Source organism: Tympanuchus pallidicinctus, unplaced genomic scaffold (assembly GCF_026119805.1).
Source record: "Tympanuchus pallidicinctus isolate F22 unplaced genomic scaffold, pur_lepc_1.0 scaffold4, whole genome shotgun sequence".
NCBI lineage: Eukaryota > Metazoa > Chordata > Aves > Galliformes > Phasianidae > Tympanuchus > Tympanuchus pallidicinctus.
Window position 1 is genome coordinate 20,733,258 of NW_026294758.1, and position 144,179 is coordinate 20,877,436.

Here is a 144,179-nt window from a genome sequence, read left to right on the forward strand (position 1 = left end):
CTGAAAACTAAGCAAAAAAGATCAGCATTTGGCCCTGAACAAGGAAATAAAAAGTGTTATGATGTGTGAATGTTAGAGCTGATCCAAGTTTTCACATTCTGAAATCCTGAAGGGAATTTCAAGGAATTTCAAGGAATTTCAATCCTTTCAAGGAAAAGGATTATTCTTCAAAAATGATATCAGTTTCTTGCCACTTCATAGGCAACCTAATTACTGTGTTGTGCAGATGAGTAGGTCAGCATACTCTACCAAATGTCAGCATGGGTCTGGATTAGATGTAGGTGGTGGTTCTGGTGCTTTACCAAGACCAAAGCAGGAGCAGGGGTCATGTTCACAGCCATCACCACTGAGATATATAAGCTGCTCAGAAGCAGTTGTCAGCAGAAAGCTCCGAGGACAGTTTGATCTCCCAAGATTTCCTCTACCTGGTATGCTGGCAGTTGTGCAACACAGCACTTCACTCAATTACTGGATGGCTTTCAGGAATTTCCATAGGAAAAAAAAAAAGAAAAAGAAAAAGAATCAGGAGGCCAATCCCTGTAGCTGAACTACAACAAAAATTACAGAGGAAAGTGTAGAGGACTCACATCTGGCATTCACCAAGCTGTCCCTGCAAAGGTCTGTAGAGGTGATGTGACTGCATCTGCATGGCTGAAGGCAAGACGTGCTGGAGGCCTTGCCAGTGCTCATGCTGCGCTTGGATGCATGCAGTGGCTAACATGGAACAGTGCAGAACCCTGTCTACCCCAGCTCCTGGTGCTAAACTGCAGGAAAGGAGCAGGATCCTGAGCTTCTAAACACTGGAAGGAGAACTATTGAGAAGTATCCCTATCCAGTTCATCAACAGCTGCCAACGCTGCTGTGCCAACAAAAAGTAGATTGACAAGAGTACAAAATGGAGAAGATTATTAAGATAGTGAAGAGGGTATTAAGATGTTCTCACTTAAAAAGCTTTCTGGAACTCTACAAAGGGCCCTTTGCCTGAAATCACTGTATTCAGCTGTTACTTTTTCACAGGCACTAAAATGGAGAAATCAACTGCAAAAAATAGCAATGGTTAAAGGTCAAAAGGAGACGCTGTGGAGGCGGACTAGAGTTAATTCTCTTGCAGCACAGTACATCCTATGAATGAGTCTCCTACCAAAAATAAGTGCAGACATCCAGCGCAGGAAAACATTGCAATAGACCTGGGCACCTATGCTTATCCAAGGACATTTGCTCCAGTTGCCAGTGCCCTTGAAGCTGAGAGTGAGTTAGAGAAGGCCTCTACTTTCCTGTGCTGAGAGGCAGATGGTTGTGAGCAACTGAGCTGAAGGGGCCTTAAGAATACCTTCAAGGTATTGTTTCTGGGCTGGCAGCTGCCATCTCCCAGAGAACAGCAATGCCTGGCACTCTGGTTCTATGGCAGAGCTAGCAGAAACCAGATTCCTCAAAAATCTATGCCAGGGAATAAGAGACATCCAGGCATCCACACAGTGAGTGGCTCCATCAGAGACAGTAGGGAGTCAATTGTTAATTCATTGAGCATTAAATGGCTAGCATTTTGTAGAAGAAATAAGCAAGTAAGAAAAACAACGGGGACAGCTCGGTGATCCTGTGCTGGATAATGAACCCCCACTCTCACAGATAAATGGTAAATACTCTGAAAATCCAAGGCCTGCCAGTTTTATTTTGACCTCGCAGATTCAGGCTATAGAGCATGGTTGCTTCATGTGTATAAGATAGCAAAAGAGAAGAGCTCTTACTGAAGCAATGAAAATAAATGGCACATGGCACAACAGTTATAGCTTTATCCCATTATAGCACTGATCCTAGAGAAATGGCGTGGCAGGTTCCTCCTTGACTGCCAGAAAGAAAAGCCTGCAGAAATCATGTCCATGACAGTGGACAATTCTTATACTCTATCCAGCTGTCCAAAAAGCTACAGCTGTCCAAAACAGGAGACATCTTATTAATTAATTAATTAATTAATTATTCTTTATGCTGAGCCATTAATATACCAAACTGAATCCAGCCAAGGTTCTAATATCATGAAGATTCTCATGATGTGGTCATTTTTCATTCTCATACTTTTTTCTTTTTTTTTTTTTCCTTCTTCTTTTTTTTTTTTTTTTTAAGGCAGGCTCATGGGATTGTCAATATTGCTCACATAATGAGTGCCATACATCAGCTGCTCAGCACCAGCTGTCAGTGTGCATGCTCTTTCCATACCATTTTGTAGCAAATGAAATAGCTGACTTTTTTTTTTGCTGACAGAAGGTACTTGGCACTACCTTGCTTTTACTTCAGGTAAAGGCATCTGAACAGGTCATTAACACAGAGCGTGGCAACCAGTAGCTTTGGGCTAATATACCACAGAGTAAATGGAAATTTTTCCCAGTTTCCTTTTTTAGGACCTCTGCCAGATGAACCAAGCATTGCTGTGTTAATTAATGTTTCTCTCATGTTTTGGAGAATTTCTCTGTAACAGTAAGGGCTGAAGCTGGATACCCCTGCAGGGGGCAGGAAGGTACTGTCCACATTGCGGGACAAGATCCACATGTATGCCTGTGCCACTCTGCTCATGGTCACGGTTTTAGCTTTGCCTGACATTAATCACACTGGATCGGCAATGGTGGCAGCTGAGACAAGAAACGTATCCCCTTCTCCTGCCCCTTCCATATTAAGAAGAAACATCTAATAGCAAGCAACACCCCAACCTGCTCCCAGCAAAGAATGGGGATAGGGCACCCAGCAGAGTCTGCACATTTTCTGAGTAAGACAACAGTATTATGCAAGCGCAGCAGGGAGAGTTAAGGATGAAATCTGAAGCCCTGGTTATGATTATCCAGGTGTGTCACAGTAACCAAAGTGTGCTCATCCCCTCAGCACTTCTGCACTCCTGGCAAAAACCAGCTGAATCTTCATTGCTGGCTACTGTTCGAGGAGTGATTCAATCTAAAGGCACAGTCTTCGATACCTATGAACAGTTCTGCTGCATGTGTTTGTTTGAATATTGTGAAATATCTTTCTATTACCATTGACTTGTGGTTAGAAAGTAATACCACACAATTTATTCTGGGGTACCTCAGCTTAATCTGTCGCCAAAACTGGCTGGACAGATGTGACTTCCAGATATGCACCTGTAGAAGTGAAACCAGATTCGGTCCAAGCCAGAATAGATGTGCTGCAGAGTTGGAGCTGCACTTGCTGCACAGGGAAACCAGCATTTCAGTGCAATTCTGGATGTTGCATGAACACCAGTACAGTCCAACTGGATAACGACAGGGTTGGATCTCAGAATATAGTATTTGGCCAGTGCTATTTTATTTAAAACCTTGTTTGTTTGTTTGTTTTTACTATAGAAAAGAAAGTACAGTGGGCAGAGAAGCTTTTCTAGTTTTGAAATCTGAACCTCTTTAAAACTCATAGCACACTCAGAGATCCAGAGTAACCATGTCTTGCTGCACTAAAATGCCATGAATTATTTGCTGTCTGCTCACCTGGACTTCTCACAGAATATAAATAGATTTTCTTACTGTCTGTTGCCCAGAACAACCTCTCTGTTAGTTTGTCTACTTCTCCCCAAAGGGGGATTCAAAGACTCCTCAGGTCAATACTGCCTCCCTGTCCTACAGGTCAGGACACAAACAGAATGTAGCTAACCCTCACCAGCCTGAGAAGGGTCCCTGCTCTTTCAGCTGTGACCTATTAGCTCTCTGAGGCTTTGAGCCTTACAACACTGGGAAGCTGGAATCAGCTTTCTACAGGTTTTAATACGCTAGATCAGGAGAATAAAGGAAACCTAGACCAAAACAGTACACTTGTGCTCTGAACTTCATTTCTTTGCTGTCTGATTTGCATCTGAACCGCTTTTAACTGATTAGTCTGGAAAATGAAGTGGCTGAAGAAAACATGCAGAACTCAGTTAAACCTGGAAGAAGTAAAATGTGAATGACAAAGAAACCATGAAGGAAACCTGCACATTGTGCAACTGGAGCACACTGTCAAGAATTTTAGGTGTCAGCACCCCTTGTTTTCTGCTAGGGCAGTCCTTCAGCGTCTACGCCTGTGTGTCCTGAAGTTGCAGCACCGTCTGAAGGCACTTACCCAGATTGTCCTTGAGCAGCAGTGCCCCATTGCTTGCATACCCCACCAGCTCTGCCATTCAGGACAGGAACTAGCTGCAGGGTATGCTATGCCCTGTTCCTATTCCTGCCTGCAAGCTCATTTTTTGGGCAGCCTATGGGCTATTCTTGGCCTTCTCTAATCACTATCTCAAGCACAGTCAGGTGACATTGAGGTTGGACTCACTGTGACACTGTGGTCTGTGTAGGTGCACCCAAGAACAGTCTCCCATGTCCTGCACCTTTCAGCACACAGTTCTTTCTACGATCAACAAATGAAACAGCAAAATTCTGGCATGATGTCCTCAGGACACGCTCAGCAAGATCTCAAAATCATGATACTGCTGGATTGGAAGGGACCTTAAGAGATCAATGCTAAAGGAGATTCTCTACCATAAGGTCACGAAGGTAGGCGTCCATATGGGTCTTGAATATCTCCACAGAAGGAGACTCCATAACGTCTCTGGGCAGCCTGTTCCAGTGCTCCATCATCCTTACCTTAAAGAAGTTCTTCTATATGTTTGTATGGCACTTCCCGTGCTCAAGTTTTAGGCCATTGCTTCTTGTCCTATCATTACACACCATGCAGAAGAGCCTGGCCTCATCCATTTGCTTCCCACTTCTCTTTAGATATTTATAAATTTATCAGATCCCCTCTCAGACTTCTTTTCCCCAGTCTGAACAGACTCAGGTTACTCAGCCTTTCTTCATGTGAGAGATGCTCCAGGACCAGCAAAGATGTGAAACACTTCTGTCAGCCAAGGTGTGTGATGGCAAGAACTGGGCCTCTGCTGGTAGACCTTTTCATTCTATTGCGTTCATCCCCATGCCATAGTTTCAGACAGGAGAGATAAAACACATACCTTAATTATTACACAATAATAGGATCCATGTTAAGGATAATCACCTCAGTAAAACAGTGGTCAATAAAGCAGAGAACGCTATGAAATTACAGGAACATATCTGTTTCCCTTTTCTCAGTGGACAGGAGCTGGGTTCCAAGAGTTGAAGAGGAGCAGGGTACTCAGCACAAACTCAGGTGGCTCTGGTCCCGGTGTCCCTAGAGGTCCTCCATACCCAAGTATTCCCTCAGGTAAAGCTGTGTCATCCCCTCTTTGGGTCTAGGTGGACTAGGTTGATGAAAAGAACAGCATCTTCCAGACCACGAGATCTTTACTGGCTCATTGATTCATATCAGCAAGAAGCTGAAAAGTATCCTCATGTAAGTTCAGTATTCTATTTCCATCAATTATACATTTTTTGTCACATCTGCCCAACTGTCCTTCAGCTAACAAAAATTACATCCTTAAGAATGGTGTAGTAGCACAGTGGAAGTCAAACATGGGCTTCCTCTATCAACCCAGCTCCAACAGGCTAGATGCACCAGCACAGAAAATACTCGGCCTAGTTGAAGATGCTGGCAGAAGTGGCCATGGTTCATCTATCCAGCTTAGGCTTTCCTGTCAAAGTATTAAAATCAATTAGACAAGATCTCATACCTCATACATTGCCAGTTTCCATTTGAAAGGAGCGCTGAATTTTGCTTCATTGATCCTTGTCTGTACATTTGATAGAGCGTACATTTCACTTAGTATTTTTAGTTCTAATTTGCTGTTTACAGAGTTCTCAAATTCCACAGTCACTGCACACGCTGCAGGTGTAAACCTAAGATTTTTTGACTAATACTAAATGATTACATCATCTGAAGACCTGCCCTTTAAAGCTGGCCTTCTCAGTATTGCTCTTTTAGGTGTATCTGCTTGTTTCTGTTCTTAAAATACTGTTGGAATCAATAAAATTCCTTCACATTGGTAAGATTTCACTTTTTCCTAACATCAAAATTAAGATGTGATATCTGATGAAAGGCGAGACCTGATATTTGTTACATGAGAAAGATACCTATTTTAAATGTCAATTCCTAATATCTTTACTATCTATCACTTGGACAACTGCATTCTCTTACTTTTGCTCTCGTGTAAAGGTCAAAGTGTCCTAGTGAATACAAGATCTCTACAAATAGTAGGAGCTAACACTCTGCATGACTAAATGCCTGACAGAAACAACACATCAGTTACAGCAGATCCATACATAGAAGCAGAGTTTATAAACACCCTGGGTCAGATTTTTTTATACGGCTGTCTGCAGGCAGCATGCCTGAAGGGCAGAAGAAGTGGCATAAATGGCTTTTCACCGTCGTCTCACACTGTATCTTCCCCACAGCTTTATCTTGGAACTCATCTGAAAAGAAATAGCACTTATGACATTAAAAGCATGTGTGCATCACAGAGCAGTCTTGAACTCACCAACAGTTGTTGCTTTAAAAAAAATACCTTATAAAATCTGTTCAATGGCAGCAGAAATGACAAAAGAAAATGAAAAGCTCATACTTGTTTTAATCTTCACTAAATTCATGGTTCAGAAGAGACATAAGGGATGCCAGAATCAGTATTATTAGGGTGCTTTTTGTTTTATGGCACTATTTGGAACAGTTTAATCGGGAAAGCTGAACATTAAATTGCATTACAGACAGCTTCCAAGAGCAACTTTTTGTTTAAGGCTGTAAAAGGCAAAAATAATCTGCCTTCTTCTCTTGATCAAAGACCCAGCATAAAAAGCATCAGGAGGACTTTAAATGCCAGTTCCTGTACTCCCAATGTGTGTATCTTGGACTGTTTCCAGTATGGGAGCAAGATGGATTCTTATTTTTATTTTCTTTTTTAAATGGAAGAAAGCTGCCAAAATACATAAGGAGGAGGATTAGAGCCAGTTGCTTTTTGTTGGTTCTTGTGTGGGAATGTTGCCAGGCAAAGCCTTATGCTGAATTCCCAGGGAATTTCACTTTCAAAAGCCAGCTTCTGGATTTCCCTCATTTGGGAAGCTCTCTCTGAAAGGGATATTCATACCTAGCCATTGGCTCAATGCAGAATTGTTGTGCTGGCAAATTGGCTGTTAGCTATTCAGACGTTGGTCTACATAGCAGGCTTTGCTGATTTTTTTCTCTGGGTTGTGACAACTTGTGAGCCGGGCACGTTTCAAAAGCAAAATTGCAGAGCACCCTGGGTAATCCAAAGAGTACTCTCACAAAAGCAGGAAGACAGCATTGCTCTTGGTATCAATAGCTGCAAACACTGAATCTCCAGAGTCGCTTGCCAAAGCTGAGCAGTGACCACAGACACATTATCTCTGTCTTCTTGGAGCCTGTGATAATATTGCAGCTGTTATCCTATAAAGGGACAGAGACCTATTTTTTCCTATTAAACTAGCTCATGCCAATCACTCTGGCTGCCCAGAATGTCTGCGAGGTGGGGGAGAAAGGAGTATTTTTTTTAAGGAATTTGCATCTTTTGAAAATCTTGGTTTTTTGTGCAAACAGAAGTGGAAGACGTGAAAAATCAGACAAAATACTCAATTCTGTGAGTTGATTTCAGGTTGACAGTGGTTTTGTCAACTTAAAAAAACCCCCAGGGAGTAACTGCATTTAGTAATTTTTGCATGTCAAGGAGACATAAAGAGATCTTGAGAGATTTCCTTGAGATTTTGCAGTTAAATCCTGCAGGATTAAGGATTAGACAAGGACTCAGAGATCTGGACTTCCAAGCAGTGCAACATATTTTTTACGATTCATTTTACATGATTATGGATAAATTAATTCATACCTCTATTTCTGCCTGTAAAATGAGTGTAAGTAACATGTGTGTTCCAAGGGCATATTCTTCAGCTGAATGAAGATGCTCAGATGCTGCAGCAGTAAGGAAAACAAAACAAAAAAAAAGCAAAGAAATATTGCACAGAAAAATGAAGCAACCTATCAGACATTTCAGTTGTTTTTAGCAAATAGAAAGCAAAAGCACAAGCCACAAGACATTCACCATCAGCCTGCAAACACTGACTTTGAAATAAATTATTTCTCAGTTCAGTAGCACAAGGCATTATTAGCTTTGTAATACACAAAGTCCAAACGTTCTTACTACTGCTGAACACTGATGCTGAAATGTAGCGCTTTTAAAGTTAGCAGTAATCATTTGCAATACAGTAAGCAGATGGAGACCCCATCAGAAATCAATGTCTCATTGTAAGATGTCCTATGTGTCTAGACAGTCAGAGACAGTCCCAGCCTTTGAAATGATTACGGACTGAATAGACAAGAGAGACAAAAAAAAAAATGTGGAGAAGAAGCCAGCAGACCATAAACGAAGTGTTGTGCTCAGGTTCCCAGCGCTGGTCCCTGGTGAACCAGAGATGAGGACGTGCCTGGGGGTACTGTAGCTGAGTGCCTTGCACACTTCCTCCCACTTAGGGCCTGAAGTAAGGACTGCTAAAGGGCTCCTGCTGCCAGTGAGAATAACAATAAAAGAAAGATAACTAGATCAGCCAAGAATTCTGCAGCTGAGGGGATATTTACCAGCTGTCTGCAGGAGGGAGTCATTTTTCTTTGCACTGACGGATGTGCACATAATCACCTTCCGAAGGTGCAAAATGAGATTTCTGACTCCCATCTAGATCTACTTAGAGATTACATTAAATCCAATGGTTTTGGTACCTGCACCTGAATAACCGTAATAAGCAAAAATCAATTAATCTATGCAATCACACACAAGAACTGAAGGCACAAAGGACCTGTTATAACGAGGTCTTGATCAGATAAAGCTTCTGTGAAAGTGGCCTGCATGACCTCCAAAATTTTTGTCAATTTCAACCATCTTCATAATGGTGTTCTCATTAAATTTATGATATGTGGTTTGACAGGGAAAAGCGCATCATTGCCACTATCCCACTGGATATTGGAGATTCCACGTAGGCAAACACTGTTCTATTTCATTTGATCATGGAATTACTTGTCTGTAAATTCACCCAGTGCACTTTGTTTCAACGCTTCCTTACCTAGCTTCTTGTCAAGGTCAACAGGATTTAACACTGGCTACATCAAATTTGGTTTTAATATTTGTGCTTTGGCTATGACTTTTTTTTCTTTTTCAGTTATTTTTTGGTTAGCATCTTATACTGAAGTTTTGAGAAAAAACAAAGTTCTGGCAGTCCTGTCAACCCTGGTAAAGACAGTTGTGAAACAACAAACATCAGTAATATTCCCAAAAATACAACTTGAACTAACCTTGCTGGTCCAGGACCTTTGTAGTGTAATCAACATGAGTGCACAATGAAAAATCTGTCTTCTGTGCCAGGAATAATTCATGGCAAAGAACGTGCCATTACATGTGTGAATGGCACCTACAGATGCAGGACGCAGGAAGGATGTGAGTGAATTATAGCATCTTTTTCTTCATTAAAGCACAGAATGCCTCCAGTGACTCAGTTTTCTCATAAAGAAGTCTTCAGTGTGATGAATCATTGAATGGCTGTTGGCAGTATCAACGAGTGTAAAGGAGGCTGCTTGGCATGCATATGATTGATTTAACAGTTCTACCCCAAAACTGTAAAAGACAATCACATCAGTGCTGATGCTGAGCATGCACAAACATTTGCTGAAAGCTTTGCTTAGCAGAATGTATTGTAGAGGCATCATGATTTGTTTTCTAAACACAACACTGGGCCATTAACATATGTTCCTGATATGCTCAGCTGCTGTGGTTCAGACTGTAGGATAGTTACGTTTCAGGCCAAAACTTTTTTTAAAAATCAGTAATTTTCTAACAGTTCCAACATCTGAGCTACATTAAATAAAACCTGTTATAGACACATTCAAAACAAAACAAAACAAAACAAAACAAAACAAAACAAAACAGTGTTCTGTCTTGCTGAGGCTTTTTTTCTTTTTTTTTTTTAAACTTGCAAACAGATAACAAATGTCTAAATTCTAGGAGATGAACAAAGGAAAAGAGACACATTTTTCTTATTAGTAGGAGGATCCTAGTTATGAATGAAGAGTCCGTTTTTCTAAGTATATATCATATATTTAACTATGCTTCAATCCAACTATATACTAAATAATAAGGTTTTCTTGATTGGGAAGAAAAACACATGGTTCACACACACATTCATTGTCCTCGTATCAGTGTGTGCATGTGTCTGTGTCATATAAAAACAACCTGTGAGTCACTCTGCTTATAAATTGTTTAATATCAGGGACTCTTGATGTTATTTTATATCACATTGCAAAATCTGTTCTCATTGTTGTGTTTGCTTGTCTCCTCTGCGACCTTTTGCCTCTGGATTCAGCTAGAGTCCCCTGGGAGGTGACAGAAGGAAAAAAAATCTTTAACTTGGCTAGATTTAACAGTGGAGGTCATTAAATCCTGGTGATCAGCTATTCAATTACAGTCCATTTAATCATACAGCAGCAAAATAATAGGCAACAACTCAAGGCAAACTAATTGTTCCAATCTGAAACTCAGCAGGACAACAAGGGAGCTACGAATGAGGTGGTGATGGATTTTGAACATCTCAAAGGTCTGATGTGGGGGACTTGTGACAAGACGCCCAATGGCAACCCGGGAAGGGTTCTCTCTTCAATCACATCAAAAGACGTGAAAATGCTGGGGGCAGAAAAATGTCTTGAGAAAGAAGAGGAAGGGGAGAGGAGAAAGAGAGGACTCTTTAGAAGCCTCTAACATAAACCTAAAGTTCCTTGTGCAACCAGGGTAAAGGCCAATGCATATAGACTGCTTTTGTTTTATTTATTCTGTATTTCTTGCATCAGCCAAAAAGTAATTAGGCTTATTGGAACCAGTGTGTGTCCTGGGAGACCTTGAACAGACAGCTCAGAGAGCTCCTGTGCTTGGAGCTCTGGAAAGATGAGTTGGCTGGGCATATAATCAGCCCTGGATGCTTGATGCTGGCCTCTGAGGCTCTTTTGCCACAAAAGTTTCAATGGCGAGGTATTTCCAAGAGGCAGAAGCAGAGCCTGTAATGACATTCTGTGTGGATCAAAAAATATTACAGTAATTTGTTCTAGAAGGGGCCTCAAAGCCCACCCATTCCCAGCCAGCTGATCCTTCTGACTAAAGAATTTTTCCTTTTGTGTAGTGTAAATCTACCCTGTTTCAGTTCAAAACTGTTACTCCTTTTCCTGTTTCTTTAAGATCTTGTAAAAATGCCTATGCAGCTTCCCTGCAGCTACTTCCTTAGCTACTAGGAAGGAAGCAGATCTCCCTGGAGCCTTCTCTTCTCCAGAGTGAACAAACCAAGCTCTCTCAGCCTTTCTTCATGGAGAGAAATGTTCCCTCCCTCTGATAATCTGATAATCCCACCCTTAGATAATCTGGACCTGCTCCAGCATTTCCACATCTTCATTGTGCTGGGTGTCCCAGGTGTGGATGCAAAACTCTAGGAAGGGCCTGATGAGGGCAGAGCACAGGGGACGATCTCCTCCCTGTTCCTGCTAGCAGCCCAGATACTGTTAGTCTTCCAGGCTGTGAGTGCACACTGCTGGCTCACGTTCTTATTCATCCACCAGAACACCTAACTCCTTTTCTGCAGAGCAGCTCTCAGTCTATTCTCTTCACAGCTTTTGTGCTTGGGATTGCCCCAGCCTAGGTGAACCTTGCATTGTACACTGACACAGCCTACTCTGACTAAAGGCAGTGGTTGGTTAAGCATCTGCAGTTTTTTGGCAGCAGAGTCTTTTCCTATATATAAGATAAATACACTAATGTTGTCAGGTGAACCCCCTCAACTGGCTCCACTGCATCTCAAATAAGCAAATGTTATTCACCTATGCAAAATAATAGTAATAATAGATGTTACCTGGATATTATTATAATTCAAGTTGGAAACATGCTCCTCACTAAGACCTTAAAATCAGGATACCTGCCAAAGGTTTGAGAGAGAGTATTTTGAGGACTGAATTTCCCAGAACTGAGTTACAGATGCTTGCCTTGCTCTTTCCATGTGGTAGCACAAAAGCTTTCAGAAATGCAGAGACAAATGTATCAAAAGTTTAAAACCAGAAATTATTCAACTGAGAGCTATGAAGAGGTTATTACACTGCATCCTATAAGGCATAAGCTGAATAGCTGCAAGTACCAGAAACAAAATCTTTATAATTAGGGTGTTTTTCACCATCTTTGGAACAGAAGACAATAGTTATTGCCAGAAGCCAAAGTTTGAACATTGTGAACAGATCATTCAAAGTAGGAATTTCAGTGTTTTGATGAACAAGGAACTCCTTCTCTTGAGCACCTAATGTGGTCTGTAGCAGAGGGGCACAGGACTGAGAGAGATGCAAGGCATGAAATACAGTTGAAGGCAAAGGGATGAGTATGTATTTGTGTTGGCCCAAGTGTTCCCTAGTGATAACAGAGAGTTTTGCAATCAGATTGCTTGCTTCTCCAAATTCTTCCACTACAATTACATTACAATTGTCATTGTAATCCTGTCTCAGGAAACTAAGAGGATCATAGAAAGTTACAGAAACGTCCAGATTGGAGGACGACTCTAGAGATCACCTTGTTCAACCTTCTGTGGAAAGCCATGCCTTGGATTAAGCTATCCAAGCTGTATCAAACTGACTCTTGAGTATTTTCAAAGTTAAGTCCACGACTTTTCTGGGCTCCGATGTCTAACTGTTCTCACAACAATCTTTTTCTTTTATATTCTATTTCTTCAATCTATTTCTTTTATATTTTTCTATTTTTGGTTATTTATAATTATTATAATTTATAACTTATATATATAAGTTTCCCCTTAAGGAAACAGGATGACACCCTGAGGAGGTGTCTCAATTTTTGGTCCCTAATTCAATCCTTGTCCTCTGTTGTTCTATATACATCATTACTGCTCAGCATAGCTGGGGCTGGTCTTACTCAGGAGGACTGCACTGAGGAAGACACTGACACTAAATACTCTTCTTTTTTTTTTACTGTGAGCATTTTAAATTAAACTTCCAGTCCCATATAGCAGCTTCATAGACCTACAGCTTCCTTGTACTTGCTACATATGCACTGGAGTCTTTCTTCCTATGATACCTTTTGCTAGATCAAGCTTCAGCTGATCTTTCACATTTCTAACAGCATCTATGTGGCATTTCTGTATTTATTTGTGTGAGCCTTGTCTTTGGTATATTTTTCATATTCTTTTTCTGCATGGAAGCTCTCCCTGTAGCTCACTGTTGAGGAGGCTGTTTTCTTGTTACAACTGTTCTTTTCTTCTGATAAAGGGTGTGGACCCCTCTGATGACTTGCAAAGGCTCTCTCTGACAGCCTTCTCATATTCGTGAGCTCCTTGTGAAACACCAAATTGCTTTCCCAGCAAGAATCGGGACAACTGAAGGATGTGCACCTGCCTGCATGTGCCACGTGCTTCAACTGCTGCTGATGACATGAAGCATCTTCTTACAAAGGGATAGTTTTCTCACAAAAGGCATAGGAGCAGAGCCTGCCTTGGATGCCTGTGCAGGATTTGCTGCTAGTCTGCATGCTGTTCCCGGAGAAAGCTGAAGTAAGGAGGCAAAGTTGAGAGCCAATTATTACCACATAAAATAGACCCAATCCAAAATTATGGCAGCAGGTGAGCACTCAGGACCTGGAAATGTGCAGGAGAGAAAGATTATTTTCACTTACAATTTATGTAGGAGAATAGGATGACTCGGAACTAAAGCTACTAGCTGAAGGAATAGAGAATGTCTTTTAATTACCATTTACTTTGTACTGCTGACACTGCAAGAGACAGTAAAAACTGACTGAACCCTGCCTTCTAAGCTGAGTCATAGCCAGGCTGCACTGCCTCCATGACAAAGAAAGAAGTCGGGGACTAAAGTACAATTTGGTTGCAAGCAAGTCTCACCTTTGTTTGACCCTCCCTACCATTTTGCTGACTTTGATGAAGGCAAAAAAAGAGCCCACAGATGAAATGTGCTAGGAAACTCTACTGATTCTGCAGAAGAATTGGCAATCTGGGTATGAAAACCCTCCAGCTCACAGAAATGTGAGCTGTCGGCGGTTCATCCAAACAGGAATTCTGCCTGAGCAAAAGGAAATGTTATGTGCCCTGCAGCAGGGAGGGACAGTACAGAAGGAGACATCTACCTGCTCTTAGGTTGTTAAACTCCTGTCCCAAAGAGCTGGCCAGCTAGCAGGAGACTGCAAGCCCTCCCCAAGGACTCATGCACTTGGAATGGTTTGGATGGACCACTGACTTCCAGTCGTATAAATTGGGAATTCTAGCACACTTTGGCTATCAAAGGAGTATTAAACTTCATTTTTTCCAGTTGTTGGTTTCATTTACCTCAGTGATGGAGTAACCATGAAATGAGCATGTCAGTGACATGAGTAATTAAAAAAACCAAAGATTTTAGAAATGTCTTTCAAGACCGAGTATTGTTTGTGTTTTTGGAAAGTTATGAAAACATGCAACAGTATAAATATGCAATAATGGAATATTATTAATAACTCATATATTAAATGTTTGTTTACTAAGAATGCAATAAATTTCATATTCTACTCTTCTGAAAACCTGTTGTTTACCAACGTGGAAACCTTAGTGAAAGCGAATTATGTATAAAGAATTAGAATAATTACAAAGAGTGGAGTTAAGAAAAAAAGAGAATTAGAATTTCTATTGGATGTAATTTTTAACAATGTTGAAAACAATCAAAGAGAAGTGCTTGAGGTAAAGACGGTGACACATAAGTTCTGTCCAAAACCTAAGCAATACTTCAAGAAATGCTTATTGAGAATATATGCCACTGATGGATGTATGAATTTCCTACCATATTTTGAAGCAAAATTGAGCTGACATAAGCAAAAGGAAATGATACTAAAAATTTACAGTCAGTAGATTGACCAAAGCAAATTTCCATCGAGGGACAAATCTTCATGGTCATTCTTTACAGTCAATTTCCTTAGAGATTTTGTAGCTCTAATTAGAAAAGCCCTGAAAGAAGATGAGTGTGTGAAAAGATAACCTTAAAAAAAAAAAAAAATCTCAAGAACTATAACATAGTACCACTTAGATTCTCATCCTTTGATATGCTGTCTTAGACAATCATTCAACCCAAAGCTGCTTGATCAACATCTTCTGGCACTTTTATCCCTCGGAGAAAATTCAAAGTCTTTGAAACAAAAACATCTGAATTTGTGATGAAAATGGAACTGCTTGATCAGCATCACCTAATCTTTTTTTTTTTTTTTTTTTACTGAAGGTCTTTGCTAGGAAAGATCTGTAGCAGATTCCTTAATAACTAGCAGACATACTGATTTTTACTTTCTAGGTGGGTGAAATCACCACTGGTGGTTGCTACTTCAGCTCACTCTTGCCTTGCAAGTGGGATTGTAGTATGAAAGTCCCACTAATAGCTTTAAGTCTAAAATACTCAGCCAGTCTTTTCCCGTGCTTGAACCAGGGATTTTCCAAGTGGTAAGGAAACTTTAGTATAGCAACCTGACAAATCTCATTGGTAACACTATTTGATCAGAGAACAGATGAAAATTACATACCCAATATCTAGTTCCAGCTCAAGAAATTTGTGATTAAGAATGATTCCCATTGTCAGAAAAGTTAGCTTGTTATGTGTTTTATGGACCCAATGGATTTAACTTTTTAAACTTCTGATATCTAATTAATTGTCTATTGTTACTGTTGAGATGTCACAAAACAGGCATTTGAGTCCTGAAGCTGACTTGTTAGAATAGCATGGTTGACAGAAAGTTGACTCAAATAAAATCTGAAGATATTTCACTTTTGAGTGTTCTAACTTGAAAGTGTAGAATGAGTTATATATATATGCCAAGGATTTAATCGGTGCAAGAGGATGTATACCTCAGTATTCCTTTACTTGAGGACTATTACAACTGCATTAAAAAATGCCCTCTATCAAAAATGAGTTCTACGAAACTGAAAGAATTTTGGGCCCCGTAACTTTGCATTCCTTTGGTTAGAGGTTAAAGTAATAAAAAAAGAGTAGAAGGAGGAGAAGAAGAGGAAAGAATGTAATTTAGTGCTCCTTGTTGTATTTGACACCTGTTATAGATGTTCCTCCTAAGGGAACTGGCACAAGCATCCTTCTGTGAAGATCGGTGTCTGCAGATTAGGCACAGCCAGCCAGCTGTCTTTTGCCATCCTGGAAATGAAAGTGCAAATGGATTTTAGTAAGTGCTGAAGTGAGAATTACAATTCCTTTCCCATAACAAAGGATAGAAATTAGAATCAACTAAAATAAAGATATGATGAAATAAATGAATTTCTTACAGCTTATATAATCAAAATAGGCTTTCATATTAGCAACTTTATTTCCTGTAAATTTATATTTATTTTATTTATATTGATTTATAAGCAGTAGTTTTGATCTAGGCATTCATAAGTTACTGTATTCTATATGTATATGAACTGACCACTGGGAAACCTAACATCAGGAAACAAGAAGTCACAAGTTTCAAAACATGTGATTGACAGCTGCTATGTTACCTACATCAGAATCCATAACAGATGAAACACTGAATATAATTGCAGTAACAACGTTCATTTAATAACAAACTTGAGAAATAAGATTCAAATTGATGAATAAAACTTAGCCTTCCATAAAAGCAGTACAAGATAAATTCTTCTTATATTTACTATATATAGACTGAAGAAAAAATTTAAAATTCACATACTGTTGGGCTCATAAACTTCTAAATTAATAAGAGATGATAGTTTTCTAAAATAATCCTGTTTGCATCTTTTTAAATTGAAAATATCAAACAAAAAAAGAATCTGTGCAGAATCTAGAGTATGAAGGAAGATGACCTTTTCTAAAGCTTAGATGCCATCTGCTGGATGGGTAAAAAGAACGCAATGGGCCTGAGGCATCTAAGTGATAATTCTGTCTTATGGAAATCTGAGGATGTACTATCCCCTAAATTGCTGGTACCTAAATGATAACATCAGATTTAGGGAAAAAAAAAACCAGAACACCCTTTTTGGAACTGGAGAGATCACCAGAAATTGAAAGAATGAGGAATAAAAGAAGATGTAAAACTGCAACGGGACAGCATTTAGAAAGGGAACTTCCATTTCAGGAAAGACAAAAAGGCAAACCAAATCCACATATTTTGAAAAAACACTTGTCCAGCAAAACACATTTCAAGGTAGTCTTTCAGGTTGGGCTCTAAACCTAGCACTTGAGTCTTGCTTTATGCAAGAATACTCAGCTCTTGAGAGACATAAAGAAGAAACTTGATTGTAACTACAAGATTATTTATTTTTTAATTGTAAAGTACTGACAAATGAGTTGTTAGAGATTAAAAAATTACTGAAGTTTATATCCTTTGAAGGCACAAAAGAAGAAGATTTTTAATTTAACTGGATTCCAGATGTCTGCTGCCTGCAAATTTGAGTTTACATGCTGACAAGCTTTAAATACAGCAACCTGTGCAAAAGTAATAAGCATTTTGGGATACTGCCACTTCCAACAGTAAATGGTCACCTGGGGGAGAAAAATGAGTCTGCAGTAAGTGAACAGAGAGATTTAGGAGTTTTCTTACTAAAGCAGCAATCAGATATCTGAGAAATGTGCTCTTAGCATGACCTAAATGCTAAACCAAACACAGTAAATATTTGCTTATTAAAATGGACAAAATAATCAGTTATCATATTAAAATTACATTTTTACTGCATAGGTGACCAACATTGACTTATCTGGATTGCCCTTTGCTTTTTTTTTTTCCCCCAGTTTGAAGTTAAGAGCAGCATTTGTCCTGCTGGAAATCTCTGATGAGACCACAGCATTGCTTGAGCCATGGCAACCAGCTGTAGCTGCTCTGCATGACTACTGTGCTGAACAGCTACAACTGAAAACTCTTGTGCTTCCATGATCAGGGCACACACGGACATGTCTTTTCAGCAGGTGTAAGTGATTTGCTGCAGCTTGAGTGCACCAGGTGGCCTTTGTACATGTTGAAGTGTGTAATTGACATGTACTGTCAGTGATGCCTCAGCTGGAAATACGAAGCACACTACAGAGGGTTATTGCTAGTTTTGCTCTTTTGCCTCTCAGTATGAAATGCCATTGATTGTGCACTAGTATAGTTGCACTACCAGCTTCACCCCATGTACACCAATCTACCAAACCACTGCTCCCTCATGTTAAGTGAATCTTCTCCCTTTGTGCTCTTATAGCAGCCATGCAACAGCAGTGAGGAGAAAAAATAATTCATAATTACTGGTACCTCCTGAACTTTCAGCTTCTCTCTTCAGTGTAGGCTCACCTGGACAGCATGATCTCACCACTGCTTCTTACTTGGTTTAGCTTTGCTTGCTTTTCCTTATTTCAAGTTTGCCACTGATGTCAACATGTTTCTGGTCAACTTTACAGCTCTGAAGCCTTTCTCACCATCCTCTCTCCCAGCAAACCAGTTATCCCTTTCAGTCCTCTCACACTCCTAACAATCTTATTTGTGACTCTTGCTGCAGCAAGTGTTGCTTTAACCACCAGTCTCTTTAATTAGACATGCAAGTGAGAACCACAGAGATCCTGAAATGGGATAGTAGCTTGATCTGTCCTCTCCTTGATTTTAGAAAACACCATTTAAGCAAGAAAGCACAGACAAATCCAGCAGCACCTAATTTGATTTTCCTCTTCACTGAACTTGTCTTCTGACAAATCATTAGTGGATGATTGTTATTTCTTGTTCTCAGTGTTAGTAATTTAATTTGCTTCTTCTATTTAATTAAGAAAAAAAATATTTTGAAGTTGATTTTAAGTAACTGCAACTTTGAAGATCTATTGAGCTCTCACCACAATACCACAGAGAATTCAAATCACAAACAGTCCCTGATGGGCTGTGCTGGGCAGAACCAGCAGCAGGCTGCTGGATGCCTGCTATGACACCCTGCCCATGATCTGAACTATCTCCTTTGCTGCCAATGAAATGCCAGTGAGAAACCAATTGTTTTAGAGTTAACAAGGGAAGACATGCTGTTAGATCCCAAGAAATGGTGGGGGTTTTTTTGTGTTGTTTTGTTTTTTTCCTCTGTATTTGTTTTTACTGATAGTCATGCAAAATCAGAGTCAATTTCACATCTGACATACACTGCAATTCCACACTGCATAGGACAGAGCCAAGAAGGCTGCCATGGGAAGGGATAATGAATTAAATGCTACATATCCCCACTTTCGTTCACACCAGAAAAGGCTTTGCCTGAGGAGATGAGTAGTCACCCACCCGAGTGTCAGCTGAATAGGCATCCATCAGAAGAGCTCAGCAGGCAGCAGTACTCCACTGGGCACCGCTATCTAGTACTTGTGCTGACCACAATGACGCCAGGGATCCTGATGGTAAACTGAATATCAGAATCTGATGCTCAAGTGTGCAGTGTCATTTTTTGGGAGGGAGAGAAGATCTCTTCAAACTAAGAGAATTCACTTCTATCGAGAGTCTGAATTATATTTTCTCTGTGGTTGGCAGGGGAAGGAACAATCCATCCATCTGTTTTACATTTCAGCTTCTCACAACTCTGTAATTACTTCTTCTGCCCCAGCTGAATTGCTTGCTGAACCTTGAAATTGTAAGAAGTGCTCAACTGGAATGTGCACCACAGCCAGCTAAGAAGCCATACAGTTCTCTTCTAAAAAAATTAAGCACCAAGCATGCTTCTCAGCCACCTAACAAAGCAGGGCACACTCCCAAGTGAGCCTGCTGACCCATCAGTCTTCAAACGCTTGCTGTGGCAGTTTATATGTGGATAATGCAACACACAACCACATGTCTGTGTACTCATCTGCATGTAAGAAAGTGCCTGGAGACAACAGCATCATCAAGCCCAAGTTATATGAAGGAATCTAAAATCTGTGTTACTAGCACAGTCTAGGATGTATCACCCTCCATTACACTCACATAAAAACAGTCCTGAGAGCTGGGAGACCACCACAAGCCAATTCATTCAGAATTGAGTTATTACACAGTAAGGTGGCTGCTGACCCGCCTTACTGAAAACTTCCTTAAATAACTGTGTGGTAAGAAAGTGCACCGTGATTAGCTGTAAGTTTACAGATATTGTCCACGCAGAAAATACAGAGCCGTCTTGGGGCAGTGCTTGGAGGGCTGCCGCCCATGGGAAGTCCACTCTGGATCAATTCAGAGAAGATGGCATCCACGGAAGCAAGAGCAGGGAAGGACCATGGAGGAGTGGCAGAGATGGAACATGAGTCACTGCAGCCCCCACTCTGTTCCCCTGCACAGCTTGGGGGAAGAGGCAGAAGAGGAGTGGGTGGGTAGGTAGGTTTACTGTTAGTTCTCATGCTCCAATCTGTTATTAAGAGGCAGTAAATTAAATTAACCTCCCTATGCTGAGCCTTTGCTTATTACTGTTCAACTAATTGTTGAACAATCTCCCTGTCCTTTTCTCAAACTTTAAGCTGTTTTTTATTGTATATCCTTCCCCCTCCTCCTTTGAAGAGGGAAGGCAAGAGGGCAACGTGTGGGGCTGTTCAGATCTCCACCAGGGTGAAGCCACCACAACCCAGATCCCAAAGTCAACTGAAGTCATATTGCTTCAGAAACAACAGCAAAAATTTCAGCTTTGGAGATTGGTGGCTGACAACTGTTGAGAAAGTACCAAGCAGTCAAGTGTGTACAGCTGGTCCTATGGTACCTACCTGTAAGACAGTGCTGTGAGAAGGGGAAGTGCTTAGCAGGGAAGTGCTCAGCAGGGCAAGCGCAAAGCACAAAACACAGGCACAAATTGTGCCAGTGAGATTTGTGTGGGCTTCAGTTCAAGTCCAAGTAAGATTAAATCAATTTGGAGCAGGTGCAGAGAAGATCAACTAAAATGATCAGAGGAATCTCACAACATGAAAGCCATGTAGTTAGAGTACAAGAATTCTGTATGAATCCTGAAAGGCTGCGCTGGCCCAAGAACGAAAAGGCTTAACTGATCGCAAATACATTCACATTCACACAGGAGACAAGCATTTAGTTTCTGACCCAACATAACTTTATTGTGTGTTCAAAATAACGACAACAATGAAACCCAACTGATGAACCTAACACCAGAACACACCACCTTACTTTATTTTCAGAGGGTACATCTGATCCCTGAGGAATGCTCTCTTGGCACTGTCTTCTTATACCCTCAACTGCTAACCCTGAGCTAGAGCACTTCCGTTGCATGACAGTGTTGCTGGGGTTCTTCAGTCACTGCCATTGGTTCCTGTGGTGATCTTCAATCTCCCTGGCATCAGCTGCAAGTGAAAGGCCATCACAGACATTTCTGGAGGGAGCAGGGATAACACAGATGCTGATAGACCAACCTGGGGTGATGCTGTCCTGAATCTGTAACACACAAAAGTGGAAGGACTTGTCAGGGTCATGATAATCAGTGGCAGCTTTGACTCTTATACAGACGAATTCAAGATCCTGTGGTGTGTGTAGGAGGTGAGTAACCAGAGTAACAGAACACTTGAAAGCCCTGATCATCAAGAGTGACAGCTTTGGCTTTTTCAGTTAAGAAATAGCTGGGAAATGGCTCTTATGGGAGCCAGCTTGGAAAGGAGCTCAAAAGGACTAGCAAGCCCTACAATCTTCTCTTCAACAACAACAATTCATTTTCAAGAAAAAAAAACACAACCATCATCAGGAGACTGGCACTGCTAAACAGGGAACTCATAATAGAACATCATTTGCTCCAACAAATAAGCTTGAGCCATTTGATTCCATTTGCACCAACGGGGTGCTTCTGATGGTGCTGACTGAGCTGACTGACAAATTGTGAGGCCACTTTCCCTTGGACCAGCTGTTTTTGCAAGGCATTCAGGTACCCTCTTGCTGGTATTGATGGTGGTGTGGCCTCTTGCTGGGTGGCAGTGAGGCTGGACAGGTGGACATTCTCCTCTGTTGGTGATGGAGACTCACAGAGGAGTGCCCACAGGAGTGCCGTGGCTGGAAGCAAGGGGACTCTCTAATACCTCCTAGTCTCTTCTTGCTCCCTGGGGATGTGAACACAGATGCAAGAGAGATGGGTGGGACCCACATGAACAGCAGCTGAGGTGCTTTGATGGAGATCCTGCATTTGACAGAGAACATCTCCTGAAGCAGTCTACATGGGGGGCAGGCGTCCCTGAGCCTGCTGGGCAGGTAGCAGAGCTGCTCTCTTGATCCCATCAGCAGAAACTCTCCTCAAGCCATTCAGGCAGCAGGCCTCTCACTGCACCACTCAAAAACAACGAGCTGCCTGTGCTGGCAGGGGCAAGTCCAGAAGTTGGTTCAGCACCTCCTCATCTGGGTCAAGGAAGTCCAACATGAACAAGATGCAGTTTTCCTCATCTGCTTCCAAAGGATCATCTACAAAGACCTGCCCCAGTTCCTGGTGCAGCCAGGGCAACTGGGGCTACAATAGACCCAGGAACTCCTGGAAGAGGTGTGGCTCCTGGAAGAGCCGTGCTGTGTAGCAGCTCTGGAGTCTGTATACAGAACATTACAGCACAACAATATCTGAGTTGAGTTAGGGCAGTGGAAATCCCTGCAGTGTCCATGACAGCTACTGTCTGGAGCGGAGATTTTGAGGCACAAAACAACATTATCATACCTACGGATGAACAAGGACAAGGAGATGGGTACAGGCTCTTGCCAGTGATGCCTTGCAGAGGGGCAACACAATAACATCAGATGAAACTAGAGAGGTTCAGCACAGACAGAAAATAAAAAACGAATGTGAGAATAAGCACTCTGGTAGGAGTCACAGAGACTGTGGGATTTCTGTCCTTGGAGGTTTTTAAAACCTGGCTGGACAAAGCTCTGCACACCAGGTCTTAATTTTTTTTTTGACTCCACACTAAGAAATCTGGAGTAAAGACAACCTATATATCCCTGCAAATGGCAGTGATTCTGTGATTTTGTAGTCTCTGTGACCTAGGAGTTAGCAGTGTTTTACAAATGGCTAGAAATGTATAGAGAAGCTACACATAAAAGTGATTTCCTGATGAATCCAGAGGGTTCACATTCTCCATCTGTCAGGTTATGCATATACCAGGAAAGCAATGCTCTGCAGCAGTTACATTACTCCAAAGCAGATGGCCTGTTAAAAGCTATGAATGCCGTAATACAAGTCTCAATATTGTTCTCTTTTATCCTAATGTAAGGAGAAAAAGTGAAGTGTTGGAAACTCATGCTCAGAAGCAAGTAATGCATAAATCTATAGTCACGTATGTGTAACAGGATCTATTTTGGTGTTTAATTCTTCATGCCACCATTGAAAGAATTAATCTGTGTGTAAGGCAGTATATTTGAAATCAAACTTCTTTAAGTGAGTTTTAACTGTATTTTGATTAGATTAAAATACTTTTAGTTAACCACAGTGATGACTGTAATATGATTTATGACTCATACAAAAATACACTGTTTTAATTTATTCATAGTAGGCCCGGTTAGACCTGCAGGATTTGATCCACTATTTTCTAGATAAATATTATTCTTGACTCAATAATCCAGATTAATTGTTGCCAACTTCTGACATAATTTCCCTAGGAGCTCTTTGTAGGGCAGAGAGCAAACCATTCAACAGCTCCTCAGTGCAGCCATGAAGTTGGGAAGACCCTTTAGTGTTACACTGTCCAACTGCAGTAATAGCAATGCGCTCACTATGTTATTTGCCACTCTAATGTCATACACAGTAATTAGTATTGTTTTGGAAATACTCAGATGTCTTGCCTTTCCAGTGCAGCTCTGCTGAGCTACAGAAGACCAGCATGCAGCTTTCAGCTTCCATTTGTGCTTGTTACTACAGCACAGACAGGACACAATCTCAAAATAAGTCTAAATATTAAAATAGCTTGCAGTGAGACTGTACTCTGAAGTACTGTAAAGTCCTCCTACTGTAAAAACAGCCCTTTCAGGTCCAGACATCAGCTAACCATTCTCAGAGAAAAATATCGGTGCTTCTCATACTTAAGTCATTTTTATTTCCTTCCCTTCCAACTGTTTAGTGCTCCAAGGAAATCAATGATTAAGTAACTAAATTATTCTTGGATGAAAAGTTTTATTTACTTCCATACAAAATGGAAAAAAAAAAAAACCAGCAAAACAAAAACCAAGCACTGACTTAAGAAGTACCATGAAACTACACTCAGTATACTCTGGAAAAATACCTCAATTCTATAAATGATAGAAACCAGCCTGAAAAAGGAATTTCAACCCTGCCACAACTTGTTTATGGAGCTGTAAGTTTTGAGCTACAGAAAACATCAAGAACCTGTTCATCTGAAGTGGGCTCCATTCAGTCAGCTGTCCCTAAGTTCCATACCACTCTGAAGTGGAAAAACATTCAGCTTTTTTTCACCAACATTCTCTTTTTTTGCTCCAAGCTCAAAGTCACAAAAAACATCATCCTTACCGGTTCACAGCCTCTCTGGAGCTGATTCTCAGTTATGTTAAGGCTTTTACAAGATTTCAGGGCAGAACCAAGCAACCACATGTAAATGAACACTCGCCCCAACACAAACTGTGCAGAGCTGTTTTGTACTACAACCAGCAACCACAAAAATGAGGGTATGAGTAGTTTCCTTTCAACACAGTCTGAACAAAAAGGAGTAGTGAAACTAATACAATTGCTCAGCACAAAGTACTTTCATTTGCATTCATTCAGCAGAATGTACATTGGACTGCTAAATGCTAAGTAGAGAAAAATATCCTTTCTATCTGCAAAAGAACTAAATCTGGGATCGAGCAACAGTGGAAGTGAGCAAACAGTGTATTTCAGGTTGTAAACAGTCATGCAAAAAATAGCAAGTGATATTTTATCTCAAGCCTCTAGTTCTGAATGGTGCTCTGCAACGCAAGCAAGCTACTGTGTGCTGCCAAGAACGCCGGATTCCTACCAGCAACACTCAGCAGTTTCTCTTCGGGTGCAGTAGCCCCGGGAGGCTCTGGCTGCCCAGCAGCTGTGCACCATGGCCTCAGGGGGGTGAGGACAGAAGCAGCACATGTGTACAGCCCACAGGCACCCACACCCCACTGCAGGGAGGCAGCCGCCCCTTCCCCTTCGCTCTGTGATGCACCTCCACTGCCTGTAGGAAGTTATTATGAAACTCCTAATAATGAATTAAAGCGTGACTTCCTTTAATGAAAATTATGGTGAGTGGCCAAGGCATGATTTAAGACATCCAGGGTCTATGCCCTATATTCACCTAGTATTACAATCCTCTTTTGCCTTGAGGACCAAGAAAACGCAGTGCAAGGTCCCACACCTACAAATGGAAGCAGCTGTAAGGAACAAGGGCAGGTATTTCTCCTGTCAGAGCAGCTGGTTCAACAGTGGGTTGAACGCTATGCACAGCAGGGATCGCTCTTCACTGCCTGAGGAATCTCGAGGGAAAAGGAGGTCAGCAGCTCCTCATGGGGCAGCAGTAACTCCAGCAGCAGCACCAGAAGGATCCAGCCACCACGCTGCCCGGTTAGTGTTGCCCGCCTCCATCCTAAGCAAGTAACCGGTCGCTCCAGTCTCTCCCGCGGCCCACCGCATCGCTGAGAACTCGATCCCACAGCCAAGGCAGTAGCCCCACCCGGCCACCGCACCACCTCACCGCCGCCATTGGCGGCCCCTCAGGCGCGAGGCGCCGGCGGGAAGCCCAGAAACGCATGCGCCTGGCGCTTCCCGGCTCAGCGACGACGCACGCGCCACCCCCACGAGACGGCGCGTGCGCACTCCGCCCGTCCCACGCCTCCCCCCGCCCCTCCCCCGCTCGGCCCGCAGCCGTTACTCCTCGCACCCGCTGCCTTCCGCTTGCTCAGTCCCGGGAGCCGCCGCGTCTGCCCGGGGCCGTGAGGCGACAGCGCGCCACCGCTCCGCCTCCACTCTTCCCGCTGTGCCGTGTCGTACGGCGACCCGGGGTGCCGGACGGCCCGCCACCACCACCACCACCACCACCGCCGCCGCCGCCATGCAGATCACCCTGAAGACGCTGCAACAGCAGACGTTCCGCATCGACATCGACCCCGAGGAGACGGTGCGGGAGCGGGGGGGGATAAGGACGCATCCGCTTCTCCCGAGCTGTGGGCCTCTCCCCGTCCCGGGAGCGCCGTGCCCGAGCCGCGGCTGCGGGAGGGTGCGACGGGAGCAGGGTGGCCCGGGTTGCGGGGGAAGGGGCTGGGAGGACCGCGGGGCTACCGGTGCTCGGAGAGCAGGGAAATACTTTCCTTTTGGCCTGGCGGGGAGGCCTGGGCCGGTAGAGTTGCTCCGCTCCGGGCAGCTCGTACGCTCCGGCGCGGGGTAGGTGGGCTCCGCCGAGGCGGCGGCCGCGGAGAATGGCGGGAGCTCCGGCCCTCGCCCGTCCTGGGGGCACGGCGCTGGAGGGGGAAGGGGAAGCGGGGCGGTGGCACGCGGCTTCCCGCCGAAAAAGCACGAGCAGAGAAAGCGGCGGGGCTGCCCCTGCCGCTCTACTGCTATGGGGGTGCGGGTGGGTGATTGCTGGCACGCTGCAGGTTGCTGGGTGCCTTCGGGAGCTGCTTGAGGGGAGGGAGTCCCGGGGAAGGTACTTGCGCACTTGTGCAAGTGCTTTCCTTGGAGCAGAACTGTGAACTGGGCCTGTGGAGGTGTCTGCAGCAACCTTAAATTTGTGCTGTGCCTGCTGCTGCCAGGCCTGTTGGCTTGCCCTCCTCCGTCTGTAAAAACAATCCAGGAGGACAGCCAAAATCTGGTTGAGCTCGTTTGGCCCAACGGTGTGACGGGCAGATGGCGAATTGCTCGCTGAAGCATGTATTAGAAGCCACCAAGGATCTGAAACGTTGCTCTTTACTTACTGCTAGGAGAAATTCTCCTGTAATCTTATCTGCTCTTCTCTTCTTTGAGGAAAGTCTTGGAAAAAGGAGGGCAAGGGAAGGGCTGGGAGAATGTTGCCAGCCTGTGAGACAGCAAAAGGCATCAGTAAGAAGTTATGTGATATGAAACTTGCTTGCACCATCTGCATGCAGATGTGTTCCCACTGACCTGCAGTAGCAACGGGAAAGCTTCTTATGAGCACAGTCTGTTTGGCCTCGGCTAAGAGCAGGTGCTCAGGCAGATGCAGCATGATTTGGGGAACACTCTCCATAAAGGTGTGCAGGATTAGGCCTTGGCTGTGTCAGTCCTTGAGGCGTCAAGGTGAAAATGTGTTTAAAGTTCCTAGGATAGTGTTTTAGAAAATTAAGGGCAGACTTACTGTAAAAAGTGCTGCGGATATTAGAAATTAATAAGGAGAATGGGGAAACTTTCAAACCCAGAGTACTAACCAAATGTCTGTTTGGGTTTTCTCAGACTTTGAAAAATACTACTTTTAGTAGATAGCACTGAATTCTTTAGGGAATTTTCTGGCATCTTTGAATAAATGTGTCCACTCTGAGAGTTCAGGGAACATTGCTTTTAGTCTTTGAACTACACTTGCATGTTTTGCTGCTGGAGGTAGACTTGTTTACTTGGAGCTGTGCCCTATGCTGTGACAAGGCCAAAAATGATCTAGTTGTGATAGGCTGGGGAAACTTGTTGCGCTAAAATTGGCTTCTGTTTCTAGCACTTTCTCCTTGCATTCTGAGTAAATATCAGTCTGAAGAGATTTGATGTTAGAATGCAAGACAGTATTCTAGCAAGAGTTTATGCTTGTAATAGAGAACTCATCAGTAGAAAGGAAAGCACTAAAATATACTTTCTGGGGAGAATATGAAGAAATATGCTTCAAAATAGCTGATTTGGCTTAAAGCTTTTACACAAAAGGTTGATTAATTTTCTGCTTGATCAGGCAGTTAAAATGTGTAGTTCAAAATGTGTTTTTAATAACCTGACTTTATTTTGTGCTGTTATGTTGTGAAGTGCTAGCCCACTGAGCCGTTTTACTGATGAAAAATCAAACTGAGAGGATGAAGTACTCTTGCTTTTGGAAGCAGTAGATAAGGACTGTCAAGTATTTTAATTGAATAAAAGTTGGGAAAAAATTAGCCTCAGGCCATTTTGTCTGAGAGGGGTTATTATCAAATGAAGAAATTTTTGCAAGCGTGGCTTTTTCTGGGGGGGGAAGGGCAGGAGAGGAGACAAAGCTATAGGAGTACATCAGAATCAATGCTGTACTCATCGTGCTTTTATAGAGGATGGATTTACTAGCTGTAGTAGTTCTAGTTCTGCACAAAGCAGTTTAGTACCTGAGCATTCAGACTTAACCAGGTCAAATCAGAGTGTGCATTTGTGGACACAGGCTGGTTACTGTGCTCATTGACTAACTGTGAAGAGAATACGTTAAGCTATGTGTTAGAAGGGAATAAGCAGTCTGAAACTGATGCAGACCTGTCTAGATAAATCTCATCTGAACCGATAGGATTGGCATTACAAACTTCTTATTTTTATGCCAGTTATTGCTGTGTAAGTCTGAAATAAGCTTTTCTAAAAAAATTCAACAAATATTTTTAACATCTGTTTTAAAGTGAAATAGTAATTTTAAGCAAGGCTGTCCTGTTTCTTTATCAGTTTCCCTGTGCTGTTAGCCTTAACATCCTCACTGTCACAAAGGGGAGAAGTGAAAGATACATTCACTATGCGAAGAAAACTTTGCTAGTCTCATCCTTCTACGGTGGGCTTTTACATAAAGGTTTTTTGACACAGTGAGATGCCTGCTTGTTTAACACCGCACAGGATTCACAGGATGCTTGGTTAGGGAATTTTGAACCTCTTAATATTCTCATGTGTACTTAATATGCTTTATTGTTAGATGTGGAGAGATTTTAGGATGTGCAAATCATACCCTCTTGTACTGTGTTTTTGACGTTCAGAAATTTAGGCTAGGTGTTAACCTAAGCTGTACTGAATATCCTAGGAGTGTGCTCCAACAAAAATCAATCTCGTCTATGTGTACAGAGAGGGGTATGAGGGAGGGGAAAAGCAGCCCCATGGAAAGGAATTGGGGTTCTGGCAAGCAGGACATGAGGCAGCAGTGTGCCCTGGAATCCAAAGGGCCAACTGTACCCTGGAGTGCAGCAAGCCTAGTGCTGCCACTGGGCAAGAGGAGGGGCTGGCCCTCTGATCTGTGCTGTGTGCCCTCACATTCAGCACTGCATGCACGTTGACTGCCGCAGTGTTGGAAGGGTATCAAGGTATTATAGGTGTGCAGAGGGGCAGCGATGGAGCCTGTTTTCTGGTCGCAGTGACACGGCCTGAGGGAATGGCATGTTGCTGTGTCAGGGGAGGGGCCGCTGGGGTAGTAGGAAAAGGTCGCAGAAGGTGTGAGTTTAGAGGGCTTGTATTTGCTGCTTGAGATTTGATAGATGACTCTGCAAAAAACATTATTTTTGGTGATAAGCAGACTAAGTGTCAGGAAGCACATGCAGTTTTTTCATCATTTTAACACCTTGTAAGCACTACAGCATTTTAAAGTTATGCTCTATCCTACTAGGTTGTTTTGTTCTATTAAGCATATGCTATTTCTGCATTTGCTTTTCTTCTGTAGTTAGTCTCTTCTATTTTGTGTTGGAGTTTGACTTTTCAAGCAAGGAAAGTTCTTCAGCCAACAAATTAAAGATCTAGACTTTAACATCTTCAATATGTACACTGGCCACTTGTTCCCAAGAGGAGCGAATTTCTATTAGAACAGTGTGGCAAAGACAGTATGGAAGACTGAGACTGTTATGTCGAAAGTAAATAAAAAGGCCTTGGCAAGCTTAGTGCACAAGCGAGAGGAGTATTTGGTGGTGCTAAGTATTCTACATAGGTAGGTACCCTGGCAAATGGAAAGGTTGTCCGTGAGTAAATTATAACACTGGCGTGAAAACAGGGGAGTATTAATAGTTAATGAATTAGTTTGGGCTGGAAATGAGAAAAAGCTGTTTTTTTGTTTTTTTAACTTGCCCATTTTAGCACAGAGTATAATCTGAGAGAAGTTGAAACTGCTGTGGGAGAGTGAAGGGTGTGAATTTGTTCTGTACACTTGGGTCATGGGAACTACTTGCCTAGAAGGAACTGTTCATGTCCTGCTTACTTAGCTGGCTGAAATAACTAAGGACAACAGCTGGGCAACTTAGCACTATCTGTTTCACGTAACCCATTTTCAGGATGTTCATCTGGGATGCACTCAGGGACTGGTATTTCTTTGGAAGACCTACTTGGCAGTTAGGAGTTTATCAGCTGTAGCTCTTAATTGAACAGATTGCATGGCATCATTCTCGAGAGGATTGTTCAGTATTTTGGTTGGTGGGGGATAGTTGTACATCTTAAATTCATAGGGAGCACTAAAAAATCAGCTTGTCGTGTAAAGTGGCTCCTGCTCTGTATCTTCAGGCTAAGTGTTTATAGAGAGTGGGTCTCCCAGAAGCAGCCAACAGATACAGCAGTCTTTGGCTCTCTTTGGGAGACTTCAGGTCCTCCTAGGCTCAAGGTCCAGGAAGTGCCTGGCAGCCCTGTGAGAAACTTGAGGGTGTCTGCTGCTGTTAGGCAAGGATAAAATCAGGGACACCACTAGGGTCTGAGCCTGAGGAAGCTCCAGAGTCCTCTAGCAATCCGTAAGGGCTTCTAATGGGCATAATTAACCATATGGGGTACCGGGAGCCTCTGCTGCAGCTGTCCTCTGATAAGGGAGAGTGAGGGCCTGAAAGAGGCCTGTCTAAGACCGTGGTCAACAAATAGCTTGCACAGCAGGTTGCATTCATAGGTGTCAGAAAGGGAGGCCAGCGGTTAAAGTTAGGTCCTTAATATGGTCTTGGATATGGTTATAGTATGCTGCAGTCAAGCAGGCATTGGAATACCTATCTCTGCTTGGGTGGAGGCTTCTGTTCATCCAGAGTTTCTGATGGCATATGCAGCCCTCCAGGTCCCTGACTCCAGAGGGTGCCTAGGCCTCTCTCTCTAAGGGTAGAATCTGCTGTGCTGGAGGTATGCTATCCTAGAAGAGCTGTGCTATCATATTAAAGATTTATGAGAACAGGTAAATATGTTGTGCTGTTTCAAAGACAATTAGTGGGGAATAGACTTATCAGCAACCACGCTATGGAGCGATGCCTCAGGCTGCTGAACAAGGGACATTGGGGTGTTAAAATCAGGAGAGATCACTAAATCAGCTAAATAAAGTTTAAGCAAGGTCACTTCCAATGCTTGTGATTTTAGCAAGAAAGTGCTTGTAAGGTACCGCTATGGAAAAAGTGTCCCAAGCAATTGGTATTGGTCCCAAGCAATTCAGGTATTGTCCTGAATAAATGTGTACTTAGCATGCTACGGCGGCTCTAAGCTCCTATATACCAGCAAACACTGGGGAACAAGCAAGATGAGTTACGTATGTGTACAGTTGCAGGGCTCTGATCTTACTAGCATGAAGGAGATGTGGTGGGATGGCTGACTGGAGTGTTGTAATGGAAGGATACAGACCTGAGTAGATGAAGAGGGAGTATTTTATTCTGTATTACTGGCTACCTGGAGTGTGTGGAGCTCTGCCTGGGTACAGATGAGGAGCTGACCAGTGGTTTATAGATTAGGATTTAAGAGAGGATGGGACTAGGTGACTTTGTAGTGAGGGTCTACAACAGGCCATCTTATTGGGAAGAATGAAAGAGGGTAGGTGAGTCACTTTGCAAAAGGATAGGAACAGCTTCATGTTCACATGCCCTCATGAGGGGCTTAAGACAGCCTGAAATCTGTTGGAGGGGCAGCACAGCATGGTATAACCAATCCAAGATATTGCTGGAATGTGTTATTGATAACTTCTTCCTTCATGTGCTAAAGGGAACCCTGAGAGAGGTGTTGTGCTGGGCTTTGTTCTAGCCAACAAGAGGGAGCTGTTGGGGAATGTGAAGGTCAAAGGCAGCCTTGGCTGCAGTAGCTATGAAATGTTGGGTTTTCAAGGTGTTTAGGACGGCAGGGAGGATGTATAGCAAGCTCATAACTGAAGACTTCAGAAAAGCAAACTAGCCTTTCCAAGGATCTTTTGAGAGTACTGTGGTATAAAGCCCTGAAGGGAGGAGGATCCCGAGAAATATGGCTGATATTCAAGGATCACCTCCTTCAAGCTCAAATGCAAAACATCTGGGCAGCTGTTACCAAGTTAGGGAAAACTAACAGAAATCAGAGAAAATAACATCTGGCCAAGGACAGTCAGGGCAATAAGAAGAACTTCTACAATTACAAAAGGAGAAAGTGGGCCCTGTTCTCAAGAAAATAGATCTGGTTACCTGGGACAATGAAAAGGCTGAGGTAATGAATGCCACTTTTGCATCAGTCTTTGCCAGCAAAGTTACACTTCAGGTCCCAGAGGCTGGGGGAGAGGCTGGAGCGAGAAAGGTGTATCTTTGTTGAAGGGAAATGCTTCAGCATTCCTAAGTCTATGAGCCCTCATGGGATGCACTCGAGTGCTGAGATTGCTTAGAAGTGTGATTGCAGAGACACTTCCTACAGTTTTTGTTTGATCGTGGCAATGAGGAGAAATGACTGAAGACTGAAGTAAAGCAGATACCTTGTCTTCAAAATAAGCAAGAAGGAGGACCTGGTCAGCCTCAGCTCAGTCTTTGGAGAGGTGAGAGTCTTTCGAGAGTTCTAGAAGCTGTTTCTGTGCACATAAAGGGGAGGAAAAATACCAGGAGCAGTAAGCATGTATTCACCAAGAGGCAGTCATGTTCATATATACAGGCTGGGAAAAAGGAAGAAGGGGAGGTCATAGTGTACTGTTTGTCTTCCCAAAAAACTGTTAAGCATGATAAGCCCTGCTTTCCAGGAAGCCTCTAACATTTGCCCACTGATGGGAAAGCAGTGAATTAACTCCTTGTTTTGCTTTGGTTGCGCACACTGCTTTTGCTTTACAGTGATAAACTGTCTTTATCTCTACACAGGAGTTCTTTCTCACTTTCTCCTCCATCCTGCTTGGGGTGCATGAGCAAGAGGCTGTGTGATACTTAGTGGCCTGCAGGATGGCTGATAAGCTTCTATAATGAAATCACTGGTATGATGGATAAGGGTGGGGCATCGGATGCTGTCTGCTTGGACTTCCATAAGATCTAGATGGTCTCCCATAAGACCCTCTTAGAGAGCCTGTTGAAGCGAGGGCTGCTTGTGCAGTGTTTTATGTGAAAGATGTCATGATTCTATGGATGTAGAAGTTTACTGTGCATCTTAAAACCTATTTTCCCAAATTAGCAGATCAATTTGCTGCTGCTGTTTCTTTCCAGAAAGTAATTTTTACTTAATAACTCTGCATTGATGATTATGTTAGTGTCTAGAAAATCTAAAGAGTTGGAGATAATGTGGTAGAGGCAAAGTTCAGGTTATTACTGTTTTCAGTGTCTCATTATGCCTTTGGTTGGAAGATACTGCTGCCCTTCTGAACAGTAGTGACAGGCTTCTTTTTTGCTTGAAAAATGAGCATTTATATTTCAAGTCTAAGCGAAGCTGGTTCAGGCTACTGTGTCTGACATAACTCAGGTGGTTTGGGGAGTGCTTCTGTTGATGTACTAGAAGCACAGGTATCGTAGCTTCAGTGAGTACCCAGACTTAAGTCACTCCAGCTAGAGCTACAAGAGGAAATTTTATCTTTAGCATCTTACTGTTGAATTGGATGTATCAGTTATGTCTTTTTATTTCCTTGAATTGGTATTGTATTCTTTGCAGGTGAAGGGGGTCAGGCCTTCAGGCTAAATAGTGGCTGAAATGAGAAGAACAAGCAGTTACTCTTCAGAAAAATACACTTTAGGGTGTTTCATGAACATCTGTCTCTAGCAATTGGATGCTAACATCTGCAGCTAACTGTATTTCTGTGCAGACTTGCATGTAGAAAAGCGGCACAACAACAAGTAGTTCAGGAGGCTTGGGCTGCACTGAGGAAAATATCTTGATCCAAGTGACAGTACAACCAAAGGAGAAGTGTTAGTGGACTTTTTGCTTACTGACACAGATGAGTTAATTAGAGGGGTCAGGACTAGTAGCTGCCTGAGCCACAGTGGTCATGTCCTAGTAGAATTCCATAACTTGAGGGATATGGGTCAGATGAAGACTAAAGTTGCAGTCTTGAATTGTAGCAGATTTCCAGTTGTTTGAGGAATTATTAAATGGGACCTCCAGAGATTGCTGTTAAGGATTAAGGAGCGGAACAGAGCTGGCAGCTGTGTAAGGATATTGTTAGAGTATGAGAGCTCTCAATTCCCATGTATAAGAAGTCATGTAAGGAAAACAGGAGAGCAGCATGGATGAATAACGATATCCTGGTAAAACTAACGTCGAAGAAGAAAATGCGTAGGCAGTGGAGCCAGAGACATATATACTGGGAAGACTGTAGAGACGTTGCCCAGATATGTAGGAGTAGGGTCAGGAAAGCTAAAGAACAGTTGGAACTGAATTTGGCAAGGAGTATGAATAATACTAAGAAGGGCTTTTGCAGGTACTTTGGTCAGAAAATGAATATTAAAGAAAGTGTAATCCCCACCTTGATGAGCAGGACAGGGGCTGGCAGCAACTGACATAGGAGATGGCTGATGTACTCAACAGTTTTTTGCAGGTTTTCAAAAGTAATCCCACTGTTCAAGTCTTTGATCCTCAAGACAGCGACTAGGGAAATTAAGTCCATTCTATTGTAAAAGGTCATTAAAAAAAGAAAAAAAACAGTAATAAAACACCGGCTGTGAGAAGTAGGCTGTATAGGGAGCGTTTGGACTGTGAAAAGGGGTTCCACTGCTGGTGTCTTGTGTATGTGAACATCATCCTGTGCTCTGAGCTGTGCTCAGGGTAGAAGTCTAGCAGGAAGTGCTCCTGCTGGAGGTTATGGGTTGACAGTTTCAATGGGGTAGAATGAGCTTGTAGGAAAGTCAGCAGTGACCCCTGCTCCACTGAAGCCAGCAGAAGTTGTATGTAGAAACTGAGTTTAGTGTTAACTCAAGGAAACTGGAAATTGTAAAGGGACTTGTCCTTGCATCTTGGGCATTGACATTTTGGGGAAGCAGTTGTTACAATGATCCATGAAAACATTGATGAGTATTTGGCATTGCACCCTTTGGGGCGATGGCCTGGTCTCTCAGAAGGGATGTGGATAGAACAGCAGAATCACTGTTGATTGTGCTGGCTGCTACTCGTATGGGGCAGTGATGACAACATCAGAGATAATATATAAAAGAACTGAAGAGTCAGAGTGGTTGTCTAAACTCATTCACCCTTCAGCACCTTCATCCCGCTATTGTGAACCCCAGCGGGTTTTTAAGATTAATAGTTGGTTACTAAGGTTTACTTACTGAATGTGGTGTAAAACCACCCATGAGTGCAGCATTTCCAAATGTGCTACTACTATAGCATGAATATGAAGCAAAGAGTACTGCTTATTATTTGGTCATCATCACAGCTAACACATTTAACTTAATTTTGTTGGCAGTACTGTTTCTCTGTATCTGGAGAGGTGTGCTGTACACCTCCAGCCACGTGCCAGAAGGAAGACAGCATAACCTTGTCTGTTGAAATGGGCTTGCACAAAAGGCTTTGAGTGAGGGCAGGTCACTTGCAGTGTGTCAGTGATATCGTTGCACATGAGCTGGACAGCAAAAGCATCCTTGTAATTTGCTGTTAATATTTTACCAAAGTAAGGAACTCCTTTACATGGGGTTCAATTATTGTGTATAGTTATATTTATTGTGTAGCAGTTAATATGTGTGTTTTGTCTGTCCCAACCTAAATTATATTTAGCTGTTAAGATGTTTCTATTTGAGACAGCAGACTTTTAGTTTTGTTCCTTGTAGGAAAAAAATAGAAGTATTCTGGAATAGAACTAAAACTTGAGGAAACTTGAGTCAGGAGATGTCTGAAAACAATAGCTTGACTGAGTGCAGAGGATGTGAAGCGAGCCTTAAATTTCACTGTCAAAAAGGATCACATTATATTATTTTTCTAATCTATGGCAAACCCAGTGGCTAAGTGGAAGGAGCATTTTTGAGACATCACTCTTTGAGTCACTAGTATAAGTACAGAAGTACATGAAATAGGTAATCAGTATGTTAAGATGTAGGCTTCTAGAACATGTCCCTTTCAACATGATTTGACAGTTTTCCCTAGTGGAGCAGGGAACTTCAGTCAGTGCTGGTACATAATGTTGAATTCAGAAAAATTGCTTTGCTTATCCATGGCCTAGGCAGAACTGTTGTGTTGTGACTGTCAGCTTGAAGTAATAACTGGGTAGGAATTCATAACTTCAGTTTTTACTTCTTGGGAGAAACAACATTAAGCCATTAAACAAGCATAAATCCAGGGGTAGAGTGGACCTTTGTCAAACTAAATGCAAGAGAATGGTGATGCTATCATTGAATTGTTAGTATTAAATGTCTTGGAGAGATACCTAGTTGTGAGCTGCTATTAATTTTGCTGTGGAAAAGCAAGTGACTAGCTGGAGGTGGATCATAAAGCTTTTGTCAGGTCCTGAAGTGGCACATTCAGTAAGGGTACCAATAGTGTCTCTTTCCAACTGCTGAGGGGGAAAAAAGAGTTGGGTTCTTATTTCAGCATTGTCCCACAGACAGCATCATATCTTGTCCTCTGTATCTTTCTATCACTAGTGATTTAATCACCTATATCAGGTGCAGGCTTGGGTATTAGGTTTGATTCTGAAGGCCTGTTCTGTGAGGTAATAAAGCATGATAAAACGAGCGCTTCTTTTTATATTACTGTTGAAAAGATGCAGCTTCTTTGTCAGTGTTCAAATTTCATCAGTCCTTGGTGGACAGGGATTACTGTGATAAGGTGCCTCACAAAATCCAAGAGGAAGAGGAAGGGGGGCTGCTGAAAAGAAAAGGAGAAAGATAACACAAAGGTCTAAGAAAGATGTGAAGTTAGGAAGTATGGCTGCGTGTTGAGTGGATGAGAGATCTTAATTTTGTTGAAAAGTTGGCCTTTGTGAGTCTCAGTAAATTTAGCTTTGACATGTGAAAATGTTTTAGTGTATTTACTACTTAAGCAACCCTAGCAGTGAACTACTGCTTTAAAAATTAACAAAAATGATAATTTTGCAATTAACCCATGGTGCAAAAACAAATGGTTAGTCTAGTCCAGCTGTCAGGTTAAATGCATTCTCCCATGTGTAGCTGGTTAAATTGCTTGATAGGAACTTAATAACAGGATCAAGCTTTTAATTAAAAAAAAAATTATGAATATACAGGAACACAGAAGGTGGTATTAGTTTGGATTAATCAGTTCATAATCTATTGGCTGTCTTTTGTATCTGTATTGGGAGAATCTGCCAAGAAGCAGGAATGAATGTTTTGATGCAGGCATTAAAATACGATTACGAATGTGTTAGTACAGACATTTCTACAGGAACAACCTTCATCTGTCTGTGTTTTTATGTTTCTGTATGTTTATGTTTTATCTCCTCGGTTATTGTATTGTAATGCAATCTTTCTGGAGAAGATGATCACAAAATTAATTTTGTAGGCTTAAATTTGATACGCAAAGGTCTGCATATTACCAGGAAGGGAAAAGAGTTGGAAGCTACTTTTGTAAAATGAACAATGAGAGAGTTTGCACAAATTGCTGCTTATCAGTGGTTCTGGTAATCCCAGTGAGTTAAATCAAATGTCATGGTGACCTTAACAAAAATAAAGCAATAACAAATAAAGCAAGCCATCAAACATTCCATAAAGAGTCATTATGATAAATGTTTCAGCTGTGCGTGTTCTGCCCCCACCATTCAAAGAACAGAAAATGGAAGTAGGTAAAAGTATTTTCTGCCCAAATTTCTCAACTTTTCATTGTATTGTAAGCTTGTGCTTAATCTAATGCAGTTAAGATGAGAGAGAAGAATTTTATGGATAAATGGGTTGTTTGTGGGGGGTACACTTCATACTGATAAAGTGTCTGTGCTGATGTCTTTGGAAGACTGCTGTACTTTATCAATGAAGTACATCAGATTTAACTGCAAATTACTTTTTAGTAATAAAATTGTATGGAACAAAGTACACTTAATGTTTATATTGTAAACCTATGGTTTTTTTTTTTTTTAAACAAGACTTCTATGCTTTAGGTGAAGGCGCTGAAAGAGAAGATTGAATCAGAAAGGGGGAAAGATGCTTTTCCAGTTGCTGGTCAAAAACTAATTTATGCAGGTAATGAAGATTTTGAAAATACTTTATCTGAATTTACCATATTTGTTATGCTTTGATTTGGATTTTAAGTCTTATAAAGATAAGTTCTGAAACATAAACTAAGTTTAAGCAAAAAAACCCCAACCCAACAGATCTTATTGCTAAAGAGAATTCCTAACTTTAAATAAAATTCTTTCAGGTTTTAATGTATGTACGTGTTTCTGTTGTTACCTCTCTTCTTGTAACGTGATATGCTAATGGCTTCACTTACGGATGATGTGAACTAGGTGGAATTGAAATGGCTTTTGTTACAAGAAATTGGGACTTACAGTTAACTTTTCTCTTTCGTTCAGCTTATATTGTGTTTACCTGAAGCATTTCTCCATTTATCTCAGGCAATTAAACAGTGTTTTTCTTTGAGACTGACAAAAGAAAACCATCACCAAAACTGTTTTTTCCAGTTTCAAGTGTTCTTGTTTTTGTAATTTGTGGTACTTCCAGACAGTCATTTAAAAGTGTGTGTTCTGTGGTAGCAAAAAGCAGATAAAGATACGAAATTAATCCTTTAGTACTAACATAGTTCACTGAGATTTATGCTAATATTTTCCTGTTACTTTTTTACCTCAATGATTATTAAATCACAGAGCCAGTTCTTGCTTTCCCTTTAAGTCAGAATGCAAAACATTTCATCACAAAACCCACAGCTCTGCTTTTTTCTCTTACATCGTGCCTGAGTGAAATTTTTTTTTTTTTTTTTCTCCCTGGTCTTACTACTTTGTAAGCAGTACTAGTTTTTCACTGGTAATAAGCTGAATCACAGAATCACTCAGGTTGGAAAAGACCTACAAGATCATCCGGTCCAACCATCCACCTGTCACCAATAGTTCTCACCAAACTGTATCCCTCAACACAAAATCCAAATGTTCCTTGAACATCTCCAGCATCGGTGGCTCCACCACCTCCTTGTGCAGCCCATTCCAGTGCCTCACCATTTTTCCTAACATCCAGTCTGAATCTCCCCTGATGCAGCTTGAAACCATTCCCTCTAGTCCTATCTACATAGGACTACTTATTATAGAAAGGTGGTAATCACAAGAGAAGTCAGAAATCTGTATTTGTTTGTCGGAACTTCTCACAACTTTTTCTTAGCAAAGTTCATCCATGTCCTTAAGTAAAGAAAATGCACATGAAGGTGAAGGCGAGAGTCCCATATATAATTAAGGCATATAATAGGCCTTGTACAATACATATAATCATATTACATTTTTAATAATTTATGATTCAAAAAAATAAATTGGATTGCATAAGATCATAGAATATGGTTTGCGTATTCTCTAAAGCCAGGATCTATCTGCTTGCGCTGTATCACAGAATCACAGAATGGCCAGGGTTGGAAGGGACCCAAGGATCATGAAGCTCCAACCCCCCTGCCACAGGCAGGGCTGCCAACCTCCCCATTTAATACTAGACCAGGCTGCCCAGGGCCCCATCCAACCTGGCCTTGAACAGCTCTAGGGACGGGGCATCCACAACCTCTCTGGGCAGCCTGTTCCAGCACCTCACCACTCTCATAATAAAGAACTTCCCTCTGACATCCAACCTAAATCTCCCCTCCCTCAACTTAAAGCCATTTCCCCTTGTCCTGTTGTTATCTACCCTTTCAAAGAGTTCATTCCCCTCCTGTTTATAGGCTCCCTTTAGTACTGAAAGGCTGCAGTGTGGTCACCCCGCAGCCTTCTCTTCTCCGTACTGAACAAGCCCAGCTCCCTCAGCCTGTCCTTGTAGGGGAGGTGCTCCAGTCCCCTGATCATCTTGGTGGCCCTCCTCTGGACCCTCTCCAACAGCTCTCTGACTTTCTTGTCCTGGGGGCTACAGACCTGGACACAGTCAGGAGGACTTAGGGGGACAGTCACCTCCCTGTTTCTGCTTGGCCACCCCTCTTCTGATGGAGAAGTTGTTGTATGATACACAAGATTCTGTATGATGCAGAAGCATTAGAAGATGTAGAAATTAACATATAGAGTGAAACTTTACTCTTTGTAATGATTCTCTCATATTTGCATAACGACATCATGCTTTTGATTAATTTTTTTTTCTTGGAGAAGAGATACAAGGTTGTATTGATATTTTTACATTTAAATGGATTTAAGTCTTTCCATATTTTGGTGAAAGTGTAAGTGATAGCACCTTGATATTTCACCTGTACCTGATGAAAAAACACTCATTTGTAACTAAAACAGTTTTTTATTTAAAAAAAAAAAAAGGCTAATTAGCAGTGAGGTAAATCTTCTGTTGTCATCCGTACTAGCATAGAATCTAAAACCCTTGGGAACAGCATGTCCTGAGAAGCAAGCTCCTTCCCTGAAGTGCTGGAAGAATGTAAATAAGCCTGTATAGGTTCTGAGTCAGATGCTGCACCATCTGCTACATGCATTACCATTACTGCTACTACCTTACGCATAACGTATTCTTGGTCATTTGACCTGAAAGGCCATGGTGGAAACTGCGGGGAATGGGGCAGTTGCACCTCATGTATGTTTTAAGAGCTGTAATGTGTATGTATGTCTTAATTTCCTTGCAATCAGTAAAAGGATGTCTTGCTATATACAATTAAATGGTGTATTATGCTACAGTTGAGAATGGTTGTGAAAATTTGTATTTTAATGCTGAAATGTAGCCATTGGCATGTATTCAAAAAATGAATCAATTAAAGCCATGAAATACATACTAAAAATTTTGTAGTAGAATAAGTAAGTATTATGAAACTTACTGTTGAATATTCAGTTCTGATTTTTAAGTTCTTGTAGAAGTGAGGTAAATAGCCACAGTACCATCTCTGCTTATGAAACGTAGGAAGTGGTAGTGTAACAAAAAAAAAACTTCTGTCCATGGGTAGCAGATGTGCAGCAGTTCCAGAATTTTCTAACGCTTTAGCCTTCTTTTATGAATAATTTCTTGAAGTTGTGAAGTCATGAATCTGCATCATGCAGATAAACTATGGCAGGCAACTGTAGATAGTGTAGTAAATTTGAAGGACTAGCGGAAAAGAGCAGACGGGGGTTTTCTTGTTGTGTATTGTGTATGTAAATAGATATAAGTTATTCTGTTTGGCTTACTGTATGCTAATACCTTTTCTCTGCATTACTTCTATCTGCGTTTACAGAAAGATTTATTCTACTGTTGACTTTACACTTCTGTTTTAAATGACTTAAAAGCATATTCAAAACTTAGAAGTGTCAGACTGTACCAAAGCAGAGTTGCAGCTAACAATGGACATCATAGGAGGAAAAATAGTTGGAACTGTACTGCCAAAGCTTAATGGCTGAAACACTTCAAAATTACTAAGTTCATAAGTATGCAAAAGACTTACTTTTATATGCTTTTGGATCTGTGTTTATGTGAGGAAATACCAAATCTAATAACCCGTTACGTGACTTCTTACAAATTTTCATGTTTCATTTGCCAGGTAAAATTCTTAATGATGATACTGCTCTTAAAGAGTACAAAATAGATGAGAAGAACTTCGTGGTGGTGATGGTGACAAAAGTGAGTAATTCTTATTTTTGGAAGGAAAATTCCTTTCACTTTTTTTTTTCATTGTTTTTACGTACCAAAAGCAATGGAAACTTGTTCTCTGAAGGTTTTATTCTAAGTTAATGTAACTGTTTGAATAGATTTGGTCCCTCCAGAGCTTTGCTTAAGAGGAATAAAGGAAACTAGGTAAGTTTGTTACTCAATTGTGTATACAGAATTTATTCCAGTCTTGCCATGTTGCTTTTCAAAACTCATGGCTGTTTCTTTTGTCAAGCATAGAAGCTTAAAGCTTGTGGCTTAACAAAAAAGTTCCATCAATAAATCTGAGTCTTGAAGAGCTGGCAAATTAAAGGAAATGGCTGTGACGTATGCTTGATGTGTCTCTGCTTTTGGCCAGTTATTAGATTGCTGTTGGGGAAGCAAGACACTGATTATCTATTTCTTCCAGACATTTGGGGTTTGAATTAAACTGTCTTCATCTATGTCTTGAGATATGAGGGTAACTGGAGTTAGATGTCCTCTTGAGGAAGAAAACCTATATTCATTTACACTTCACACGTGTCCAGTATTAATTCCTAAGATTCCTCATTTGAATGTAGCTGTTGCTGCACTTGTGAGTAAATAAATTTTCTAGTCTGTGGTATGCAATTTGTGGCATTTATCAGTAGAAGCAGATACGTTTTCAGAGTATGCTTTTCATTTTGCTCATAGTATGAGAGACAAAGAGCCAACAAAAACTGCTAAATACAATACTTTCTTATGTCAACTAGTGTTTCAGTGTTTAGCAGTTCTGAAGTATTACAGCCTTTCTGTTCAAGTTCAGTTTACCTACTTGTGAATCGATCTTGGGTAAGAGATGCCTGTTGCATCAGCACAACTGCAAACTTTTTCCAATGATCAGAATTACTGACTTTTTTTTTTCTGTGAATGCGTGTTAAAGGCATCTTTACTGTATCTGCTGGAAACTGTTCAATTTCAGACTTTCAGACAAAGGGAGGAAATATTTTCCCTCCCTTTTTTTATTAAAAAAAAAAAAAAAAGTTAAACAAAAAAAAACCCACACACGCAAAAACATTGTCTGAAAGTAGTTCACTTAGAGTAAGTAACTGTGTTATGCTGTTTCTCATGGTGAGGTGAGGATGTGGCCGACCATGAAGATATGTGTAGATAAGGGACTATAGGGATACGACTTTCAAAAATTCAATTCCAAAAGTGATTTCTTTCTGATGGATTTAGTACTCTATCAGAAATTCATGTTTCCAATAGTTAGGCATGAAGATTAAAGCACAGTTGTGCAAATATGAATTTCTTGTGATTGGTCTGATAGTGCTTGACTCTGCTGGACTTCCAGTACTTACTATCAAACTCAAGCATGTGAAGTGTGATGCTGTTAATCAGTCAACAGTGTGTAAGTTAAGCTTGTTACGGGTAAAGCTTAAATTTATTACCCTTAACTCGTAGCATCTTGTTTTCCAGAAAACAATATTAATAATGAAAAGGGATTTCTGTCTTTATCACTTCTTTGCAAACATGAGTGGTGAAAAAACCGTATGTTTATTGTGCTCGTCAGATGTCTTCTGACAACTGTTTCATCTAAAAAATGCACTTCTGCAAGACACAAGATTGTTCTCATGTTTAGAAATGCAGTTGGTAAATATTTGGACCTTACCTTTGCATTTCACATCATATGTGAACAGTGAGTGCTTAGGTGTGTAAATAACTACTTGAGTGACACTACCAGTTGCCAATTTAAGCACAATAAAATGTGTAGATTATCTTGGAACATATTAATATTATGGTTGTGTTTGACATTGCTGCCTCAACAGTAGATGGTTATAATAGAACTTAATTGTTGTATTCACTATAGGAAGCATTAGTTTAATAGCTTTGTTGTGTCGTGTCTGAATTCTCTTGTCCTCCAATAGCCCAAAGCAGCAACTGCAACTACAGCAACTCAGCAGACTAATTCCACTACTGGCATTAGTGTGACAACTGCAGATCCCACACCAGTCTCTGCACCAACTCCTGCAGCTGCTCCTGTGCCAGTTCCTGTCCCTACCACTCCAGCACCAGCTGCAGTTGCTTGTGAATCTGCACCTGTGAGTACTCCTAACGAAGAAAAGCCAGCAGAAAAACCACCAGAGGCACCAACTGCTGTCAGCCTATCATCAAATGAAAGGTATGAATGGACCGCCAAAAATGGCTTCTCCATTTCAGTTGCTTCTAGTTCTGGCTTTGAGTTTTCCATTACAGTATTAGTCCAGTCCTGTTTTCTGTTATATGCAACTTCTCTTCGTGTCTGTAACTTCAGTCTCTGACTCAGCTACAATATTACTTTGTACTTTTTCACATGTGGGAATGTGGTCTTTTGACTGAACCTGTGGAATGGGGAATTTAATGTCGCAGGAATAGTTCTGCCTTCAGGTGTTTCAGAGTGACTGTGGCCCAAAATTTGTTATAGTGATATTCAACTGTGTGGAGAACATCTGTTACCAAAGCTTTTCAGAGGGGTGTGTCCTCTCTTGTTCATAGAACTCTGGTTGTGTTTTGAATCATTCGTCATACTGGTTAGCTTTGAACCGTGCTCTGTATTGCTCTTAACTTTTAGAAAGAGCTTTTTTTTATTTTTTTCCAAAGCATAAATTAAAACATTGTTCTTAATCATGTAATAACTTAAATCCACAAACTTCAGTCATTCTGACTAATACTTGGCCAATATGCAGGTAGCTGTGAGAACTGGGATACCTTTTAACCTCGGTTCTCAACATTCAGGAAAATCAAGTGCAAAGTTAGAGGTTACCTCCCTGTTCTACACTCTGGACTTTGCTCACCTGAATTTACATAAGTGTTGCATGGGATTAGAATCGTGTTGACTGTAGTTTAATGGCCTTTGAGTGCTGCTTAGCATCAGGTCTTCATTTTTCATATTGGTTTGCAATTATTTTTGTATTGTTTACGTGAATACCAGTGCATAGGACATTAATTTTTGAAATGGTTGTACTTAAATGCTATCCAATATTGATTTGTTGTTGAGGAAGCAAAACTTTTAATTGGCTAATGTCCTGAAAATCTTAGAACAGAGAACATGTTAGAACATGTTAGAACAGATTCCATGCACTAAATACCTTAATTGTTGATTTAATTTTGCAAAAAAATTAATTTGAGAAATTACATCTGTTTATAACAAGTTAGAAATGAGTCTTCAATTGTCAGTAGAATAACTTAAAATTCTTAATGAGTGCTTTTTTTTGCTCTCAGTTTGTACAGTGGGTACAAAGATAAAATTTTATCTTTAGTATTAAAACAACTTTCCATGTTTTTCATATAGAGACTGCAGTGTTGTAAAACCTGCAATAAGGGAGTCTCAGTGTAAATACATAAGGAGAAAGCAAAAGAATACCTGAGAAATACTCTGTTATTACCTGCCTTGATTTTTTTGCTGACAGCTTCTTGGTTTTGATTTGCTTTAGAAGCTAAATTACTGAGGCTGATAAAGCATGTTTGTTGTTTTTTGGGTTTTTTTTTTTTTACCCTTGGTCTGGCCAACTATTTTTCTCTTTTGCCTTTAATCAATTGCAGTTGTAAATCTGAGTAGTGATAGATAGTGAGGCATACTTTATTACCTGTCGTATTTCTAATGTCGTCTTCTGAAAACTGATTCAGTATAGTATGATCTTACACTTGCTGTTGTTAGGAGTTGCCAGCTCTGTAGCCTGATTTAGATGTGAAGTAGCTGCAGCTTCATGTCCCCAGGTCTGTTAAGTACTGAGATGGAGCACATGGTCCCTGCACACAGTATATCTGTACCTATATGTAGGCTGGCTGTGCAGATCAGCAAAGACCAAAAAAAAAAAGTACTCAAGCAAACATACATCAGCAGCAGGCTCATGCTCAAAGGCAAAGCTTAGTACTGAAGAATACACTCATATATACCCATAAAATGAATCCATCCAGTAGCTGATCATAATCTGTTCCGATAGCTGAATCCTAGATTTCCCGGTCTCTCCAGACATTGGTGCTTGTACAAACAGCCAACCTCCTGAGCCCAGCAAACCCATTCTAGCTATTCATAGTCTGTACCTACTCGTATGCACATACACACAGTGGATCTGTTGTGGCTGTAGGCATGTGTTGAACCAATACCTAGTCCCTAGATGTTATGCTCTCTTATGCATGGATACACAAACAAATGGGTCTCTCTGCTACCTGACTGAGGCTAATGCCCTTACCCTGTAGCTGATGCTTAGGTGCTACAGTCCTTCCAGCAGCTGACTCTGATTCCTGGCCATTACATACCTGGCTCCCACGCCTCTTATCCTGCTCAACAGCTGGTCAGCCTTGACATTCACTGGTGAGTGCATGCCAATGTACACATCCCCATGCAGCGTGCATGCACTCCAATTTCTTCAGTTTGACGTAGGCCCATGTGGTCCATCCCTTCTTCAGTTGCTGGCATCTAGACCTCCATACTCTCTTGCATATTAAATGGATGCACTCTTGGTAATGGAAAAATTATTTAGGGTTATGCCTAGGACAGGCTGGTGATCAGGTGCAGGGCATGACCAGTCAAATGCTGTTTATGTGTAACTGGTCCTTTTCAGTTGTCTTTTCTCCCTGTTCACCCCATACTTTTCATTTACAGAGTGCCTTAATATTTCCCTTTCCCTGCCTTTCATTCTTCCTCTAGATAGTCATGATAAGTCTTTCACAACCTCCAAATGCTTTTTCTGGCCACACATGGTGAGTCCCATCACCCTGTAGGCAGTAGTGCCCGTGGTGACCTGGAGATCATCTCCTGTTGACCCACTGAGGGTGTCACCCCCAGCTCATCAGCCTGATGAGCATCAGCTTGCAGCCCAGGAAAGAGCTGAGACAGGGGCTCCTTTGGCTCTAAGTGGGCTATCGGGGTTCATCTGCCTGCTGTTGTACCTCTGTGCTCTTTGGTGAGTCTTTTCTCCTGTAACATAATAATTTTGATACTTTGAGAGAAAATAATTGCAAATACCAGCAATCTGTTTTACTGGAAAAGTAAGATACTGATATTTTAAGAAGTGCTTCCCAATGACCTCCTTGGGTCCTTGCTGAGGTCAAACCAAATTATACCATTGAATAAGGGGAGGTAATTAAGGAGACTGCTGTCTGCTTTGAAAAACCTTGTTCTCCCTTTCTTTAAAACATTCTAGCAAACAGATGGCTAATCCCTGAGCAGATGGGCAAGAACCAAAATATTGGGGGGCAGAGGGAGTGGTTGATCTATCAGTGTTAAAAATGGTAGTATTGTAAGTTTCTAAAATCTAGTCTTACTATATATCCAAGTTAGAGCTCTTTGGAAAACTTTTTTATTCCTTTAAAAAAAAAAAAAAAGCAAAAGGGGCCACTTAAGAGTTACAGCTGCTGCTGCTTTTTTGAAAAAAAAAATAAAAAAAATAAAAATAGGAAGCTTTCCAAAGTTTTGTAATTACCATTGCACTTGTCTTCGTCTTACAGTACAACAGGTGATACATCTCGATCAAATCTTTTTGAGGATGCTATAAGTGCACTTGGTAAGTGGAGTGTTTCTTTAATGTAGACATTATTTTGGTGCAGCAGAAACAAATGACGGATTAGCAGATGTTGATATTTTCTTCTATATCTGTCATTGGTAAAGTTATGATCAAAGTACACTTTATTGAATGGAAGTTAATATCTTAGAACCAGCATCAAGAATTCTTTACTGAAGGATATTTCACTTCATATATTTTTATTGTGTAAAAGATCCTTATCATTCCTAGTTTTTTTTAATGCTTTCCTTAATTTCTCCTCTAACTGTTCAATTTGAATTGGTGGGGAATAAAACAGTAGATATGTATATGCTTTTCTTTTTACTTTTGCTTCCTGGTGAGCAGGTCATATAAAATGTCTGCATTTATTATTCACCTGTTCTGCTTTGATAGTGCTGTCAGAGAATCTGCTTTGATTCTGTCAGTGAATCTGCTACTGTCTGTTGGGGATTGAATGTCTTCATATACTAATGTTCAGTTTACTTTGATGGTTTAAATGTCTTTTTTTCTCAGTGGAATATACAATAAAAACGATAGAAATTACTGTACTTCTCTTGTGCTTATTCTCGTACTTAGGAAATTATTAGATAAACAGTATCCCTACTTAAATTTTTGGAGGGAATTTTTTGAGCGTAGCAAGTTAGCACATAGAAATAAATAAATGACTTCTACTGTCTTTTCCAGTAAGCATTAACCTGTATCTTAGAACAAAATGTTAAGCCAAAATATCTTTCACATACGTTTTTGTATGGAAGTATTTGGATGCATTGGAAGCAGGCGTTATGACTAAGATGTTCTAAAAGCAAGAAAAGCTTAACCTTTGTTAGTAACCACAAGGTTTAGTCTGTTTAGGGTTTTGGATTATGGTGCTGGTGTAGACTGAAGAACTGTGTGAACTGAAATAGCTAACAGGGTACTGTAGGAAACTGTCAGTCTACTTCTGTTGTGTTTAAAGTACCAGAGGTGCTACAAGCTTCCTTAAATACTAATTGTTGCTTAATGATAGAGATGTGATCATCATAAATACTCCTGTTAATAGTAATGACCAACTATCTTAATTAAACTGATTGTCTTGATACAGATACCTACGAAGCTGATGGAATGACTTCTTTCTTTTTAGTGTAGGAGAAGGGGACCACCGTGCGTATCTGTTTTATATGAAGTTCTTTGATTGGTTTCTAGTATAATAAACTCATGTCCCTAACATTTGGAAGCACAAGACACTGAATGTAGTTTTCCAGAGAAGCATGCTGCCGAGTTATATGCCAAAAGATTTCTAAAGGCAATAGGCATGAGCTTGTTTCCTTATTTTAAAGGGAATTCGCTTGCCCAAATTCATGCATCCTAAATGGGATGCTAGACGTGTTTGTACGTGGCTTCTCAGTTATACTATCTGAACATAATAGATTTCACTTAAAAGCAGAGATTGTTTTCTGCTGAATTGCTTTTGTTTTGAGATCCTGGAATAGGCAGCCCAGAGAAGCTGTGGGTGCCCCGTCCGTGGAGGCACTAAAGGCCAGGTTGGATGTGGCCCTGGGCAGCCTCATCCTCTGAGGGACATTAAGGTCTCTTTCAACCCAAACCATTCTGTGATCCTATGAAATCTGGCCTGGGCTGTGTGGTGTTAAACAGCAGAGCAAGTGAATGTGTACGCTGAATGGCACTGGTGTCTTGGTGTATACCCCAGCATGAGCAGCTGTGGCCAGCAGACAAGCACACTCAGCTGCAGTCTCACAAACATTCCATTTAGAATGGAGTCCTGGCTGTATAACGATACTGCTTGTGTGCAGTTCCTGAATTACTGCTGTTGGTCTCATGTTAGTAGGATGTGTATGGAGTACATGTGCTTAGATTCACAGTACTTCTGTTTCCTTCTTGCTTCTTTTTTCTGTACAAAATCTATCATACTACTCTGGTCTCCAGCAAGCTTTTATTGGAAAAAGCACTACAGAAATGTTTAAGTAGTAATTAATTAAATGAAAAGGTATTCTGTGTGCTCTTCGTTAGTCCATGATCAATAGTAACAATAAACTGTTGGTGGATAGGAAAATATGAGCAAAAATTTAATAAAAATTACTGTATTGGGTCAACTGTTTGACTTTTTTACTTTTTAAAGATATGTACAATAATATATATTTTTAAGGCAAAGTTTTCATGATTGCTTATTTTCAGAAAATGAATATATAAAATAATGGTTATATGTAAAGACATGTATGTACCTTTGTTTAAGCTGATTAAATTTTCTGATTTGAAGTCTAAACAGTGGGTACCCAGACTAGCCAATAAATGTTAAATCATTATTTATGCATAATGCACAAGTATCTTTGTGCTAGTTCTGTTCTATTCTTTTGAATATTTTTAAAATGTTTTTTCCTTTTTGTTTCTGAGGTTTTTTTAAACCTTGTCTCTGTTTTCAAGAAGAGTAAATGAAGCAGTTCATGAAGAAATGATTTTATTTCTGTACTTGTAGTATCATGAGCTGTCCTTAAGCTGTTCCATATACAATATTTGTACCTTTTTGTCTTGATATCCGCAGGCACAAACCAGGTTTAGTCCATTTGTACTCAAAAAAAAAATGGAAACTTAGTGTGATGGATGTCTAGTCAAAAATACATTGTGATGATTTAATCCTCACTCAGGTCTTGAGATTCTCCTTTAGCCTTCTGCATGACCTTAATTGCTCCAGGTTCAGTTAAATTACTTTGATTGTTGTCACCAGCTCATAGTTAATAGACAATTATAATTTGATGATAACTTTGTTATCTTTCTAACCGTAGCTTAGTGTAAGGTCTTTCTTAGGGAAAAGCCTCAATGACTAATAGAGTCTGACAAGCAGGTTTCTGTCTAAAAAGCTTAATTTCCAAACTTAAGCTGCAGGAGACTTTTCTTAATTATATTAGGAATTAAATATTAGCTGTAATGATGTCCTTGAGCTTTAGAGAAAAGCATAGAAAGGGAATAGCATCTCGATTATGAAGTCAGAATTGTTACATTTTCTGCTTTTTTCAGTTGAAGTTTGTAGTATGTTCATTATCCTAGAACTCTCTACTATTCCAACCAAATGCATAATGAAACCACAAGAACATGTTTTGATAGAGCCATGTCAAAGTTAATGTGACTCTGTTTACACTTTGGTGAATGATTTGAATTTGGATAGAAGTGACATTTCTCCATGGAAGCTTTTTATGTTTAATTTTTTTGGTACCTTATTCACTTACAATGGTCATCGTGTTACTTCTAGTGACAGGTCAGTCCTATGAAAATATGGTGACTGAAATCATGTCCATGGGTTATGAACGTGAGCAAGTAATTGCAGCGCTGAGAGCCAGCTTCAACAATCCAGACAGAGCAGTGGAATACCTTTTAATGGTGAGCTGTTTCTTGTGTATACTCCATTCTTTTGCTGCTTCTTTTGTCCTCATTCAAGAACTTCTTGTTTTATTTACCTGTTATTTTGAATATTATTTTAATCATGTGCTATAGGAAATACTAAAGTTGCTGTTAGCTACATCTGTCTCTTCTTTGTTCATATTCCGTGTGGATTTTTGTGGTTATATGTATTAGGTATGCCCAGTTCCCTTGGTAGCTCAAATGGCCAATGACCAACCCAGACATGATTGTTGTGTTATGATGTTTCACTGTTAACATTGGTTTTATTAGCATATATAGCATCACCAAGGCAGCACTTCAAAAATTCCTGTTTATCATTACTAGTAGGTGTACACAACAATCATATTAATGTGTTTTGCAAACAGAAGAACTTGTCTTTATTAACAAGTGCTTTACTTATGCAATGTTCTGGACAATAAACAATTTCCTTCTTCAAAAACACAATTTCAAAAGTGAAATGAACTCGATTGACTTCAGAGGTAATAAAACAGTAACTTCACTTTAATGGAAATCTTGTAAGTTGTTTTTGGGTTTTTTGTTGCTGTCTTTGTTGTTATTGCAGTTTTAATTACATCTGATTTTAAAGCTAGCTGGCTTGAACTAATCCCTGCAGAACATGAAAATGAAATTTCTGAGGGACTGATATGAAATCTGATCTACAACTGCAGTTTCCCTTTTGTCAATAAAATGTTTCATTAGTAAATACAACTGCCAGTCACTGGCGTGGTTGCTACTCACAGGAATGATCCCAAGACTTTGTAACCTGCAGTTTTTAAGTGGGCAACAAATTTTGAGTACATGAATGTAAAAGTTACTCTCATTTTGTAGGGGAGCAAACAAAGGCTTTGAATTCTTGATACCTTGAGGGGTGGTGTTTTATTCCAGCTGCCGTTAATCTGGAAATCTCAGATATTTCTTTTTCATGCCTTGAAAAGTGTTGATTTTACTGTCTGCTCACTGTGCATTTTGTTTGTGCATGAATCCAATGCCCCTTAGAAGCGTTGCATTTGCTGTGCATTTCCCAGCCACATACAGTGTGTAGGGCTTTTCCAGTCAGAATAGTATTTCTCTGCTTTAGCTTATTTGTGTGCAGGAAGTCCTGAAGAAAAACAGTGTCCTTAAAGTAGAGTTTTAACAGGTGGCATGTTTGTTTATCATACAGATCGATTCTGTCCTGAGTAGTTAATGTAGTAGTTCAGAAGGCCTGTGGGTCTTTCTCATGCATATGTGGTTTCCCTTCTACTTTTTGTTATCCTTTTCTGCAGAAAAGTATGCTCTCCTTGTTCTGACAGCTGGAAGAAGGAGTGAGGAGAAGGACTCTTGTTCTTGGATAACATTAGTAGACAGAAAAATGCTATTGGTACAGTTGATCTTTTAGACTGTTCTTGGTCTAACTAAATAAGCTCATGACCATTCTGCTGCATCAGGAAAATGTTTTCTCAGTTAGTATTATTCCACTGATAACTAATTGATCTCCTAATTTAACAGCCTCCAAATGATGTGCAGGGTAGTTTTAGGAGCTCTTAAGCACACACAGTAATAGTGGTTTTAAGAATCAGTACCAAAAAAATAGCCTATAAACTGTTGGAAAGGAAAGGTGAAGGCAGTATCAGTACTTAATGTAGCTGTTCTGTAGATTAGCACTGAAGAATCATTGACAGCAAGTGGGATCGAATAACAAGCTATTCAATTTTTATGGCTTAGTTTCTTAATCTTATATTGTCCTATATCCTTGAGCTGTGTAGAAGGAGATTTCAGATTCTAAAACACGTTTTTTCTGTACTTCAGGCTTGTCTTTGAGAGGCATTTAGATTCAAATCTGGTTTTGACCAAAGGTTTTCTTAACACCTTAATTAGAGAAATGTTCTATCAGTCATTCAACCATCTAATTCTTTACAACCTCCTTGTCCAAAAACGTGTATGTTCCTTGGGCTGTGCCTGATATGATTATTACATGCACCTGTGGTGTACAGTGTCAGCTAAAAAACCACTCTGGTGTTGGGTGAAACTGTAAACGTTTTACCCACTGTGAGGCAAAAAATGCTCTTCTCACAGTTCAAGTAATGTTTACACTTCAAATTTAAGTTTACATTACTTGATATCATGCTTGTATAGCTGCGTAAAGGAGGTGCATATACCTTACTGATTACCATCACATATAGTCTTGGTTTGTTTGGTAGTTTGTTTGGTTTTTTGATAGTGATACTTCAACATTGTATTTAAGAATTGAGACAATATTCAAAATAGTAAATTATCTCTAACTGAATTTGGTTAGGCCAGGTTCCATAATGTTTCCATTCAAGGACAGACTTAAGGTTTAAACAAACATGCACTGTTTGGTCTGGATACAGATTGCAGTGACAGTACATGCTTGAGAACATGTGAAGTCAACCGGTAATTCCAGAAGGTTAACCCATGTTTGTAAGATAATGCTCCAGTACCTGAAGGGAGCATAAACAGGAGGGGGTATGACTGTTTACGAGGATGGATACTGATAGGACAAGGGGGAATGGCTTTAAAATGAGACAGGGGAAGTTTAGGTTAGATATTAGGAGGAAGTTTTTCACCCAAAGGGTGGTGACACACTGGAACAGGGTGCCCAAGTAGGCTGTGGATGCCCCATCCCTGGAGGCATTCAAGGCCAGGCTGGATGTGGCTCTGGGCAGCCTGCTCTGGTGGTTGGCAACCCTTCACATAGCAGGGTTGAGACTAGATGATCTTTGAGGTCCTTTTCAACCCAGGCCATTCTGTGATTCTGTGGAGTCATAGAACAGATTGGCTTGGAAGATACCTTAAAAACCACCCAGCCCCAACCCCGTGCCCTGGGCAGGGCTGCCCCCCACCAGCTCAGCTGCCCAGGGCCCCATTCAGCCTGGCCTTGAGCTCCTCTAGGGATGAGGCCACAGCTTCTCTGGGCAGCCGTGCCAAAGAATTCCCTCCTGACATGTAGCCTAAATTGCCCCTCTTTCAGTTAAAAAACATTCCCTTTTGCCATATTGGTACACTCCACATCATACCTTAGTTCATGTATTACAATTGAATTCCCAAAAATCTTAGAATGGTAGGATATTCCAAGTTGGAAGGGACCATAAGTGTCATGGAGTCTAGCTGCAAGCTCCACACAAGGCGTCCCAAAAATCCATATTTCCAAGTGCGCTATCTAAATGCTTCTTGATCTCAAGCAGGTCTTGATGCTGGGCAATGTTTCTGTAAGCAGAGTACAACTCTGCCCTGAAGTCTTACTCTTCTCTTCCTACTGTTTATATTTAGCTTAACTGATTTTTATGGGAAAAGGTATTTAAGCAGTGCTCTGTAGAACAGTAGTAGAAGAGTTACCACAGAATTATGTAACAAATGTATTTTTCTCACCACTTTGTGGAAGCAAGAATGTGTAGCTGGTTGATGGAGTCAAAGTTGTAACGAAGTGTGTGAGTGGGAACATTTGTGTTTATTCCACTGAGTGGCCTAAATACAGACTTGATGTTTTAGGCAGCTTATACCTTGATGTTTTTGTTAGTTCTCAGATAGGGCAAAGTTTTTCCTGGGTCACTGCGCGGTTCTGTGTTTTTAGACATATATATCATCACATTGTCTGTATATTTATTTCTTTAGTACAGCTACAGTGGTGAATGCATTATGTGAAGAGCACACGCTACAGCAGAGTTTTCAATTTACATTACCTACCACTGACTTCTGTGGTAGGTGTTCCAAGCATCTTACTCATCTGGTTGCACTGATGTAGTGGTTTGTCTGTGGTAGACAGCCAAGCCAGATGGCTGCTTGCTGAGTTCCTTGCACTGAGACGGGGCTGAGAATTGGAAAAAATATTCTGAAATAAGAGTCAGTTTAATAGATAATGCAAAAATTATACTTGCAAAGCAAAACATGAATTAGTTCACTGCTTCCCACTGACAGGCAGGTATTTAACCATCTCCAGGTAAACAGGTTTTCATCACACTTCAAAAAATAAAAAACAAAAAAAAAAGCAAACAAACAAAAAAAATGCTTGGGAAAGCAAGTGCTTTAATTTGAAACATTGCTCCCTCCTTTCTACCCAACTTTTATTGCTGAGCACATCATACAGCATATCCCTTTGGTTGTTGGAGTTGGTTGACCAGGCTGCATCCCCTCACAGTTTATTGTGCATCCCCAGTTGCTTGCTGGCAAGGCAGCGCAATAATCTGAAAATACTGTGGTTCTATAACAGCTAAAGCATTGATGAATTGTCAATACTATTTTCATCACAAATCCGAGGCACAGAATCATACAGCTGTAATCAAGAAAATTATCCCTGTGAATAACAGTACAACTGTAATTTTTCAGGCATTTTCACAGAAGATTTAGTGAATGCTGACTGTCAAACTTTTCTGTTGAGGAAAGTGGTTGAAAGAGCTATGCTACCTCTTAATTTCTTATCAGCAAAAATTAATTTAACTGATCTAAGTTCAGTTAGCATTGTGTAATATACGATCCTGTTGCTGTGATGTAACTTTGTCTGCAAAACACCGTAACATAACACTGTAAGTAGTTAAGTAAGTAAGTTATTCTATTCATATCAAATATCTTGGAACATAAGTATTTGTTCATGGACTGAAATGCACTTTTAAACTGATGTGTTAGATGCTTTACCATGACGAATTATTTCTGTCACAGAATGCTCTTCCACTTGTAAAAGCATACCTGCCACAGCATCTTGCTTTGTATTTGCAGTGGAAATAGTAATATTTTTCTTTGTTCTGAAATCTAAATATGTGCAGTATTCTGTAGGTAACAATGTCAACTGTGGCTTTAGGGTATACCTGGAGATAATCAGGCTATGGCTGAACCAACTCAAGCAGCGAGCACTGGTACCTCTCAGTCTTCAGCAGTGGCAGCAGCTGTAGCAACCATACCTACAACTGCTACTTCACTTGGAGGTAAGAAAGACTATTCTTGAGGAGATAGAATAAACATGTGCATTGAAGCATTCTGTGCTTCAGTGAATTCGAGTTCCTGGTAATTCTGAACTGATCAAAGTGAATTGATAAGAGCTGTAACACAAAAATTAGCTGAGTGTGGTATTGGCTTGCAATGAAAAGCTTTCTGTGTGTATATATCTGGAATAATACTTGAAATTTCTAATAATGCTGTGATCTTGACCATATACATAACCCCACTAGGGTTACAAGATCACAAATGTGGAGACAGTCGTACTTTTTCTCACATAGGATCTGGCTTCCTCCTTTTTATCTCATTATGTACTGTTGCCTTTGCCTATACTAACATATTTACCACAATTTAAGGCAGTTAAATGTAGCACCTAGTAGACCCACTAGGTCACTTCTCTATGCAGTGCAAGACATGGACAGAATGGTTTGGACCCACTGCAGAAAATTTAGACTGAAGAATGTTTATGGCAAAGACATTGTCTAAGCTGTAAGCCTGTTTAGCATCCAGAGTATTAAATACAGGTAGGACTGACAGGCTTCATCTGTAAGGAGGGAGGATTGGAGAACTGAATGTTTCAGAGCAATTTTGATTGTGCTGAATTCACTGCAGTATCTAATGGTATAGAATATATGGTATTCTAAGATTTACTTGAGAAGGAAAGAACTGACCTATTACAGTAATTGGAACTCAGTTGTAGGTCTAGAGGAAAGACAGTAGCTGGCTGTGTGCCTCTGAATGAGGTTACTCAGAGATGAGACATAAAGAGAAAACTGCTGGAGGTCAGATACAGAAACCTGTTGGATTTTCAGAAAAAGCTGAGTAAGATGAAAATGCATGTTTTAACCTTAGTAACTTAGTGTGAGGAAGTAAGCTCTTCTTCAGTAAAGGGTTTATTGTCCAATTTGGAATCCTTTTTCTGTCTACAGTTCAAATGTTAGATATGTACTTTACAACAGTCTTGCTAACCTTTTGAAAGCATTATCTTACTGTTTTTCAGGTCATCCTCTTGAGTTCTTGCGAAATCAGCCTCAATTCCAGCAGATGAGACAAATCATTCAGCAAAATCCTTCTCTGTTACCAGCATTGCTGCAACAGATCGGACGGGAAAATCCTCAACTACTGCAGGTGAATCTTAAACCAACAAAATAGTGCTGCTAATTCTGATGTAGGTTTTACAAAAAAGGGAAATGTTGCCATTACCTAAGATAAAATATTAATAGAATTCCGTAATACTACCTTTGACTTTTCAGCTTGTCTTACTGTATAGAATATAGTGCTGTGATATTAGAAATGAGACTTACTCTTTCTGAGAGATGCAGAGCATCGAGAAGAGGAGAGGGTAGCCACCACTGAGCTTAAATGTGAAATTGCATCTCTTACAGCTAGATTTAATAATTTTTTTCACATTTTTTACACATTTTTTTGACTGCTTAATTCAATGAAGAAGAACTAAACATGTTTTATTTTAATATATTTCTTTTTTTTATTGTCCTGCACATTGCAGCAAATAAGTCAACATCAGGAGCATTTTATTCATATGTTGAATGAGCCAGTTATAGAGTCTCGACAAGGTTTAAGTGGCAGTGATGATAGTGCCAGCACTGGAGGAGTAGCAGAAGCTGGAAATGGTCATATGAGCTACATTCAAGTAACACCTCAGGAAAAAGAAGCTATTGAACGGGTGAGACTTTTCTCCTTTGAAATGTTTGTCTGTTGCTCTACGATGCTGGCTGTTGCATGCTTAAGATGTGCCTTAACTTCAGCTTTTTTTTGTTGTTGTTGTTAGTTAATGCATGTAATAGTTTATGAATCGTTTCTGCTATTTCATAGCTGCAGTAGTTTTCTTTCAAATCACATACCTTTTAGCCATTAAGTCTAAAATCTGAGTTTGTACTACTTGAAGGTGCAAAGTCCTCTAAGTGATCAGAGGCCATCTGAAATAGTAGATGATTGAGCTTCCCTAAGGAAAGGGATGTTAGACAGTCCCTCTGGCAAAAACCTCAGAGAGTGCTATTTAAGATAATGCCAACTGTGATTGATTTCCATGTACAAAGGAGTCTATGTAATCCTTCTTTGCAAAGTGTTGGGATCGTTAAAGCTCTCGTAGTTAAGTAGATCAGTTGAAGTTGTTCTTAACTCTGTCATTTGTTCATCATGAGAGTTAATTAATTTTATCTTTTAATATTTAGATGAAGATGTTAATCAAATGTACTTTTGAGGTTACACTGCACTCATAGTACTGTATGTAACACTAAAATGTGTATTTACCTAGACGGTGGTGCCTCTTGAGAAGTTTTGATTTTTTTTTTTTCTTTTTGGAAGCAAGTAGTGAAGAATTGTCGTATTGTAGTAATGTTTTTGTTGTTTATCAGAGATGGATTTTTTTAATGGCAAATCATAAGGTTCCTAAGTATTATCAGAAGAGCCCTTCAGTATGTGTCAACTTTCTAGATATCAAGGAAATAGTCAATTACTGACTGACAAAACTGTTTGCCTGTATACTTCCTATATACTTCTCGTCCTCTCCAGTCTGCTGCATTTACTTACAACACCATTTATGCAGTGGTATATTACCTCTATAACCTGTTGCAAAACCCGACAGAGAGGGCTGGGGCTATGAGCTTCTCCTGTTATTCACAGAAAACTTAGGTATCATGCTGCTACACATGATGCTATTTGTAAGCATGAAATTAAAACTAAGAATGGCTGACAAGCATAGTAGGAAGTAGTTTCTTGCAGAGATTTGACCTGCCCTATGCAAAGAAATACCTTGCAGGTGCTGTGAGGATTTTAATAAAATCCATAAATGACAGCATATTGTAGAAACTTTTGAGTTGGAAGGGACCCTTAAAGGCCGTCTGTGCCAACTCCCCTGCAGTGAACAGGGACACCTACAGCTACATCAGATTGCTCCGAGCTCTGTCCTGCCTGATCTAGAACATCACCAAGGATGGAGCATCCATCACCTCTCTGGGCAACCTGTGACACTGCCTCACACCCTTATTGTAAAAGCTTCTTCCTTATATGTAGTCTAAATCTCCTCCTCTTTTTGTTTGTACCCCTTTCCCCTTGTCCTATCACAACGGATCCTGCTAAAGATTCTGTCCTTCTCCTTTGTATTGCCCCCCTTTTTAGATACTCACAGACAGCTGCGAGTCTCCCCAGAGCCTTCTTTTCTTCAGAGTGAATAGCCTCAGCTGTCCTTGTTCCATCCCTTGAGTCATTTTTGTTGCCCTCTTCGGCTAAAACAAAATTTGATTTGCTGAAAGCATATTAAATGCAAGCTAAACCCATTTTCCCTGTCATAGTAATGGATCTTTCAAATATTCTAAGGCCCAGTTATTAATGTATCCTAGATATAAGTCCACTGACTTTTGAAAAAAAGATTACTCTCAACTAGATACTCATAGCTGAAATTTTAATGAAAGTCCAGTATGGCTTAATGTGGTCTGTTGTGCAGCCAACCAGTGATAAGCTAAATCAGAGTCTGGGGATCTTACTGCAGGCAAGTTCTGGTAGAAGCCATGAGCTTTGTACCTTTAATTATTTAAGACATCAAAACAATGTTTTTTCAACAGTAGAGCAATGTGCACTTACTTTCTGACACTACTCTGGCACAAGTTTATTTTAGTGACTTGCTATGGCAGTGAACAAAGTTGTGATTTACGGCGTCTAGATTCATGGAAATCTCTCTTCAATTACAAACTTAGAAACTTTACTTTTGGTTTCTAAAGATAGAGGCAACATTTTCTTACCCTCTTCCCTTTAGTGGCAGCAGTGTCTGTTTAAAAAAAGAAAAGAAAAGACATTTGCTTAAGTGTTATCTGAAGATACTAGACGTACAAGTAAGCTTAATATAAAAAACATTCTAAATATGTTTCTTTTCTTCAGCTAAAGGCATTAGGATTTCCTGAAGGACTTGTGATACAAGCATATTTTGCTTGTGAGAAGAATGAAAACTTGGCCGCCAATTTTCTTCTACAACAAAACTTCGATGAAGATTGAGAGACTTTTTTTTTTTTTTTAATGCTACACCTCACACCAGTGCATTACACTAACTTTGTTCACTGGATTGTCTGGGATATTTGGGCTTATATTCTTAATGCTTGGGGTATGGTGTATGAGGAGGGAGAAGAAAATGTGGTAAACCAAGTAAAGAAAACAGTAAGCATTTCTGCTTTAAATTAGCAGATGCAGCAAACCACACAGTGTAAAATACAACCAAAAATGAGCTTCTGCAGACATTTAGCTCCTTCTGTAATGTAGTTTAACATTTTTTCTAGGATTTCATTCCTGCTGTACTTTTTATAGAAAGGTAGTGTAATGCCTTGCTTCATGTTCCTTTCTGTCTGTATCAGAAATAGCCTACACTACTAGACTCTATAGTCTGTATTTCATGGCAACACTGGAAAGCAACCTTATGACATCTAAAAGATCTGATTAGATATAAACATGAATGCCAACATGTGGGTACTTATTTTACTGTCTGAAATGTGTTAAATGAGTGCAAGAAGCACATTATTTTAATGCTGAATTTAAATGGATTTATTCAAATGAAAACCTATTTCAGCTAATCTTGATTATTAATTGAGAAAATCTCCCACCCTTGCCACCTATGATTTGGGAAGGTATATACACAAGGAAGATTCTCCTTGTTCACTTGTTTTCTTTTGGGAAAAATTCATAGATACCTTATTACTGTTCACTTTGGTGTTATGTTTCAGTAAAAGTGTTAAAAGCAATAGACTGCATTTTTGACTTTATTGTATGCTTTATAGTGAACTGAATATCCTTTTTTTGCCAGTAGACAAAACACAAGTTTCAGTTTTGTCCATTGCAATGAGGCTGAATCATCAAATCAGATTTCACTTTCATACTTATCTTGGACCAACCTTTGCAAAAGAAAATAAAAATACAGTTGTAAGCATCTGAAGATTCTGGCATTCTGTTGATGTTGAGATTGTAAAAATCAAATTATTTTTGTTAAGGATTTTTTTCCTCTCACTTTGAGGAACAGAGTTCAGAATTTGAAGTATCCAGCAAACAGACAAGTTTCTGCTGTCCAAAAAAATCTGCATGCATACCTTCCTTTCTATTGAAAATAAACTCCAATTATAGAATTCTTGATTTTTTTTTTAGATCCTGGTACCTTCTTACCACTTTATGTTTAGTCGTAATAAAATGTAGTTTTTCTTCTATCATACATTCTCTGTCAGAGACAATCTTGCAATGCTACTGGTGAAGGCAAATTCAAGTTTTGGCTAAAATTACTTCATGCATCCTTTCCTGAACACAACTTGGGGATATTTTGACTTTTTACTGTTGTACTCCAATTAACTGAATTACAATTTTATCTCTGTATTTAATAACAAAGATGTTATTAGTATCACTAGTGGTACAGCAGTGAGTTGTGCCATTAATGATAGTAATGATTTAGTGGTACAACCAAAGAATGATTTCCTGCTTTGTTGGTGCAGAAGTGGATTCAAAAACTACTTATGCTCAGAGTAGAAGTCAAGTCCTGAGAAAAGAGAGCGAGAAAGACTGAAGCATTTGTATTTTGTTTCTTCTTTGCTTTGTTGTAGTCTGTAAATAACTATCTGCATCAAATAATTAAATGTAATAAAGCCTTTTGCTTTTTCTTTATTCTTAAACATCTGTGATGTTTTTCCAGATAGCGTGTATTTTAGTTGCTCAAATTTCATTATACTCAAATTTCATAGGTGCAGATTGTTTGAGTTATCAGTGATGCAACCAAAATTGTATAAGTAGAAGTGATACTGCTAAATGGAAAATAAATCTTTCATAATGTTTCATTTTGCACAAATTAACATTAATACCTGAGTCAGCCAGTAGGTTTTAACTAAGCAGGAATATCAGTGTATTTATGGACTTGGAGAGATTGATTGTAATGATGTAACACTCTGCACGAAAAAAAGGGGATAATTGTTATATGTAAAAGGAGCAGCTGTCAGGTGCTTGAGAAATGCCAAACCTGATGCAAGTACTTCTTGAATGTACTCTACTACATAGCTGATATCTAAATAAAAAAAAAACCTTTAGCTTGTGGGTGTCTTCTGTACTGATTAATTTGTTTGCTGTCAGAAATAACCATACCTTCTCAGGAAGGTGGTGGAGGAAATGAATGCCTGTGACTGTTTTGCTCTTCTCCCTGTAGTTAAGATTCTGAAATGTTTACGTGTTGTAAGTGCATTTGAATTAAAGACTGTTCAGCATTGTCTCTGTTTAAAAAAAAAAAAAAAACAACAAACTGACTGAGAGGTTTGTAGCTGCTGTGGCTGAAGACCTAGTAGTAGTTAATGTTTCCAATTTTCAGCAGTGAAGTAGTGTTCATTTGACTTCTGATGAATGGCAGTATGATTTTATATGCTAGTAAAAACTGTTTCTGTTCAGTATTGGAATACATGCCAAGGAGAACGAGTATCTTTCTAATTGCAGCCAAAGGGAAGGAATATATAGAATTCGTGTTGAGAAGGTAAGTGTGACCCGAGCAAGTTGCACAGGTATGCTGTGCCCCTATGTCTTATCAAATGCTACCAGGAATGATCTGCACACAGTGCTTTTTGGCTTGTTTTCTGCAGATCTCTTACGGATCTGGGATAGTTTTTGTATCATATATACACTTCTGCAGCTGTGTGTAGAAACTTAGCATGAAAACTTCATTTTACTTGCAAAATAGGTACTTTTATTTTGATAAGTCTTGAAGTATTAATGTGAATACTGTATGACAAAGGGCAAAGAGCAAAATCTTTTGAGATTCTTGTTGCCAAAGATACCTTTTGAATTAAACTAACTCCCTACACACCCCACACCCTTTAAATGTGCTGCCCAACCCTACTTTCCTCCCTCCTTATTGGAGAAAGCATGCAAGCTGCAAAAAGGAGTGCTATCAACTCACATTAGAGAAAAGAAGAGTTCAGAAGCTGAGATGTTGGGTAATGAAATGGTTGGATATGAAACAAAACAGTGAGTGCTGAATACGTTGGGTATTCAGGGGAAGCAGTGGAAGAGAAACAGTAGTGCTTGTGACTCTGCGTGCCTGGGAGAGTTCAGCATGTTGAAGGTGCCACAGGACTGAGTGGAGAGTCAGCTAATGAGTGAACTGTAGGTGTGACTGCACACATAAATAAGCAAGATTTTTATTAACAGAGAAAGCATGGGCAGAATTGGCATTCCAGGGGATTGCAGAGGGAAAGAAATGACAAAGTTAACCAGTTGTTTGCAAGACCTCTGCCAACATAGAGTCTTGGATTGTCCAGACCCACTGAAGTGCTCCTGTTTAAAGCTGGATTTTTTTAAAAAAAAGGTGATTTTTTTTTTACTTCTAACTACATACCGCATTGTTATGACCTGAAGTGCTCTTCAAGTCTTCAGAAACTGTTGTTCAAGGCTGGAAAAACGGGTGGTCCACCTAAACTGCATTTCTTAGTAATAGCGCTGTTTTGTTTATTTGTACAGTTCCGCAAAATACCAGATTTCCATAAGCAAAGTGCAGAATTATTTAGTGTACCAATAGACCAGTGCTGCAAACTTCATTTTTAGAACTGATTCTGGTGGAATCATGCGGGATAAATAACTCATGGCCCATCAGCGCATGTCTTAAACTGTAAACTGTGACCTGTAGGAAGCTGCGTCAAAAACTGGAATTAGCTGATCTCGACAGTGCAGAAAGGTCAGGATGAGAAGCTACTGGTGTATGAAACTGGACTGTAAGTCAACAGAGCAGTATTTTTATCTATTTGTTTATTACAATAAATAAGGACATAACTATATTGATTGATTTCTTTCTCATTTCTGTACCTGGTTCACAGGTACCGAAATACAAAGGAGGTAAAGTAGATGAAAGACCAGTTTTAACACTCATTTAAGGTATTCATAAAATCATAGAATTGATGCAGTGTTCAAGTTACTTTTCAATAGTGGTGACAAATGGTGTTTATGAACCTTGGTGTTTATGTAACCTTGGTTTGCCATGGACGAGAGATGACTTTGTTCACATGCAGGATAGCTTAATGGAGACTTGGTTGCTGGAATGACAGTGTGTGAGAAAGAAACGTAACAGTGGTGGCATTGTATGCTTCTGCTAGTGATGCAACTTTACTTGTGTTCCTGAATTCAGGCTAAAACGTTGCCTCAGAATTGTTAGAAAGGATTTATTGCTCTGCAAGATTAAGAAAGTGAACTTTGTCACTTGAGCTGTATATCCTACACTTCTTAAAAGAGATTCTAATTAAAGCTAAGAGTGCAAGAGAGGAGAATTGAAGATGTTACTTGTGGCTTCCTGAAGTGTTAAGAACTCAACCTTTTTTTTTAAGAGCTATGTTGCATGAGCATAGTAATGTAAGTTGATCTGAAGTTGAAATCTTGCATGTGATGCAGTATATCTAGTGTTCACATCATCAATTGGCAGAGAGATAAAGTTTTCAGTGAGTCTGCAGAGCGTAATTTAAGGGAAGTGAAAAAAAATTGCTTCTAAATCGCTGCATGGATCCTCTTTAAGTCACAGAAGATCACCTGGGAGAAAAATCCTTGTGCTGAAATCTGTGTTTGTGGAGTTCGCCTTATGTAAGCGTAAGTATTATGAATACCAGTTGGTGGAGGTTATATGATCCAGTAATTTCCAGCTCTTGATGGACTGGATGCCAATTTTTTTGTTTCTTTTGCCTTTGAAGGAAAGAAAAAATTGAGAGAGGAGGACCTCTTGGAAGCTAGTGTGGCAAAGGTGCATATATATATGTGTGTGTGTGTGTATGTGTGTGTATATAGGGTATATATATGTATGTATATATACAATATATATAGTGTTTAACTAGGGCATGGGCAGAATTTCGCCTTATTGTGTTCAGGCTGAATTGAGGACACTGGCTGTAGTTTCTTGTTGCTGGCATTGCTGGAATTTGTGAGATCTTTAGAATGCTTTATTATGCCTTAGTGAGCCTTACTGTGCTTTAATAATGCCTTATTAGTATCCGATTGATTTAAGTCTGTTTACATTAAAAATACATTAAACATTAAATATTTTTTTGGTCGTAAGATCTCATTTGCATGATTGTGGTTTGTGGGTGGAGAAGCTGCAAGCTTCCCATCTTACTTCTTCCAACTGAGAAAGATTTCTGTTTGGCTGTCCCATCGCCTTCATAGCCTGCATGGAACAATTAGTGCATTTTAGAGGGTGTGGAAGAATGTTGTCTCTTTTCATCTAGCTTCTCCTGGGCAGTTTTGCTTTGTGGAACGAATACAATTTGGAGTGAGACAAATGAAACCCATTTTTATATGGGTCTTTGCTGTTTACCGTGTTCTGCTAATACCCAATTCTGTGTATATGTAGACAATCCAGTACTGGGAAAAGGACTATAACTTCTTTTATAGGAATGACATATAGTGGCTTTAATAAAATTCAAATCTTGGCTGCTTTGCTATATCATTTTCTTCATCTCTGACCCCACCAGCTTTGTTTCTTGTTCTCATGCTAACAATTAATTTTGCAATTGCAGAGTAAGCTACACTAGGAAGATGAGAATTGTGCAGCTCATCCGTGAAATTACATAGAAGTTACAGATGTGTAGACAGAAGTTACACAAAGCTGGCATATGAGGTAACTAGGAGAGGAGAAAAAGACAGGATGATTCTCGGAGCAAGAGAAGACAAAATACAAGTTTGTAGCAGTCTGAGAGGCTCTACTGATACTGGAGCTTAAGGTTAAAGAATTTAACAGTATGCAAGCTTATATCTGAGAGTTTTTGTAGACATATGCAGGTATATGCAGCTTGATGAAGGAGGTGGGATGGGAGTTTTGAAGATACTTACCAGTAAAGAAAACTGATTTACGTTCTCTGTTCTGAAATCCTTCTGTTGTTCTATTTTTTTATTTTTATTTTTATTTTTTCCATCTGAAAAGAATCTGGAAGGAAACTTTCCATGGTTGATGTCTCCTTGTCACAGTCTATACTGTCTGTTTTTTTGGATATATTTCACATAAAAATCTTCTGCTGTTCCGAAAAACAATGCTGGGACAAAAGGAACACTTTTTTTTTTTTCCAATTTCAAGCTTGTTTCATTGAGCAGAGGTACAAAATATGTAGATGTTTTTGGATATGTTCTCTTTTTCACCTGTGTTCTTGGGGCCAGGAAGAGGAAAAAACAAATTTGAGTTTCTCCGTTGGCTTCCAATGCTCAGTGTCCACGTAGATGGGCTGTGGTACAAGAAGTCTGAAAGTTTTTGACTGTTCATCATACCCATCTCAACAAACTTGAGATCTTGCACGTAGCAGCTTAGTATTTCTGCTGTGTGCAGGCCAGTTCTGATTTTTACCATTTGTGCACAGGTTGTGTATGGTAGGCATGGAAGGATGATTGCCCTAAAAAAGTGGAGCGCCTGAAATCTGTAGGCTTGGTGTCTGGGCAGTGTCACAATACAATAGCTTACATTTACAAGTATGTGAAACTTGAACTCTCAATTGATGTTACTTTTATTAATTTCTATGTTGTCCTTCTATTGTCTCCTTGTATTTGCGTTAGAAACGTTCCATTTCTGGTTGGCAGCAGTTTGTGGGACTGTCTGCAGATACCGTACAGATCACAGGCTATGAATCACCAAGCTATGGCACATTCAGCTTTGGAAATGGCATCTGAGAATCACAACACTGTCTGCACTGTGCAGATATCTGTAAAGGCTTCCTAGCAAAGTTTCTCATCTTACTGGCTTTACTGTTTTCCATAAAGGAAAGTGTTCTATTACACTTACAAGCTTAATCCTTAGATGAAGTGGAAAGGCTGTGTGGTTTTGATCACCATTCATGAACCAAGCGTTATTGGAGATTAATTGATTGAGGATAGACTTGCAAAGCATGGCTTAAGGTTACTGATAGATGAAAAATTGGATTTGAGTTGGAAATGTGTGCTTGCAGTCCAGTGAATCAGTGGTATTCAGGACTCTGTAAAAAGCAGCATAGTCAGCAGAGTGAGGGAAGTGATTGCGTGTGCTGTACTCTTGTGAAGACCCCACCTGGACTATTATATCCAGGTCTCGGGCCCCCTGCACAAGAAGGGTGTGGAGCTGTTAGATGGGGTCCCAGAGGAGGGCCACAAAGATGACCAGAAGGCTGGAGCACCTCTGCTACAGAGATTGGCTGAGGGAGCTGGGTTTGTTCAGCCTGGAGAAGAAAGTGCTGTAAAGAGACCTCGCTGTGGCCTTCCGGAATATAAAAGGGGCTTGGTTTATAAGAAAGACAGGGTTTTTTTTTCTTTCACCAAGGCATGTAGTGACAGTACAAGGACAATAGTTTTAAGGTGAAAGAAAGTGGAACTGGATTGGTTATAAGAAGGAAATGTTTCACTATGAGGGTGGTGAGGCACTCAACAGGCTGTGCGAAGGATGCACCTTACCTGCACGTGCTCAAGGCCAGATTGGATGGGGCCCTGGGCATCATGATCTGATAGTAGATATTTCTAACCACAGTAGAGGGTTTGGAACTAGATGCTCTTTAAATGTGTCTTTCAATTCAAGCCACTTCATGATTCTTAAGTGATGAAATAAAATTCATTTAAGTCAAACATTGGAACATACAGCCCATAGAGGTTGTGCTGCATTCACCTTTTGAGCTTTTCAGGTGCTGATTGGTTGAAGCCCTAAGCATGCTGGTATGACCTCAATGCTAATCTTGCTCTGAGTTGGGCCAAGAACCTCCAGAAGCCCCTTCCAATCTGATAGTTCCAGCATCTCAACTGCCATACGCCTTGCTTTTTTGTGATGGAGACAGAACTTAGGAGAAGGTTCATCTTTAGTTTCTATATCCCAAATTCCAGAATTGTGTAGAGTTGGATGACAGGTCTCATTCAAGAATATGCTGTAAAGTGAAAGAATCTGAATAGCGTGTAAGGTAAAAGTCCTCTGCATCTCATTATTAATCAGTATAAAATTGTACAGGCTCCTTCAGATGATATGCATGCAATTGTTCTGTTAGAAAATCAGGGTTATCTGTCATGGAATGTTCTTCCATGTGCCTGTGTGAAGTTGTTAGACCATTCTGATGACTGTAGAACAAAGCAGATGTGCAAGCTGGTGCTTGCTGTCTCCTTTTTCTGCCCTGGGTTGACTCCTACCTAAGTGTCATTTTGTTTGATGTTCTCTGATTGGATTGCCAAGATGGGCTTGTTGAATTTGTGGTGTATTTTAAGTTCAGCCAGTAACAGTGATGACTGGGATGAAGACTAGGGGGGTTGGGGGGGGGGGGGGGGAAGGAAGGAGGGAGGGAGGAGGGAAATGTATTATTCTTAACAAAATTACTTTTCTTTGTCAAAAAGCTATTTGAGTTGAAGTTGAGAGGAGGCTATTTGCAAAAGCTGAAAATTTGGGAACAGAACAAGTCTTTAACTGTTTGTGCAGTGACTTCCTCTGTCATGTCCTATTTCAGGTTTTTGTGTTCTGAAATGTGCAAATTCCAGCTGTCTAAAATGAAGAATGAGAATCTCATTATCCTGAATCAGTCTGGCAATCTATAAGGAGTGAAACAGCATGAGAGTTTATCAGGACTCTTAGGAGCCAGGTCAAAGCTTCCTTTCAGCCACAAGAATAATACATTTCCACCCTACTAAAATGTCTCCTGATTCCTTTTTTAGGTTGAACTGCTTTAGTCTTTGTGCTACTAAGACATTGGTAATTTATTTGTTCCACTGGAAAACGGCAATGTGAAAATGAATGTCCATATGGAAGTTTCTCAGAGGATTTCTCAATTTATAGTGTTTGCTTGGGTGACAGGAAGAGGAATTAATATGCTGGAACGACAGAGCAGGAAAGTGCAGATAATTGGGTGCTTTTAGCTGTCTGCTGTCTCACTTCAAGGGACCCCCTCATTATCAGCCCTGTAGTTACCATGCACCCTTCTCACTGACAAAAAGGAAAGATGGTGAAAAGCATTTGCTTCTTGCAAATGTGCACAGTGTGAGCTAACTCAAGCCAATAAATCAGAGCTCATTCCTGAGTTCTAGAAGAGTCTGGACAAACCAGTGAACAGAACTTTGCACAGTGGATATGAAAAAAATTCGAGCTGAAGGACTGCTTGGCTGTATTTCCGAGTGAAGTGTTACCACTGCTCTGTGTTTTGGGCCCCTGCCTGGCTGGCTTTCTCTGATTTTGAGCGGGAGCAGATGGAGGAGGAGGCAGTAACTCAAAGAAACATGCCACGTACTAGATGAGTGTTCAGGAGAAAAAAGAGCCATCTGCTGACCAGACAGTATCATACTGCAGAGCATTTGCTGAAAGGAAAAACTGTGATGCTGCTGAATGTGTGTGAACAATGGGCTTGATGCTGTGAAGGTCTCTAGATGCAACTCTGACACAGTAAGAATAATTCACACCATTAAGCTGCTCCCTTATGGCAATCTGGGAGTCCAGAAATAGTCTTTTTTAGAGGTTTGCACATTATAAAGCAGAGCTTTGTTTGCATGGTGCAATTTGCTTTACATCATACATTTCGTTGTATTAGTAAATTTAAAAAGTTCTCCCCCTCACCTTCCTGTTCAAAATACTCCCAATTGTCCCCAAGTCATCTCTAGTGCATCGTGTTCTTTCCTAAGCTGGTGGTTCCTAACTAGAAATAGCAATGTGGTTTACATTCTGTTGGCCCAGAGCTTTACTCTATTGTTGTGTAGTAATGGACCCCACCGTGTTAGATCTTGTCCTTTCCCTGCAACCTCCTGTAGTCATTGTGGAGGTCTCCATTTCTCAAGGAGCTAGCTGACCCAAAGCTGTTCTTGCTGTGGCAGTTGCCAACCTGAGAGGGTGTTTACCTACATGATAACAAGCAAAATCAGGCTGTTTGAGGCGCTATACATAGAACATGCAGTACTTGTGCTATGTTCTTGGTATATGGGTCGTTTGTGTCATTCATAAAAAGAGATTTAGAAAGGGTGTAACTGCATACTAGCTTTATGGGTGTTTAGTAATTGAGCAAAGAACAAAATGTATTGTAAAGAGCAGATCAACTGACAACTCCTTTGTGCTCCTCTTCTGTTTTAACCTGCATCATCCTAGCGTTCTGAACCATCTGAAATGCTGGGAGGAAGACTGGGGAAGTATATTTTACTCAGATCGTAACAATGGAAATAAATAAGATTATTAACTTTGAGTGTCAGAAACAATGAAACCAGCTTGTCTGTAGTTTCGTATGTATCAGTGTACGTTAAGGCTTCACAGAAGCTTTCTCTTTCTATGGAGATGTTTATAGAACTTTCTTTTAGTTATCTGCTATTTCGGTTTCTCAGCACCAACGCTTCCAGTTTGCACTAAGCTTTGCTTTTCTGAAATACTGTGAATGTTTCTTTCTTAGTCTGGAAACATCTGCCCACATCAAAACTGTTGATTGGGTTTATAGGATTGGAATTGTTTGAATGGATAGATATGAGAACAGCAAATAATTATGTCAATCTCACTGATGTGACTGCTGTTAGGAAAAAAAGTTCTGTTCAGAATCTTAGTGAAAACACCAAACCCAACGGCTGAGTCCTAAATCCTCAGTGCCATCTGTACTTGTTGCCATCAGTTCCTGTGTGCCATTTTGCAAACTGTCACAAGCTTCCTCCGCATTAAATGCGTAAGCATTTAATAAGCAAACTTTTTGGATGAATACCTGTTATTGAGCTATTCTATTTGCTAAGTACCTTCTGCCGTTCTATCAACTGCCCTTCCAAGGAGTTTTTTGGGCTTTTTTAAAGAGTCCTTTATTATTTTTAAAGTGACTGATTAAAAAATGAAGCGACCTTCACTCTAAAACATGGAACAATCTGTTTGCATAATTACAGCACAGACATCTTTCAAAAACCTTTTCCATATCTCCCATTAACCCCTCCGAAGCTGTTGTCAGCACTCCTATAGAAGTTCATTTTAAACACATCCAGTACTCTTCACAATGACATGGCAGCTTCTGTGTGAGTTCCAGATGATTTTTTTTTTTTTCTTTTTTTTCCAGGAGCAACAGTAACAAAGACCATGAGGTTCCCTTCTGGAAATCCCACTTTCTCAGAGGCCTCTTCCAAAGCTGGAGTGATGTAAGGACGGCTGAGTGCAAATAAGAATCAGGCACTGTTTAAAGTGCAGAGGGATAACAAACACAGCCATTAATTTTCTTTTTGCAATAGAACAACAAAGGCTACTGCGGCAGCCAGAGCATCTGCTGATGTAAATTACCATAGTTCTACTTGTCAGGGGACTCGTATCCCTTCATCCCAGCTGAGAATGTGCCACTGAGAGATGGTTTAGTGATATACCAGCTTTCACAGATACAAAAAGCAACACTGAAGAAATCCACTGATACGAGGTGTTAAAGGCCTGCTTTAAAACAAGAAAAGAACTTACATGTTGATTTTTAGAATGGGGTTGCAGTGACTTCCTACAGTTGTGTGATTATAGGGGCAGGCGGTATTGTTAAATTTGAGGCTTTTTGTTTGTACTTGTAATTACTGGCTTCAGAAATTAAATACAGTTCGGAACATGCAGATTAGTGCCCTTTGCTGGCAGATTGAGTATGCATGTAACTCGGTCCCTAGACTTCAAAGTGATTACTCACATGATCGAAAATGACGTGCAGCACAGTTGTGTTCTCACCTGCTAAGCTGGTGTCTCCCAGTGTAACCTCTGAAGCCTTACCATGAGGATCAGACTAGTGTCCTTCTGAAATACTGTGGAAATTCCCAGTGTTAATCCCATTATCTGCTAATAAAGTTATTTTGTTTCCTTTTCACGTGATAGAATAGGTTGTATTGTATTGCTTCCTGGGCACTGAAGAGCTGAAATCAGCCTCTGGCTGGTGACGCACCTTTCAGAACACGCAGTCTGACCAGTCTGACCTCACAGCCATGACAGATGCATCCCTCATCTCGTGCTCCTGTGGCATGACAGTGTGAAAATGGCCAGCTCCTCTGTGCAGAGGGACACTCCTGGTTCCAAGCAGGTGTCTGGAGCAGGCCAGACTTATGGCTGTGTTAGCAAGGGGCCCATCTCATTACTGGTGGACTTGGTGCAGATGTGCCTACCCCTGCCTCTGCTGCCTTTCTGTGATGCTCCAGTCAGCCATGCGGGGCTGGGAGTGGCAATAAAGGGACTTGCAGACATCTTGTGGGCTGAAAACCAACTAAACCTGTTCAGCACCTGTGCAGAGTTGTTCTTACAGCATATTTACTGGTGTGTTCTGTATTCAGAAGACTCAAGTGACTTGGTTTGCAGATGTGGCTCTGAGAGCAAGTCCATGTGACCTAACCAAGGAGCATTACAGCTCAGTTAATTCAGGTAAGTAATCCTGCTTGGGTCAGAAGCATTAGGTGCTACCAAAGTAGTGAGGGGATGTTGTTTCCCTTAATTCCAACAGAAGTGAAGTTTTGTAGTAATTTCATATGCTCTGTTGTACATTCAGCTTTTTGCTTCTTATCCAGATAAGTAATGCTGCTCTGCTTGCCTCCTCGATCTGCAGCAGACCCCTTCTTATGACTGATTCTTAACACTTCTGCAGCCTTGCATCCGTGCCTTCATTGTTTCACCAAGGCATACACAATCAAGCCTTTCACACAACTTCCATTGAAGTCAGTGGGAGTCTTTAAGCTTTTCTTCCTCAGAACTGGTTATCCCAGGCCCGTTTTTGTTGTTCCTTTCCCAGCCTTTGTTCCCATGTGCCCAGGTATTTCAGTCTGTAGTAGGTTGCTCTTTCTTGTTCAGGTACATTTGTTATGTTTCACAATGAGTCTGGCAGGTACGGTGCCTCCATTATCCTACATGTCCCCATCTTTAACGGGGTATGAGCGGCAAAGATGAAAGGTCAGCTTTTCAAGATGTGCGTGGCCATCCACTGTGATTTCTTCAGATGTTTTTGATTGCCCCAGTAAGTACAATTTTTTCCCTGTTCCTTTAAACCTGTAAGTATCCCTACTCAGCAAAAAATAAACCTCAGCAGAGGTCACGTGTAACATTTGATGCAGGAGATCTGAAGAGGCACCAGTTGCATATCTGCTTCTGAATGGTTGGATTCTGCCTGTTCTGAAACAAAGTTACCTCTCAGCCATGGGCTTCTCTTTAGAGAAAAGCCACTCTCCTGAAGTAAATGGTGATGCCTGTGGCTGTGTTCAAGGTTTCAAGTTCTCTTCTCCCTTGTGTGTCGTTTTCAGTTCAGGAGGATAATTCCTGCAAGGCTCAAGCCTCACAGAGTGAGCATTAAGTGTACTTTCAGAGGTGAGAAGCAGTGCCTTGCCTTGTTCCTTTCATACAGAAATAAATAAAGGGATGTGACAAATGAGAGAACTCTATTGTTGTATTGCTGACAAAAAAAAAAAAAAAAACAAAAAAAAACCCTCATCCCTCTATCTTGCTTACAGCTTACCTAGTGGATCTTGTCTGGTTTATGGCTTCCATGATGTGTTCAGCTGTTTAAGCTATACCACTGGTACTAGCAATTAGTTGTACCTCCAAAAATTGAATCCCTCATTAAAGCTTGGCCCAAGATGTGAAGACATAGCATTTCACCTGAAACCTTTGAAGTCTTTGAGTGTTGAAAGTCTAATAATGATAATAATGGTTATATATAAACCCATAAACACTTCTTGAATGTGTCATAACCACATAAAGTAGAGACTAAGTTTGGAGATACCCACTGCACATTTTCATAATAAACATTGTTCTTTTAATAGTAAATGTGTTCCTTTCTCCTTGGCCAAAAATTTATTCCCAGTTATATGAGCATTGCAGCATCAGTTCAGGGCACTCTGTATCATAACTGAGTTACTAAGATTACAGAGAGGAGGAGTGGTGGTTTTTGAGGTAAGTGTACAGCTGTTCAGCCATTCCACAAAACTGTTGCTGAAGGGTTGCATGAAAAGTTCATTCAAATATATCCTTGCAACGTTGGCTGAGAGAAGATCAAGATAATCTCTGAAGTATGGCAAGAGCCAAGCTTTCCTGCAGAACTTAGTGCTATGTTACGGAGAAGAGTCTGAAGGTTCAAAAAAGAACTACAGGCTCTTTGCTAGGTAAGGAACTGGCTGGATGGCTGGGCTCAGAGAGTGAGGGTGGATAGGATTAAATCCACATGGTAACCAGTCATGAGTGGTGCTCCCCTGGAGTCAGTAGAGGGGCCTATCCAATATCTTTATTGATGATGAGGGCACTGAGTGCACTATCTGTAAGTTTGAAGATGACACCAAGCTAGCAGGGAGCGTTGTTCTGCCTAAGGGTAGGAAGGCCCTACAGAAGGGTCTGGGCAAGCTGGATAGCTGGTCTGAGGCCAGTGGGATGAAGTTAAACGTGACCGTGTGCTGTGTTCTGTACTTTGGCCACAACAACCCCAGGGAATGCTACAAGTTTGGGGCAGAGTGGCTGGAAGAATGTGTAGAGAAAATGGATCTTGGGATGTAGGTCAGTGCTCAGCTGACAGAAGCCAGCAGTGTGGCCAAGAAGGCCAATGGCATCCTGGCTTGTATCAGAAATAGTGTTATCAGCAGGAGCGGGGAAGTTATCATCCCTCTGTACTCAGCACTGGTGAGGCTGCACCTTGAGTATTGTGTTCAGTTTTGAGTCCCTCTCTACAAAAAAGACATTGAGGCCCTGGAGTGTGTTCAGAGAAGGGCAACAAAGTTGTGAGTGGTCTGAAGCACTTATGGGGAGCAGCTGAGGGAGCTGGGATTGTTCAGTCTGGAGAATCGTGTACTCATTAAGGTTGTAAAAGACCTCTAAGATCACCAAGTCCAACCGTCAGCTCATCCCACCATGTCCACTAGAGAAAAGGAGGCTCAAGGGAGCCCTCATCACTCACTACAACTGCCTGAAGGGAGGCTGTGGTGAGGTAGGTGTTGGTCTCTTCTCTTGTGTAACTAGTGACAGGAGTAGAGGGAATGGCCTCAAGTTGTGCCAGGGGAAATTCAGAGTGGATGTTAGGAAATACTTCTTCAAGAGAGTGGTCAGGCACTGGCTGACCAAAGGGCTGCCCAGGAAGGCGGTGGAGCTCCTGGAGGTGTTCAAGAAACGTTTAGATGTTGTACTGAGGGACGTGGTTTAGTGGGAAATACTGGTGATAGGTGGACAGTTGGACTGGATAATCTTAGAGGTCTTTGCGAACCTTGGTGATTCTATGATTCTATGTCCTCTGTTAAGCAATACGGATATGGCACTGTTCAGAAAGCAAAAAACAAAGTTTTGAACATTTCTAGAGGAGAGCAAGCTACAAATTAGACACCTGTAGAAACATAGTTGTCTGCTATTGCACCCACCAAGACAGTGACAATATTGTTGCTGTATGAAAAGAAGTCAAAAATGGCTGTGATAGCCTCAGGTACTCAGGGAGGCAGCAGTGGTGTGATTTCGTTCTTATATGCTTTTTCTGGGTTGGATTTGATGTGCTGGTGGAGGGAGAATAAAACCTTAGTGCTCAATAACTGTCTCCTCAAAAGGAAAATCATTTTTACATCAGAAGAGTTTTGATTTCTCTCCATCCCCCCATTCCCCCCCAAGGAGAGCTCAGAAGTTGAGGGAACAAAGTGTTTTGAGTATAACATTAATTGCACTCTCTGTGGTCTGCGCACAGAGGGCAGGATCCTGACATGCTGACATTGCTGTTGAGCACAGGAGCAGCACTCAGTGCCACTCTTGTACGTGGGAGCTGGGATTAACCCTATGGGTGGACCCTCAGCAATGCAGGTCTGAGGTACCTAGGCGTCCCAGCAGTTGTCATGTGAAATGAAGCATCTCCGTGCACTGCTGGGCTCACAGCCCTCACCCACAGCCACTACTAGGCAATAAGCAATACTTCTTAGAGCATCGATTGGGTTTGAAGCTAGTCTGAGTGTACTGTTCAAGGAGCTTCTGGGCCTGTAGACGGGATATTGGTTCAGTGCTTGAGAAACATCAATGCTTTCCTATGCATCTGACTTTCTCTACAATCTGGGGTGAGGTCTTCACCTTTTTTAGCAGTCAAACTATGTTATTGTGTTTCTGAGTCTGGGGCAAGTGCTTTTTAACCGGCAGGCTTTGTTATTTTAATTTTGTTTTGTGAGGGAGGTATAATCCTTAAAAGAATGAACAATCCTGAGCTTATTTCCCAGCGGCCACTAAGGTCTCAAAATAATTACAAAACCATGTAGTACTGAATAGAAATTGAAGCTTCTTCTTCGGGTGGCTTGTGTTTCCGAGCTGAGCCAGGGAAACATTTCCAGGCAGCCTGAGATTTCTTTCCAATAGGCTGCAAAGCAGGGGCTCAGACTGAACGGCACAATGAGTTATTCTGACCGCAGAAATCTAAGCATCTGAGACCTCTTTTCTGGACGGAGGTTTCTGGGAGCTGTGCACTTCCTTTGCAAGTCTGAAAGCTTTTTTTTTTTTTTTCCCTCTCCTCCAACAGGCAGATCCTAGCTTCATCAGTTTGTAGCATATAGTCAAGTCTAGCAGTTTAAAACATATGAAGGGAAAGGGAACATCATATTTCATGATACAGAGTGAGTCTGAAGGAAAGGCAGTATTGAGTCCTACCTTCAGGATGGAGCAGTGAATTCAGAATATTGTTTCAATGGACTTCTGTAGGCACTAGGCTCACCTTTAGAAAATCAGAGGCCTCATGTATTTAACTTCTTTGAAATCACACATTTCATTTGCCAGTGTGAGTCCTTAGAGCTCCTGGGTCTCTCTGAGTCCCCAGCCCAGCGCACTGTCCTGTCTCTCTGCCACAAGATCTGCAGAACTGGAAACCAGGGAAACTGATCAGCATTGTAATAAAATTCCTCCTGCTCTCCTGCCAAGAGTTTCAGCCTGAACAAATTTATTACCCTTTTTAGGAGATTAAATTATGCCAAACGCAAGAGATGAAGTCCTAGGGACTTGGTTTCTGAGACTTAGCTTCATTATGCTTGCTGGCAATCTGTGCAGTATATCGCAGAGGGCAAACAGCCCACTCACTCTGTCTCTGCCAGCCTGACCTGCTGTGGGGGAGTAATTTCTTTAGATCTGTAAACAGTCTGTTTTGTTTTGTCTGACTTTGAAAGTGTAATGAGAACATGTTTCCTCTCAGCACTGATCCTGGCCGGTTTTAATGTCCTCTCTGCTTCACCTGCCTGAACTCAACAACCAACTGTTGATAAAAAATTAGGAAGAGTATGGCAGAAAAGGAAGTAAGAAATCTGGTGATTTTTGGTGGAAAACAGGCCAATGTTTATAGTTGATACCATGCAGACATATAGCTGAAATCTTAAAAAATGGCCAGTTTCAACTACTAGCCACTTCAACAGCTATCCTTGTTGGCAAGCATGAGATGTCCCCTAGCATCTGATGTCTCTTCCTTGTGCCAGTATCTGGTCTGAGCTGTGTCTCAGTTGCAGTGGCTCCCATTCTCCCTCTGCAGCTTTTTTGGGTAGCTCTCTCCAAACAGATGGCCATCTTGGCCTATCTTTGTCTTTTGAGCTCCTCAGCTTGGATTTGGACGAGCATTAAGATGTATAGCCTCTCACCCTACCAGTGTGACATATGCTGTGTGCCCAGAGATAGCACCTAGTTGTTAGCTCCACAAAAATATGGTTTTGTTGTCTTGTGACCATTTATCAAGTGCTTCCTTCTGTAAGGATGACCCATCCTCCTAGGTTTTACTTTCCTCCAGCTCTTCAGTCACCCACTGACTTCTTCAGTAAAGATTTGGCATTGTTGCCTGAACAGAGAGTGGGAATACAAAACAGTATTGCAGCAAGGATTGCATGCGGGGGTGTTGCTAAAACAGGCCCACACAGTTCTCATGGTCTCATTATCAGCCAAAGAACTTGAATACCTGTCAGTGGAGAGGGTGTTTACTCCTATCATGTCTATTCTATAAAACCTTAATAATGCAAAATCTTGCAACAGACTGTAAGGTAAGACACCTTGGAAAATTCAAGTATATCAAGTCAACACAGTAATCTCATTGAAATGAAATGTTTATTGCGTAAGGCATGCTAACTGGAAATAATTATGTCAATGAGACTCTGTCAGTATGTCCCAGGAGCAACAGTTTCATTCTGCTCCCTGCAAGTGACACTAGTCTGAAGCTCATGTACCAGAAATGAGGCAGCACTTTGTGTGCCAGCTGTCTGCAGATTTTCCACGATTAGAAAATATTTGCTCATCCCTTGCAAAAAAAATAATAATAATAATAAAAAAAAATAATCAAGCATTCCTTCCCTCTTTGCTGCTGCAAATGTCCACCAACCAACTACAATAAAGTGGAGAGGAAGGGGGAAATGCACCCCCTTGTCAGTCCCCAAGGGCTGAATGGCCACATGTTGCTTGCATATCCTGAGACTGAGCAGGGGCTGCCTGTGTGTTTGCAGTAGGAAGGATGGCACATGCAGGTGGATATTTACAGGTTATGTGCTCTCATAAGAAGCTACATCAGCATCAGCGTGTTTGCAACATAACAAGAAGTACCGTGCTTAATGCTGTCAGTGTTGCTATATCGAAAACTTACAAGGCAAACAGGCTTCTGACAGCTATGCTCCGTGCACTGGGTTGCTTGTGCATAGTTTTGCTTTGCAGTTTCCTGCAACTGCAATTTTCTTTCCAGCTCCATGTGGGGGAAAAATGTTGAAATGCCTGGTGCTTGCTGAACATCTTTCAGGTGTACTCTGAGATATCTAAATGTGACATGCATCAATTAGTGAAACTACAGAGGGAGAAGGCTCCATAATGTAAATTAGCACTTTCTGCAGACTTGCTGTCCTCATAATTACCCTACAACAAGAAACAGATGATGTAAAGCGTGTAATTAAGGGCAAAGGTAAGTGGTGATACCCCTGGACCTCCAATATCATCACTTAGGCTGACTGCAGAGATCAGCATCATGCAGCACCTGGGGCCAGACTGTCACAGGAAGTCAGCTCTTTGGAAAACCAAAGTGCTTATTTACCTACAGAGTTATTTTTAAACTGGTTTCCTAAGGAAATAAGGGATTAGATATTTCCTTTGCCTGTCCCTCTCTGACCATTTCTCTTTGAAGGCTCACCCCTGACCAACTTCTGAATGTACTGGCTGACCATAGTCGACACAGTAGTGAAGAGCCCTTGAGCAAGAACTTGAGCTCATTATCGTAACTGATTTTTTTTCTGAGGAGTGAAACTGGTGATTTGTTACCTTACTTTTTGTTCCTGAAAAAATCCCAGATTGTTTCAAATGGGTATGGACCTCAGGCAGTCTTCAGTCCAGCTTCCCACGCAGCTTGGTCAGTACTAAGTTCACAGCAGATTGTTCCAGGCTTTATCCAGCCTTGAGCCCCTCCAAGAATGAAAGTAGGACATCTCTGGCCCTTGTTCCCTGGCTGAGGTAACTGGCTTCCAGTAACTTAATATATGCTTTTGTCACTTCTCCTTTAGTGAAAGATGAAAGACCAAAGAAGGGAGCCAGCAGAACTTGTTACTAGTACAACACCAGCCTCAGCAGAGTGAAAGAATCACAGAATGGCCAGGGTTGGAAGAGATCTCCAAGTCTACCCAGCCCCAACCTGTGCTGTGGGCTCAGCTGCCCAGGGCCCCATCCAACCTGGCCTTGAGCACCTCCAGGGATGGGGCACAACAGCTTCTCTGGACAGCTGTGCCAGGGCCTCACCACCCTCCAAGTAAAGAATTTCTGCCTAAAGTCTAACCTAAATCTCCCTTTTTCCTTTCTAAGGCCATTCCACCTTGTCTTATCACTATCAAACGGGGTAAAAAGTCAGATCCCTTCTGCTAATAAGCTGCATTCAAAGACTGGAAGGCCATTTGGATTGGTGTCTTCAGCAAACTCTCCATCAGAAGAGGGGTGGCCAAGCAGAAACAGGAAGGTGATTGTCCCCCTCTACTCTGCCCCATCTGGAATACTGCATCCAGGTCTGGAGCCCCCAGGACAGGGAAGACAGAGAGCTGTTGGAGAGGGTCCAGAGGAGGGCCACCAAGATGATCAGGGGACTGGAGCACCTCCCCTACAAAGACAGGCTGAGGGAGCTGGGCTTGTTCAGCACGGAGAAGAGAAGGCTGTGGGGTGACCACATTGCAGCCTTTCAGTACTAAAGGAGCCTATAAACAGGAGGAGAATGAACTCCTTGAAAGGGTAGATAACAACAGGACAAGGGGAAATGGCTTTAAATTGAGGGAGGGAAGATTTAGGTTGGATGTCAGAGGGAAGTTCTTTACAGAGAGAGTGGTGAGGTGCTGGAACAGGCTGCCCAGAGAGGTTGTGGATGCCCCGTCCCTAGAGCTGTTTAAGGCCAGATTGGATGGGGCCTTGGGCAGCCTGGTCTAGTATTAAATGGGGAGGTTGGTGGCCCTGCATATGGCAGGAGGGTTGGAGATTCAATGATCCTTGAGGTCCCTTCCAACCCTGGCCATTCTGTGATTCTGTGAAACTTGCCAAGGGAGTGCTTAATCCCACAGTCTATGACATTGATGAATATGCTGAAGAGGTCCAGTCCCAGGATGGACTCTGGGGGACGCCACTCCTGACCAGCCTTCACCAGCATGCGGAGTCGCTGAGCGCAACACTCTTTGGCTGCAATCATCAAACCAATTCTTTATCTACCAAGCAGTCTAGCCATCAAATCTATATTTCTGCAGTTTAGCAAAACACTGCTGGTGAGCACATTCATACTGGGCTCCACGTGATGAGAAGTTACTTCAAACTATCAGTCAGTCTTTGTATTTGTGCTGGGGCAGCCCTCCCAGGATGAAGACAGCAATGTTCCTGCACTAATAGCAGGGATGATGTGGAATAAAACCAGTTTTTGTGGCCTGTAATTATGATGAGGTTTTTATATAAGAGGAAGATTAAAAAATAGTAGTGGAAGAAGCTTACGTGGAGAAGGGAGAATGGTTGTGTCTTTCAAGTTGTTCACTCATTCACTTGAGCAGCTGGCCTGAGACAGTTCTTCCAAGCTAGGGGACTTTATGTGAGCAGCCTACAGCAAAGGCAGTCCCCCCTGCACAGAGCTGTGAGTCTGAAATCACAGGATTATAAGGGAACTGGGCAATGTGATTTGCACAGGGCACCTCTCATCCTTGACTGCAGTTTCTGTGTGTTATCTAACAACTGCAACGCCTTCAGTAGGTCAGCAGGGACCCACTGTTCCACTCACCTCAAATTCAGCTGATATCTTGTAGTTAATGCCATCTCATTTGGTGGGGCACATCTCACAGTTGATCAGCGACTGGGTCTGTAATGTCCACCGTCTCACTACTTTGTTGTTTGCAGCATTCAACCTCCCTCATCATTCACTTTTCAAAATTAAAACAATGCAAAGGAAAAGAAGGGTCATCGAAGTTGCTGTGACAAAAAGTTACAGAACAGGTTGCAAGATGCAGTCACACGTTGTGTGACTGTGGATGTCCTATCAGGTGGATCTTAGTCTCTTGCATGATCTTACCAGTCACTGGTGGAAAATGCTGGCAAACAACTATTTCCAAATGTTATAGAGAATCTACAATAGCAAAAATGTTTTTCTCTGTTATACTTTTGCATGCTAGCTTGAATATTTGGGCTTTAAATCCCAGAGAAAAAAGTCTGTTCATCAAACGTTGCCTGACTGGGAAATGTATTTTTCTGGGGGAGTTCACACTGAGGAGCTGACAGAGCTGAAGAACAAAACCAAAGGACTAGATTCCTATGTAGGTCAAAAATAGTTGAAAAAAATGGCACAGAATAGTTGATAGCAACTGGGAGCATGATGTAGGAACTTGGTCCTGATAGTAACCGTCCCATTACTGATTTCTATGAAGGATTTAGATTCATTTTCTTCATAAATGTATGAGAGGTAATTCTCCCCATGAGAAGCAATGGTGATACAGTTGCATGGTTTCATTGCCAACAAAAAATCCAACTTCAATTGAGCTCCACATAGAGATGTGACATGCCCGTCTTTTTAAAATGTCTGAGTTCAGAGGTACCCCAAGTCTCCAAATGAGCAAGGCTGGGTTTCAGGGAAGTCTCCACATAGCAAATATGTGCCTCGGTTTTTTTGAAGCAGATGGTGTTGGTCACAAATGAAGAAAGCACACAGTGACTGACACATGCACTTGGCCCCATCTATTACGTCTGTCTTGCTGTGCAATTAATTAGTGCTTTTCTCTGCCTCAGTTTCCTGTCTGGATTACTGGATTCAGCCATCTGGGAAGTGTTCAGCTTCACAGCCAAATACAGACCTTGTCTAAATCAAATTCCAGGAGGCAGACAGTGGGAATCAAATTTAAATCCAAAAGGATGAATTCTGAACTCCTGCAAGGTAAGTAGAAAGCAAAGAGCTAAGACCATTCAACATGATCACTGATAAGTATTCCATTGCCCCTTTCCCTCTCCCTTTCCCTTTCCTTCTCCCTTTTATCTTTTCCTTTTCTGTTTCTCTTTCTTCCTCCTCCTCCTCCTGCTCCTCCTCCTCCTCCTCCTCCTCCTCCTCCTTCTCCTTCTCCTTCTCCTTCTCCTTCTCCTTCTCCTTCTCCTTCTCCTTCTCCTTCTCCTTCTCCTTCTCCTTCTCCTTCTCCTTCTCCTTCTCCTTCCCCTTCCCCTTCCCCTTCCCCTTCTCTTTCCCCTTCCCTTTCCCCTTCCCTTTCCCCTTCTCTTTCCCCTTCGCCTTTCCCCTTCGCCTTCCCCTTTTCTCTCCTTCTATTTCTTTTTTTTTCAGAGAGCAAAGCCAGCAAAAGCAGTGGGTCCTGTCTCTTCTGTCATCCTCAGTCCCCTTGTGTGACACGTAGCTGCATTGCAGTTGGGTTGGAAAATGCAGTGACACAGCACAGCATCCCACTGAAATGGGCTGAGGACAGTGCCCAAGGTTTGTGCCCAGCTCACAGTTCTGCTGCTCCCTGACTGGTAAAGAAACTGACAGCAAGGCTGGGGTCTGCTTGCAGCACCTCCACAGAGCTGCCAGGCACCTTCTGTGATCTACCTCATGCTGTCCTCAATTCTGTTTGCACAATAAGTTCTTAAGGTTTGTGGCAGTCAACCTACAGTGCTAAACCGAGGGGGGTGTACATGTAAGGCTCATTGGCAATGCATTAATTACAGTGACAATAAATGTGACATATAGTGAAGTGCACTTTCATGTTCAGACTTTATGGGAAATATACTAGTTTTGAAACATCAGACTGCATCCAAGTGTACTTGCCTGCTGGTCTTGGCTGTTTTACTTGGAGTATGCAAAGTCATTCAGTGCACATATTTGGTCTCTCTGCTGTTCAAGAACACACACTCCAGGCCAAATTTCATAGGATCACAGAATGATTTGGGTTGGAAGAGAGCTCAAACCCCACCCAGCCCCAACCCGTGCTGTGGGCAGGGCTGCCCCCAACCAGCTGAGGCTGCCCAGAGCCCCATCCAACCTCCAGGAATGGAGCACCACAGCTGCTCTGGGCAGCTGTGCCAGGGCCTCACCGCCCTCTGTGTAAAGAATTTCCTGGACTGTGTTGTCATGGTTGATACTAGCTCAAGGATAAAAGAGCTTCTTTTCATCCATTCTGCAGTGTGCAGTGAGTCCTTCACGGCCCCACAGTAATGGTGTGGCTGGACTAAAACAGGAAATGAGCTATAGGGTAGAGGAAGGGCAGTGTTTGAGCCACATCCGTGCGCTCACAATTCACACCTCAGCAGTACTTCAGGTGGCTCATTATCTGATGATGGCTTGTTTATCTGGGAGTTCTTTGGGTTTCTCCAAGTACTGTATTTGTTGCTGCATCAGAATGAGCAGTAGCTGATGCTGATGAAGTATATGTCTGCTTGCTTTCATCATCATGTGCTTCAGCCTCAGCATTCATTATTAGTGGAGGGAGGGAGAGAGAGTCTGCGTAAACATAGGTTTATAACATTCCTTAAATAAGAGTTGCAGCACAAACTTCATAAATGAGCCAATACAGAAGCAAGTATTCCACTCTGAACTTCCATACTGACACTCTGTTTTTTAGTTCAGCTGTGACACTCAGAGAAAAACTTATTTTTCAATTCTGGTGTGTCTTGCACATCTCCAAGAAAGGAGAGCAAAGTATTCAGTTTGTTTTATGAGGGAGCAAGCGCCAGTTTATGTGTTTGGGATCTGCTCTGGCTGGTATAAAAGCAGAAAGCAGAAATTCATAACGGCATTTTCTCTCTTGTAAGGTGTAAATCTTATCACTTGAGGCAAAGCAATGAGAACATCCAGCTTATCCTTAAGGGAGAAGTGCCCAGGATAAATCACTGCTGCATAGTTATTTCTTGCCTTTTGAGAGCAAGCAGGGATGGGAAATGGAAAGCTATGGACTCTTACATGTCTCTCTTGGACAGCCAGCCCATGCTGCAGCTCATTCTACTAGCGATGAACAGTATCCAGTTGTCTTGTTCAGGAGCTGTGAAAACAAAGTCTTCTTCCTGCACCTTAAAATGCTCTGTGGGTTGGTGTATTTACTCCTTGCAACAAAATACAAAAACTAGCATTTCTAGTGGCATGGGATTTAGGAAGTATTTTGCTTGACCTTTTTGAAGCGTTTCTTAAGAAGCAAATGTGAGGTTTGCTGATCTCTGCTGCCTCTCTATTTGTGGCCAGCCAGGAAGACACATCAGATGTCAGAAAAGGGTTTTGCAGAAGGAGTGAAGTATCCAGGATGTTTACTCTCAGTGGATCCTCCTGGCATGGCCCGTGCTAAGTGCATTTGTGATCCCTGCCAGGGCTTTGGGAGCCTGCCCACCTCATGCACGTCCAGTGCTGCACACATAGGCATCCAAAACCAGCTGCCCCTGCTGGCATGCTGCTCTGCATCACGGCTTCATGCTGGAGCTGCTCCACAGGGATAGGGCCAGCTTGCTCCAAGAAGCACAGGCTTTCCAGCAGCCTCCGCACCAGGCATGAGGAAGTAATCTGGGGCAAGACCTCAGCCCTAGGGCATACTGTGCATTAGCTGTACAGGTCTATTCTGGAGATGCTTTTGGACCACTGGTCAATGCTTACAGCATATCCCTCCCTGCCTGACAGGGCACCTGGAGTGGCCAGGTGTGCTCAGAAACAACTGTGCACTTACTGGACACGGTGCTTTGTGGCCAGCTGTGGCCTACCCGAGCCCTTCTTTTGCTCTTGCAGACATATTCCATCACGTGACTATTGCATACTTTGAAACTTTGGTCTAAGGTGCTTTTTTCCTCCTGGACAGGTGGTGTGTTAACCTCAGGTGGCTGCAGGCCTCCAGAATGGTCACGTTAACTTACCAGCTCTCTTTGCACTGAAACTGAGCCAGCAGGAGAAAACACAGTTCTGAAGAGAACTGGGTTGCACATCCAGTCTGACTTTCAGGATATGTAGCTCCGCACAAATTTCTCAGCTGCAGGATGGTAATTCAGTGTCCACGGGCAGCTTCCAGCAGTGGGAGCAATCACAACACCTGCATGGTTGTCTCTTCATCTAAAAGTGCAGCACAGAATTCTTGTCTGGATGTCTTGTCCTTGGCAGCTAGAATGATAAATAGAGTTGTTCTTTGTAATATTGGCTCTAATAAACAACATCTAAAATGATTCCTGACAGAGTCTGAGTGCTTTTCTTACTAGCATCATAATGAACCAACACCTCCTTGTGCAAAGCACCACCATGCAGGCAGGATTTGGCTGCTGTAAACAAGCAGTAAATATCAGGACAGCACATGGAAGCTTATGTTTAAGCTTGAGTTCTGCAAGGAGGAAACTGATTTTGCTAGCTGGAGTTACAGCTTGGACTTGTTTCATGACTGGCTCTAGATACCCTGTGGAAACCTCAGTCAAGAAAAGTCAGACCTTTCAAAGCAAATTCATGCATTTAACATAAAGAAAAAAAGAATGCCTAAAACAACAAAAACCAACCAGCCAAACCAAACAACAACAATGCCCTGGTTATTTAAAAAATTATACCAGCAGTGCTTTTGACTAGAAAGAGACTAAAGAGTGATCTACCAACACTGGCACAGATTTAGCTGAAGACACCCTGACCCACAAGGAGAAGAATTAGCAAGAGCCTTGGGTGTTTGATTTCAGCTCTAGCTGTCAGACTTGAAGACAGCTCATGTGCATTTCCACATGCTCTACCACCAACTCTCTGAAGGTGGCAGTGTTCCCTTCTCAAAATGCTCACTGCAAAGGAAATGTCGAATACCCATCTGCTGCGGGAAGGAGGAGAAGAAGGTGGGAGGGAAGGAGGAAAATGCATGTAGGGAAGCCCTGACAGCAGTTAACTGGCAGTGTCTTCATGAGCTGCAGACTGCCGTGGTCGCCTCGGTGAAGAAGTGACTGATGTGCAGTTCTGAGGCTTTCACCTCACAGGGTTTTTGAGTGGTATAGCCCTTTCTAAGCTAAGTGAAGGAGGGACCCAAAGATGCCCATGCCACCATCGTCAGTGCCTGGATTTGCTGCTCCAGGGAATGGAAGCTCCCTTCTACTTGGGCCTGCTGATGTTCCAGGAAGGGGAACTGCTGGACAATAAATCCACAGCACAAAAGTGTTCAGACAATCTGCAGCACTTTCTGTTCTCATTATGCTGACTTATGTGTGGACAGAAACACCTTACGTTGTGGAGGAAATTAGAAGAGAATTATGCTTCATTCTACATTTGCAGATGCTGGGTTTTGTTCAGAACAATCTCCAATAGAAGGTCTTGCTTAGTCTGAGCAAGGGGCTCTGTCCCTGAGTCTAGTAGCATGGGGGGACAATCTGCACTTACTAGCCTTTCATGCACCTTTAGTGTACTGGATGTCACGTTAAGATAAAAAATAGGAGTCTTTTCTGGCAAACTTACAGACAGGTAGGGAATAAAATGTTCACAGCAGGGCAGTACTACAGCTGGCTTATGAGAGCCTCAGTTTTGTACGTACTCTGCCTGACACAGGAGCAAAGTGAACTGGTAACACCCCTGCGCAGTGTTTTGTTGAAACACATCCACAGTGACACTTGGGGTAATTTACCATGTTATGAAAAAGAGCTTTTGATGTGAAGGCATGAGAGGCAGGATCCATGGAGCAGCTGACCCAGGATAACTTACTGTCAAATGATGAGGGAGAGGACAGCTAAAGCTCCTAAGGACCTGTTGGTGGTTTGTGTCTATGACTAGTTATGAAGCCACAGACAGGGCCAGATCTGTCATGTGGACAGGAGCTTGGGTTCCATGATAGATGATCACCTGGACACTCATGCCCTATGCTAATATTGGCAGAAAATTAACTTAATAGAGGAAGACTACTCCAGAGCTAAGCTGCACTTTTCACATGCACAGAATTTTCCTTACACTTCCCTTGTGCTGAGCAGTGAGCTAAGCTTGTCCTTATGCTTTAACATGTCTCCCACTGTGCACAGTTGTCTGTAGTAGCAGCAGCTGGTCAGAGCCAGGGTGACAGAAACATCGCTTCAGAGCATGTGCTCCTGTGAACACTGAGACTGTGACAAGTTTGTGCTACTCGTGGTTTGCTTTGGAGAAAGAATTGGGGAACGAAGAAAGCAAGCATCTTAAGCCCGCAGTCCTTCAAAATGAACTATTTTGCATTTGGGGTTCAAAAGCAATCAGAAGCTCCATTGTGTCTGCGCACAGAGCAGAAGTAACGCAAATTGCTGACGCAAAGCTAAACATTCCTCCAGGCCCACATCATTTTAAAAAACAAGACAACACAAACAAACAAATAGAAATAAAAATGAAACCCAAACACACACACACACACAAAACCACCAAAAAAACCATCAATCAGTTAAAATAAATGCCAGATGGCTCTCTTGCAGCAGATGTCAGTAGAAGTCTGACCTGTCTCTGCAGCCACTCGCCCTGTAGCTGCGGGAACAAGGCGGTGGTGGCAGAGGTCCCCATTCCTCTACAGCACTCACAGCACTGGCAGGACACAGGGCACCTCACAGGAGCCCCATTCCATGAAAAAGGAGCTGCTGCTGATGGGTGTGGGCCAGTTCTCAGTGCAAAAGTTTAACCCAAGGGCTCTGTCTCCTTGACTCAGTCCCTACACCATGCTGCTCCCCAGCCCAGGTTTTGGTGCTCACCTTCTAGGTTCCCAAGCCCAATAGGGCAATGTGCCAAATGGGAGAAAGACCAAGACCTTCGAGCTGCCTCAGATGGGGCAGTGATAGCAGAAGGCACTTTGAAGGCTCAGCTCGGGCTGATACCTGCAGGCTGATAGCTTGCACTGATGATTTCCTACTGCTAGAAGTATGCTAGTTTGTTAAGGAATGTAAGGGAAGCAGGTATTGTTAGGACAAGAGATACTTTATTAATGATTATTCATTTGTAAAATAAAAGAAGAGAAATACAAAATGTATCTGGAAAACAGGTTGCTAGGGCACATGTAAGGTATGCCAGATATAAAGTAGGTTGTCAGTTCTTCTCTTGCCAGCTCAGCTGTTGATCTGAAATCAAACTAAACAGAACAAAGTCTTGTGGTGCTGGCCTCCAAGTGCCTTTCCAGGAAGCTGCCTGAGATGGAGACAGGAATTTAGCTTAATCATATTCAGAAAACAAAGAAGCAGAAATTACAGCATCGTTGAAGTCACTGAAAGTATTTTGAGCTGCCTTCTCAGAGTCTTAATAAAAGATGGATAAACAGGTTCCAAAAATATGTGAAACCACCACACCTAAACCTTAACCTACTCCTGGCGTTAAAATGTAAAATTAAAACAAATTGTTCTCATAGGCTTTGAAATGTTCGGTGATTATTTTTATGGTGGCGGTGCCCTCAACCAAGCAATATTACAGCCACACTAGAGCTCTTGCCATTTACACAGTTGGGGCTGCAATTTCAAAAACATTACCGCATCTTTTAAAGCTGGGCTGCTGGTTGCAGTGCCTTAGGACTTTGGAAGTCACTGACAAACTTCATACCTTTTTCCCACTTCTTATTTTTTTCCCTTTCTTTCTAAATGCTTTTTCCTTGCCGGTCAGTGTTCTTCCCAAGCTATATGGCATGGTAGGAGAGGCAACAGCAGTATGGGGCTTCTCTACTTCTAAGAAACTCCCATGATTTTGGATAGAGATGAGTTATGCTCTTCTCTGTCTCAGCCTCCACAAGCTGTGAGACTTCGGGTCTGCTTTTAAAAAGCAAGCTATTGCCACCTTCCCTACAAGTCACAGAACCATAGGATTGTTAAGGTTGGAAAGACTAATAGGATCACCCAGTCTAATCTTAAACCCCTGCCTGTGACTGCTCTAGATGATGTCACTCAGTGCGACATCTACCCTTTACTTCAACACCTCCAGGATTTGTGACCCCACTGCCTCCCTAGGAAGACTGTACCATGCCATTTTTCTTCATATCCAACCTGAAGTCCTGTAAACTGGTGCTGTAACATTTGCATGATGATTGGAGTATTCTGGGCCTTCAGTTGCGTTTAGCTGACCCCTACAACTAGCAGACAAAAACCAGTTTTCTGCTTATACGCTGCTGACATGCATTTGTTGCATCTGTGAATTACCGCATTACTGTGTGCTGTGAGATGACTGTGTGAGATGCAGCTACCTATGCATCTGGGTACTGGCTGGAGAAACGTCTCAGCAGTAGCGCTCAAAAAGCCACTTGCCAGAGAAGTGCTGTCAGAATGGTTAAGGCTGACAGGGACCTGTGGGTTCATCTGCTCCTGCCTCTCCTCCCAGAGCAGGCTGCACAGGACGGAGTCCAGGCAGCTTTTGAAGACCTGAGTATGATGCCAGCAATGAAGGATCAGAAGCGTGACCATGGCTTTTCTACCACCTCAGTCCATGTTACTGTGCTTTTTAGATCTCTTCAGATCGTCTCCTCGTGCTACTTTCTCCGTGAAGATAACCTTCAAACCACATTAGAAAATTAATACAGGGAGAAATTCAGCATGAGTTCCTGGAATTTCATAAACGTACCCAAGTGTAAAGTAAATTAGCTGATTGGGTTCATTTTACACACTTAGCTCAAATGTATGGGCAAAGGTTATTTTACCACAAGTATTTATTTTGCTGGTTATGATTCAGTGCTGACTGTTGACATATGACTAGAACAAAGATATTCTCACAACTATGAAACCATTAATAACCATTTTATCAGTCCAATGACTGAAAAAATTTCATTTGCTTTTCTAATGCATGTCCGCAGCATGGAGCGCTGCTACACTGAATGGCCAATTTTCTTTCTGCCCTTTTTCACTTCCTCTTCACGAGAACCAGACAAACATGCACCTAACAGTGAAATCAAAAATTCAGTGTAGAGGGTGAGTAGTTCGCTGCATGTCCTGGAGGGCCTCCGCCACACTCACAGGCTTGGTGTTGGCTGTGACCGTCAGGTCGGAGCCATGCATGTGTACCTCAGGCTTCAAGAACCTGTCTTGCCGAGGCTCATTTGGTTGCTGTTTTGCCTATTCAGGGTGTAAGAAGAGGCCACTCTGATACGGCTGCCATACACCACGAGGAGGGCCTGGGTCTGCAGGAGCAGCTGCAGCCAAGTGCTGCTCACCATGCAGTCCTGTAAGCCTCAGTGCCTGCACAGGCTGTCCTGAGCCTCAGCCAGGACTGGAATCTGTTTTCCACTCAAGCAGTTTCCAAAATAAATAAATAAACATAGCTTGAAAGATGGTGCCGTCAGAAATTGTCTCGAAACAGATAGTGAAAAATTCTCTTCCTGTTGCATGAAAAGTCAATTAGTGTGTTACTGAATACGTGCCGGGAGACATCATCATCATCATAGGAACAATCAGGTCATTTGAATAGCCAAATTTGCTTTTATGCAGTATTTGTTTACCTTTTAGGACGTATCCGTGATGTACATGTAAATGCCAAAGTCTACTTCTTGTTAGGTGTAGTAATCCCTCCTCCCCTCAGCTATCGGTGTGGTTCCTTGTTTGTGCCTGTCAAGGGCTGCAGAAGCCTACAACTGTTGGTTTAAGCAAACAGGCAGCTCTTCGCCAACAGGAATATCCTGTTTGGTGGTGCTCTCGAAGGAGCCAGTTATATAAACTTAGCTGTCTGCTGTCACAGCAAGCACTCGGGGAAAAGACTAGGAGCCATTACATGTAGTAGAGCCCCTCACTAGAAACATCACAATGTCTCCAGGCAGAGACACCTGATTTATTCTCTTGTAGAGTGATGTGCAAATGATTAGTTCTCAGTCATACACGATGGCTGAGGAGAAAGCCACTCTGAGCACAAAGAGGCTAGCAAAGTGCGGCAGCATCAACTAAGCAGGGCCAAAAACAAAGCCCCAAACAGCACTAGTTCTTGCTTGAGATGCAGCCTGCCAGGGAAACAGGCAGACGTGTAAGCATGGTCTCAGTCATTATGGTCAGTCCTATGCCAAACAGGCTGCAGCCTAAGCATGCAAAGTGAGTGGGAATAGGGAAGTGATCTTTGTTCCTCTTCTAGGTGTAGGAAACTGAAACCCAAGGAAACTCTGGCAGCAATGCAGCAAGGTGCTTAAGCCTGTACTTTATTTTTAAGTTGACATGCGTGGGTGGGATCTGGCTCCATGCAGTCAAAGGCAAAACTCACATGAAGCAGGATTTTGCCTTCTCTGACTATGAAAGTGTTTTGGGAGGGAAATATAGCTTGCCTGAGGTCACACTGGGAGCCTGTGGCAGAGCTGGGAACTTACGCCAGGGCTCTGGAGTCCCGTAGTAGTGCCTTAACCTGTTTTTAACTTCCTCTCAAAACATAATCAGGCTTACACACAGGGTATCTTGAACTGACTGCAAGCCTGCTTCTTGTTTTGGCCAGTTTTAGAGAGGTAAGGTGAAAACACAACTTTTGTTTTACCCATCAAGAGATGGCTAAAGGAGATGTAAACAAACAAAACCTGAATGCAAGCTTATGGGGAATCCTGCAGCATGATGTGCAGTGTCTCTGATCTTGTGCATGGGTGAAGCATACAGCTAAGAATTATGGTGTGGCATCGGTTTATGCAGGCATAGTACTGCTGTATTAAGCTTCTTATTTCCTACGTCTGGAAGGGGCAGCTGTGCTATGCTATTGTGGTCTGCACAGCATTACTCAGGGACTTCTCTGGCGCTGCCTACTCCTTGTAACCAGCTCAGTGCATCGATTCATTTACTCAGATTGATCCTGACCTAAAACAACGGAGGCTCCTGACGAAGCCCCCATCCTCAGACGAGCAGGCCGTGGTCAGCGGGTGCTGAATGTGTGAGCAGCGGCGAAGGGAAAAGAGCGTAGATCTCCATAAAAAGCTTCAGCACGCCTAGAGCGTATTGCCAGGCTGCGAACGGTGCTCGAGCACCGTGATCAGTCCTCACGGGGGCACCACGTCGCCGTTAATCAGCGTGCGGCCGCAGCCTGCCCCGCCGGGCCCCGCCGAGGTTCTCGCCGCACTGCCGTGCTCTGTCCGGAGAAAAGAGACCCAGGGTGAAGTCAGCACCTCATCCAAAACCGACTTCTGGAATACCGCAGTACTGCCAAGCCAGACAGATGTGAATGCGAGGTGCAGTCTGATCTGTTAATGCTTGCTAGAATGCTTTCATCCAGCTTCCAAGTACCGGCAAATGATACCTCATATTAATGCCTTCTTTCATGTTCTAGCAGCAATATTTCATGTCCTTTTCCTTACATAAAACATTAACATTAAAAGGAAAGAAAGAAAAAAAAAAAGTACAGCAAAACAAGCATCACATACAACCCAACAACCCAAGCATCTGGAAAAATGATTATTCTCAGCATTCAATTAGCACTGTGGTTATTCTCTCCCAAAAATCCATGGGCTTTCCCACCCAAGAGAAGGGCAATAACTCTTCTTCATTTGTTGCTGGCTCTTCAGATGGGCCAAGCTCAGCTCACATGGCCTTCAGAAAGTAGGGACAGCTGCGTCTCTGCAGGGCCAGATTCAGCCAGGTAATAAAACATGTGAGCAGTCCCTGAGGAGCGATGAACAAACCCTGGGTTGCTTACATGCCTGCCAAAATCAGAATGGGGGGAGGAACACAAACAGAACTGAAGGTTTTCACAAGTGACTAATAGTTTTGGATGTCTTAGAGGCTGAAGATGCTATGAAGTATGTGCAGTATATGCAGTTATGAGGGTGGCCAATTGCTTTGCCTCTAGAAAGGCTCTTTATCAGACTACCTTCATGGATCGAAGCACAGCACTTCTTTCTGAAATGCAGGCAACGAATTGCTCTCAGAAAAGAAAGGGGCAGATTCATTTCCTTCGACATGGATGTACCATGTGTTCATGTTGGCCACAGTTGGCACTTGTGTGGGTCTCACACTGACACACTTCCTTCACTTGCCTACCGAAGTGGTGTTCTGGTGGCCCAGAGGGTGAGCAGGCTCTAAGGGCCACACTATTGCCCCAGGCACTGATGTGGTGCCATACAAGGCCCTACCACTCCTGTAGGATGACCATCTCTGCTGGTGTACAGCCAGCTTGTCCCTGGGGCTTGAACTTGTACAGCAGCAGCTTCACTCCCCCAGTGCAGGAGGAGGCTGGCTGCAGCACTGCCTGATTGATGCTTCCATTGAGTTGAGTGGGTTGGTGCGATGTGCAGGCCTTTGCTCAAACTTCCAGTGCAAAAAGGAAGGAGACAGCAGCATGCCTCAGGGTCCCATGCAGGTGCCAACTCCAACAGTCCCCACAGTGCCTGCCACAGTCCCGTGCCAGGATAGTGGGTGTGTGGGGTACAGACTCAGCAAAATCATATTTTTCCTCACTCATGTGTATGTGGAAAGACAGCATTGCAAAAGCAGTGTTTAATTGCAGGGCACAAATCCCTTCCAAAAGGGGAGCTTAACTTTTTTTCTTTTTCCTCTGCCAAGAACATATGTATTTTGTATAGATTTAATTACATGATACAAGAAAGGAAAGATGATTTGCCCAGATACTATGGTGATGAGTGCCATAGAAATGCCTATAAATAAATAAAAACACAGAGTAAACCCAGACATTTGCAACAGAGAATGAAAAAAAACCAACACCAACAAAACCAAACAGTACAAAAATCATGCCTGTAGTTTTTCACAGTCTTTCACTTTAGAGAAACAAAAGTCTGACACAGCCTCTTTTTGACACTGTGATTTTAGAATCCAGTTTTCATATGTGGACTTGCTCCTTCTATCACCCTCAAGTATTGTGAACTGAGTGCATCTTTATTTGCATTCCCCAGTCTCTCCTTCCTGCTGCTGCTGTGAATCCTTATCACCTGATAACTTGTTTGTGCATACAAAGTAATGAGGATCCAGAGTGCTGGGAACCTCTTGAACTTTTGAATTCAGAGAAAAAATTGAGTCTTTGCACGCACCCCAAGTTGAAAATCCTGTCAGAGGTATATGATTTCTTCACTGCAAAAAAGGAAACAAGACGAAGCCCTACAGAGCTAGAATGGTGATGTATGTCTTGCTTTTCCATTGCATCCAAGAGATGGGAAGAGCACCTGCCAAGTTGCTGAGTGAGGCTCCTTTGCTACAGATTTCCAATTCCTATGGCCATGTTTTTGAGCCCCTGATTTCAATTCCTCTGTCCAGCAATGTGGTTTGTCACTTCACTTAATCTGAGGGACTCCACAGGCTAGATCTTCATGAGCAATATTCAGCTGCAAAGTGAAAACTGTCTCTCCAGCAAAGTATTATCTTGGCTTGACAGCACAACTGCAAGTTCTCTTGCATTAAACTGGCAAGGCTGTAAGAGAAAGAAAGAGATGAGAGCTGGAATAACAGCAGCAGACTCAGTGTACTTCAAAGAATTATCATCTGCTCCAACTCAAAACAGCTCTGGTTTTGATTCATTTATATACGAATTGGGAGGAAATCAGAACAGCTGTCGCTCTATTATTCCCTCTAGCATTGCTGAGCCATTTCGGCTGTCTGCAAATTCTCTTCCTCCCAACCTCTCTCCTGTTTTCACATCCTTCTCTCAGGAGCCTTATCCTCGGAACCCTGTGTGCCTCCAGCCACAAGCATCTCTCCAAGTACTTGCTGTCAGTCTTGCTTTGGAAAAGAGAGCCGGCAGCACCGGCATAGCATTGCTGCATTCATCCTGGGAGGTTTGTTATTCTACTGCTGCCTCCCCTCCAGCTGCCAGCCAGTGCGAAGCAGCAGCTGTGACAGAAGACGGAGCTATTTGCCGGGTGACTTTCCCAGGCTGGAGGAAATCCATATGTCAAGTTTTCTATGCGATGCACACCTGCAGATGAAGATCTGTCTCCTTTTGACTGCTGCACTCCTTAGTCAGAAACATCCAATGGACATTCAGTATTTATTTAAATGACTAACTTGTGCAAAGTTATGAAATGTAAACCCTGTCATCTTGTTTTTTTGCATGGATTAAGGTGCTAGGTGAAGCCCAGCCAGAGAAAGCCTCCGACATGCCCAGTGGTTTGGGCAATACTTGAATCATTCCTGAGCTCTCCTTACTCCCAGACCTCTCCTCCTGTACTCACACAGAGCTTCCAATTTTGGACCATGAAAATTCAGATCTTAAGCTTTTTCAAAGTGCTACCTATTTTTATAATGCTTTGGATTTGCCTATGTGGTTCATTTGCTTAGCCCCAAATCAGCATAAAACCTAACCTCATCCCACCAAGGGGATTTACCTGTAACCATGAGGATTTGGTTTGCTAATGAGGCAGTCAGATTCCCAGACAGCTACAGTTCACCTTGATCACTTCTTAGAAAGCTAATTCTGTCACCTGGAGTGGATTTCAGTTCCCAGTACACAGGGACTCCAGTTTTTTTGACATTTGCTCTTCAAAACCAGGGACACAAGAGAGAAAAGCATTCAGGAAAAGCATTCTGCAAGTGTAATCAAAGAGAAAAAGTGAGAGTTGAGTTCCAAGTTGAACTTGGAAATGTTAGATTTGCACCAGTGAACACTTCTGTGGTCAGTTTCCCTGTCCACGTAATAATAAATGAAAGCAAATACACAAACTCAACAATTACTAACAACGCCTTATTAATAAATGTGTACAAATAAATAATGAGTAATTCAAGCCCATCTGGATGTTTGGGTACATAACAGGGAAAGTACTGTAACTAACGGTGTCACACCTTGCAAAGATGCATGGATATAATGAAAATTATGAAAAGTTATTTTTTTGTTTTGAATAAAACGTGAAGAATCAACCGTCCTTAAAAAAAAAAAAACAACTGATGGCTGAGGGCTTCTTAAATGTTCTGACAATTAAAAAAACCAAAACAACTACAAGCTAAGACATATTTTAAATATTGACTGAAATATCATATTAGGCTAATTTCTCCTGGCATTCTTCCAGTGTACAGTAGACAAGAATTCATTCATATGTAAAAGTGCACATATGTAAAAAGTTTGCATTTACTTTCTCTTCCCATTTACTTTCTCTTCCCATTAAAAAGTACAACTGAAGTTGAATCTTTCCAGCCTTTGGCAGCAAATGACAAAACTGAGGATGATTGAGAGCAGGAACTTACACCCTTTTCCTTTGTCTCACATGTAGTATGTAGAAAAGAGGAAACAGTAGGAATCTGGAAGGTGGTGGCCTGAAACTAAAGGAAGGAAATACTTTCTTCTCCTCTTCCCCCACCTTTATTTTTAGGCTAGCTCATAAATAGCTGCAAAACTCCTTGCCACAGTGTCTCTGAAGCCAGAAGTTCAGTAAGGCTCCAAAAAGGATCAACTATTTAGTAAGTAGAATCTGTGCAGCTGCAACAGCAAGCAGCATAAAACCAGCATGAGTTGGACAGGGACCTACAGTGGTCAAGGTTCTGAGCTGAAACGAAGCTGTAACCATCTGAGCCTGGAGGGGAGCTTTGAGGAGAGCAAGGAGGGGTTGCCCCAGCTCTGCCCATTGTAGGGCTGCCTGCGCACACTAACAGGCTTCTGGCCAGCACTGAGGCAGGGCAGCAGTAGCCAGGCTGTGCTGGGCTCTGCTTTCCCCCTGCTCCTCAGAGAGCAGAGAGCTAGAGGAAACCCAATTGCCCCAACCAGGACAATTAGCTCACTGGTGTCTGCATACGGAGCCTTGCCAGTAAGTTTTACATTGTGAGCATGGGAACTTTGTCAAAGGGAATGTTGGTTAGAAGGTGTTTACAGAAGGAAGGTAGTCAAACATCTCTGACAGGTGACAGGGTCATTATCATATTCTCTAGTGCTGAAGAGAGCGTGAGCAATTACTAGGGAGGCAGGAAGCTCGAAAGCAGTGAAATATTTTGCTTTTCACTGGAATACTGCTTGATATTTGGTAACACAAAGAACAACCTGCTTCAGAGCCAACAAATTTAGCCATTCCTTGTCAAGAAAGGGAGACTGTTGATGAAATAGTGTGATCCAGAAATTGAGAAAGGACAGCCAAACCTAGTACATCGTAGTGCAAAGACAAACACATCCCTTTGGGTAGCCTCCTCAAGTAGCCAACAGCGTTATTGACTCAGTATGTTTGGAGCCTTAACACAGAATAAAACCTCCTCCAGAGCTTAGAAAGTGAATTCCAACATGCTTCAGTAATCATCGTCAATGTTGCTCCGGTAGTTTATCAACATATTAATGTACAATATTCATTTTATCAGAAAAGGGGAACATGATGATGGACTCTAGGCCCCAGTGAGATTGTTCGTGCTGGAAGATTCCAGTTGTGATCTGGACATCAAACAGCACTGACGCCCATGACACCCTCGGGGGCCCAATGTACAAATCGAACTCACGCACTAACCTCAAAAAACAGCTTTTTGTACATGTGAGCAAAGCCCTCTCTGCAGTATTTCTGCTTGGAAGGAAGCATATAGCCAGTGCTACCCTTTGGCTTTCCCTTGGCTATCCAGGAGCTGGAAGCACAGTGCTCCTGCCAGCCACGAAGGCACTGAGGATCTACACATGCTGACATAAAAAAAAAACACTGAGGAAACACCCAGCAAATAAATTCCTGTGTTGGCAGTACGGTGTAGCCCATCGGATGATCTCTAATTTCTGCAGCAGTGGAGGAAATCCTTTTGAATATTTGTTTCTAAAATGAAGGGTCTTCAGCAACGAATACAGGGAAGCTCTATCATTTTGTTGAATATAGCCTGAAACTTTAATAGCAGAGAACTTGAATGGCAAGATTTAAGCAAGCCTTAGCTTGTGCTTGATAAACAAGCACGTTGTACCCAAAGTAAAACCATGCAAAACTTTTTAGAGTTGCAGCAAGATGACTGAGGTGATAGCAGCACATGATTACACTTCTGCTCATACAAGCTCCCTAGTGAAAGGAGCCCAGTGTTTTCCCTAAAACTTCTCATTAACAAAAGTCACAATGCTGACCCATGCTGACCAAGCTCATAGGAAAATGGCTGTCTCTGTTAGAAAGGAATCACAGTTTCACAAGTCCAGAAAGCAGTACTGCAGGGAAAAGGTCCCGCTGCTAGGTGCCTCCCGGGAGTAACTACTACAGGCATTTGTCTTCTGTAAAACTTAGGGCATGCATGGTCTAAATATAGAAGCATTCATAACGCACAACCCGCTTTTCCCCTCCTGCCTTTCACACAATTAAGGTTCCAACCCTGAGGGCTCACAAGTAAGCATCCAAAGGTGAAAAGGAGTCTAACAGATACCTATCTGCAGCCAGGGTGGAGAACACGGCTGCGGAAACACCACCACCACCGCCCACCTCTGTGCCACAGAGACAACTTCTGCACTCAGTGGCAAGGCCCTTAGTGGTAATGGAAACGTCCCCTGGTAAGGAGAGCAGGCAGAGAACGAAACGTGAGTCATCCCAGTGTACTGCAGACAAGGGAATGTGGGTGTGTTACCCTGTGGCTTGAAGCCAATGTGACCTCAATTAAATTTTGGTGAATGATGGGCCTTCCCCTCTTTTATGTACGTACTCCTCTTCTTGGTCTCCAGAGCTCAGTGCACTGAGCCTACACACAGGCACTTCATCCGGTGAGCTTTCCTGGCAAGCACGAGGCAGCACATGTTGTCATTCATGCTGGTGGTAGTGCTCCTCTTCCTCTCCCAGAGTTTCGTTTGCTGTGCCTTAGGCTCACCTCCTCAAAGTGCTCCTACCACTTCAGACCCCTGCAGTGTAAACGCTGATCTGCGCAAGCTGTGTGCATTTGCAACATACTCCAATCCTATTGTGTCACTAAGCCCACACGATCCCAAGGAATGAATACAGTTTGCAATGGGCTTGATTTGGTAGTGTTGGTGCTCAAATGCCGTTAAAGCGCTTGCCAGGGACATCAGTGGAAGCAGGCTAGCTCTAACGTTGAGCACACTCCCATAGGAAACCTGTGTAAACTAATTCAGAGAACCGTTAGCACTCGAGGTGATTAACCACAAGAGCCTCAGATCTCCCCTTATTAAAGAGAAGGGGAATGAAATTCCCTGATTCATATCAGCTTAATATAAATCCTGGTGAGATTCACAATCGACTTCAGCAGCAGCGGGATTTGGTAAACTCTGCAAGGGAGAGACAGCGCTTTTCAAAGAACACCTTCATGTGACAGGGGAGAGCTGAAGGCATTTCTACCAGATTACAAGTTTGAAGTGCACAAACTCCCAGCCTGTAGCATACAGCAGACAAGTGCACAGCAGCGCAGCGGCTCTGAGAAGATTTTTATTCTGATGCCACTTTTGAATACTTGGCACCTGGTAGGCAGACATGTGTCATCTTGTTTAGAAAAAGCTCCATCTCCACTTGTTAAACATGCTGGAGAGAGATTTGGGCTAGGGGGGGCGGAATTAAGGATGGCTGCATTTTGGCTGCAGAGATCTTTCTCTGCTAAAGGAGCTTCTCCCTCCCGTAGCTAAAGTAATGCTTGGGGACAGCTCTGGCAGTGCTCACCCTATGTGAGAGAGGCCACCCCAAATAAACGTAGAACAGCTTTCAAGTGCCCAAGCCTGAATGAAAGAGCACATGAATGGAGCTTTAGTAGTGCTAAGCAAATCTTGAAAAACAAGACAACCTTACAAGGCTGCTTGGTATTTTACATGTGTTTTGCTAGATGCGTTTTTTGATACGTGTTACTCTATTGCATCCATTTATGATCTTGCATCTAAGTTCAGTTTCAGGACACTAGACACAGTGAAGCAGGAGGCAAACACCATGCTATTGACATGCCAAGGCTGATCATGTCAGTACTTCCCCAGAAACCTCCTTAAGAACAAGGACTGCCTCTCCTAAGCTGCACACTGTGCTGCAAAAATTGTCTTTTGGCTCCTGATCCAAAAGTATAGGAATAGCATTTTGGAAATGGTTAAAGTAACAGTAGCATTTCTTTTTAAATACCAAGCCTCAACTGTGTTTGTTCAGCTCTGGAAAGAAAGTCATACATGAAGACAGCTTAGCTAGGAACAAGAAAAAAAAACACATGTGGGAGAAGAGAACAAAGACCTATTTCAAGAATGCTATTGTTTGTGGAACTATAAACCTAGGGTCTATAAAACCATCAAAGAGAAACTGAAGTTGGCTTTAACAGATACTCATTACAGCATGCTGGATCATCGTATAAAATTCTTAAGGTTTTATAATAGCAGCACACTTGAAAATCAAAGAAAAAAGGTTTCTGAAATGAAATCTGCAGATTTCAATGCATGTGGATGTGTCAGGACATAAATGTACAGATTTGAGGCATCCTGAATGGCATTCATACAAAGGCAATCCTACAGCTACCCAGGCATTGGCCAACACTAGAGGCAACACACCCCAGGCACACAGCATGTCAGTTGCAACACTGACCTTGGATATCTCCTCCAGAATCCACATGCAAGGCAACAAAAAAGGTCAGAAATGACGGTTTTAATTTTAAAAAGTCTTCACATGAAAGAAGCTTCAGATAAAGGATGACTCATAACTTTAAATTAGTTTTAAATACTTGCTATTTGCAAACCAAACAAGACATTCCTTACTCCCCATGCTACCTATAAACCAAACCAACAAAGATAGATTTCAGTTGAACAAAGCCTGCCTGGGAGATAAGGGGTGAGAAGTACTTTCAGCATCATTATGTGACCTGGAGGACTTTAGAACAAAAAGGTACCAGTCACCACACAAAACACACATCGAAGTATGGAATTTCATGGTGCATTTGGGAACAAGAAGTTGATATCGCAACTCTTGCTTCCACTGCTGGAAAAAATAAAAATTAAAAAAAAAAATAGGGATAGCTCTTGCCTGTAATTTATTTCCATGCTCAGCTTCATTCAACATTAAATATATATAAATAGGCATCGTATAAAACCAAACTGCTAGCTGACTGACACTTAAAACTTAGTGGAAGAATCATTTCTGCCTTCTCTTTTTAGGAGAGTAGTGAGAAAAACAGGTCCTATTCAGCGAGCATTCATGTTGAAATCATCTTATTGCTACATATTTGTGGAAAAAATAGAGCAGTGAGGTCCCTGAGGACAACAACAACAAAAGCAGTTAACTACCCAAGGCATGCAATGGGCTTACTGCATTAACAGCAACAAAGCAACTGCACTTGAAGGTACACTGGAGACTTTGCAACAACACATCTCCTGTGTACAGCTACGATTTGCAGACTGCACGGTCAACATTCTCAACTCACGTTATGTGTACCACCACTCCTACAAGAGTTTTGGCTCTTCAGATACTGTTTTGCTGGCTTATGAAATTACCAGGGCAAACTTCAAGTGAAACTTCTATGTAATTCACTGTTAAAAGCTGTTTCATGATGCACTTTATTTCTTAATTTAATATCTTTATGGCATTCACTCAGCTGATTTCCCTTCATTCACGTGAAAGCAGAAGTTACCACAAGCCTATTTGAGAAGCTCAGGAAAGTAAAGTTAGAAAACATTACAGGTGAACACACAAAGTCTGATGTGACAAACAAACAGGCAATTCATTCACCTTAAAATTTTTGAATTATCTAATATGCAGCCAGTTCAGTATTTAGAACAAAAAGCATCTGTACACATTTTTCCCCTCAAAAAGACAAGCATTGCACTTATCCATCCTACCTCTCAGAGTCTTGAGAACACAAGTCTTCACCACTCCCTCTGCCTTAGGAAACTCAACCACTGACCAACACAACCTTTCTGTGGACATATCCATTCACAGAAGAAAGTTACAACAGTCATTCAGATAAAATATTATAGGTTTATTTAAAACTTACTTTCCGCTTGAATATGCAAAATACAAACTCCAAAAAGTTCCTTTTACTTCGTAGTTTACAAATATACAAAATAAAAGTTTGCTTAAATTTATATTACATATCTATTATGTAAAGAACTATATAGAAAACATTTGTTCTGCTTAAGGCATATTTGGGAATAAACCATTGTACAAAGTATTGCACATCGAAACCACAGTGCATTACAGACTGTCTGCATAAAGTTATTTTCTTAAGAAAAATAAAAAAAAGATAAACCAGGATTATTTACCTGATTTAGGTCATAATTGGCGATCGGAAGACAAAAATATTTCCTTGTCAGATATGCAGCAGTTTGAGAACTTTGGCTTCCTGTTTTTGGTACCTCTAAAACCAACAGTCACTAAGCACCATGAAATAGGCTTTTAAAACATAACTCTGTACCTGAATTGTCCCTCCTCTTTTAACATTGTAATGGCTTTTGGAAGGAAGAAAAAAGGAAAGTACAAGATGACATTTACATCTAATATTGCATTGAAAGAAAATTTAAGGGAATGTCATTTCCCTGTGTAATATCCCCACCCTCCGAACTACACACAGTCTGTTTAACCCTGATATCCGTGACTTCCAGTCACTCCTTGGCATTTTGTAGTCCGGAAATAATTCAAGTTGGATTTACAAATGGAATGATAGAAGAAGATCCAGTCATTGACCCCAATGTTTTTGGTTTTCTTTAAAAAGTATGTTAAAAAAAAAGTTGCAATGTCCATATGCAATTATCCCTCTTTCCACTCTTTTTGGAAGACTTCACCATGATTCTCTGTAGTGCTTAAACTGGGTTCTCCCCTTCTGGCGGAAAGCAGTCCTCGTGCTGTAAATACTGAATCTCTAAGGCAGTTAGGGAAAGATCCACTGCTTCCAATTAAAAGTGCCTCTTCATGTGTAAGGCGAGGTGATCCGACCTGGAAAACGCTCTGTCACACCGCTGGCACTGGAAAGGGCGGTGGCCCGTGTGTTTTCGGTAATGACGAGTGAGTTCATCAGATCGGGCAAACTTCCATCCGCAGCCTTCCCAGTCACAGTGATAAGGCTTCTCACCTTAGAAAAAAAAAATTAAAAACATGTCAGTCATGTTTTCTTTTTTTTTTTTTGTGGCAGTGTGCATGGGGGGGGGAGGAAGAGGCTACCTCTGTTTCACACCACTTTTAACACTTTTAAGAAGAAAGAATTAAAGCGGCAAAGAAAACACAACAAAGAGCTTGAAGCAGTTGTGGACTACTACCTTACTAACAGAATAAGACAGTCCTGTCAAGACTTTACACGTATTACAAGCCATTAACACTGCTGAAGTCTTCTCTAGCAGGCTCACTTTGTCTCAAACAAAGTTTCGGAACATAGGAGTTCTCATAATAAGAGTTTATTTTTGCTGGCTAATGTTACATGATCAAATATCAACCAGAAATAGCTCAGCAGAAAAATAATGTATTTAGATAATTGTAGGTCTTGAGAATTAAAAACCAGCTGCTAACTGCTTTCATTACCTTAGGTTGATTAACAACTCAATTTTTCTGTCTTCACTACAGCAAAACTGCTGTTGACTGCACAACAAATTTCACTGACAATTACAGACTCCGTCCTACACATCCTGAAGACCACGCTGACAGTCTCGGGCAGAAGGGAGGAACCGCTCTTTGACCAATTTTTCCTCCTGCTGCCGTTAGCCGACACACAGCCTAACCACTCAGCTACCATTTCTCCCTTTCCAGTATCCTAGTCAGGAGAAAGTTGTGAATCAAATTCACAAACCAGGGATTTAAATTATGCAAATTCCCAGGTTATTTAATCACTGTTACGGAATGCCTGCACTGGCGAAACCGTGCATGATGTACCTGCTTTCACAAGCTCAGTTATTGCAATATGGCATTCAGCTGCAAGGTTAAAGTTTGAACTTGGGCGCAGATACGCACTTTGGCAGATTTTATCTGAATTCTAGCAGTTGCCAATGAGCTGTTAAGCCCCATCTCATCCGTGCTAACTCAGGGGAAGATGTGTTCTTCCCACATAGGAGCGGCACCAACCAAGGCATCAGTGACATCAACCAACGCAGCTAGAGATCTCAATTAAATCAGCACAGAGCCTGTCACCATTCACTTGGACGTGGGACAGCAGCTTGCAGAGGTGTCAAGGCTTCAGTGTCAGCCATAGGATCTCTCAAGCTGGAGTAAGTCAAGACAAGACGGGTGTGCACAAAGCACCCAACCACAAACAAAGAAAGTAGAACCTTAGACAGAAGTCCACTTCTTTTTCAGAAGTGGGCTAACACTAATCTACAGCAACAAATCCCATCAGATTCTCAGCTATCTGCTTATTAACCAGCCACACAACTGAAGAGGATCAACAAACTTTAGCCTCTGCAGGAAACACACCTGCTTCCACACCTGAGTAACTGTGAACCACTAAGTGAAAAACACAGCCAGTAAGCAAAGATTTAACATGGCCAATGCAAAAGAAACAGCACCCAGGAAAACCCAGCAGGGCACAGCCAAGACTCATAATTTCAGCACTCCCCCTGCCCGTTTGCTTCCAGAAGGGGGCTCACCCCGATGACCCCATGCAGTCTTCACCTGTGTGGGTTCTTAAGTGTGCCTTGAGATGAGAGCTCTTGGTGTAGGTCTTGCCGCAGCCTGCGTAGTCACAGGTGTGAGTGGCTGTTCTTTTTCGAGGCCATGATCGCCGTCCTCTCTTGGGCTTGGTCTCTTCTGGCAGACAGCTCCCCGGCGGCATCAGCTCTGCGGGCAGAGAGGGAGGAGTGAGCATGGCTACGGCCATTGCCTCGGGGCCACGCTGGCGGGGGGGACTCACCTTGGTACTGCAGCGTGCCGGGGGGCAGCTGCTCGGGCAGGAAGGCGGGGTAGCCAGGGGCCGGGGGATACCCGGGGGGCAGAGGCAGTGGCGGGTGGCTGAGCCCCGGAGTGGGGGGAAGGCAGTCCCTGCTGCTCAGCATCTCCTCGGGCCCCAGCGAGGGCGTAGTCCGGGCCGGCAGCAGGCGGCCCATAGAGAAGTCATGCTGCGGGGGGGGTCCTCGGGGGCCGCTCCCGTGCGACGGCGGGGCCAGCGTGCAGGGCGAACTGGTTTCCTGCTTGATTTTGGGGCACATCCGCGGCTGGAGGGGGCTGTAAGGAGCCCCGGGTCCCTCGGAGCCGGGCGGCTGGGCGGCGGCGGCGGGGGGGCCGCTCTTGGGGCTGAGCCCCGGGTGGTTGTAGTCGCCCACGGCCTTCACCACGAACTTGCCCTGCAGGCTGCCCAGCGGCGGTAGGGCGGCGGGCGCCGGCAGGTACACCGGGTCCAGGTCGGGCCGCATCAGCTCGGCCACGAAGCCTCCCGAGGGCGACACGTCGCTGATGTCCGCCAGGTTGAAGGGAGCGGCGGCGGGAGCCCCGTCGCGGCCGCCGCCGCCGCCGTAGAGGAGTCCGCCGGGCTCGGCGCAGGGCAGCGGGTAGGCGAAGGGCCCGGCGGGGCAGGGGCTGGCGGCGGGGGCCGGTGCGGCGGCGGGGGACACCACCACCGCGGCGGCGGCGGCGGGCTCCTGGTGCATGAGGGAGTTGGAGAGGATGAAGTCGAAATCCAGCAGCTCGTTGAACTCCTCAGTTTCGCGGCGCGGCCCCAGGGCGGGCGCGGTCTCCAGGTCCGACGGCGGCGGCTCCGCGGGACGCGCCGTCAGCGCCGGCGGCGGCCGCTTCAGCTGCGACAGCTCCTCCCGCCACCTCTGCGGGGACACGGGCACGGCTCAGCCCCCGCCCCGACCCGCGCCGCTCCCGCCCCGGCCGCCCCGCTCCGCCGCCGCCACCTCCGCCGCCGCCCCCCCCCGGCTCCGGCCCCGGCGCGACGCCGATACTCACGTTGCCGGGGCCCGCGGGCCGCGGCGCCTTCTCGCGGCCCGCGGCGCCCGCCGCGAAGGTGGCGATGGAGGGGAGGAGCGTGCCGCTGAGCGCCATCTCGCACTCGCCGGGGGGCTGCCTGCGGGGAGAGCGCGGCGCGTCAGGCGGCGGCGGCGGCACGGAGATCGCTCCGGGACCTCGTCGGGCACCCACCGCATCCGCGCCGGTGCGTCCCGCCGAGCCGCCGCCGCCGTCGTCCCGCCGAGGAGAGTGAGGAGGAGAGGAGTGGGAGCGGCGATCCGCGCCGCGCGCCCGCGGGCAAAGCCGCCGGGCTGGAGGCGGAGAGCGGGAGCGGGGCGCTAGCGGAGCCACAGGGAGGCGGCCGCCGCCCGGCAACGCGGCTCTGGCACCGGCAGGGCGGCGGCGTGAGGCACTTCCCAGGGAGCCGCGGCCATGAGGCAGCCGGGCGGGACGGACGGACGGGGCACGGTGCTGCCGGTGGGGAGGGAGGGGCCGGGCCGGCCCGCGCTCTGCCGCCGCCGCCGCCCGTCCTCGCCGCGCCCCGCTCGGCACTGCCGTGCGTCCGCCACGGCCGCCCTTTTTATAACCTCACTTCACGCGCGCTCCGCCTGCCGTCGCCACAGCGACGGAGAAAACAAACTGACACGTGGGAGGGGGCGGCACGCGCGGCTCACAGGGGGGCGGAGGCAGGGGAGACGGGAGCCCGCTCTCGCCCCGCCCCGCGCCCCGCCCCGCCCCCGTGACGCAGGCGGAGGGCTGACGGCAACGCCGCTGGAGGGTGGGGGGAGAGGGGGGGACGTTCGGGAATGCCCGCGTGCGCGCTGGGCCGGGCGGGGCGGGGTGGGGCCGGGCGTGGGCCGGCGCGATATGACATCACGCGGCGCGATATGACGCGACTACGAATGAAGTACAAAAACTGCCGCAGATCGGAGTCACGGAGAGGATGAAAAGCAGTCTCAGCGATGGTGCCTTCGTTATTCCTTTCGCATTCTCGGTCTACTTTTCCCCCGTTCTTTCCACCCTCGCCTCCTGCAGGGGGCAGTGGCGAGCCGGTCCCGTCTACGTCGCCAGTCCCGTCCCTCCGGCACCGCTGTTTCTTAGCCGCCCCGGGGCTGTTCTGGCCCGCGGGGGAAGTCCCGGCCCTGCGGCTTTGGCACACGCGAGCCGAGTGCTTCTGGATGACTCAGTGTAGCCTTAAAATAAGAACGAAGTGCCCGGCTTTGTTTTAGCCAACTGGTTTTTCCAGTTTCCAGCGTTATAAATGTTAATTATTAATTACACTGGCACTTGGAAGATAGGGGTATTTTTCTGCACAAAGTCCAGCGTTGGGCAGAAGATGGGCCCGGAACTATCAGACTAAAAGGATGAGTGAGGGGAGGTGAAGGGCTGTGCTGGGAGGATGCTTAGGGCCTTCTCTGAAAATTATGGGCATTAAATCATCAGCTGCTCACAGGCAGTGTTTCCCCAGTCCACAAAATGACCTGAACGTTGTTTCCCTAAGGCAAATTTCCTCTAACACTGCTGTCTCTGCCTAGCCAACTTCTCCAGCCCTCTTTTTTTTTCTCCAAACTCTCCCCGTTCTCTGAAACTTCCAAGTTAGAACACAGCATGTTTCTGTGCTGTTCAAAGTTGACATCGGGGATTGCTTAACTCAGGATTTGTGTCCCCCTTGCCTTGGGACACACAATGACAATTTTCCAGACCCTGCTGCTGTGCCTCGGCAGAAGGAAGCATCCTGCTGCAGTGCTTGTTGCTCTGTGTGTGTTGGCATCTGCACATCCCAGGGCTGCCTTTGGCTTGCCAGCGGTGCTGCACGCCTGCCTGAGAGCACTCAGTGCCTGTGACTGACTGCTTGCATCAGCGACAAGCGTTAATTCACTGCCAATGTTGAGCTGAGTGAAATGGGTTTTTAATGGGGCTGAGCATGGCAAGACCTTGGTGGCTGGGCTCAGTGGTGCTGTTTGGGTCACTTGGGTATGTGAACCTGACAAGAGAAGGAAAAGTCAAGGTGGTGAAAGAGCAGGGACTTCTGGAGAGACAGGTGCAAGGGGATGGCATCCGTCATTAAACAACATCTACAAGAAGAAGGAGTTGTGCTGATTGTACCTGGGACACAGACCAACCTGTTCATCTAAAGACTAAGTCTGGAATGCCATGGATGCATGCCATGATGCACAGTATATCCCCTCTGTTTGGCTGCAAAAGCAGCCAGGGGCTGCAGACTTCTGCACATACCACAGTAAGGCAGGCAAGAAGATGGAAAGAGTGGAACACTTTACCTACAAGGACAGGCTGAGAGAGCTGGGACTGTTCAGCCTGAGGAGAGGGCTCTGGGATGATGTGATTCAGCATCTAAAAGGCAGCTATAAAAGAAAAAGGAACAGACTCTAGCAGGATCTGCAGTGATAGGACAAGGGGAAATTATTTCAAACTAAAGGGGCATTTAGATTGAATATAAGGAAAATTTTTTTTGCAATATAAGTGGTGAAACTCTGGCACAGGTTGAGCAGAGAGCTGGTAGATGCCTCATCCCTGAAGACACTCAAGATCAGGCCAGACAGGAATCTGAGCACCTGATCTAGCTGTAGGTGTCCCTGTTCACTGATGGGGAGTTGGACTAGATGGCTTCCAACTCACATGGTTGTATCACTCTGTGAAGATGGTCTCCTGGCATCTCAGGTTGCACTTGGTTATCTCCTTAGTGCACTGCAGCAGATAGACCGCAGGGCCAGGAACTGCTAGGCCTGGCTCTGGGGTACCATAGATGAACAGAGAGCTGGGTGAGTCCATCATGAACTTTCCACTCTTCATTGTGGAATTGAAAAGCAGCAATCCCATCACACTTGGCAGTGCACCTGGTTGCTGGCAGAATCCAACAGGATCATGAAAGGAAGCACCCACCTGCTTTTTGAAAGCCCCACCTTTTCCTGTTGGTAACTGCCCTACATGAGCAAGGCCAGGGGGACACAGCAGCATGAAGCAGTCCTTCATTTTTCAACCAATCCAGGGGTTGCTGTCTTTCTTTAGGAGGCAAAATACTTTGAACTGTTTTTTGAAAAGCAAGGGCTCTATGTTTTTTCCTTTAATATTTTTGTCCCAGCTGTCCCCTGCTTTAATGGGTTTGCCCTGTTTTTGAATTTAGCTGTTCCCCAAGCTTGAAGACTTACAGAGGTGTATCCTACAGCATGACCAGAGCAAACAAGGACTTCACAAAGAGCATCCTTTCTAAAGACCCTGCAGGTAAAGTCATTTGCATATAGCAAAGAGGAGTAATTCTTGTTTGTTTACTTGTTTGCCACTTTCTGTGTGCATGAAGCTGATTTTTCCCAGAGCCAGTGAAAAAGTCATGGGAAAATAGTGAAACCTTGAAAAATGAATGTTTCCTAGTTAGAAGATGATGCTCATTGGTTGGTGATAGATTTGACATATATCGGAAGATACAGGGAGATGTATGTGTGAAAGCTCAAGTTTCTCTGTGGCAATGTCTCTGAAGAAGCAGTGAGGTACTGGGATGGCTATTAATCTCCCTTCCTGAGCCCACACTTGGTTCCCATAGCTCTTCCATTACTAGCTATCTGAAACACTTAAGGCACTGCTGTCCAGTACCCTCTGGAAAGGATCAGAAGCTTCTAACTCATCTGCCTCCCTTGAAGAATCTCTGTCCTGCTACAAGAAAGGGTACTTCTCTTCTAGTCATCTCCCAGTCCCTCAATCCCTGTGAAAAAAACTGCAGAAGAGGTTTCTCCCACACTCCTAACCTCAGGCTCTTCTTTTTCAGGCTTCTTCACCTTTTAACTGGCGCTTAACTGTGAGAGCTTTGCGCTCATTTCAGCTTCCTGGAGCTTGTGACAATCAGAGCAGCAGCAAGATGTTGGCAGATTTGCCTATAGATTTGGGAAGGTAATGCACTTGTGCTGTTCGGTTTTAATTTACAAATACAAGAACTGGTGACATTTTGCTCCCAAGAAAGCTCTGAAACTGCTGAAATTAGAAATGCTATCTCAACAACCACCCATGAGAAGTCAGCTTTCACTACCAGTGGATTTTCCAAGCCCTCTTCCCATGATTAAGTTCCAAGTTTCTTTTGTTTGAGTAAAAGTGGTGCTTCTAAGGAGTGCAACCTGAGCTGATGACATGCTTCTACACAAAATCTACATTAAGGTGCAAGATATGAGAAAATGAGAAAATATGAGATATATGCTTCTAGTGCATAACGCACTTGCATTTGCATGAGGAGAAAGTAAGAGAGAGCTTAGCAGTAAAGGGCTTCTGAGTTTAACCTGACATATTTAAATTGTATTTATGCTAATGAGCTTGAAAGTCACAAGGCAGTAAACAACACCTCTGACATCTTTCTGTGGCTCCTCCCCTGCAGTGCAGAGATGCACTGACCTGGATGGCTAATTCACCTCAAGTGTCATTCTGGATGATCTGTTGTGTTGAAGTCAAGAAAGTCTTCTGTTCCACTGCACCAGCGCCCAGTGGAGGAAATGATTAGGTCAATATATTCTGCATTTGAACAGGAATAAAGACACTGTAAGAGTACACTAAGAGAAGGGATCAATGCCGCCCACTCTGAGAATAAGTGTCAGGCTTCCACATTGTTTCCATAAGTGCCTCCAGCACTGCTTCTACATTAGTGGACCAGCAGGAGCCCATTACTCTATGATAACAGTCTCTTGCTCTCATAATGAGAGCGGTATGGTAACTACTCTCAGATTTTTAACATGGGCTTTGCATAATGTTGCTCTGATGGTATTGCAGAAGGCAATTGTTGGTGGCTCTGTTGCGTTCAGGGAAGTTTTGCCAGGGAGAGGGGTGTAGCCAGGGGTGGACCCTCCCTGGCACATGGTGTGTTGGTGCTAACCACCTCAGGGACACCTGGCTGGATGTCCCTGAGCAACAGTCCCAGAGCTGCAGTCATTGCTGGGCAGGAGAGGTCCACTGCTTGCCTTGTAGGCTGCCTCACAGTACACACTGTGTTTTCAGGGCACTAAGATGTGAGGATGAGGAGTGCCATAGGAAATTAGTGATGAGGAAATTAATAATGCTGCATTCTGAGCAGGGATTGAATAGCGTGCAGTAACTGAGGCCTGGGGCCACATTCTGCACAATGAGGAAGAAACAGAATAAGGAATAGCTGCTCATTAGGCTCCAGATTCAGCTGGTCTGAATTCCACCTAAGTCTCTGTGCCAAGTGTTTCCCACCAGTAGGCTTTGGGCCTGCGGAGACACCAAGCCCATGAGAAGCCTTAGGTGGAATTTAGGTGAGGGAAAAACTTGTCTGCCACTGAGCAGTATCTGCCTTGAGCAACCAGGAAAGCTGAGCCACAGAGGGCAGCAGCTGGCAATCTTGTAGTACAAGAAAGGGGCCAAGAGACGGCGGCATGGGCAACTTCAATTCTGTCACATCAAATTTGTTAGCACACACAATGTTGTGTGCCTGATTATGCAACATTAATGTCCTCACATTTTTTTTTTTTTTGTTTTTTAATGAGAGGCCTACCGTCTATTTGGGAATAAACGATACAGCTAAACCTAAAACCTAAACCTAAAAGAAAAGAGGAAGTTCTTGAAAGTTTCCATGTCTGTGTTAGTGAAACTGTAGTGCAGAATTCGTGCAAGCCAAGACTACAAATAAATGCACAAACAATTAAGATACAGTAGAGTATTTATACCAGTTAAAAACTTCAGATGTTAGCATCCCATGAGCCATGACTCACTCACTGTCAGCTGAATGTGTGATTTTACCCTCAGAAATCCGATTGCCAAAGAGTGTTCCTATTGATAAATCCTCCTATGCAGCCCTGCAGGCCATCATGTTGCACACAGGGAAGTGAGGGCTCCAAGTAAGGCAGCCCGCACCTGCCAGGAGCTTGTATACCTCCAGGAGAGAGGGAGCCTGTAGTTCTCCTTAGGGTACTAAATGTCTTTGCCCTCAGAGTCCGTAGAGTGTGCTTACAGCTGACAAAGGCTGGAGACTGAATGACTGTGTGGTTGCTCCCCAAAATAGTGCCTGTGCCTCAGGACGTGTCATGGTGTCATTGTGCTGGCAGCTCTAGTCTTCAGTGCTAGCACTCATTTTGAAAAGTGAGTTGGACTTTGCTGTGATTAAAAGCAGCCAGTGACACTTTCTTTTTGTCCAGATCTGCATGCGCGTAGCTGTGGAACATTGCTTCATCACTGAAAAGAAGCTGCTCTGCTCTGTGTTATTCTATTGACTTTCACCAACAAAGGATATCTGTGTAAGTCCCGTGCCTCTTCATCTGAATGCTCACATCTGTGTCACAGAGATATAGTCTGATCTTAAAATTCTCTCTCTGCCCTGGTTGTTTCACATTTCGAGTTTGCCCCAGGTCCACATTTTCATTTCTTCTTTCTCTTTTCCAATTTTTCTCCAGTTTCTACTCTTCTGATAGCTATAAGTGTCTCTTCAAGAAAGTGCTTACCCTATATAATATCTTTTTTCCTCAAATTTTGTGTGAGAGGACCCTCTCTGACTACCTGATGAAGCTGTGGCTTAGGCTGTCATCACCTCTGGTACTCTATAACAAGTTCCACAACAAGTAATGTTGTCTTTATTCACCTACAGTTCCTTACCTTTGGAAAAGATTGGTTTAAATCTCAACAATTAGATTACTTCACATAGGATATGAGTAGTAACATCTCCATCTGTGCCGAAGGTTTTGGAAACCAGAAGTTTGTTTTATAGTATGACTACCAAGATAGATCTGATGTGTGTCAGTCATCAGAAGGCTGTACAAGATGTTTCTTAAGAACAATCTGGAGCTCCATTACATGGTCAACTGCTTTCTTTGTTATAGTGGAAGTATTATGTGCAAAAAGAGTGTAGAAGAAAGGAGATGAGTCATGACAAGGGACCTCCCTCCCTGTCCTCGTTCTTGAGACAGTCTGCTTTACAGTGACCCAAAAGCTGTTGTTCGCCAGAATTTCCTTTAGCCTCATAAACTTCATGATAAAGAAATGTCTCCAGACGGTCATTCTGCAATTTCCTTGACTCAGTTTCCCTCTGCTGCTGTGTTACATCTTTGGATTGTCCCAGTCCCCTCCTCTCAGTTTTGGTATTTGCAGACCTTTGGAGACTGTGTTTATTATAGTCATTTTGTTCCTGGTAGCTAGCAAGACTGCTCTATTCAGGGTCTTCAGTGCAGCAGCAAAGGGACTTAGACGTACGTTGCTTCCAGGACTACGCAGCACCAGGCTGCTCTCATGGTCATTAATTCACTTCTCTCCCAAGCAGCAACTGTTTCAGCAGAGGATTTTCTGCTGTGACTCTTCTGCACAGCCAGTGCAAATGTGAAAGATACATATCTAACTTCTGTGTCCTGCAGAGTCATGCAGAGCACCTTAAGACATAGGTGGCTGAAAGCATGATCCAAAGGACATCTGTTTAGTTTTATGGCCAGTATTTTATTTAGTTTTATTTGCCAGTGCTCAAGGCCATAGCGTGTCAGAGGTACCTGAGGCAGGCAGCTTCAGTAGTTAAAAACATAGCACTGCAAATGTAAATACTAGTGATGAAATATTTAATTTTTCATTGTAAATTTAAGGCAAGGACTGAGTGAGTAGTATCATTTGGGAATCAAAGATAATTTTAGCGCTACCACATTGGTTAAAATGTGGCTTCTATCAGTGCTAACTATTTTTCCTTAGTTTGTTAGCTCATGCCAAACTTGTGTTAGCTATGCTATTTAAAAAGGCATTTATTTTGCCATTGGGAGCAACATCCATGCTGCTGCTGCAGCATTTGTTTGCCAGCAAAGAGCAGCACATGAGGGAAAGCCATCTGGTTTCAGCAGCTCTCTGTGGCACTTTTGATCAGCTGTGCAGGGCTGCCCTACTCGCATATACCACTGTTTTGGGATAAAATGTATGCTGATTTACCACAACCTGCATTATTGGTCTTACTGAATCCTGAACTAGGTCCAAGTGAGATTGTTTTCTTTTTTTCTTTCTTGATTAAGGTAACCTAAAGACCACATACACCAGCTTACCATGGCTTGACAGACAGATGAATATTTACCAATCTCTAATTTATTTCTTTGTTAATTTAGATCCCATTTCTAGACCTTAATTTTCCTAGGATTTGTTGTGCCATGTGTAGTATTGTGAGGAAAAAAAGAAAGCTTTTACTGTTGCAGGAAGTGATTGCATGACAATTAGAGCAAATTTAAATATAATAGACAAAACTGAAATAGGCAGTCAATGTATTACCTATTATGGGAATAAGTGCTTTTTATTGAAATTCTAAAGAAAAGGCAAACTTTCTAGCATATCTTGTGGCAGTCAAGTCATGGCATTGCGAATCTGTGAGTCACAGTCATCTCTGTGTCAACAGATGTTAGATGTTGCTTACTCAAGCATAGATTCATGACTTCACCACAGGAGTGAACCATTGGTGGTGGGGAGTAAACTTACTCAGACACTCAAATTCCAGCAGTGGCAGGGAAAGGCTAGGAAGTCCACCTTTCTTCACCCACTGTTGTCCTCTCTTGATAGGCCTTTTGTCCCATGTCACAGCCTTACTCTGTTTTTTTTTTTTCCTTGAATTTTTGCGGGGAATCCGTAGGAACTTGTTTATGTAAAAGGCATCATAAATGAATGGGATGGTGCTTTGCCTAATAGATCTTGGGCTGAAATAATTTGAAATAAGTACAGCCATAATGGTGAGTATGAGATGGCAATCAAGCTGGTTGTTGTTGACTTCAGTGGTAGTGCTATTAGTTGTCAAAACTGAACAGCAAAGAACTGGAGATTAGCCTAGCTCTGTCATCCATACCATGGTAGACCTATGAACACCTCCATGCTCTGTCCATGCGTTGGCAGAGATGATGCTAAAGTGAAGCTCGTACTGTTTTGTTTCCATACCTTACTTTTCTAATGGAATGACCGGAGCAACTGTGATTAGAGGTGATTATGTATGTGAGACTACAGAGAAATAAAGACACTGTTTTGATGGATGTTCCACTACAGTAATTCTTCACGTTTATTAGGAACTGAATAATGAATATAGCATAAACGGCATTTTGAATATTGAATTTTGAAGTCTGAGTGGAACTTATAGTACAGTTTCTAGACCTTGACTTGTTGATGGAGTTAGAGTCCAATTCACATATTAGAGGGTTTTTTGATGATCAAGTCTTCCAAAACCGGAAAACACAAGCATTGCAGTTAAAAGGTTTTAAGGCTTAGAGTGACAGAAATCCAGGCTACTCTCTGTTCCTGCTTCCCATTGTGATTACCTACAAAGTGCTTATGCTTAGCAGTTCCTCCCACTGAAATGGAGATTGCAGTTCATAGGTATCTCCTGTTCTTAGTAGGGATTGCTGCTCAGTGATGCAATGTGCAGGTATTGGCTGCAGACGTTTGCTGCCAGGTCTAGGCCAGAAGCAGTCTGGAGCTGCAAGTGCGGAGTAGAATAAAAAGCCATGGGAAGACTGAGCCTACCCCTGCTCCCTCTCCCCCTTCCCTTCCCTTCCCTTCCCTTCCCTTCCCTTCCCTTCCCTTCCCTTCCCTTCCCTTCCCTTCCCTTCCCTTCCCTTCCCTTCCCTTCCCTTCCCTTCCCTTCCCTTCCCTTCCCTTCCCTTCCCTTCCCTTCCCTTCCCTTCCCTTCCCTTCCCTTCCCTTCCCTTCCCTTCCCTTCCCTTCCCTTCCCTTCCCTTCCCTTCCCTTCCCTTCCCTTCCCTTCCCTTCCCTTCCCTTCCCTTCCCTTCCCTTCCCTTCCCTTCCCTTCCCTTCCCTTCCCTTCCCTTCCCTTCCCTTCCCTTCCCTTCCCTTCCCTTCCCTTTTGCAGTGCCCCCCTTCCCCCTTTATTTATTTATTTATTTATTTATTTATTTATTTATTTATTTTGTTAGTTGAATACTTCAACTAATTAGAAGCCTTGAAATAAAGTATTTTACTAAATTAAATGCCTTGGCAGTGCTCTTCTGAAACGGCTGTAGCTGAATTTGGAATTTCCAGACCATTACAGTGCAGTTAGCTGAACAGATGATCTTGCTTTCCTTCTTCAAGCTTTGTGCTTTATAATAATGTTTCTTGATTCTCTTAATATACAGCATTTGAAATCTGCTTTATGGATATTTGCTTTATTAAAGAAAGCGATCACCCCCTTTGCTGTTTGTATGTCCCTTAGTACTTGGGGACATTCCATCTGTGCTGCAGCTACATCTAAAGTATTTCTCACCCCTTCTCCACTGAAATATTTTTTTAATCCAGATTAACTAATTCAGGGTAACTAGCATAGAGGAGGATCACACTTCTTCCCTTTTTTTTAAATTCCATGCTGAATTCACTTTCCCAAGTCATTCATATGACAAACGATACCAAGGCTTTTGGTTTGATGAAAAAGGCACACCATACAAATCTGATATTTTTTCCAGAACAGATAGTTCATCACTAGTTAAATATACTTCCTTGGCAAAGCACATGTAGTCTTTATTGAAAACTGATCAGTGTGCCAAGTTTCAGTTGTTTAGTATGATTATGGATGGTTTTAAGGATGAAAGAAAATAATACTTTTTCTTGGCATGGTAGTGTATCAGAAACATCCATGCTAAATGCAGTCGTACTTGAAACAAAGACAAAGAGGAGCCTACAGGAAAAAAAATAGTAATAAGATGACTTCTCTCATTTGAAGAAGAAATGCAGCAAGTCAGCATCAAATAATTATTAGTTCTAAGCTTGTTAACGGTTAAAAATATTAGAAATGGTAACTCCAGGTGAAAAGTCTTATGTTATTTTAACTCTGCTTACAAATAGTCTGGTGTAGGAGATGGTTATTTAGGACACAACCATGTTGAAATCAAAGTGTTTACTGAATTGCTGGTGTGCTGTTTCTCACTGTGCCAAAGAGCCTTTCATCTATTCTCATATGTTGGTGGTTCCCTGTTGAGGTGTTAGCAAAATAAATAAGGGCAACATGAGCTTTTCTTCTTTCACACAGCCAGAGAGCTGCCTGAGCCTGGGGAGCTGTGAAGGCAGCCTGTGGACACCTGCCACTGCTTTGTGTCTCAATTTGTTTGCAGGGGCTTTGGACTCTGCTGGCAGACAGCAACCCATGAGCATATATCAGCCTCTGCTAGAAGATGGGCAGCCCAGCAGGACCATGATCATCCCCAGATCCATCAGAGCAGTAAGAAAAAAGCAACTTGTGCAGTTTGGTACTCTGACATTTAAGCTGTACTTCTCACTTCCTTGTGTTTGCTTGCTGTGCCTTTGTTTTGCACTCTGGAAGTGCTGTGTTAAATTCTTCTGGTGCTTTTTATGCATTTAGCTGTGTTGGGATCAAATACAAAATGCATCTCTGAGTGCAGTTTCGCGCTCTGTAAGTCTGTAGTAGGTCAAAGTGTATTTCACAGCAGAAACAAGGCACAAAAATCTCCTTTGATCGGGTTTCTCCAGCTTTTTTTTTTAACTTCTTTACTATGCATAACAGTGGACCATTACAAATCCTGTTAGCTTGCATTAGAGTAGAGCTTATTTACTTTTCCTGTTTAAGGTGCATATGGCAATATGTTTGTATCTATCCAAGCTCCTCAGCTAGACTGGCACACCAGCCATAAGCCCATGGTTTCAGGGATGCAGCCTACCCAGGTTTCACCCAAATGTTGGCTCTGTCATATGATAGATACCTGGACTAGCTTTGCCTTACGGACATCTTCACTCTCATTGCTGCCTGTGTGTTGGGCAGCACTTCCAGGGCTGGCTTCACTGCCATGGTAACACTGTCCTTTGATCACAAGACAGACCTTCATGTGGACATGAGGCTCTTGGATATCTGGCTATTGTTTTGACTTCTGCATCTTGTTGTCCTTCTCATGACAAACACAGAGAGTGATGTATGAACTGGTCTTGCCCTGGCACACAGGAGACAGCTGCAGTTGATCCTGGGACCCTTGAAGCTGTTTGAATGTAGAGATCTTGTCACTACTGAATGCAAGCTCTGTCCTTACAACTGCCACTGTGACTGCCTATATCCTAGAGATAAGCAGAAGGTGGTTGAGATTTGCCTCGCAAGACAAATACACGATCTGGTATCTTTAAAGGGAGAAGAGTGAGATACTGAAAGGCACTGGGAGGAGGTGGGAAACAAGATATTTTCCTCAGTTGGCCCTAAACCTTAACAAATATCAGCCAGGATTAGTTTTTTAATGTCACCAGATTTCTCCTGCCAGACATGAGTCTTTTGCAGTTTGGTGGATAAATGTTCCTATCTGGTATATAGTGAACCATCACTAGAAAAAACAAAGGCTAATAGTTTGGTGAAAGTGCAAAGTCAATAGTGCTGAGTAATGTATTTGCATACTGGCATAGACATTATGAAAGCAAATAAGATTATGTCAAACTCATCTGGAAGAGAGTTAATTTAACATCCTGGCTAACATTATGCAACAAGAAGGACGTGGGGGAGGGGCAGGGAGTGGATGCAATAGACTGGCTGATGAAGCCTGGGGGACAAAATGTCCTAGTGGAAATTCTATGCAGCACAAAAGAATGTAACATAAGAACCCAGCAGAACAGCGCTGATTCAGGGTTGCTTGCATACACACACAAATGTTATTCTATTAGTTTTAGGAGCGCACAGGGCAATGGGGGAAAAAAATCTGCAAGACAGATTAGCTGTCTCATTCATCTTGAGTTCTAAGACACTACTTGGTCCTAGTTCAGAAAAGCCCCTTTAGGACATGTAGGGCGTGAGCATGCTGCAGTGCATTTGATGGATAAAGGCCACTGTATTGTAAATTGCAGGACTGAGCAAAGGCTAAAACTGTGTTTTCCAAAATCATCTGTGCTGGGAGAGATGATAGCCCCCAAACTTTTCAAGGGTTGAAACAATTTGGTCTAAGCACAGGTTTTGAGCAACTCCTTGTTTTGGGGGCACAGTTTTGCTCCAGACTCTTGGTAGGAAACTTGTAGAGTTTATGTGTTTCTCTCACTGTTACAGACTTGGATCTAATAGAGACTGAAATGAAACTTAAACCCTTACTTTCAAAGATCATTGCAATCAGTCTTGCTGATAATAGCAAACTTCTGTTCCTCTCAAGCTGATAGTCAAACGTCTCTAAATCCAGGCAGGCCCTCAATGCTACCACTAATGAATGAGCATCAACGCTAGAGTTTGCGAACAATCTCTCTCCCAAGGAAATTTGGAAGAAAAAATTGACATAAAAATTTAAGTATTTGTGGACAGTTAGAGGTGTGACACTGTATCACAGTATGGTGATGGGAATGTTTTTGTGCCGTTTGATTCATGTGCTGCATCATGCTACATATAATTCAGGAAACAATGTCACCTAGCATAACCACAGTGCCTGGATGTGAGGTTTTTTAACAGTTAATGTTTATAGTAAGCCAGTCTTGGACCTCATGGTGGATATTTATGGCAAATCTATCTTCAAGAGCAACAGATACAAGAAACATCATGCTAGTGTTAAGTATACTGGATGTCATCAAGTGCTCCCATGCTGTTAGTTTAAGCGAGTTTTGCATGTAACTGGCATAGGGCTCAGAAGCTTCCTGGGATAAATCTTTACCCAGGAGTACTTCAAAGACTCTGAGCCTACTTCTAAAGCTGCAGTATAAGGGATTGTTCCTGTAGCTAAGTAACCGTGGCTATGCCGAATGCTGCTGGATTTTGCCTCTAAAACAAAAAGGACTTTGCCTACAGTCTCGGGCTGGAAATTTGCACTCTTTTGTCTAGGGTAGGAGTATTTGGGGGCTTATTTTTGAAGAGCAGTCAACAGGGAGACTTCCAGATGGTTATGTGAGTAAGGGTTTAATTCTTTTCATTGACTCCTAAGGAGCACAAGACTACAAGGCTAGGTGGAAAGAAAATTAAGTTTAAAACTGTTGGATCCTTGAAACATTGGAGTAGCCTTGGAGGATTGAAAGAATACAAGTATTAGAAAGTTTAGCTCTAGCAAAGCTTGATGGAAAAGTAGTTGAAAGCGCTGGACTTCAAAGGGACATTTGGAACAAAGTAGCAGTAAAGCCCATGAGGAATGACACCAAAATGGTGCATCTGTTACATTGTGAAGTCTGACTGTGAGCAGATACCACTTTCAGGAGCAAGACCTACCTTGCTGGCATGAGTGGTGTGCCATCAAGTACTAGAGCCCCAGCAACAGTGAAAGTGGAAGTTTAAATTGAAAACAAACAAACAAACAAACAAAAAAGCAGATGAAAGGCTGGAGAAAAAAAAAAAAAAAAAGTAGAGAAGGCATGATTTGTCCAAGCTCCAGACACTGATCTGAAACACAAGTCTCCCGAGTCTCTGACTGGAACAAAACAACTGATGAGAGAGCTGGAATATATGAAAGAAGGGAGGGAATATGCATGATGGAAGATGATCACAGTAAATTAGAAAATAACACAAAGCAGTGTCTCCTTGAGGAAAGTTTCTTACTTTGAAAACAGCTCAGTTGTGACTGGCATGTTACAGCACCTGGGATTTGCAGTTTTCGGAATGGCTGGGGATGTCTGTTATTCACTGTCAAGAAAATCAGTTTAGCTGTTGGTGTCTGCATTCTGCTGCATACCCATCCCTTGTGAAGTGGTCAAGGTCCACTCCCGATGTCCCGATCTTCACCACCACTAGCCCTTTACTGTGCTTCTGTCCTTCTCTTAGGGCAATACAGAATTAGTGATAAACAGACCAGCTTTAATAAAGAACATACCTAGAAAATGACAAGAAAAGAATAAGAAATATGTTCTGCTTGGTGTCATAACATTCTCCCCTGTTTTTCTTTGCAAATTCTTGCTAGTTTCTGAGAATGTCTTGGGCAGAGATTGAAGCTGTTCTTTGATAAACTTTGTGAAAGTTTTGATTACATCGGAACTAAAAGCCTCCAGCTGGATATTAACTGTGAAAGAAAATAGTCTCCAAGAGAACAGGAGTTCTTTAGCAAACATTAAGACATCCCTGATTTTTTTTTTTTTTTTTTAAATGTTTACAAGTGTGTTTCAATTTCCTTCAACAAATTAAAGAAGTGTTGAATGGGGATGCCAGGGCGCCCTATTACTGTACCCTGCTCTGTGATTCTGCAGGTGTTGACGCTTTGGTCAGAGGTCGTACGTGCCAGGTCAGGCTAGGTGTTGAACAGATTTCCCCCCTGGAATATGTCCCCAGTGCCTGCCCCCATCACTCAGTATTCCTACAGGCTACCTGTGCTGTAGACAGGTAGGCATTTATTTATTTTCCCAAAATCCCTCCAATGACTAAAACATATCACTTCCTTCCCCTCTTTTGTCAGTGGGGTAATAGACTAATAGATCCTTACAGATGCTTAATTCTCTTAATCACAATTGCTTTGCAGGTAAATGAAACATTTGAGTCGTTCGTTAATCACAGTCAGTGAATTTATCTAGCTTCTGGGAGAAGAAGGAAATAAATTGAGATCTCCTCAATCTTTTATCATTTCCTGAAACAAGGAACAGCCTATCTGCCTTTTTTTCTCCTTGCCCTGACACAGCACCATATACACTTCCCTCAGCTGTTTTCTTTTCCTCAGCCAACACCCTTCTTTGGCTGCCTCTGACTTTTTCCTAATTGTTTCTCTTTCTCTTTCACCTCTTTCTTAATCTTGTGTTTTATTTTGTTTTACTTTGCTTTCTCCTCCTATTTTTTTTTTTTTTTTTTTTTTTTTGATACCACTTTTACATTGGCCCAACCAACCTCATCTCCAAAGGGAATGCCGTGAGGCAAGCCCTGGAGCTGCACTGACAGGTCTGTGCTGGCCTCTTTGGCTTTTACTGACAAGGTTTTCAAATACAGCTCTGTTTTCAGTGTGTAGGGCAATGCTGTTTCATTTATGTGAGCAAACTTAAGTTACTTTGTTAAAGGTTTGATAGTTTCTTAGAAAGACCCTTGAGGGCATACTTACAGTCAGGCATGTGCTTGAGCCATACTGATGTTGTGTGACTATGCGTTTTGTTAAGTGGGAGTGCTTTCCTTGAGCAGGAAAAGGGATCCTTAAGCTGTACTCTTGTGATTGCTGTGCATGGCAGTTCTTGTGGTCACACAAAGGTTTAAATGCTGGAAGAGACTGTTCTGGTAATCTAGAAAGACATCCGGAGTGCCAGGGGTCAAAGAACCCAGTTTCTTCCTTAGTAGCCTTTTAACAGTTAGTGGAGACACAGTTAACTTTATGGTTTATACTATCTTATCAACACTACATAAAATGCTCCCAGACTGGAGCACGTCTGTAATTATGTACCTGGCACGCAAACTATATTTTCGCAATGGCATGCTTATGTTCGTCATGATATTCAGTTACAGGCGTCATTTCGGTTTTTAATTGTGCTGCTGGATTTACTGCAGCTCTGTGCATCTGCTGATATCAGAGGACTGCAGATGACGAACTCTTTCTCTTTGTAGGATCCTCTTCCTCCTGTTGGAGAAGAAGAAGCAGAGGCAAAGGGCAGTGAGATGGAGATCGGGGTGGAAGAAGGGAAGAAGCACTGCACATGCATTTGGATCAGAGCCGTCATAACAGGAGCAACCGTGCCATGTTTTTATTACACCATTGAAGCAAGATCACTTGATCCCTCTGCCACAGCTTAGATAGATTTAATTTCTTTGTTGCTCTGCTCTATCCGATATTTCCTGTAATGCTCAGAAGGAGAGTACTAGAGTTGCTTCTATAGCAGTGTTGTTTGATGACTTGGCCTTAGTTCTAGCAATAGCAAGTTGAAGTCTGCATTTCTAATTCTGAAAAAAAGTTGGCTGGATTTTCAAAGGATTCTCCAAAGTGACAGACCGAAGTTCCCAATGTGCTTTTTTCTTTGTCTGTGTTTTACCTAAATTCACCTTCATTTTTTACACTCTGTTTTCCACAAATGGAGATTTTAGGTCAGAAAGCTGCTTCCAAATTTTCTTCATAAAGTACAAAAAGCACCTGTAAAATGGAAAACCCTTCAGTGAGCTTTGGACTGAACCCTGGCGACTGGCATCTTGGAAGAACGAGGCTCTGCCTCGACCTGGTCGACCTAGTCTGTGTTGCCAGCACTACACTGTCTTACTCCCGACTCTTTCTAAATACTGCTGAGGACCTCAGCCAAGGTGGGAGAGGCAGTCCCCTGGCTCTTCCCTGACACAAAATACCTTTGTCACACAGTTTGAGCTACATGTACCCAGAGCAAGGACACTCTGTGTCTAAATACGTGGGTCTGTAGGAGCATGGAACAGGACAAGGTTGCCATGTGGGAGAACCTTCCCACTTGTGTAGGAGACTGCATGCCTCTTGAATTGGGAAGTGCAGACTTCCTTAAGACATAACTCCTGAAGGCCCCTTCCAGGTTCTCACAGGTGAGATGTCTGTGCTAAAATCTGTGGATGCATGCTCACTTATTCCAAATCTGCTTACTTGGTGAATGCCACTCCAAATAATAGCTTAAACTGGCAAAAAGAAAATGCTGTCAGTCTCTGAGGGAGAGCTTTTCACCTTGTGCATGGCCTGCCCTGAGATGCCTTCTTGCTTCTGGTCCTGCACTGTATCTATTACCAGAGCCATATGGTACAGAGCAGCACTGCAGGAGAATGAGACTACTCTGCAGCTCAGTTTCCTGAGCCATCACCTCTACTTATGGAGACATGGCTTGGCTTGCAAAGGAAAGTGTCTCCGTAAGAGTTCTGAAGGCATGATGAAGATGTGCATTGGCAATCAGAATTTTCATTTGGTAGGGTGCCAGTACCTAGTATTTTGGTTTGCAAAGCACTGGACTGGGTAGCATGACCTTGCTGATGTGTAAACTTACCCTCCTTATGCCAACACTGAGGGTTTGCTAGTCTGCCTGCTCTTGGCTTTCGTAGACATGCAGCTACTCTTGCATGCCTGGCAAAAGGCTGTGAGCTATTTCCATGATGCAGTGACAAATGGTCTTCTCTTTATGAGTTATTAAGCAGAGTTATACTAATTTATTACAACTTCCAGTGGGCAAGCTTCAGAATGCCAGGCAGCACAGAGGATTGCTTGAGCCCTTTTGATGTGGAATAATTTCTGAATGAGGAATGGTGTTCCAAGGTGCCCTTGTGAGATCCCTGGGTGATCTCCACTTATGAGAGGAGAAATAGATGTAAAATATGCTGTGGCTGGCATTTGTATAGGTGGTAGTTAAACACATGGAAAAAAATTCTTCTTGTCCCCAAACACCTGCCAGCTGGACAAAACAGGCAAAGAATGATGAGGGTTCTTGTGGTGCTCTGATTTGGAGCCTTGCGAAGGCTGGCCAGAAAGTTTCCCCCCTTGCAATCCAAGCTGTATACCTTATCCAAGCTGTTCAACCTGCACAGATGTAGCAACAGCTTAAAATGAACTCAGTGAAACAGGCAACACTAATTACAGCAAGTAAAAACTCTATTCCTTGTTAATTTCAAAATGCAAACCCAGAACTCTTTTGAGGAAGAGAGTAGGGCGAGGTCCACACAGTTATTTCACTAAAGCCTCTGGGCCCTAGCCATTTTGGCCCTGCTGAGAGTCTGGCCCTAGTAAAACTCTCAGGTTGCAATGGAGCAAGCCTCAGAGATCTGGTGGAATTGCAAAGCATGCATGTGTGTCATTCCCCGGAAACTGTTAGGCACACACATATGCTTAATTAGACTTACACACCTTTGAATTATTTGCTATAATGATTAGCTCCCTACTAATGACTCTGATAATTAATGGGTAACCTAAAAATGGGTATTTTCCACGTATTAAAATAAAACAGTGATGTTTTTAAATAAAGTATGTGAGCACAAGGCAAATGGCAAAATGTGTGTTTTGTTAAATGTGGTAAGGTTGGCAAAAGGATTTTTCAAAGGTAGGAGTCTAAAGTTAGCTTTTAAAGCCGCTGTTAGTAAGCTAAATAAACAACTGGGATTTTTAATAGGCTGAGCACTGCCTGCTGAGTGCACGATGTAGGTTTTAACATTTGTCATGTCACTGGAAGACAGCTCTGATTTCACTAAGTTTCCCACCAAGCATCTCAGCCTGAACATCCACGTTTGTGGATGCACCTAGCTGTGAAAAGTGCTGAGCAGGTCAATGGAGAAAAGAGACATAGAGAGGGACTCAAGCTGTCTGGAGGCTGTGTGCATTTAGGCTGGGGAAAGAAGCGGTCTGGTTCCTAACTCCAAAATACTGTTAAGTTTATTCTGTAAGTGTGGCAGTTTATGGCATCATTAGAAATTCACATGTTTGCACTCAGAGAGCTGGCTGTTGCTGGTGATGTTATCAGTAAGGAGCATGTTATCTCACATCCACGTCAGCCTTTAAGATCAGTACCAGCTGGTGCTTGGGAAGCAGTTGCCTGATTCTGGAGCAGTGGGTGAAGCTGGGGCTCGTATGGGGATGTTTATGTTTGTGCACCTTCCCTTTTCCCTCTGAGGCGCATACATGCTGACACGTACACATATTCCATCACTCACACTGAAGTCCCTCTACTGCTTGCCAAGTCCATCATGTCAGTTCCCCTAGAGAAGGGTGGGATACTGATGCAAAATGCTGTACTAGATGGCTGTTCCCCTCCCTTGAACTGGAGTCTGATGACATGTCTGCAAAAATGCGTCAGATTGTTGGGGAAAGAGAGAGAGAGAGAATGTCAGAGAGGGAAGTCTGGGTGGAGGGATTTGGTTTTAATTAAAACAAGTAAAGCTGTGTTTTCCAGGGCCCAGATTGCATTAAAGTCTGGCAGAAGCTGCTGGGTGAAAGTGAATTTTTAGGTGGCTTGGTTATTTTCCAAGGGATCCTCTGCTGTGAGACAGCAGTGATGCCAGGATATGTTTGGCCTGGGATTGATGGGGTACTTAAGCTGGAGAAGACCATCGAAGAGGTCCAAGATAAGACCAGACAGTGATTCTAGACTGATAGTACCAAAACATCTCAGTTTAGAGCAGGAATGGCACTTTTTTGGCAAAAATAATACAGTTTTTCACTCCCTGTGGTCAAAGGTCTTTTCTCTATACCACACCAGCCTGCCAGACCCTTGGAAGGTCTTGATTTTGCCACTGGCAGTGTGGCAATGTCTTTCTTCGCTACTTGTCTTTCATTCCTTCCTTCCCTCCTAGAACAGTTGTTATAGAGCAGCCTACAATCACCAACGTTGTCATTCTGGATTGGCTGGAGACGAACAGTACCACAAATTTGCCTTACGAATCATAATCTTCCTAGTGCTGTTGTGCTCTGGAAGCCAGCTTTAACTATGTGGAGATATTCTCCCATTGCTCTGATTCACTGACATCAGAAAAAACTACCTGTGAAGAAATGAGACAAAAAAACAACAAACTACAAAAAAATCTGGCTGGCATTAGTTTCCAAAGATACTTCAGGAGGAGTGAAGACAAACCTGCTTCAAAACTCTGCTTGGCAGGGCAAGGCCTCAGAATCCCTTCCATGGTTGGTTTCATCCAGAGATAATGAGCACCAGAGATGAAATATCACAGCCTTGTTGCTGCTGCCAAATGTGATAAGAGCGGTGAACTTCTTTTTATAGTGTTCAGATTTGAGAAGTTAATTTCTTCAGATTTAGCATTTTTTTTAAACTTCCTTTCTTCTGCTGGCTCTGCTGTGGTCAGATGTGCTGGGAGAGTGGCATCATTTGAGGATAAGAGGGTATCCTTCCCCTGTCTGTTTGAAATCAGTCAGCTCCACTCTGTTTTTCTCTCACAGCTCCCTTGCAAGGCTTAACAGGATCTCTTGTGTTATGTAGCCTGATTCATCTGCAAGAAGATTTACTTGGAGGCCTTTACTGAGAACACTTTCTAGGAGAGAGTTTATTGCTTTGCATGATTCACCACAGGTGGGACCAGGTTGAGTTTCAGAGTCTGAGGTGAGCTGACAAAGAGAGAGGGAGAGAGAGAAGGAGAATTACTTGTCCCATAAGCACAGCCTCGGTGTTCTACCTGCACAGTGAGGGTGGCTATATGCCCACTCCCTCATGGGGGATGCTGGAGTTGCAATGTCACACCTGCCATTGCCTGGCTGCCATGAGGAATGGCCTTGCTGCTGGGCCCTGGCCACCACTCATGTGGATGCCTTAAGCACAGTGCTATGTTAAGCAAGGCAGAAACCCAGCCCTCACGTGAAGAACAAACACGTTTGTTTCTCCTTGCTCAGTTGTGTGCCCAGCATTTGGATTTTTAATGCACTGTTTAAATAAGATAGAGAACCTTTGCCTGAGCCACGCCAAATACTCTCTTTCAAACAAAATGAGGGATTTTGGTGCAGGGAGCTGATGGTGCAGGTCCCAGGAGGGGTCTTGACTGAAGGGTGCCATTTCCTGGTGGGGAAGGACCTGGAAAAAACATGACCATGCCCAGCAGATTTCCTCTAGTGCCCAGATGCTTGTGGTCTCACACAGCACAGCCTCCTGCATTCTGCCATACGAGGTGCTGGCAAAAGGGACTTCCTGGGCAGGGTGGTTCAGGACAGTGCAGTGAGGAAAAAGAAAAGGGTTCATTGGGTTTTACAGTGTGTGTTCTCTCCATAAGGCTGAGTCTCCGCAGCCTGCCTTGTCCCTGCCAGCCTTCCTGCTCTCCCTTTTCACCTTGGCAGTGTGACAGTGGGGGAACTCCTTCATTCACTCACCAAAGGCCCAGAGGAAAAATCCCTGCCCCGCAGTAACCAGCACTAGCTCCGTGATGCCAGCAGAGCTTCTTCACATGTGCTAAAGTGGTTCTCCTGCAGTGCAGGAGTGTGTATGGGCTAGTGACTACTGGCAGATCCTGGCTTATTTCCTGATCAACGGCTGGTTTGCCTATTGACATTTTCCTTGGGAATAGTGTTTCTGATCCAGTTTTCTTTTTCTGTTAGGACATCACACCATTGGTTGTCTCAGTATGACACAGTATACATTATATTTAGTTTAGATCTGATCTTTCAGTTTCTTTTTATTTTTTTTTAATGATGATTTTTGCATCTGCCAAGAAATTCTTTCAAGGTATGTTTTGAAAGTATGGCCTTTCAAAGCTAATAGGAAGGGAATTTCGGGGATCTGCATGCTGTTTTCTCTCCCTGTGTGCTGCATACTGCTTGTTCTCAGAAATGGGGTACAGATCTAGGTGTCTGACCCAGTTCATGTTTTCTTCTCTTCTGCATACTGCAACTGAACAGATCATAGTACTTCTGAAGTATTTTGAATTTGGAATAATTTACTGAAAAACACTCATTAGATTGGATAGCTGTCCATTTGCCAGAGGGATAGAATTAGGTCTCTTAGCTGCCAAAGCATGCTGCCAAAATACGCCATTGCCAGACCTGGCCCAGGGAATCTTTAGTCTATAAAATGAAACATCTCATGGGCAAAGGAGTCAAAATCCTGTGAAGCAAACTGCACTGTACTGGCAGTTCCACGTTTGCAACACAATGTTCAAACACAGCAGAAACAGGGCTGAACATGATTTCCCCTTTGTACTCATCGTTAGGTTGGGACCGGTTTAGCTAAATGGATTGCTGACTCTCTGTGAAATGACTTAGCTTTCTATTTTTGGTGTCTGAATGGAAAAGTGTAATGTAGGACTTCAATGCTCCCCCTCTAAGTGCCATAAAAAACCCGATTCACCTTTATTAAGAAGTAGTTTCTTGTGCAAAATGTAACACTCTCTCCCACCACTGAGACTCTTTCTCAGTGCTATGCTTTCATGGGAAATTCTACATTCTTTGAGTCTTTAGCATTCGCAGTATTGCCTACAGCACTGAAAGTATTTTTTAGAAAAATGATTATTCTTTACTTATGTGGGACAGAAGAGCTTAAGCAGAACAGAATATATATGGAACCTCAAATACCCTGTGAATTTTGTTTTCCCCTTTTGGCACAGTGTTACCGTTGCCAGCCATAAACCAGGCATATTCTTGCTGCTGTTGAATGTAACAGCCATTAACCTTCCAGCTGAGCTGGCAGCTTCAAGATGCCACTGCGGCACAAAGTAGCTGGAGATCATTGTTTTTTTCTGGCCTCTCATTTATAAAACATTATGACTGACTTCCAGCACATGATTGATGAGAAGTGAACTAAGAGCATCCCCATCATTAGATAGGCACACCAACAGCAGCAGCAATTTTTTGTTGTAGATCTTTAAACTGTGTGACAGTAGGAAGGTGCCACAAAGATAGATCCCACAGCTTCCTCACTGGTATAAACCAGCTCTATTCCAATGGAATGCTGTGATTCTAACGTCCTCTTTTAGGAGGAAAAGCACATGAGGATGCTTCTATAACATCAGATATATTTGGTTTTGCTTTGCCTTATAACAACACAAAGAGGTGTGGCTTATTTGCCTTGAACACAAAATTTTAGGGGTCAGATCTCCTGAACATCCATCTGAACATATGATACCAAGACTGATGAATTCAGCCACAGTTGTATGGCCTTCTGGGATGTAGTAAAAGCTCTTTTTTTCACTTGTGCCTGAGGCATAGACATATGATACTCAACATTATTCCCTCCCAGTGAATAGGGTGAGAACAGTTAGGTTTTGGGTCATACCTTGGAGTCAAAGTACAAGCTGTTGTTCTGTCCTTAAGTCACCTCACAGTTGCTAGTTAATTACTGAAAGCTCACAGCTGAAGTCAAATCCTGAGTGGTTGCCAGGTACAGCATGTCATTTTTAATACATGAAAATATAGGAAAACACTGTTGCAAGCCTGTTCCTGCAGCTTCCCCTTGCAAAAAACTTGGGAAGTCTCACAGCAGTAAAAAACTTCACGTCTGAGCTTGGTGGCTGGAAATCACAGCCTGGCAAGTTGGAATAAAGGCTAGAAATACTGGCAGTTTTCTCTGAAGATGAGTTAAAACATAGGCTCCAACGTGAATGTTTTATAAAACTATTTTCTTTTTCTACTGTGAATAAACTCATTTATTACTTCAGGGCTGTTCTTGAGAATAGCATAGCTGTAATGTTTCATAGAGAATGACCCATATTGGAGGCAAGAAAGTCTATTGTTTCTGAAATTTCCCTTCCCTGAGAAATAAAAGGGATTTCATAAACTAGTGTGTTATGACACCTGATATTCCTATAGTGCATTTCAAGTCTTGTCTCTGTGACTTTAATTTGTAAATGACTTTTTGGATTACAGCATTTTAGGTAGTTTGTAATTTAGTACATTAGCCTTTGCCATAAATAGAATATTGACTACCACGTATACTTATCTTTTATTATCAAGAGTACATAGTGTAGATTATTTTAAGACACTGTAATAGATAACACATTCATTTCTGCAACTCTGAAGCAATGCAAAATGATTGACTAGTCTTGTAATGAAGACTTAGAAGTGATCTATTGTCTCTCATAAAATAGAAAAACATTTTCCTGGAGTTAACTGTTTGATGCCATTTTATCGAGCTACTATAGGAAAATCAGGAAACAGAAATGTTCAGAGATTCATATTGTCATGTACTTCATCTCAGGATGAGGTGAGACTTCAGGACTCTACCTTGCTGGGTCAGGTCAGACTTTGAAATGCTCTGAAGGCCTAAATTGCTAACATTTGAAAAAGAGGAAGAAAGAGGAGGGCTATTTTCAAAATGCAAAAAGTCTAGTTTTTTCTTTTCTTTTTTTTCCTCTCTTCTTTTCCCTTATCTTATCAGAATCTTGTCAGGAGAGAGTTTTAAATTAAAAGCAATGTGTCAGGACTGCAGGCTAGGATTAGAATCTCAGAGACCAAATGGCAGACAGCATTCTCCCTGGCAGTCCCAGCCAAAATTCAATGGTTCCACTGCTGGGACATACAGGGCGGAAGACATCTGGGGGTTTTCTGTGGCAAACCCAAGATACTGTTTTCCTGGGAATATACAGAGGTAGATTTGACATTAAAGTCTGAATTTAGGCCATCTCCAGTACCAAGAATAATCACTGAGCATCCATCAGTGCTGAAACCTGGAGGAGCTTACATATAGAGGGTCCATATAGACACTCAATCTGTGGTAAAAACCTATCACTGCATGCCTTCTTCATCCTGATGTCTCACTAATACCTAAGACCTCAGAGCAGAAGGAAGATAGGCCTCTAATGGAATTGTCTGTAATACAGCTTTTAATGACATATCTGAAGGGATTTTAAAAGGAGACTGTACAAAATTCTGCAGAAGGATACACTTGTAATTCAAACTTTGGATTTAATCTGTGTGTTTACCTCTTTGGGCCAAACCAGTTTATTTGAAGATGAAAGAGAAGTAAGTGTACTTACCTGGGGGGAGCTGTGTCAGTGGAAGCAGGTTAAATGAGTTAAAATCAAATGCTTCTTTTACCGCCTAGCTTAGAAAAACACATCATTCATGTTGATGACTGTTAATTCAATTTGCTTTGTGTTTTTTTAATCTCTGAGAAACCAGAGATTGGTAGTAATCCACAAAGCAGCCTGAGGATCAGTGATTTATGATCAAAATAATGTGTTTTTTTTGCATGTAATTAAAGAATGGGAAAAAAAAGAAAGAAAGTACTAGCTCCTCCCCTCAGTTTTATTTAATTCTCTGCAGTTAAAACAGCAGGCCAGGTAAAAAACACTGCACTCTTTTTCTTGACCTGATTCTCCAGCTCCACAGAGCTGGCTCTTTTGGAGACAGATCTTGTTCTATACTGCAAAGGCTTTGACCTCGCCTACTATATAAAAAAGAGCAATAAAAGTTGGGAACAAAATGTCTGAATAAATAGCAGGCAATGCTGTCCCCTGAGAAGCCATGGCTGGGCTGCAACTGGCTGGGAACACTTCTGTTAGTGGAATTTTATTCCCTGACCTGAAGGGAAAAGGCTTCTCAGGAGTGGGCAGGCAAGTAAGCAGAGGGAGCAGCTGCTGAAACAAATTGGTGAATCTCTCTCTTCTCTGGAAATAAGGTATCTGCAAGAGAGTAGGACTGCTTTAAACAGTGGAGCCATTGCCAGGCAATAGGCCAAGTTTAATACAGTGTCCCCTTCTGATATGGCTTTTCAGGGTATCAATTTGCAAAGCTAATAGTAGACTGGTCTCTGAAGACTGATAGTAATCAAGGTATTATGACAATTGCTAGCTAAATTACATTAATATTCTTTTTTCACAACGTGTCCAAGAGCCCAAGCATGGCTAAGAGCATATCACATGCCAGAAACACGAGGTCTGAGCTTGTGTGATCATGGATGACCTGACTTACCCACCTTCAGCACATGCAAAACTGGTTTTCTACATCTGAAAAGACAATATTGCCACAGTAGGAATGTCTTACTGCAGTATTTTTGTATATCAGAGCACTGGCATGGTCTCTGCCATTTCTCCTTGAAGCTGTGCTTCATGTGTCATGTTTGACTGCAACAGGTGGGAGATCCCTATTAATTTCCCTGAGGAAAATTGAAAATAAGACCTGATGTTCTCGGCATTTTCAGTTTGAAAGGCAAGATGGTGTACTGATATTTGGTAAATAGATATCACATGCTGAAAAGGGAAAGGTTTATCACAGTGAGGATATGTAAGCAGAAACATTCAGTGAAATAGTCAGAAGACTCTTTGGCGGGCTCTTAAACTTTGACCTGCTGTCCATAGGAGCAGCTTGAGCTAGTCCATGCTAGGTAGAGACATTTGGAATTGCCATAAAACTCTAACAAGAAGCTATTAATAAAAAAGCTCTGCCGCACCTTTCAGCTTGGGTGAACTGGTACTAAATGGATGGAGATGACATGAGAACAGTTTTCAACTATTTCATGTCAGTGTAACTCACAAGGCAATGCAAAACGCGTGCAGACTTCTCTTGCAAGTCATTTTATGACAACTAGCATGCAGCTGTCCGAGAGTGAGAAATGAACACAAGTCACTCCTGAGCAATTGAAGTGCATGGCTCAACAGAAAGTGCTGGAAGTGATCTCCTGCACTGAGGCTGAGCAGTGATGAAAGACTCACACCCTCTGAGTGCTGCAGGGATGATGGATAGGGAAGTCAGCTGTTTGTACAGAGCTGTTTGTATCTGGTGCCATTCGAAGTGCCTGAGATGGCACATAGATTAATCTAGTCAACTCCATGACACCCATTTAGTCTGTAACTGAGTTTCCAGAAGGCCTCATATCTCCTCCGTAACAGTCTGTGAGTGCATCAAGCCACTAAGCTCTAGAAAGACAATAGAAACCCACACCAACTCTTAGCTGTTATTTCCACATCATTATTTCCACTTTTTGGAAGGTTTCTTCTGAACACCGTATGATGGCCCTGTTGCCCTCAGGGACAGTTGTCACTTGGTGAGTGTTCCATGACTGAAAGTTTCTGGAATAGCCCATCAAACTAGCACTGTACAGTTCAGATCTGCAGGCTGTGTTATATACTAAAGGACAAAGATATGCATCAGTGAAAGACACCAGACTTATTTTATATCAAGAACTTTTGCAGTAAAAGCACAGGTTCTGCTGCTTTGTTATTTCAAAGGAAGTAACTAGTTGTGCATGTCTAAGGATGTGAGGTTTATGGCGAGAGGTAATCCATTTTATTGAACTAACTAAGCTAGAAAAACTGAAAAAAATATCAGCATGCAAGCCACTTTTCAGGCCAAAAGTAGGAAACTTCAGGGTAAGTATCTGCTGGTAACAAGTGTTCTAGATTTGATTCAATTATACTAACTAGTTAGACAAGCAGGGGAATGAGTCAGCTATAGCCTGTAGAGCAGAGGGGGATATCTGCCAGGGGACAAATAACCAGGCATTTAGCTTCTGCAAGATAGGGAAATGTAATTATGAAGACTCCTCTCTACTAAATTAATAAGATCAACTCCAAGGTGGTGTTTTGATGCAGCAAATTCAGCTCTTCAGGTTTCTTAATATCAGATAAAGAATGATGTGGCCACATGATACAGTACACTGATTCAGCAAAAAAATACTTTGCTGTTCAAATCTGTTGGGAAAGGTTGGTGGATTAATGTTGTAGGCAAATGTTTCAGATGGCAGAGCTGTCAAAGTTGTACAAGCTGAACTAAGATTTCTGTTGAGTATACCAACTCCGTAAACAGAGGTGCGGTTGACTGCAATTGAGTGTGATCCAAATCGACTTTGTTGTACTGCTTACCTGCTGTTGATGACTATCAGTTTGAGGACTATGGACAATTTACAGCTCTGTCCTACCAGTAGAATCCCAAAGTTAACTGATAGATTTCAGGAAACTGGCTGCAGACTTTTTTCTTCGGAATAGACATAACTAAACCACTTAAGGACTTCAGTGCATTTTCATCAAGTTCTTTGCATTGAGCTATAGTTACTGGAAGATTCATTTATCTGAATAGACGTTACTGTAGAACTCCTTTAAAAATAGTTTCAATAACCCTGGAGCAAAAAGGCAGGGACATGTAGTTTTGGGTTAGTTGTAATCGAATTCTTTCTGATTTCAATTTGCCCAAAATTTTGAGAGTACCTTGATAGGATTTTTCTTAATGTATCTAAATCAAAGCCCAAAGCAATTAGATCTCATTTGTGTTTCACAAGGCAATCTTTCCTTGCCCTGAAGAGTTGTGGTAATAACCACACCCTTCATACTTTTCATACAGCTAAACCCATCAAAACTGTGTGTACTGGCTACATTTGTAAAAGCTGGTTGATAATTAAACCGGTTATTATTGTATTGTAATCAGCACTCATTCTGACAGAAAGCGAGGTAGGTCAACAGCTCCAGCATCGTTTAATTCAAACAGCTGATAGTGGAGTTTTGAGTAGCTTTGGTGCAATAAGTAAATTTGGACAGGAATACAAACTGTGCGAGGAAAAAGCAGGGTTATCCTTCAGAAACATTATGTTTTAACACATGGAATTAGTTGAACTCTATTATAGACTGGAGGAAAGTGGTGCATGTATATTTCTTCTTTTTGATGCTGGCTTCAGAGTTACCTGTTCCGAATGTCTCTTACCTTTCATTTACTTTATTCATTGATTGCATTACAAGCTTTTTCTCTTATGCATAACACTTCAGCTGTATTTTTAATAGCCATCGCTATCATTTTTGGATCTATTAACCAACTTACTGTGATCATAATTATCACATCAGAAGAAACCAAAGGCTTTATTTAAAACCTTTGATCAAAAGTTTTAAGAATTCTGTATACTATATTACTCATTTTTAAAGATGGCTTCCCAAAATGTATCTGGCTTAAAAATGAACCCGTCTTATAATGAATTTGAAACATCTTTATAAGGTTTGCTAGGTTTGCATTAAATTAAGAAAAAAAAAATTGCTCTTCTTTATCTGACTTAAGAGCAGCAGCAGACCTTAGCATTTTATTGGGTTTATAAGAAATGACGTTGATACTCTGACTAATGTAAAGATAGTTATTTCCCTAGAAACATACAACACAGCAAACAGCACCTGAAGCAACCTTCACAGAAAGCTATACGCCCACTGCCAATTGTTTTTTTCTTCCTTTTTTTTTTTTAATTTTTTTTTAATTTTTTTTTTTAATTCTCTTTCCTGTGTGGCAATAGCAATTTTCTTCCAAACTTAGGGTATTTGTTGTGGGTTTAATAACTGGCCATTCGAGAGCAGCTCTTTATCTAGTAATGAATCCTCTGCAGAAAGCCACCTGATTTGAGATCACAGTTGCTCAAGATGCATATTCTCACTCAAGGTTGTAAGGGCAAATGAGCCATATGAAACTGCTAGATGTGGGTAAATCAGCCTGCTCTGGCTTTCCTAATGTTCACTTGGGTACTAGAAGCCGCCAACCCCACAGTGTGGTGTGAGGTCGGCACCACATGAAACTGGTGGGGAGCCAGCTTCCTTGTCCCTCCAAAATGTATTGTCTTCATGTCTTATCTCTCTCGACTGTCCTCTTTGTTTTTTGTTTGTTTGTTTGTTGTTCTGTTTTGTTTTGTTTTGTTTTGCAGGGACCTGCCACACTGGAAGATCTGAAAGAGCACAACCTAGCCCAGGTGAGATCTCGGGGTGCTGTGAGTGTCATGTCTTCCTTCCCACCCTTTGGTGTACAGTGGTGGTACTAGAAATGTCTCTCTTCTGGGTAACCTCTGCCTTCTCAAGGGTGATTTCTTTTCGAGACTTTCACACTCCCTTTCTACATTGCATGACTCTGACAGCCTCTACAACCCACCCACCTGGATTTCCAAAGGAGGACAGTTTATTTGAAGCTACCAGCGCATCTTTGCCAGATTTTCAAGCCGTGCTGAGTACATAGGGGATGTTACATTGGAAAATCCATCCACCTATGTCCCACAGGAGGTAAGGTGGTCCATGATTTCTGGTCTTTAATAAAATTAATTGGAGAGGATCAGCACTATAATCTACCCCATAGCGATTATCCAGCCATGCAGTAACACCATCATTTAAGCAGGAGGCATTTTCACCCTGTCAGCTGCCTAGAAGAATGAGCCTCACTACAGACACAGTGGGTCAGCTGACAGGGGCCTGCCCTGAGATAGGTGTATATCTTATTCCTCCCAGCAGCTCATTAGCTCCTGACCCATCTCCTCAGTGCAGGCCCTTAGGCCAGCAGGTTGCAATTTTTTTTTTGCACGTAGAGAGTTAAGCCCAAGAACAAGACATGTATGCCAATGTAAACCATGGCTTCTGGAAGTATGTCACTAGCATCTAATGCAAACAACAGCAGCTTAAATTATCTGCTTAAGGCAAGACCAGGTGCTAGTGCTAGGCACTGATAGAGTCACTGCCGCAGGATAAAGGAAGATAACTAAGCTAAAAGATGGGGGCAAATCAGCCACTGCGCAAGCAGAAGAAAGGTCCTAACTTTTACCTAGGGCGCCCAGCAGTCTAGAAGTAGCTTTGCTCAAGGCAGTCTGTGTTCACACCAAGGAGTTTGGGATTTTTTTTCTAATGTGGAGCAAACATTTCATTAATGTGGGTGAGAACTTATTGCTGTCTTGTACAATCTGTAAAATAAAACAGAACACTACAGGTTGTAAGGCAATGATGCTGTAAGATGGGTTACTTCATCCCTCAGAGGGAACAAACATATTTGGCTTCAGACAAGAGGCTGAGAGGTTGCTGTAGTGCAATCTAGCAGAACACACATTACTGCAAGGTAGCTGGAATGTTTTCAGTCATCTCTGCTTGCAGCCAAAGCACACCTGCTTTTGAATTACTCCACAATACTTGAGTGAGAAATACCTGCTTTGTGACCATTTCTCCTAAGAGTACAGGTACCAGTCTAAGGCTGACAGCATGGAGCATCCCATCCACTCTTGTCCATTCCTGTGTGTTTTATGTTCCTGAGGAGATGCTATCTGTGACCAAGAAGGCAAAGGAACAACAGCACTGACATATCCTCTCTTTGCAGGCACTGGGTTGATTTGTCCGTAAACAGCTGTTACCACAAACCATGCTCTACAACCTTGGACTTAGTGCCACTGCCAATGAGCAATTTGTTCCAGTGCTGCAGCCAGGATTATGCCTTCCCTACAGCAGGATCTCCAATCTGAGGATGCTCCTCAAATGCTTTCCTTATTGGATGCACCTGCACTTGAGGACCCTGTATCATTTAGATAAGTGAAGAAGCAGCAGCAAATGATTGGAAAGACATATGGAAGAGATATATATTGAAAGTACTCTGATCTATTTATTTGCTGGCCTAGATGAGGAATCACTGCTGAGGGTAGAAATAGAAAAGAGAGAGAAAATGTGATGAACACCTGACTCTTTCTATACAGTTTTTTATCCAGCAAGATTCACCTGCTTCCAGTCCTTAACTGAGTACCTTTCTGAGATAGGCAGTCTGCTTCTCTCTTGGGAGAGATGAACTCTGAGAAGCATCTTGCAATTTATGCCCATGCAAATGAACTCTTGATAAAGCGTCCTTGGCAGTGTTTTTATTGCAATGGCAAGTGCCAAGGCCTATTGATGGCATTTTATTGCTTTTTCCTTGCTCTCTTTCCAGCCACCACTGAATTAACAGCAGAGGCATGTGATTGCCAAGAGTCCAGCCCAAGGAAACAGAGAAACCTCCTGCTAAATCCAGCTTAGCTCGGGACTGGAGGAATCAGTTCCAGCTTCAGAGCTGAAGAAAGATCTGGGCTGTGGGTTGCCTGGGCTGCCAAAGGATGTCCTTTCTTTCATCTTCACTCATTTCAGGCTGCTTATGGAGACAGTAATCAAAGACTGTGGTGGTGGTGGGGAAATGCAGCTGAGTGTGTCTAGCCTTCCAAAAAGCAACCATTTCTTCCAATATGTCATCACCTTCCTGCTTGCAGTGGGTCCTGAGCAGTGAGATCTAAGTTTGCTTGCACTGCTGTGGAACCCACAGCTGGCTCTGCACAGTTCCTTAGTTCTTTCCCAGAATTGACTTCACTTCTGTACTTTTTTGGCCATAGTGTTGGTAAGAAACATTCCCTGCATACTGTTGGAGTAGCACTGGGGTAGGCAAGAGAAGGCTGATCTTACATCGGGGTCAGACACACTACGAAATAGTGTTAGGTCATATAACAAGACATGGTGGCCCAAAGAAGATATTTTGGGTCTCAGTTTAAAGGTCAGAGCTGACTGCCATTACACATTGCTCAGCCTAAGGTTGGGGCTCCTGCTGAAAGCTGGTGAAGCTGTGAAAATTCAGCATCCCAAAGAAAGTCTAGCACAGTATCTGGTTTTCTTTGGAAGGCAGGGGAAGTCTCCCACTGTCATGACAGTGAGGAGGAAGGAATACATGAGGCTGCTAGGTACCAGAGCTGCTGTTGCTCACCCAAAGTGCCTTGTGCCTTCAGGTTTGCTCCCCTTGAGATTCATGCTTTGGGCAGTGATGGGAGGGAAGAGAGATATTGTCTGTGTTCTGAGACCCTCAATGAGGCCTCGATGAGGCTGCCCATCATGCCAGTGTGCAGGGGAAGTGCAGCTGGCAGTGGATGCAGTATGTCTTGGCAATAGCTCTCCCTAATTAGACTGAAAGGGCAAGGCTGAAAGGCTGTAATACTGCTAATAGTACTAAGTTAATTTTTTCCTCTCCTGCCATCTGACACTGGAGCACAATAAAGAGAGAAAATGTTTACTAAGCAGGGAAGTGGGGCAGGCAAAAGTTTAACTTGTCTTCAGTGGTGCTGTCAGGGATGCACAGAGCAATCGCTGTACATGGCAAGTCAGGACCTCAACCCTTTGGATCAAGCTCTACATGTGCCTTGGACTAGTACCACCATGCTGGAAGTTCTGAAGAGAACACCTGCCTTTGGGAGAGCAGCTCCAAGGGCATAAAGGCTTTGGATGCCAGGGCAGATTCTGGGAGGCAAAATGATATCTCAGCCCAGTGCTATCTGCTGGAGATTCTCCTGGCTTTGCTGCAATTTATCCTCAGGGCAGCAAAGCTCAGAGCTGTCAGCGTGGTAACAGCTTTGTCTCTGTTCCATACTGAAAACAACTCCAGCCTTAGCTGTAGGATGCCTGAATCAAGGAGACCTTGAGGATCTGAAAATCTCAATATTCCTCTCTCAGTAGGGCTGGGACTGACCTATACTTAGCTAGTAGAGCCCTTGGGCTTGTGGCATGACTTGACATCACCTGAAGACAGACTTTGTCCATGCAGCACTGCATGCAGTCTCTCTCTTTCCTCTGTGCCTTTGAGCTACTTTCCCTCTGTGTCAAAACCTTGAAAAAAGAAAAAGTAGAATAATTTTTGCTGATCCCTAATGAAGGAGGAGGGAAATAAGTCTATATTAGGACTCACTTTTTTTTTTTTTTTTTAAACAACTGAATTGTAGTTTCTTAACAACCTGTTGTTTCCTATCCCAATGTACATTCTTATGTTTTAAGTGAGCCTCACCCCTTCCTTTAAGCTGCATATTTTCTATTTTAAGATTTCCTGTTCAAGCTAAAGGGCAAAGATCTTTTTAATATCAGCATGAAGCTGGAATTACTTGCAGTGTGTAAAAGGTAGCAAGCTTCTAGCCTTGGTCTGGCTGTCGCACATTCTCCTTATCAGGAAAAGTGAGGTCCCAAGTTCAATGTCTTTGACTCTCTCCTGATCTGCAGGACTAAAGTCCTGGCAGTGTGGGCAGCCAGGCAGGAGACAGCAGAGTAATCACGTCTGCACTTGATGGCCAGTATTGTTATAATGACTGGCAGTAGACACACAGACTTCTGTCTTCGGGGTGTTTCCTGCCTTTACTGTCTCCCTGTGGCTTTTATTTGTATATGTCTACTCTGCCTCATTTTCTCCCTGGCATCTACACTTGTCCTCTTCTGCAGGCATGAGCATGCGGAGTGACAGATGGTTCTGGAGGGAAGAAGAGCAAATGGCTTCACCACGTGCTTGAGTGAGAGCTGAAGGATGCAGTCCTTGCCTGTGCTTCCCTGGTTGCACTGGACCTAGTCCGACAAGAACTTCAAGCTCAGAGCTTTAAATTCAGCTCTCAACTCAACTGAACCCTCAGTGCAAGCTTCTACTCAACTCTCAGCAACATCCATTTAACAACAGCCCCAGCATTTAACATTTGTCAGGGGTCTCTCCTGCTCTCTGCCACATGCATAGATGTACTAAGAGAATATGGCAAAGCAGAAGACAGCTCATGGCAAAGACCAGGACACCTGCCTGGGTGGGAGTACCTTGTAACTCTAACTTCAGACTCAGTACTGAGGTCTCACCAGACTTTCCCTTGTCAACAGTTGCCATAACCCAATTAGCATTACATTAAGTGCTCAGAGGAAGTAGGGCAGCTCATAGGTAGCGCAACCTGAAAGACGAAGTGCCGTTGCTGAAACATTATTCTTATGCTGACATATATCTCTGGCAAATATGGCTAAAAATGCTGTGAAAGGGAGAAGTTAGTTATGGGCCACTGCTGCTGAAAAATGTTTCTAGCAGAACCTAATTTTGGACAGAAATGCATTTTATTTTCTATAACAGGATTTAAAATATATATATACATATTAAATAAAATCCTCGCTCTTCAAATGTAGAAAAGTTATTTCCATTATTTTTTCCTTTGTGGAAAGGTGAGAAGAAAAAGGTGGGAAGGGAGAAGAAATGGGAAAATGATAGCAAATTCATTCCGAGTCCTCTGTCCCAGTTCACGCTCTGCCTGTGGTGCCAAACATTGCCAGAACACACCTCTTTGGCACCACAAAAATGCAAGTGTAGAAATGCAAGGATGGCCAAAGATAGAAGATGGTTGGAGCAGGGTCTTGAGTGACTGCAGAGTTGCCAGCACCCTGCTCTCCTAGGCATCAGTGCTGAAATGCCCGGGCAGCCTAACCATGATCCCCAGCTTGCCTCAGAAGGGTGCTGTCACCCAGGACAGGTGATGGAGGCTGTGCTGATGAGAGCTGCAGCAGGACCAGCCCAGCTCTGTCACACAAAGTAAGCCTGCCAGCACTGGCTGAAGTTCTCGCAGCCCAGCTGGCCCACGTCTGACCAGGTCTGGCCGAACCCATGGTCAGCTAGTTTGTTTCAGAGAGCTCCTGTTCTCCTTTGCTGCTGAGTTTTTCTTCCAAGGAAGAAACAGAGCTTTATTTGTGGTGGTGGTGTTGATTTATCATTTAAAAAGCAGGCAACTCCCTTCTCTGTACTTCTTTAAAATTCCTGTGCAAGTCTTCATGATGTCACACTTGTCACTATTAATAGTTTTAATCACAAGGGAATACAGAGTTGATATTTGTTTCTCTTTAAATAAAAATTATTTTTAAAATGTCTTGACTCTCAGCAATGCTGTCCCCTGGTCAGAGAGAGAAAAAGAATTTAAAATTCTGGAAAATTTCTGGAGGTTCATTCTTTTCTTTTAATCTTTTATTCTGAATCTTGGTTAGTAAAGTTTAGAATTTGCCTTTCTCAGGAAACTAAATAATGTGTGTACCGTAGCTCCAGGCAAATATAAAGGAGAGTGTCAAATGCTCGAACTTTCAGTGACCTTTCAGCCTAAGGTCATTTCAACATGAGCTTCCAAGCAATGACAGTCGCCCTTCTACTTTCTTCCCAAGGTACAGCTGCAGATCTGGAGGCAAAAAGTAAAGAGAGGTGACCCTTATTGCTGGCCATGCTCTGCTATGTAGTTGAGATCTATACCTGCCCCTAAATTCCAAGGTAAAGTGGATGCCATGGCTGGAAACCATGCCACTTGCTGATGTCAAGGCCCAGGGAGCCCCCAGGGGAACAGCAGAGCCTCCTGATGCTGAGTGTGCCGAAAGTAACAGATATGCTGAGGTAAAAGTGGCTGTCCACCAGACTCTGAGAGATGATAAGGAATGTCAGTAATCATTTATTTTCGTTTATGGTTCAGATATATCTAAGCATGTTGATAAGGTCATTGTTTCCTTTGAGTCATTGTCATTAAGCTATATTTGTAGGTTTACATGATTAAGCAGCAGGGGAATCTGGCTTTATCTTAATTTGTATTTTTATGGTCATGTCTTCCTTGTATTTGCCTGTTTCTGTCAGTGCCCAGGAAACAGGGGAGCTGAAAGCTCTGATCAGCACAACGGTGACATCCGGAAGTGATATACTCCAGGGCAGTTGTGGAAACCTGCTGCAGAACCAGAGTCTGAACTAACATCTCCTGAATGCTGGTCAGGTGCTACAAGCACAGTATGATTATTCCAGTTCCTGGCTGGTTAAAAAAAATAGAGATCCCACTTTCTCTTTGACTTGGGCTTGGTGCATGTGAGATTAATAGACTTAATCATCATATGACAGACATGAGTCTGGCTGTCTTCCATGGTTACCTCTAAGTGCCTTGTGGAATATATCCTAGATGACTGAGTCAGGGCCATAAACGTTTATTTCCCTGATGGATTCCAGAACAATCAATTAAGTCTTTATTAAAATCATTCGTAAGAGAATCCTTCACATAAAGCAGGACCAGCAAAGACTTGTCCTCCTTGGCAACTCCTCCACTGATTGGGAGACACTCTGACCACAGTTTCTACATGCTTGGACAAGCCACTCTGAGTAATTCTGTGGTTCTGGTTAAAGTTTGTCACCAGTCAATTTAATACTCTTACACATTCAGGAATAATGCAGGAGTCTGTGCAATCTTCTGTTCCTGCTCTGTGTGTTTGGATTGCATGCAGTCTTTTTTTCTTTTTTTCTTTTTTCTTTTTTTAAATGAGCTTTATGTTCTGGTTCATAACAGATTTGCATGAAAAGAGAACTTTCCTCCTGGCATTGCTCAGTGAGGCAGCTCTGGTGATAACAAAGTAAACAAATAAAGTGACATGACACTTTTCCTCTGTTGCAGGGCTGTTGAAGTCATACGTACAGCTTCAACATGGGGAACAGTGAGGATAAAGGGTAACTTTGGTTTACCTGAGGACTGGCTGTCTGAGTGTGTTTTTTGAATGGTGCATGAGGCATTGCTTCTAACTTCTCCAGCAGCAGTTCCCATGCATGTGCAGCAGTTCCTGCTGCCCACACCCACTAGGACGATGTGGTGATGTGCAATGAAGCTAGATGCAAGCAGTGCTTTGCTGCTGGGCAGAATGGGAGAGCTGATACCCAAGGCATGTCCCTTCCCTGGGCACATCCCAAGCTCCCTGCTCACCTTCACTGGTGTCATGTTGTCATGCTGGGTTTTAGATGGCTGGCATGGATGGGATGGCAGGGCGCCCAGGGTTGTCACCTCACCCTTGCCTGGCCTCTCTGGCCCCACATTGCTATAGTGGCATTTCCTTGTCATTCTGCTAAGAGAAAGGGCTGGCATCATGCTTCAGCAGGGGCAGAAAGGCAAGTGACTCAGAGTTAAGTTTACTCTCATAAACCGTGTGCTCTGGATGCAGCAACTGCCAAGGCATTCCTTTCCTCTAGGATATAGAGCTGAAAGCCAGAAATTTGCTTGGAATACCTTCTGACCAAATCTTTGAGGCTAATTCAGGCATCTAAACTGATCTGATTCCACTCTATGCAAGTGCCACAGTTGTGTTGTTTGACGTCACCAGATAGACTGGTCCTCAGGCCAGGTGGACCTTAGAAAAATCCTGCTAACCTGTGCGTTAGGAATGTACTGCTTGTACATTCCTTGAGATGTGCATCCTGATAGACCTCCCTTCATCCCAGTCTGGATCTGGGCAGTGATTCTTGTGTGCATAACTGACCTTTTGGAGATGAACAGTTATGAAACTCATCTTCAAAATAAGGAAGAGAGCTGAGTAAAACCCACAGGCTACAGTTTGCCACGAGTTCTGAGATGCAGATGAAGAAGAGTTTGTTCTAATGACCTCTCTTCACTACTCCTCCCACACAGGCAGGAGAAGTTTTGTTTTGTTTGCTCTACAGTCATTTCATTTAGTAAATGAAGTGATTAAAAAGTGACTGGGGAGTGTTTCCTCGTAGAAAGCAAAAGGACTATTAAGAAAAAAAAAAAAAAAGAAAGAAAGAAATAGCTACTTTCAGCCAACCTCGAGTGTTTTTAAGGACAAAGCAATTTTCAACAGTCCGTCAGGAAGGCTTTGGTGGCAGAGCGTTGAGGCTGGAGGCCACGTGGGGCAGCACAGCGTGAGAGCCGCCGCAGGTCCCTGCCTTACTCCGTGCAGAGCCTTCCTCCCCAGGCTTAGTGCTGGGTCCCTCCCTTGGCATGGCTCCGATGGAGAGCTTTCTACTTCCCATCATCTGCCTGCTTCTCTTCAGGCAAACTTTTTGGGCTTTTTAGCGCACCGGGAAAGTTCCCAACTTCAGACATCTCACTTCAAGATGTCTGAAACTATTTCGTGACAAGAAGCTAACATTTCAGCTGGTCTGTCTCTTAATTCCTATTTTACGCCTGTGAGAGGCAAAAAGAATAAATCTATGCATGGGCAAATTTTGGGCAGAAGTGTGATGGCAAAGGCTGTTCCTCTGTTAGGGAAGCACCAGGAAAGCCTCTCCTCATGCTCTGGCCCTGCGAAGGAGCAGCATCGCTGGCTGGCGGAGCGCGGAGCTGCTGCCTGGTACCTGCTGACTGCTAATTGCCAGCTTAATGCTTCGTTTGTGCCACAGCTGGGAGGGAGCCAACTGACACAGCCTTGCAAAAGAGTCCGTGGTGTGCTCAACCGGCTTAAT

At 42.5% G+C, this 144,179-nt stretch overlaps 2 protein-coding genes and 2 long non-coding RNA genes across 6 annotated transcripts; 2 read left to right on the forward strand and 2 right to left on the reverse strand.

Moving 5' to 3' along the window:
• Positions 1-20,949: 20,949 nt before the first annotated feature.
• Positions 20,950-25,595, reverse strand: LOC128089550 (uncharacterized). Its single transcript, XR_008210546.1, has 2 exons — positions 25,159-25,595; positions 20,950-21,310 (listed from the first exon to the last, which is right to left on the reverse strand). It is a non-coding gene; the product is annotated as an uncharacterized LOC128089550 (long non-coding RNA).
• Positions 25,596-25,831: 236 nt separating this feature from the next.
• RAD23B (RAD23 homolog B, nucleotide excision repair protein) lies at positions 25,832-61,469 on the forward strand. Of its 3 annotated transcripts, none has more exons than XM_052701088.1 (10): positions 25,832-25,977; positions 37,954-38,035; positions 41,481-41,560; positions 43,474-43,727; positions 47,036-47,091; positions 50,330-50,457; positions 55,271-55,394; positions 56,405-56,532; positions 56,912-57,088; positions 59,299-61,469. In XM_052701088.1, the coding sequence occupies exons 1-10, from the start codon at positions 25,912-25,914 to the stop codon at positions 59,410-59,412; spliced, it is 1,209 nt and encodes a 402-aa protein (XP_052557048.1). In that variant the 5' UTR covers positions 25,832-25,911; the 3' UTR covers positions 59,413-61,469. The 3 variants fall into 3 exon arrangements, with proteins under 3 accessions (XP_052557048.1, XP_052557050.1, XP_052557049.1); XM_052701090.1 differs by having other exon boundaries at positions 25,889-25,977; positions 37,939-38,035; XM_052701089.1 differs by lacking the exon at positions 25,832-25,977 and adding an exon at positions 32,881-32,907.
• A 39,893-nt stretch (positions 61,470-101,362) lies between these two features.
• On the reverse strand, positions 101,363-105,369 carry KLF4 (KLF transcription factor 4). The gene is made up of 4 exons (XM_052701353.1): positions 105,274-105,369; positions 104,237-105,140; positions 103,999-104,163; positions 101,363-102,472 (listed from the first exon to the last, which is right to left on the reverse strand). The coding sequence occupies exons 1-4, from the start codon at positions 105,367-105,369 to the stop codon at positions 102,297-102,299; spliced, it is 1,341 nt and encodes a 446-aa protein (XP_052557313.1). The 3' UTR covers positions 101,363-102,296.
• Positions 105,370-113,872: 8,503 nt separating this feature from the next.
• Positions 113,873-123,939, forward strand: LOC128089553 (uncharacterized). Its single transcript, XR_008210549.1, has 3 exons — positions 113,873-113,960; positions 116,322-116,428; positions 121,673-123,939. It is a non-coding gene; the product is annotated as an uncharacterized LOC128089553 (long non-coding RNA).
• The last annotated feature ends 20,240 nt before the right edge of the window (positions 123,940-144,179 follow it).

Coding starts and splice junctions, on each gene's coding strand:
- RAD23B (XM_052701088.1), top strand. CDS start 25,912: ATGCAGATCACCCTGAAGACGCTGCAACAGCAGACGTTCCGCATCGAC. Junction 43,728..47,035: donor AGCCTATCATCAAATGAAAG/GTATGAATGGAC, acceptor TTCGTCTTACAG/TACAACAGGTGATACATCTC. Junction 50,458..55,270: donor CAGTGGAATACCTTTTAATG/GTGAGCTGTTTC, acceptor CTGTGGCTTTAG/GGTATACCTGGAGATAATCA.
- KLF4 (XM_052701353.1), bottom strand. CDS start 105,369: ATGGCGCTCAGCGGCACGCTCCTCCCCTCCATCGCCACCTTCGCGGCG. Junction 104,164..104,236: donor CGGCACGCTGCAGTACCAAG/GTGAGTCCCCCC, acceptor CTCTGCCCGCAG/AGCTGATGCCGCCGGGGAGC. Junction 102,473..103,998: donor ACACTTAAGAACCCACACAG/GTGAAGACTGCA, acceptor TTTTTTTCTAAG/GTGAGAAGCCTTATCACTGT.